The sequence below is a fragment of the Populus trichocarpa genome, chromosome 10 (assembly GCF_000002775.5).
Source record: "Populus trichocarpa isolate Nisqually-1 chromosome 10, P.trichocarpa_v4.1, whole genome shotgun sequence".
In the NCBI taxonomy this organism is placed as follows: domain Eukaryota; kingdom Viridiplantae; phylum Streptophyta; class Magnoliopsida; order Malpighiales; family Salicaceae; genus Populus; species Populus trichocarpa.
The window spans coordinates 12,650,574-12,753,047 of record NC_037294.2 but is presented as its reverse complement, the minus strand read 5'-3'; the positions used below and the strand labels follow the sequence as shown (position 1 = coordinate 12,753,047).

The following is a 102,474-nucleotide window of genomic DNA, read 5'->3' as shown; positions in this document are numbered from 1 at the left end:
TTAAATTTATATGATCGTTAAGAAACTTAAAGTTTATATTGTTTTTTTTTTTATCTCTAATTAAAGTTTATATTAGTTTCACTTGCTTGATCACTGTTCATAATATATTAGTAAATGACCCCTTAAGCACCGTGGACGCGGTTTCTAAAAAATTTCAAAAAAAAAGTTTATTAAAAATTAATTTTTTTATGTATTTTGGATTGTTTTGATGCGGTAATTTCAAAATTAATTTTTAAAAAATAAAAAAATATCATTTTGATACATTCCGATAGGAAAAACACTTTGAAAAACAACCACAACCACAATCTCAAACAAGCTCTCAAGCAAAAAAAAAAAAATTATTTCATAACTATACGTTTAAGTATGAAAAAAAAAGAGGTAGTGTTTTTTTAAAAAAAAGTATAAAAATAAAAAATACATGTTTTTTTTTGTTTTATTTTATTTTAAAAATATAAAAATTCATTTTAAAAATTACCAAAAAATAAATTTATTTCAAGTCTCTTCTTTTATCCTCCTAATCATATATGTTTCTGTTCCAGTTGTTTTTTATTTTATTTTATTTTTCAAGATCGTGATCAAACACTGTCTAGAGTCTAGACGACATGGAGGGATTTTTTTTATATATATAGAACCAGCACCCGGTCAAAATGAATGCATTGGGAGGTTCGGTGTTGCGTCAAATTACAGGGCATGACGAGTTTTTTTGACTTTTTTTTCCGACTATAATAAAGCGTTGAGCTATTCAGGTTTAATTTTTTTTTTAATTTCCAAGTTTTTAACCGGTTTGTCTATGGTGCAGATAAACCCAGACCCCATTTGACTAATCGGTCACCATCGAATCTTAATTGATCATGTCATTTGATACATCGTATCTAGCAATAAACGGTATGGAACTCTACTCGTAATGAAAACAAGAACAACTAGAAGAAGAAAGGGCTGTCCTCCAACCCATTAGTCGAGCCAGATCTCAACTTTTACTCAAATATTTAAGTCGATGATTGTCAGGTGTGGGCGTTATGATTTGACATTAACATAGGCGAAGAATTTAATACTTACATGCGAGTATGACTTAACAGGGCGTGTGCTCTGGCTTTCCTCTATCAATGACAATTAACATTCTCTTGTGTGAATCGTTACTCTCCATGCTATAAAACGGCCCCCCATGGTGGACTATCCGTGATCTCTTCATGTGCGAACCATGAATCTGTATCTAGTTTGGAAGTGCCATCAACCAGTAAAAAGAAATTCAAACACTTGATCTAGCATCCCCATGTTTGGTACTCTAACTAGGTTTAGGGCACTTGCACAGTATTCTTTCGTGACATGACCCAGCAGCTCTGTTAGTAAATGGGTGTGTATTTTCTGGCCATGTTTCTATGTAGGAAATCTTATGTGCTAGATTCTATGATTTGCTATTGAATTGTCTAGTCAATCGCTTGTCGTGCTCGAGAAACGAGCATGGAAATCAAATTCTAGGCTTATGTTGTTGTCAATGCTGCACAGAGTGAGAATGTTTATATTAATTTGCCCCCTGATAATCTTCTGCCCGGATCATGTTCAAGAACTATAAACTTGGGCAAACCTTAAATTAATATAATCTAAATCACAATTGAGTTCCTACAGAATTTTATTATCTCAGATATTGGATCTTCAAAGCATTAAAAAAATCTCTATCGGGTCTTTCAGCTAAACTATTCATAGTATTTTGTGAAAATATAAAACTCCCTCGTTTTTAATGGAAAAATATATATTCCTTGCATGAAATCCATCAACGTGTGGGGGTTGGAGGACTCAATAGAGAGTCTAATGAAACTTTAAGGATTCGATGGTGAGAAAAATGGTTCGAGAACTTAAGAAAAATCCCTGTTTAACAAGGAGACTTTTTGAGATTTATTCAAGCCTGTTTTAGATCACCGTGAACCCCTCTTTTTTTAGCGTCCCTGTAAAATGTAAGTAAGGATTATGAGCTGTAAACACCAAGTATCTTAAGGTAATTGTAGTAGTTAATGGAGTTTGACAGGTCTTGTCTAGCTAGTTCCGTCGCCAGTGTGATGCATGCTTGGCCTAGACAACTAATTTTCTATCAAAGATTAGCCCAGAAGGGAACGTGCAAATTTGGTGAGAGCAATTTCAATTGCCTGAGAGAATGAGAGTCCACGTCACTGGATTAGCATGGCGAAGAAGCAAAGGCAGGAAGCCTTTCATTTAAGAAATTAAGATTTCTCCCTGGGTACTTTAATTTCTTTTTATAGATAGTTTGGAGCTAAACCATTAAGTACTTTCTCTCAAGTGCTTCCTGTTTAGTCTTTTTCTCTACCTTGACAAGTACTCTTGCTGGAAACAGAAAGTTACACCAGAAATAGTGCACAGAAATAGGTATATCTCGGATGATGTGAACTAAGAATGGGTTCTATAGCACGATTTTCCTTGAAAGAGTTCCAATAAAATCAACTAAGTAGAAAAAAAAAAGGACTTTACATCTACTTGAAGAAACAGAAAACAACAAACATTTCAAGAAAAATTGGATTTATGCCTTTATGGGTTTGCTGGCCACGAAGATAACATGACCTTACGTGTTTCTGTGCTAAATAATTGAAAACCCCATCAGCTTTATGAAAGCTAGTCTCATACTCTGCTCTCGTACTGACTACTGTGTGCGGGATTGTTCATTTATATCTGATTACTTCCGCTACTTTTTTATTTTTTTTGTTATACTGTTGTTCAGGTTTTGCCAACACTGCGTTTGTCATCCTACTACATTCTTTTACTTTTCTTTTTTAAAGACTTTAAAATAATATTTTTTTAGTGTTTCAATATATTAAATATATTAATGTTGAAAAAGTAAAAAAATTATTATTTTAATAAATTTTTAAATAAAAATATATACTTTAAAAAACAATTTTTATTGCAGTGAGAAATTGAGTAGGTGGTAAGAAAAATAGATGATTTCATTAGAATTTCAACCCAAAGTATTGTCTTTGACTCTTTAAAAAAACGACATATATGCATTCCATTAAATCTATTTATTAAGGTATTTTAATTAAACTTTGATTATTATGAAAGTGCTTAGATCCCTTTTAATACATGTAATCATGGTGTACTTAACGTTCGTTGTTTAAAATGAAACACACATGCAATTATGTTGATACATGCATAAGTCCAGATATTTTAAAAAAATTATAATAAAAAAATATATAATTTGACATATTTTAAAATATATATATATATATATATATTAAAAAGATAACCTATTAATTAAATTATCTTAGGTTTTATGACTTAATTGACCAAATTTAACTCCAGTTATGAATTTCATTAAATTTAATAATAATTATTTATTTAATTATATAGTAACATGAATATATACTTGTAAAATTATATATATGTAAAATTAAGCATTAATAAAATGCTGACATATTTATTTCAAAAAGTGACAAGCCTGTATAAAATAGACCAAGAACAAATCATCATGGTGATAAGCTTAAAATCAACCAAAAATTAAATAAAAAAATTAATAAAAACCCAATATTTAAAGATGTATTTAGTAACTAGAAAAATAACTAAAAGACAAATGAAAAAGCTCGCGTGACAGGGTTTTTATATAGTAGTTATTAACTCTTTTTTATTGCAAAGTTTTACGTTGACATGTAAGCATTTCCAAACATTCTTTAAAACTAGGAGAGAAAAAAGAAACTTGAAAAAGTAAGGCACGATGTCAAAAGAAAGAGAATGAACCACGGTGGGGCTCAAACACACACCAGCAAGTACCGACAATTTTTAAATTTGGTTCCTTTATCACTTGACGGCAGCATTTCTTTTGATACAAATACATGTTAGCAATATATTATATAATTTGACAGTGGATAGAGGAAAAAAATAACTGAGGAGGTGATTCCCTGTTCATATAAACAGTGAATCACCGTGAGCTTTCCTAGATGTTACATTAGTTTTAAAAATATTTTTGAAAAAAATTTTAAAAAAATTATTTTTTTACTTTAAATTAATATTTTTTTATATTTTTAAATTATTTTGATGTGTTGATGTCAAAAATAATTTTAAAAAAATAATAAAACATTATTTTGATGTATTTCTGAGTGAAAAACATTTTAAAAAGCAACCGCAACCACACTCCTAAATAGATGTATCAAACTTGGGAAATCTATGAAAAAAATAAAATTTCCTTTCATAATTAAACTTTATATTTGAATTTATGTGACTAAGGAAAAAACGAAACACACCCTTAGACACCAGCCTAATCTTCTCAGGTCCCTGTGTATTTTAACTCAATTATAAGATAAATAATTAGATTTCTCCCGTCGATTTTAGTATAGAGTAAATGCGACCTTTTTTTGAAAAAAATTAACATGTTCAGCATCGTAAAATTTATCACTTTTCATAAAAACACAAATTAACTTCAAAGTGCATAAAACTTCATCTAATTAATCCTACAGAATCCCGCCCGAGCTTAAACAGTTATCTTCCTTTTCACTTTTAAATCGCATTTCGCGTCTGATTGATAATGCGAAATTTTCAGGAAAGTGTTACTTTGTGCTTGTTTATCCATGGAAAATCTTAAAATTATTTAGCACGAAAGACCATCGTGCCTTGTTATTGTTGCGGTACATTGATGTTCGTTTCGTGGCCAATGAATCCGCAGCTCGAGTGTTAACTGGGAAAAAAAAAAAAAAACGCATGGCGTTTTGCCTGTGGAATTTTTATTTTATGCTTTCCTTGGATTTTTTTTTCACATTTTTTTCATGTTTGATTTAAAATATATATATATATATATATATATATATATATATATTATTGCTTGAAAACAAATAAAAAAACAGATACCTAATTTGATGTTAAGGAATACTTAAAGTTTTTTTTCCAGAGAAACAGAGAAGGGATCATGCATAGAGGTGGATGGAAGAAGAGAGAAGAAAAAAGAATAATGAGTTGCTAGAGCCATGTCATATATTATCAACCACCACACGATCTCTCTTAAAAGAGACCTCTCCGAGATGATTTCAATATCATCAATGAAAGACTTCGTCAAAACTTAGGTCCTACTTGTTTTTACGTTTTAAATGCGTTTTTGAAAAAAATTAAATTTTTTTTATTTTTTTCTTTGTTTTAAAATAACATTTTTATGGTGTTATCGTATCATTTTGATGTGTTAATGTCAAAAATAATTTTTTTAAAAAAAAAATTTATGCATTTTTAAGTGAAACACTTTGAAAATCAATGTAATTACACTCTCAAACACGCTCGTAGAGAAAGCCACACACGTTTCTCGAGCATGACATTGAGTAATAATTAAGTTTTTTTTTCTCTTGGAAACAAAGAAGGGATCATGCATGGAGGTTGATGAAAGAAGAGAGAGAGAAAGAATAACGGGTTGTCGGAGCCATGCCATATATTATCAACCATCACAAGACTTCTCTTAAAAAATGCCTTGCTGAGATGATTAACAACGTCAAGGAAACACACCATCAAAGCTCAGAGGATGCCACGCACGTTTCTCGAGCATGATAGATTTCCTCACATGTTGTCGTGTGAATTACATGTGTAAGTCATTTTTTTGTCCTTGATTCTTTAAAAACTTTTTAATTTAGTCCTGAATCTATTGCATATGGGTCCAATGAAGGCCCAACCACGAAGAATAGTAGGGGAAGGAAAATAAAACGATAGATTGCCTAATCGAGTTAACTCATTATGTTATGTCCGTGTCCTTATGAATTTTGCAGATTAACTAAGGTCAATCTAATAAAACGTTGTCTTTTTATTTCATATTCATGTTTTTATTTATCATTTGACAATTCATTATTTCACGTCTGAATCTATTTTGGTCAAGCATGAATTAAAATGCCAACGACTTTAAAATTCTTCAAGAGCCATATAGGGTTTTGAGCGGGGTAATTATATCACTTTTGAGCTCACTTGATCGAAAAGGCCATGTCGAGCAAGGTCTAACACAATTGAATTTAGAATCCAAGTCATTAAACAAAGCCTGATCAATAACAAAGTAAATGAGCCATGTTAATGGATGTAGTTCAACTGGTTAGACTCTAAGTTTGCTTTCTAAATGTCATCAGTTCGAGTCTCGCGAACCTCAAGGCCACTAGAAACTTACATAGTCATTAACTTCAGGGCCCGTGGGATTAGTCAAGGTGCATGCAAGCTGACCCGGACACCCACGTTAATAAAAAAAAAAGTTGCCATGTTTTGATTCAAATTTTTTTTTATTCTTTCTTTAATAAAAAATGTTATATAATTAAATAAATATATTAAATAGCATGACATGACACATTATCATATTTATTTATCTATATACATCTCTTGGTATTTTGATTCATTTTTTTTATTATTAACAATTTTTTTTATCATTCATTAATATATATAATAATTCACATTTCAAGCTTTTCATCGTCTAAAAAAAAGACTCTCGCATATTCTGCCCCGCCCCCCAATAAGTAACATTGAGGGGCGTAGTTAAACCTCAGTGCCATTGAAGATTTACATTGTTGTTAACTTCAAGACCCGTGAAATTAGTCGAGGTACGCGCAAGCTGACCTGGACACCAACATTAATAAAACAAATTACATGATAAGTATAACAAATAATATATTAAAAACGAACATGAAAAGTGTATTGAACAAAATACTCCGTATCACCAAGTACTTCAAAACCTTGTGGGACAAAGGAACAATATGATGCTAAGTATAGTATCATCTCTCTCTCCTTTTCTTTTTATTTATGGAAATTGATGTAGATAATTAGTGTATTTCATAAAATATTAGCTTGTATACCCGTGTCATGAGAAGGGTCTAAGATTTTATAAAATTATTTGATATTATAATTAAATTAAAAAATATAATTATTTTAACTTTTTTTCACCGAAATAATTTTTTTTATTTACACATCTCTTATTTATTGTAGTCAACATAATATATTCAATTAGAATTATTGTTTATATATTTTTTAAAAACATTTTATGATCGTTAAAGAAAATTAACAAATAATCTTAAAATATCATGTTAATATTTTGTATGATTGAAAATAAAAAAATGATAAAAAAATATATTTAAAAAATTCAATAATAAAAAAACAATTTTGATCGAATTTCCATGAATAATTTACTATTAATATTATTATTTAAAAAACAATTATTAAAATTTAAATAAAAATTTATAATAATATTTGAGAACTTTTAATTCTAACTAAAGAGAAAGTGAATTTAATAAATACTATCTGAAGTGTGAGAGGAAAAAAAAAAGAGCAAATGGCGAAACCAAACACCTGACCCATCACTAGCAAGCCAGACATGCGCCACCTTGTTTTTTTTATATATATATATATATATATATATATATATATATTGGGGACTGTTTGCTTTTTTGTTTTTAGCTTTACCCCATATTCGCTGACGAACTCTAGTTATGATACAAAATTAGTATGAGATATTAAAAAAATGTATTAAGGTACCATATAAAAATTATCCCACACATTTAAAATGTCTATTTATATACAGTCAATATTGTTGAACTGATCGAACCTTTTAATATATTTAATAATGCATTGTAAGATGTTTTTAAAACATGTTTTTTAATTAAAAACACATTAGAATGTTTTTTTAGTTATTTTTTATATTAATTAATTAAAATAATTGAAAAAAAATAATTTAATAAAGTTTAAGAAACCCATAAAAAACATTATTTTAATACCATTTTAAAAATAATAAAAAAATTTAAAAGCAATTTAAAAATAGAATGATCATACATTTATTAAGTGCTAATCATTTTCAATTTGAATGCCAAAATCCAGCGAAAGCCTAGGCAGGCAAGGCAAGGCAAATGCTCTAGCGAGAGCAGAATTTACTAAAACGCGCTGTCGTGCGCATTACGCACCCCATTTCTCTTTGCTTAGATTCCCGTCTCCAGGGAATAGTGTGCGCCATACGCATCCCGCTTATCACAAAACAAAATCTTCCCAGCGTAACGAAACAAAACCAAACGAAGAAAAAAAGAAAGCAAAAAAACTAATTAATAAGTAAAAGAACCCCTCATATTAGTCTTCCAATCATGTATATTTTATTTTCTATATTGAGTCCACATTCTATCAGTTTTATCAACTAAGTCCCTAATCTATACACATCCCACCAATCAAATCCTCGTGTTTAAACAACTGGAGACCACGCTAAACAACACATGCGATAGGCTTATATTCTATAACTGAACCCAATTTCCGCCCTCTTAGACCCCAAAGTACCTACTTCTCTATCCCATACAGCACGTGCAAGATTACATGTATAATCAAAGTATAAAATTGCTCTAATCGGGCCTTAATTAGCCCTAACCTGTCTTAAATAAAAAAAACAATATCTATGTATTTTTGTGCTTATGATTAGAAAAAAAAATTAGAATCAGTTTAGGAACATTTAAACTGGACATGCATTATCCAACGTCCCAACATCGTCTACAGTTTTATTAATAGACGGATATGACCGAGGAAATGTATATTTAGAGAGGATCGGACTAATAAGATAAAAAGACATAGTTGGAGGACTAATATGAGGTTTGCCATAGTTTACTATCCCATAATACAATGATGAGTAAACAGCAAAGCGTCCCACTGCTTCTTTTTCTTTAAAGAACAAAACAAAACAAAACACTCTCCTTAGTCCTTATTATCACTGTTAATCACAACAGACACATCTACTCGTCGAGATTTAAAACACAGCAATCACTCTCTAGAGAGAGAAAGAAATACTATAGATAAATAAAAGAACTCTCCCCTCTTCCTTCTCTCTCCAAAGAAAACCTACACTTCTCTCTTTATATCTCTGCTGCATTTGGATGTGAGTAGGGGAGATAGGTACGCGTATTAGATCGGAGGATATGTCGGAGGTTTCCGGCGAGGGAACGGCTGTCCTTGAGGTTAATGGTGGAGGTGTGGCCACGACGATGACGCCACTTACCGTGTCTGGATCTTTTAAGGAAGGGCCTAAGAGCTCGTCGAGGAGGCGGGCTTCGGTCAGGCCAAGCTTTGATGCCGACAATGAGTTCATGACTTTGCTTCACGGGTCGGATCCGGTTAAGGTGGAACTTAATCGGCTTGAGAATGAAGTTAGAGGTGTGAATGTGGTTCGATCTACTGCCTTTTGAGCTGGATTAAATTAATTCTGATATTTATTTGTTTTTTATGGGTTTTTTTGCTGTTTTTGGTGTAGACAAGGATAGAGAGTTGGGAGACGCACAGGCGGAGATCAAGGCGTTGAGGTTATCAGAGAGACTTAGAGAGAAGGCTGTTGAAGAGGTCATTTATCACTCGCTCTCCGTGTTTTGCTGTGTTATTTTAATTTTCTGGTTTCAATTTTGAAAATTTATTTTCGAAGGACTAGTTTTGCTGACGAGGTTAATCTGTTTGTTACTGTCATTGCAAGTGTTGCCTCTATTTGATTTTAAATTTGATTTATGTTTGGTTATGCTATTATTTTCTTGATGCAAATGTTAACTTTGAAGTCGATGGAAGATGGCATTTTTTACCCATAAGATCTAGTTTATGATTTTTTTAGCTAGTGGAAAATGTTGATCCTGATAGCTGTTTGTCAAATAAAGTTTTCTTTATTCAGTTCTGATAACAAATGTCATATTTGCTTGGTCATCTGATAATGCTGTTAAGCTATATCGATTAAGGAAGTTGCATTGGTATTGATTGTTACTGGAGGCGATTCTGTTGTCTGTTTTTACCCTTTCCCTTTCCTTTCCCTTTTTTACTTCCATAAAGCAATTCCATATGTTATGCTACTTTTAATGCTAAAGGAAGAGCTAGAAATTGTTTTAAGTGTTAAAGTTCATGTTCTGCCCTTTTAATTTCTTTAACTCCTGTCTGTTTATATTTTGAATCGATGCCAACGAAGTTACTGAGTAGTTTATCATCAAATTTTGATTTTTTTCAAATTATTCTCCCCCCCCCCCCCCCCGCCCTCCCTATAAATTTCAGTATTTTTCTAGCGTTGATGTCTATTGTTTTTCACTGCTAGATTTCCACATTCATCCTTAAAACTTTTTCTTAATTGGGCTTGGAATGGACTCGAATACACACTCTTGTGCTTGATATGGATATTATCATGTTTGAGGTTTTGAGTTTTCACAAAGGTCCTTTAGTGCTGTCTATTGTATATAATCATCTGATGTGCAATTTTATTCTTGTGGGATTTTCTTCTACCTGGATTTGGGCATAAACTTTCTTTCTTCATGCATTTTTTTCTTCTTTCAATGATTTGGAAGCAGTATGTGTTCCAATTGATCCTGATTTTGTTTTCTGGGGTTCTTTTGTGCCTTAGCTCACTGATGAACTCTCGAAGGTGGAGGAGAAGCTCAAGTTAACGGAATCTCTTCTAGAAAGCAAAGTATTGCCTGGGACCTCTTTCAATTCCTCCATTAATTTTTTTTTTCACAGTGCTATATATGTATTTAAAATTAAAATTGTTTGCAGAATCTAGAAATCAAGAAAATCAATGATGAGAAGAAGGCCTCCATGGCAGCCCAGTTTGCTGCTGAAGCCACTCTTCGAAGAGTTCATGCTGCTCAGAAGGATGACGACATGCCTCCAATTGAAGCCATTCTTGCACCTCTGGAAGCTGAGCTTAAGCTGGCTCGCCAAGAGGTATGCTTTTCTTGAGTGTAGCTGTGATTCTATGCCAACAAGGGCACATGTTGGTTGATTTATGATTTTTCTTTTGACCACTGTGTTCTGCTGGTCTTTTAAAGATTGCGAAGCTTCAAGATGATAACAAAGCATTGGATCGTCTAACTAAATCTAAAGAAGCAGCTTTAATTGAGGCTGAAAGGACAGTTCAAGTTGCCTTGGCCAAGGCCTCCATGGTGGATGATCTCCAAAACAAGAACCAGGAGTTAATGAAGCAGATAGAAATTTGTCAGGTATGGCAAGCTTGTGTGGTGCTCTTCATTCCTCTTTTACAAATATGTTGGACGGGATATTCGATATTTTAGTGTATACAATGTATGATCTATATACTGTTTGTGATTGCAGGAAGAGAACAAAATATTGGACAAAATGCATAGACAAAAGGTTGCAGAGGTTGAAAAACTTACCCAGACTGTAAGGGAACTGGAAGAGGCTGTTCTTGCTGGTGGTGCAGCAGCAAATGCTGTTAGGGATTACCAGCGGAAAGTGCAGGAGATGAATGTAATGTTCATTACATATTTTGCTGGACATCATACTTACAAAGCTGCCATAAATATGATATGCTTGTTGTTCTGTTTTGCAGGAGGAAAGAAAAACTCTTGACCGGGAATTGGCCCGTGCAAAGGTAACAGCAAACAGAGTGGCCACAGTTGTAGCAAATGAGTGGAAAGATGCTAATGACAAAGTGATGCCTGTAAAACAATGGCTTGACGAGCGAAGATTTTTGCAGGTTACTGTTGAACTTAGTTTTGTTTCCTTCTATTGTTTGATCTCTGTTTTGAATTTTCTTCATTTTATTAAAATGCCTTGTACTTTTCAATCCTCACCAATGTTGATACACTGTTGTTATAGGGAGAAATGCAGCAACTTCGTGACAAGCTTGCTATAACTGAGCGGGCTGCAAAGTCTGAAGCACAGTTGAAAGTGAGGATCTGGTTTTTCCAGCTGAGGCCTTTTGGTTTGTTTGCTTTGTTTTGCCTTTTCTCCTGGTCCTGAAAGTAAACTGTGCTCTTGCATTTTTCAGGAGAAATATCAGTTGCGTCTCAAAGTGCTTGAAGAGAGCTTAAGAGGGTCTTCAAGCAGCAATCGCAGTGCACCAGAGGGAAGGTGTATAAGCAATGGGCCGCCTCGTCGTCAATCCTTAGGTGGAGCTGATAACATTTCAAAATTGACCTCCAATGGCTTTTTGTCTAAGAGAACCTCTCAGTCAAGATCTTTGTCCTCTAGCACCAGTTCAGTGCTGAAGCATGCTAAAGGAACATCAAAATCATTTGATGGGGGCACACGATCATTGGACAGGAGTAGTAAATTGCTCTTAAATGGAGCTGGACAAAATCATTCATTCAACCAACCTTGTGATGGAACCAAGGAGACTGAGACACCTAATTCGTGGAAAGGGAACTCGGATGAAAAGCCCACTGAGTTCCCACCGGCAGATACAGAGGACAGTGTTCCTGGGATACTGTATGATATGTTGCAAAAAGAGGTCGTAGTTTTGAGGAAAGCTGGTCATGAAAAAGATCAAAGCCTAAAGGACAAGGATGATGCAATCGAGGTTGATATTTTTCTCTCGTCTGTGTTATTGTCCTGTTGTTTATACTTCTGTTTAATTATTTTTTTTTGCAATTGTTGATTTTACAGATGTTAGCTAAGAAAGTAGATACATTAACTAAGGCAATGGAAGTTGAGGCAAAAAAGATGAGAAGAGAAGTAGCTGCAATGGAGAAGGAGGTTGCTGCCATGCGTGTAGAGAAAGAACATGAGAATAGGGCAAAGCGGTTTAGTAATTTGAAAGGGCCTGTGAGCGCTGCTCAGATTCTTCCTGGGAGGTACATACTTTAGAAACTTATCTCTATTCTTTCACTCTAATAATTCACTCGTTTAACTAAACTAATATATTGTAATGTGAACACCATTGGTTGGTGTGTAATTATCTTTCATTGACCAAGGAGATCAAACCATGTCTTTTGAAAGTTTATTTTCAAATTTCTGGTTCATTTCAATTTCTCGTTTTACTGACTTTACATCTATAGTTGTTTTAATATAGTAGTTAGCTATATTCTGTGTCAATCCATCCTTTTAGTAATGCATACTGGGAAAGAAATTGTCCAAGTGAAAAGAACATGTATGTAGGGATTGAATGGCAAGCAGCGAGCCCTGTAGTTTCTCTGGGCTTGGCTCTTGCTTTAGCAAATATATAAGATGAGATCTAGTTGAGTGTCTTGAGGAATTAGAGTTTTAACTTTGATTTCTGACAATGGCATGCCTAGTAAACTGAAGAACTGGGCTAAAGTTTAACCAAACCAAGATCCGTGGCTCTTTTTTTGTAGCTTTGCCCCCTCCCTCTCCTCTCTATCCCATATATTACTCGTGATTGCATGCATGTGTGTGCACATGTAAACGTGCATTGAAGAAGTTAAATAAACATTGCCCTTTGCTGGTCAACAATATCCTGGCCTGTAGTCTATCGTTTGAAGCAACTAAAATGGAGGATGATGAGCAATTGAATGAAGAAGATGAGCTTTGCCCATGTTCTTTATTGTTGTTTATCAATTAAATTTACAGGATTAAGTGTCCAAGTAGAGGATCTTGGTTTCAAGTTCCATTAAACCACGGACCATTAGATTAGAACTATGAGTTAGATGCTAAAACTGGTTGCTAACATATTGTTATCCTCCCTATTAATGGGGTATTTCAATTTGTTTCCTTATTGTGTAGGATCATGTAGAACAGAATCTGGCATGATTAAATCTTCTGGCTGTGGCAATACGTGAATTTCTATTCACCTAGAGGATACTTAACTTTATGATTTCAATTATCTCGTCTGGTTAATAGCGCTGAAAAAAGTTTGCTATTTAAGAAAAGTGAGCTGTTTTGATAAATATTTATTTGTTTTAGAGAGATCCTCCTATTTTGTGCAGAAGTGTATCACGTAGCGGGTTAACACGCAGCACCCAATGACCAATAATTTGCACCCCCGGAATCAGCAAGGAGTAAATCTGCATAGGCCTTGGTCTTCAGTTCATTTTTATAATTTTTATTTCCCTCTACTGTGATTGATTATAAAGATTGTAACTGGCATGCCGATGACCCTGTTCAACTGAAATTGTCAAAGAAACTATTCAGGGAGAGAATTACCGTAGGATGAAATCGGTATGCATCTGACATAGACTGTTATTCCTCTGTTTAGAGAGACCAGCATACTGATGGAAAGGAAGATATTGACTTTGGGCTAACCTTTTGTCAGGTTTTTCTTTTGAGTGGACAGTGGTTGTGTGGTTGTATAGGTGTAGTTTATTGGCTTTTCTGTGGTCTCCCATTTTGCAGTTTATTATCTGTACTCTGCATCTAGCGTGATTGTTGTCTGTTCATGTTAATATTTTTGTAATCAGATCAAATTCAGATCTTGTGGTTGTGTTATTCATCTATATGGTTATAAATGTAGCACTGATCTTCTTCTTTCATTTTCTGTTCAAATCATCTCAATTGCCCCGTCTTGTCATGTTAAACGTTTGCCATTTTCTCCACTATAATAATAGTAATATAATAATAATACATGACTGTAAAAAATAAAAGCAGGATGTTTTCACGTTTCAAAAGCCTTTGAATTTTTTTTTTAAATTAACTCTTTTTTGATATTTTTATCTTATTTTAATGTGCCAATATTAAACATATATAAATTTTTTAAAATATTATTTCAATATATTTTTAAATAATCTTTTTTAAAGCAATCCTTACCTAATAAACAAGATAAAAAATATATAACCAGTGCTTAGCATCTGTGTTTTGTTGTGATTGACAAAGGATAAATTGATGCTCTTTTATTTAGTATTTTTTGTGTAGATATTAAAAATAAAAAATAAAAAAATTATTTTAATGAATTTTTTTTAAATACTCTTGAATTTGAGTAATGAAGATTGTCATTCTTCAATTTTATAATATCCTTGTTCTATATTTTTTTATTTTTTTTTAAACTTGTAGAAATCTCAAATTTTAACGAATGGATCTACCCTTTTGAATAAAATATGTAGTCCCTAATCCAAATATTTTGACTTCTATAATGGCAATCATCCTTTTTTTTTTAATCTTTTTCTGTTTTTAACTCTATTCAAGATAATAACGTTATTCTGCTCATGAAGAGGAGAAGTTTTATCGTGAGACTTTCAAGTTTCAACACACTTATTTAACGAGGAAATATCACATCTATAATAATAATAAGATATAATTTTGATATTTGATCAACAACTAAGAAAATTAATTCAAAACCTAGTCGAAAAGGAAAAAAAATTATTTGAGAATGATCACTATTGTTCATAGTACTATTTAATTATTTTTTATACCATAAAAATTAATTTATTACTTTCAATAAATTACATGGCCTAAGTCATAACTAACTCAAATACGAAATCCTCGTAATATAGTTTTAACTGAGAAAAAAATATAAGTTAAGATTGTCATAGTAAAAATAATTGTCTTGAAAATATTTTTCCAAGAATTTACATGGCAAAGTGCTTTCCATCACCAGGAAGCTACTAACAGTACGTTGAGATACGAGGATGTATAGATTTGATTTTAAAATTCAGTGATCAATCGGAAATATCATCCAACATACAGAGTTAAAATGGTCATTTAACTATATAATTTATAGTATCTCCCAATTTGTATAGTAAAATAAAAGTTGTATTTTTCATCGTCAACCCTGTTTTTTCCCATTATTTACCCTCAAGTTTGGCTTAGGATATATAAGTGGATGGTTAACTTCAATGTTTACAGCTAAATTTGAGAAAAATATATATTTTTTTTTACATAAAAAAATATGTGATATTAAAAGCTTTTGAAGAAAATGTAACTGTGATTATTTTGTAAAGTATTTTTTATTTAAAAATATATTAAAATAATATTTTTTTGAAATTATTTTTGATATAATACATTAAAATAATTTAAAAATACTAAAAAAAATATTAATTTAAAATAAAAAAATTTAATTTTTTTTTAAAACATAAAAATAAGTTTAAAAGGAAATGCAAAACTGCATGTTGGGTAAGTAAACCTTCCCTCTCTCCAACCGTTTGTTTCTTTATTAAGCATTTTCTCTCCCGGTTTCAGATTCCACGTCCCCATCTATTCTATTCTTCTTCCTTCCTTCCGAAGTCCAAAATCTCCATTTTTTTTTCCGCCGATCCAAACACCCCTTTTCACACCTTTCCTGGATCCTCAACTCGATCTCTCTCTGTCTCTCTCACACACATTTCTTTTTTTTACACAAAATCACGCGCATTGCATCAGATCTAAAAGATTCAATTTATTTATTCATTTAAGCAATTAAAAATGGCTACAATGGAGAGCTTGATCGGTCTCGTAAACAGAATCCAAAGAGCTTGCACTGTTCTCGGCGATTATGGCGGTGAAGGCATGTCCCTCTGGGAAGCTCTTCCGTCCGTTGCTGTTGTTGGTGGCCAGGTCTTCTATCTCAACTCTTTTTTTTGTTTTTTAATTTCTTAATCAGTTTGTTCAGGAGTAATCGATTTTCGTATATTGCCGTGGAAATGTATGTAGAGTTCTGGAAAATCTTCAGTTTTGGAAAGCGTTGTTGGCAGAGATTTCCTTCCTCGTGGATCTGGTAAGCTCTCAATTACCTGACATGATTTGATTTTGCATTTGAATTCATTTTTTTTCTAACAATTTGAAAAAAAACCCGAGGAAATTGAGTATCTAATTACTTTGATCAATTACATATTTATCTAATCTTGTTCTGGTTATGTATTGAAGGTATTGTTACAAGGAGGCCACTGGTATTGCAACTTCATAAGATAGATGGCGGGTCTGATTATGCCGAGTTTCTTCATGCGCCCAGGAAGAAGTTTACTGATTTTGGTATGAAAACTAAATCAATTTGGCTGAGGATTGCCATCCTCGCTCAGATCGTTGCCGAAAGCTTTCTTAATTCAGTTATCTTGTTTATGCTCTATGTATGTAGCTTCTGTCCGTAAGGAAATCGCAGATGAAACAGATCGCATTACTGGGAAGAGCAAGCAAATCTCTAATGTTCCAATTCATCTCAGTATATACTCTCCAAATGGTCGGTATTTCCCTTGCAACTACATTTTGAATAAAGTTATTTAATTGACCTGTTTAATTTAAGCTGTAATTTTGAGAAAAATTCTCTTCCCACAACATTTTTTAAATATGACTTTTCCTACGCATCTAAGCGCACATGTGAAAACGAGGGGAACTGCTTGCTGCCAGCGATGGTAAAAGTCTTGGACTTGCAACCACAAGGGTGCAATTTCTGGTTTTAGCTGTGGTGGGATCTTAATCGGGTGATAGGTTTTACATTGCCTTATTGTGTTTAAATGTACCTGCACAGGTTTGTTTATTTAAAAAGACTGTTCTACAGAAACCTATGACCTAACTATCTTTAGTTCATTTTAAGACACCATTGAAAGGCCAATATGAATTGTAGGCATGGCAGCTAAAGAGAAAAATATGGTGCAAATAGCTATTGTTATTGCCACAAGAGTTGGGGCATTTCTAGCAGCTATGATTTGCATCTCCTTTCCCATTTTTGTGCATGATCCTAGCTCCTAACCCCTTGTAGTGCTGGTTTGTGATCTTTTGGATATGGACTGCCCATCCATACCTCTAATGTTTTTTGTCTTCTTTTGGATTTCCTTTCTTCAGGGCAGATGCCACATGTTTTTCATTCAAGGTTCATCATCCTTGCCTGTGCATGTTTTGCATATTGTCACGTGTACTTGTTCTGTAGAACCACTTTCCTGCTACGTAAACCTTTGTCAGTTGAAGGGATCCCTCTAGAATTGACCAAGTTTCAAACTTGTTTCCTTTTCTCGTGAACTTTGGATTTTTTTTGGGAGTTCACACAATAAATGCAACCAAGATCCCTCACACAATTTTCATTAGTGACAACCACTCACTCAGTATACATTTGCTGTCTCCCATCTTTCTCTTTGTCTCTCTTGGTTTCTTTGTGTTGGGGGGATAAGGCAGGCTAGGTTCTTTGGAAAACAATGATTGTTCAAGCATTTATTCCGATTTTTTTTTGTTCTTATGAGTATATACACTTAAAAATTTCAATGTTTCCTCATTCTCTTGCATTCTCATTTTTCATTAACATCGGTTATTTCTGAGCCTCTTGAATCCTTCAGATGGTTTGACTTTAATTCGTGATTTTGTTTGACAGTTGTCAATCTAACCCTCATAGATCTTCCTGGTTTGACAAAGGTGGCTGTAGGTAAGACTGACTGCTCTTATCTTCAAGTGTAAATTGCACAAATCAATTCTTAAAATTTCTTTTATAACTGCTAAAATTTTTCATTTCATACATGCAATAATGTTTTATTTTGGGTTTTGCAGAGGGCCAGCCAGAGAGCATAGTTGAAGATATTGAAAACATGGTCCGTTCTTATGTGGAGAAGGTGAGAATAATATCTAACTTTTTAGTAGAAAGAAGATGCTCCTTCATATGTGCAAGATGCTTAGAGAATAAATAAGAGAATGTGATCAGTGAAGGGATACCTCTTCGCATGCATAATATTTTTAGAGACTAAATAATAATAAAAAAAGGATTTAATCAATTTCAATAAAATCAGTGATGGGAGAAATCCCATCACAGAACTCCACATGGCAATAAAGGATAAGAAGAAAAGAACAGGGATTTTTTGAGTGATCTAGGACGTTCTACCTGTTAGATTGAATCATGTTGATTCAGACATGGTTTCTTTTAAAATAACTTTGTGTAGTTTAGAGTCGAAGGATTTAATGCCCATATTATTCTGAACTAGAATGGATGCCTTTTAATTCTTGTTAGAAATCAATCAGTAAAAGCAAGTTAAAATTTTCTTTCTGTACTGCCAGTTATTTTAGCCATATGCTATGAATTATTTCCAAATGGTTTCTAATAGACTTAAAACCATTAAGCACAAGCCAGTGCAAGAGCAAGCGACGATTGATCTAGGGTTCAACCTCCATCTAATATGTGCGTCGTTTTCTTTTGTTACTTTATTCTTGTTCACTCAAAAGTAGTTTGTTAGACTAGTTTTGGCATTCCGAACCTTAGCCCTGCCATTTCTGTCTCAGCAATGGACCTTTATCAGTTCATCTGCCCAGGTCCTTGCTGAAGGAGACCACTTCTTCAAAATTGAAACTTCTTGTGTCAGTAATAGAGGCCTGGACTGGATTTTGTAATATAGTAGCAGGTGGGATCCAATAAATGGTGGGAAAAGGCTTGTTGTATAGTGTTGAAAATCCATGAGCAAGAAAGCACAGAGGTGGGGCCTGTGACGTTTAGAAGCATGTTGGTTTTAGAATAAATTGCAAGTTCAACCCGCATGTCCCCCCCATCTTTCATCTCTTCCTCTTCTACCTGTAGAGTTATTCTCACAGCCTATAAGATTTTGGTTTTTTTTTTTTTTTTTTTCCTGTTGCTGAAGGTTTCTTCAAGAAAAATTGGCCTTGCTAAATTTTGAGACAGTGAGGCAAAATGTCTTGCGTACTGGCTGTTAATGTGCAAGATCATGCTATCCTGTAATGTTTTTTAATATGCATGGATGACATTATTGTTACTATTCTTCAAAGCATGCCTTACTCTTCCCTTTTGCCAATGCTGTTTCTGTTGTGTCTGTTTCTGTTGATGTTGACATGACATTTTAAAGTAGGAGCGAAAAGCACTATCTCTTCAAGATCCGTTTTTTCCTGTGTTATACATCACTTTTTAATTCAATTGCTCTATCATGAGGACTCATACTCTATATGAAGTTCTGGCATAATCTATTTTGTGATTATACTCTTTTACTTATCAGCTTATGGAATTCTCTGATTTGGTAGCCCAACAGCATCATATTGGCTATTTCTCCTGCGAATCAAGATATTGCCACTTCAGATGCCATAAAACTAGCAAGAGAAGTTGATCCTTCAGGTAAGACAACTTAGGCTGCAAATGTTTAAGGGTGAAACTCCTCCCTTCTAAAGCTTTCTTTCAAAGGTGGTTAATGGATGGAGAGTGAAATTTTTGTTTGTTGTATCTGGTGTATTTAGGTGAAAGAACCTTTGGTGTGCTGACAAAGCTTGATCTGATGGACAAGGGAACCAATGCTCTGGATGTATGGATTCATTTTTATTAACTACTTTGATTGCTAACCATGAAATTCATTTCCTCAATGTATAAATCTGATAGTTCCTCTACATCAATGAATTAAGGTTATTGAAGGGCGGTCATATAGGCTACAGCATCCCTGGGTTGGAATTGTTAATCGTTCACAAGCTGACATCAACAAGAATGTGGACATGATTGCTGCCCGTCGGAAGGAGAGAGAATATTTTGAAACAAGCCCCGAGTATGGACATTTGTCCAGTAAAATGGGTGCAGAGTATCTTGCAAAACTTTTGTCCAAGGTCTTTTTATCCATATTATCTTCTTACAATGCCCCCTACTTTATAACAAATGTCGTTCCTTTTGGAGCTTTAACTTTTGAATCCAGTCTTAAACTGATATTTTCTTCTTTGTACCCCCTTCCCTGTTTATTTTTTTGCACGTTTTCTCATATTAGCATTTAGAGACAGTTATCAGACAGCGGATACCAAGTATCATTGCTCTAATAAACAAGACTATTGATGAGCTTAATGCAGAGTTGGACCGCATTGGCAGGCCTATTGCAGTAGACTCGGGGGTGAGAAATCACAACAATGAGAATTTTAGAATTCTTAGTAAATTAAAGTATTCAATCATCCAATATTAACTTGTTGCAATTATGTTTCCTTTCATACAGGCTCAGCTGTATACGATTCTAGAATTGTGTCGTGCATTTGACCGTGTATTTAAGGAACACCTTGATGGAGGGTAATTGCATTTTCCTTTCTCGATTCTATTTACTGACAGTTTTCCACATTGAAAAATCTACACAGATTCTTTGTTGATTTTATTTTTTATTTTAATTGTACAGACAATTTGATAAAAGTCAGAATTTTGTGTATGATGTTTTTGATTTGGACAACATGTTTAATTCTTTAATTCTGGAATTTTAATTTTCCCAGATAATTGCCATAGACTTGAGTAACAATTTTTATCTCAGGCGTCCTGGTGGAGATCGAATATATGGTGTTTTTGACCATCAACTACCAGCTGCTTTGAAGAAGCTGCCGTTTGATCGTCATCTCTCTATGAAAAATGTGCAAAAAGTTGTTTCAGAAGCTGATGGTTATCAGCCACATTTAATTGCTCCAGAACAGGGATACAGAAGACTAATTGATGGATCCATAAGCTATTTCAAAGGACCGGCGGAAGCAACTGTGGATGCAGTAATGTTCTTACCCATGCCAGACCTAATGATTTTGAAATTCTGGTAGAACTATATATGCAATGTATTGTTTTGCTTAAAAGTTTCTCCATAACATGGTTGGAGGAATTCCAACTACCATGGGCGGCAAGAAGTTCTAGTTCCATATAATTTGCCTGACTCATTCTTCAGGCTTGTCTTTTATACAATGCATAAAATCTGGATAATGTGGGAATGATAGATGTCTTATTCGTCTTTATGTAGAAGTCCTTTGGTTGTGCTATGTACGTATACCCTAGGTGATGGATGCTATAGGATACATCTGAATGACGTGGTTTGATTTTTTATAACCAGGGGATTGAGGGGAAATAATCTGGAGATAGCGTACTATAATGATTTTGTAATATTGTAATCAACATTGTTTTCATTTCAGAGAAAAACAGCCTTGGAAACAAATTGATTGGATTTTTTTTATATATAATTATGTAGTTCTGGCATTGGATGCATCTTTTGATTCTATTTCTAACAAAATAATATTTTCTGTAATGCTCTCTTCCTTAGGTGCACTTTGTTTTGAAGGAACTTGTTCGGAAGTCAATAGCTTTAACGGAGGTAAGCAATCTTTACTTGCAAGCAACTTTTTGCATGTAAATCAAATTTGTTCTCTGTCTAGATGAGTACACTGTAATGATTTCATTGCTTATATAACAAAATAGTCTTCTTTTGTTCCTTAACAGTCTTCGATGAAGTCATGTTGTTAAGTTTGAATGCTTCTAGTTTTTTCTCCTTGGCATAGAAGTTTTTGAGCCCATCTCAGTATAGATGCTGATGCTACAGTAAAAGATAAAATTTTGGAAGAATAATGCTATTTTATTTTAAAAGTGAAGTAACCTCGGATATATGTCTGCTTTGGAATACAACCAATATTACTGCCAAATCTAGGGACCCATGGAGACAGACCTGCAGAGAAATATTTGTCAAGCCACATAAGTAAACTCTTGTATGTACTTGCACACTACAAAGTATGTGTTACATTGGTATTTGATTCACTATGAGATGCTCATGTGACACTGGAATAGATTTATTAAGAATTCTGTTGAAATTGAAGTGAACTAGAAATGAATCCTCTCTAAAACATATTTGATAGGCAGTGTTCAATTGATAAATCAGACCTGATTTTGGGTACTTTTAATGCACTGAGGTGAATTTGGTAAGTTTTACCCTGTTGAAGTTCAGCAAATGATGCTTTTACTTGGCCAAAAAGCTTGACCTGCTGCCAGCCAAAAGCAAGTTGCATGTTGCATTGAAGTCAATTCTTCCCAAAATATAAGCATCTCCATGAGGAATTGAAATGTGAGGGTTGCATTTGAGGGAAGACTTGTCCTTTGGAATTTTAACATAATAGCTGCTACCATAGTTTCGTTTTGAAGATTGGCTTTATACTTTCTGAAGATAGCTGGGATGCCTTGCGTGCAATTTGAGGGCAGAAATGCCACTTGTTAATATGGGAGTTGAATGATGACTGCTGAGAACCAGTGATGTGTCCTCATCTGGAGTAACTGTCATATGCCATCCAACAATTTCCTGCTATAAATGCAATGTCATGTGGTCATATGTGAGCTTGAATGTTCAGTCATGGATGAATCTGAGAATGCCAAAAAAAATAAAAATAAAAAATTGATGCTATCTTATGGCCATTGCAGGAACTGAAGCGATTTCCAACCCTTCAATCTGACATTGCTGCTGCTGCAAATGAAGCTTTGGAGAGATTCCGCGATGAAAGCCGAAGAACAGTTCAACGCCTGGTTGACATGGAGTCTAGCTATCTTACTGTGGAATTTTTCCGAAAGCTTCACCTAGAACCAGAGAAGAACACAAACACCAACCCAAATCAACCAGGCCCAAATGCGGATCGTTACAATGACAATCATTTCAGGAGGATTGGTATGGAATTCTCTAATTGTTTTCCCCTTCACTCTTTTTTCTTCTTTTATTAGGGAAACTGCGAGGCACTTAGTTTAAAGATCTTCATTTTAGCATCAGTTTAGTGTTATGGATTAGAACTATCTGTATGATTATTCCTTTTTAATTTGTTTGTGTTCTTTCTTGTATGTAAAATTTGGAGCTGTATGAATAGTTGTTTTCATATATTACTAGAAGTTCAATTCTGAAATTCTTTCATTTCTCAGAAATTGGGAAGTATGTAATTATCAAATAGTAGGAAAACTTGCGGACCCATAATTGCTGATAAATCATAAATTTATTTCAGGATCCAATGTCAGTGCCTATATTGGTATGGTTTGTGATACACTGAGGAACTCCATTCCGAAAGCTGTGGTTTATTGCCAGGTTCGAGAGGCTAAGAGATGTCTTCTGAATAACTTCTATGCTCAAGTTGGGAGGAGGGAGGTAAAGTTATTAAATTTCTTTCCTTAATGTTTATCTATCATATTTTTTTAACCAGGGAAGGCCAAAGACTCAGGACTTGAAGGTTACTCTAGTTTGAATGAGTAGTTGTGGTTAGTTAGCTAGACTAGTTGGATAGGGAGTGGGTAATGCAGATGCATTAGAAATTTTGGCAAATTAAAATATTCCATTAGAAGCATTGATGATCTTGACCTCACCTCGTTAGTCACATTGATGCGAGAGTGAAAGTGGGAGTCCTCTCTCACTTCAATAATGCCCAAGGCCAAGCAAGGAGTACCCTCTCACTTCAATAATGCCCAAGGCCAAGCAAGGAGGGAATCGAGACGGGGAGTGGTGACCCCAATAAGCTTGATTCGCGCTTTTCCTGAGACGTCAAAGGATAGGCATCATGTCACAAGAACGTAATCGCATACAAGGAACATACTACAAACAAGGCAAAACAAAAGACACCACAAACATTACTAACACTAGCTAGTTGATAAACTATCCATCCTTTTTAATTTAGATGTTTGGACTCTTACCCTCCCCCTCCCCCCCTCCCCCTTGTTAGCCAAACAACTAGCGAAGTGATAAACAATTCTTCCTTTCTCCTAACTTCCCCCAGTCCATCTTTCTTCCAATATATCTTCCCTGAAAAAGACTCCAAGGGATGCTCCGAGCAGAATACCTAAAAGGAGAGTCAAAGTAATGCAACAAAGTGTTAATTTCATAAAATATTTAGTATGTTGAGAGAATACCCAATCCTCTATTATCCTGGATTGTTGGGAATTCCTTGTGTTGTATAGATAGAGAGAACCGGAACCAAACTTCTCTAAAAGCCTTCTGGAGTGTGGGGGGGACTTTAGATTGTTTAACCCATCTTTGGTTGTTGAGAAGATACGAAGAAAAAAAGCTGTAAAAGTTAGGTAAGACTCGGACTCAATATCTCATCTCTTTTGTTTTTGCGAAAGTACCACTGAGCTACAAGCTCATCAGTTTAGTTCTTTTATATTGCGTTTGTTAGTTGTGTATCTAAAACTTGCAAACCTTGTCAATCATTGTGGAGAGGCATATGGAGCTCTGGGTTGTCAGGTCCTTGTTTTATGTTTATAGGGAGTAATTAACTACAAGTGACAACATTGTCTTGGATTCCTCGCAGAAGGAGCGGCTTGGTGCAATGTTGGATGAGGATCCACAACTCATGGAGAGGAGAACCACCATAGCTAAAAGGCTTGAGCTATACAAGTCAGCTAGGGACGAGATTGATTCAGTTGCATGGAAATGATAGGTATTCTGGCACACGCCACGGCTCTCTCTTTTTCCCAGAAACATAGCAGCCTAGATTTTCTACGTCGGCATACTCATTGTACTGCTCCTTTTGTGTTTGACAAGAATGAAACTCTACTCGTGCACATTCCAGGCTAGATTAATTCGTTGATGATAAAACTGATTCCATATTCTTTTTGTACTTTATAATAACGCGAAGATTGTACACTGTGCAACTGTACGATAGAGTTTTCTCAATGATTTCGCCTCATATGGTTGGGTTTGCTATTTTGTTCTTCAGTATAATGGTCATATTCAGAACGAGATTTGACTCGTCAATCCTTTAGGTATTTATCCAATTTCCAATTTTACTTCTGAAGTCCAGAATTAATCGACCTTATTCTCTTTCTACCAAACATTTATTAGGGGTGTTTGTAATATGGTTGTTTTTAAATATTTATGTTTTAAAATAATATTTTATTATTATTTTTTTAAAATATTTTTGATCCAGCACATCAAAATATTAATTTAAAGAAAAAAATTTAAACTTTCTAAAAATATTTTTAAAATACAAAAACAAAACAACCTTTAATGTTTCTCCATTTATAATCATGGACTACAATGAACAAGCAAGGGAACAAAGAAACCTGTATAGATATTTTTTTTGACATGGGAATCAATGAATTTATAAAGCTCTTCAGCTGTAAAACTCGACGATTGAAAAATTGAAAAGCAACCGGATTTTCTTTTTCTATTTCCTGGAAAGTTAAAAAGATATTTTTAAAATTGGAAATGTTTTTGAAAAGGTATAAAAAACATCCGAAGTTACCACCAACTGAGAAAATATTTACTAGAATCGATAAATTGTATAGGCTTGATTAAGAAGATAATAAAAAGGGCCCAGTAAAAAAGAAATTTTTTTTTTAATTTCCTTAAGCTCATAGAACTGATTAATGGAGTACCGGGGCTCACAAAACGCAGGAGGAGTTTGGAGCCACAAGGGCTGGGTGGCATAAAGTCGTAGGCTTTTCTTCTTGAATTATGGATGAAATAGGGTCAGTAACGGTGTAACAGTGGACGACTAAGTAAAGTGTTACAATGGGAACAGCAACCACCAATGTCCTGTTTTCTTGTGCTGATCTTTGTTACAATGGGAATTTGAGCATTGTTGCGGCACTGGCAGCACATTTGCAAATGTGAGCTGCATTCCAAATGAAAACAAGGCACTTCTCGAGTTCAGGGATAGTCTTATTGATCATTTAAACTGGGTGTTGTCGTGGATAGGAGAAGACCGCTGTCCCTGGAAAGGAGTGGTTTGCAGCAGGACTAGCGGTCATGTTATCAAGCTTGATCTTCGAAATCAGTTTCAGCTAGATGAGCTAGGCATTCCCTATTTCGATTTCTATCCTGGAAATTATAGCAACGTTTTCTTGAAAGGTGATATAAATCCTTCCCTTCTTGATTTGAAGCATTTGGAATATCTAGACCTGAGCATGAACGATTTCTCTTCGAGCTCCAAAATTCCAGGATTTATATGGTCCTTGATAAAATTGAAATATCTAAACCTTTCCTCTGCGGGTTTCCTAGCAAAGGTTCCCGTTCATCTTGGAAACCCTTCAAGCCTGCAGTATCTTGATCTTGGCACTTCTTCAGCTTTCTATGCTCCTTCGAATTTCTTGACTTCTGACAACCTCCAATGGACATATACTCTTTCTTCCTTGAAATACCTGGACTTGTCTGGAGCGAACCTTCCAAAAGACAACAATTGGTTGCATTCCATAAATATGCTCCCTTCTCTACTAGAATTACATTTATCCCGTTGTCAACTTTCAGGTATTCCTCTGTTTCTCAATGTTAATTTCACATCTCTTGAATTGCTTGATCTTTGTCAGAACGGCTTTGATTCTGTAATCCCTCCTTGGTTGTTTAACTTCAGTAGCATTCAACATCTTGATCTTAGTTAAAATGCTTTTCACGGTTCCATTCCTAGCGATTAGCAGTTGTAAATTCCTTGAAGTGCTTGACCTACAAGAGAATAATCTTGAGGCTGAAATACAAAATACGCTGACAAATCTGTGTACCCCATCTGGATGGGCTCATGATAGTTTGAAGATATTGAAACTTGGATCAGATTGGTTCTCTGGCTATTTGCCAGTTCAACTTGGACAGTTTAAGCATTTAGAATACCTTAATCTCGAATGAAACTCATTTCTAGATCCGATCCCAGCGTCACTAGGAAGACTATCGTCTTTGATACAGTTAAGTCTCGGTCTTAATCATTTGAATGGTAGTATTCCAAAAAGTTTTGGGCAGCTCTCAAATCTGGAAGTTCTAAATGTCTCCGACAACAAATTGGGGGGCATGGTGTCTGAACTTCACTTTGCAAACTTAAGGCATCTAACAGGGACTGATATTGTCTTCAAATTCTTTTGTTATAGATTTCGCCCAACATGGGTGCCTCCATTTCAGCTTCAAGGTATCGGGATGTCGATCTCAGTTTCCACAATGGCTTCAAAGTTCAAACACAAAAGAATGTTGGAATTTTATAAATGTTTAATGCAAGTATATTGGTTTGAAGAAATTTCCTCCGGTATTTTCTGGCTTAATCTATCTCACGATCATATTAGAAAATGTTTACCAAAGTTGCTATTGGTAGGAACATATATTTGAATGGCAACAAATTTGAGAGACCATTAGCAACCTTTTCTCTTGATGTGGTTGTACTATCTTTCCAATAACTCTCTCTGGTCCAATTCCTGAAGCCATTAGGCCATGCCCAAATTACATGAACTACACCTCTCTGGTAACCAGTTGAATGGCAATATTCCACTTTCTATATGCAAGATAAAGGATTTGGAAACTCTTGATCTTTCCAAAAATCAGCTATCTAGGAGACTTTCTCGGTGTTGGAGATAGTTAAGTCGTTTAGAGGTGATGAATATTTCAAATAAACTTTGGGTGGCTGTATTTCCAATTATGTGGGTTCTGTACAATGTCTCTGATATTTATATTTGAAGATAAACAGTTTTTAAGGAAAGCTCCCTGCATCATTGACTGAGCCAAGATACTTGCAAACCCTCAATCTGGCTGAGAATACATTTACTGGCACTATCCTTCCTGGACAGGTGAAAAGTTTTCTCTGGAAATACTAAGCATTCATTCTAACGAGTTTGATGGCGAAATTCCTCTAGAGTTTTGCCACCTTTCTCAACTTCGAGTGCTGAACTTGGCGCAATGTAGGATTGCTGCAACTCTTCTTCGTTGTTTTAGCAACTTTTCTGTTATGATTGGAGAGGCAAGGAAATGTGAACACTGGCTTTATGCAGGAAAGTATGACGAGAATGTTTTGGTTTCGTGGAAAGGGAGGGAGCTTGAATATACCAAGACACTTGAATTTCTATTTTCAGTCGACATTTCCAGCAAAAATCTATTTTGAGAGTTTCCAAAGGAGTTGACGAGTCTAGCAGGGCTACAAAATCTGAATCTGTCAGGAAACAAGTTCCAGGGAGTAATCCCTTTAAATATTGGGCAATTTGAATAGGATGGGATCTCTTGATTTTTCTACAAACAAGCTATCTGGCGCCATTCCTCCAAGCATTTATGCTTTGAACTATTAGAGTTACTTCAACTTGTCATTTAATAACCTATCAGGTCATATTTTATTAGGAAACCAACTTCAAACCTTAGATGATAAATCCATCAATATTGGCAACAATGGACTTCATGGACCTCTAATAAGGAGTTGCCCAGAAGATGAAACATCCTCTGAAGGTCATGAACGAATTGAGTACAAGATTAATGATCAGCCGGAAGCATGTTATGGGGTTGTGGTTGAATTCCTGGGGGTTTGTAGCAATTTGCACTTCATGAAATCTTCAACAAAATATACAACATGCAACAACTATGGTAAAGAAAGGCAAATAGGATCAGAAGAACATTCGGCGGAGGCAACTTTCGAGCATGAAAAGATTAGTTCTTTTTTTCTGCGTCGATATCCCTTCAAACATTCACATTACAAGTCCAGAGAGTATAGTCACATGTCCATTTGGGAAAGCTATTGTTTTTAGCTGTGTTCATGGTTTTTAAAAAACAACAGAAAAAAATATGATATTAACTTTTAAAATATTATCAACAGTTAAAATTCATGGTCACATTCCCAAAAGGCTCTAAATGTAATTGTTTAATTGTTTCTCAGCGCAGTTGATTGATTGCTGAGATTTTTATATGATTTATGCCGTCCTTAGATTAATAAAAAGATACAAGATTCCAGTTGTGATTCTTAATCTTTTTAACTTTTTGCATCATTAATAACTCCTGATTTCCTTTTTGATATATTTCTGCTTCTAATTTGAAGCTAAATCAAGTTAATGATAGATGAAAATACCTCCCAACTCCTTTGGCTTCAAACACACGCGCGGCATATCTTTGGACTTCTGTTTTTGATAAAGCACGGGGTTTTGCTGTGCTAAAACTGAATGATCTTCCGTTCAATTTCGGAGGAAGGCCTGTATTGTTATCAATCATGAGAATTAAGCCGCGTGCTTGATAGAGCTGGCCTCTTTCCATGGGCGATGTATATCTCGGTATAATTATTGCCGATAGATACATTGCATCTGTCTAGAAACCAGGGATGCTTGTAATCTATCTTGGGTTATGTGAAATGAAATAATAATAATCATGATTGGGTGGTGAATCCAATGTCGTATGCAACTGCACTTACTAGCATAGAACAAGGAAAGCAACTTGTCATACCTAGCCAGTGGTAGCACGAAAAACCAGTATTATAGATGTCGGCATTACCAGGAAGCTTATATCTTATCTGCTGTGATACATGAAAACACACACTTATTATATATTTTTTTTTTACTTGAATCAGCACTCAGAAATGCTTTTGCTGCATATCGTACAGGGGCTCGTCAGTTGTAAGAATCTTCCCATCCAATCACCAGCATTCTCACGCAATAGGAAAAATAAACAGGGAAAGTTAAAAGAACAGAGGAAAGCACATAAAGCAAAACCAGCTAACAACCGATCACGTCCTGCATCAGAATTCTAATACAATTCATTAGATGTAAGTAATATATGATTGCAACAACAAAAAGCACAGCACAAAATCAAGACAAGTTGAGGTTTTCATACTTACAAGTATGCACACAAAGCATGGGGGAAAGCATGCAGTGATACAGAAAGAAGTGATCTAGCTGAAGAACCTCAAATGGCATAGGTCATCAAACAAAGTTTTCTTGAGTGGCTGCTGGTGCAAAACTTGTGTCAACCGACATATGGACAGCTCAATGTTAAATCATGGTTCTGAGTCTTGCTTGCTTGCTAAGCACAACTCATGCAATTCGTTTAGTATCCATTCCTCCCCAGTGTGCCCTCCCAATACCAGGACCCTCGTCCCTCCAACCACACAGGTGCTATGGCCCCACGCAAGCTTAGGTGGTTGACCAGGAACGTTGAGAATCCTCCATGATGGTTTCTCCTCAGCAGGATCTAACAGGAAAAGCTGGGAAGGAGAGTGCAACCCAGCAATAGAACCACCAAAGATTATATTCCTTCCACAGGGCATGCTAACAGCAACATGATCAAGTCTGGGAGGGGGGACAACAGAACTCTGGCTCCCTATACCAGTTAATGCACTACACTCCAATTGCCTCCAATGTGGTTCTTCGTCCTCCAAGTCAATGGTGTAGGCCTCACCTGATCTCAGTCGTAAGTGCCCACTCTTGGCAAGTCCACCAAACATAAGAATTTTCGTACGACCATAAACTGAGAGTGAATGCCCTAATCGAGATGGAGGAGCCCAAGTAGCTGGGATCTCCCTCCATATAGGCTTGTCTATAGTGAGATCCAACAAGTAGGTGTCACTGAGAAGTACCCCAGCATCTGTACATCCACCTGAGACAACCAACTTAGAACCTTCTATGGTGCAAGAGCTATGCCACGATCTAGGAAGAGGGGGAGTTCCACCAGAAACTTCCTTCCATGTCGGCTGTTTGGCATCCAAGTCCATAACAAAGACATCATTGAGCAACCCTTGCCTTCCACATCCTCCAAACAACACCAACCAGGAACCATTTAGGCAAGAAAGAGTGTGACCCCAGCGCCCTGGTGGGGATGATTTCACACTTATCCGCTGCCACACTGGATTTGCAGCATCAAGATTGAGAACAAAAGTGTCATCCATCGGCTGCATGTTTACTCCTTCCCCTCCAAACAATACAAGTCTATTCCCTACTGCACATGCACTGAAATTGCAACGTGAAGGCTCAACCGCACCTCCAACTGTCACTTTCCTCCAGCAGACAGCTTCGAGGGTAGTCAGTTCCCTTGCCAGACGTCCCCAACCCAACTTTTTAGTCATCAGCTCCAATGCACCTGTGACTTCTCTTCCCCATGCATTTTGACAAACCATCTTCCTTACCTGCTCATTTTTTGTTAATTGCCGGATTCTTCTGCAGACAGATCCAATGGATGCAACATCCCTTGGTGTCAAGCGTGATAGAATGTTATGAGCCAATACTTCATCAGACAACTGAAGTATCCCACATATTTCTTGATGCTGAGTAAATGGTGATTGTCCATGCCGTGGAGAATAATTAGCTGAGTGATCAGACCGTTGATTGCAAGTCTCTTTGTAGACTGGATATGATACATGGTTCAGATCTATTTTGGCTTCAGAAAATACCTGAATACCTATTACCTGTGTGATAATTCCATCATCATCGTGTATAGGTACAAGTCTGAGCCTGTTCACCAGTGGAGTACCATCCTTCCTAAAGTTTAGAAGTTCACCTTGGAATTCCATCCCTTCCTCGAGACATCTTCTGATTTCAGAAACAACAGCAGGGTCTACTAAAGGATGCCTTCTTTGAGCACGGGGATCCCTGTATTGTAAGAACCGACTGAAAAGAAAAATTTTCCAGAATGGTTAATATAGATCCCTTGCAACATAGAAAAATCACGGTATGAATAATTAAGTAAGCAAAAATATTGACAGAGAACCGACGACACATCCCAAAAAAAAAATTCGAAGCATGAAACAACCCAGCAACCTATGAGGAGAGAATTTAAGATGATCCCATCTCCTTATGCGAAATATATATAAAAAACAAGAATTCAAAATCAAATAATCTAATTCCCCATTTTCTTACCAACCAAACAAGAATACAAACATTTAAATAAAACGAACAAATTTAGTGAAATTTAAATTCTTCTTTTTTATTTATACATCAAGTGAAAAAACAGAAAAAGTAACGAAAAAAGTAAAAGAAGAAAAGAAGAAGAATTAAAAAAAATGAATAAATAAAAGGATACCAGTTACGACCGAGGACCTCGTGAGCATGGTAGCCAGTGAAGATCTCGAAGACCTTGTTGACATAAATGATAGGAAAATCAAGCTCTAAGGCATCTGAAACCACAAAAGATACGGGTGTCGTTGGGTGGAAAAACAACCCTCCTCTTGTATCCTCCATTAATGAAACCTCGCTTTCCATTTCATCTTCTTTAAGGGATTTGGTGCATTTCAGCCTTTTTCCTGAGCTTTGAAACTCTTCTTCTTCTTCCTCCTTTTCTTCTTCTTGTGGTTTTGACATCGCCTCTCTTTCTCTGCGCGTTTAAAAAAAAACAAAGAAAAGATTCGTGTTGGAAGCGGTAGTTGAATGTCATGTGTGGTGGCACTCTCTGCTTTTGTTTTGCCCCGCCCAGATCTTCGTGTTGTTACTACTTCTCCAAACACAGTGCCCCTCTTGTTTCCCTTATTTCCCAAAATGCCATTTTTTATTACATGTAAAACAAAGTCATCTAATCTTACAAGAGAATTTATTCTTGAGATTTTCTTTTTCTAAAATTATTACCAAACGTGTTATTCGTTCTTTTTTATTTAGATGAATGGGTAAGCTGTATCATATGCAGAGTGGACAAGTTTTTCCCACCTCCAACGTGTCAATTACCAATAATTAAGGGAATTTGTTAGCAAAACCTTTTATCAAATTTTCTCCAAATCTTTTCTTATAATTTAGTGGAATTCCCAATCAATTAATTAAATAAGAAGTGTGAAGTGGGTTTAACTGTTAATTTGATGAGATGTTATTGAGTATTTTTTATTTAAAGAAAATAACTATAATAATTGGACATGACAATTTATATCATTGAAAGAAAATAAATTAGTAAAAAATATAATTTGGGATGCCCATTAAAAAAAAAAAAAAAACGTGAAAAATGCCAACCACAAAGATGGCAATTTGGTAGTAAAGGGAACAAGTGAGGGCACCGAGGGGGTTTAAGCAAGAAAAAAGGTCCCCGCTGGTTCAGGGATGGAAAAGCGTGCTGTGTAAATATCTTAGAAACAAAAATATCTAAAAACCTAGGTGACGTGCCACCACTGAGCCTCCACGTGACCGACCTATAAAGAAGATATTTTTATATGGCGTCAAGATGTGGCGGGAATGGGATCACCTCTCCCTCGCATCATCCCCGCCCAAACTCCCATGCTTTCATTTTTACCCTGTAATGTAAGCCACTTCTCCCCCTCCCTTCCTCGTCCCCAACAGCAAGTATTTTACAGATTTACCTTGATGACATGCTTTTATCTGGGGTTAATTAAGTAAATATTATAATAACATCTTAGGATCGCAGAGTAAAAGAACCTTAAAAGCACAAATAGCGAGGTACATGTGGCCCTTCACCTAAAAGCATATGTTATTAGACGAGGCACCTGTTTCAAATTACACTCTGCCATGGAGGATGGAGTAAAAGTCTTTATCCAAGTAATGCGGAGCTTATCTGTCATGGAGGATGGAGGATAAAGTACCTTGATGACATGCTTTTAGCTGGGCTTGATTAAGTAAATATTATAATAACATCTTAGGATCGCAGAGTAAAAGAACCTTAAAAGCACAAATAGCGAGGTACATGTGGCACTTCACCTAAAAGCATATGTTACTAGACGAGGTAACTGTTTCAAAATACACTGTCATGGAGGATAGAGTAAAAGTCGGCTTGTTGTTTTTTCCGTTTCAAAAAAAATTAAAATTATTTTATTTTTTTTATATTTTAAATTAATATTTTTTAGTATTTTTAGATTATTTTGATGTTCAGATGTCGAAAAATAATTTTAAAAAAATAAAAAAAATATTATTTTTATATATTTTTAAATAAAAAACATTTTGAAAAGTGATTGGACCGACACTCTCAAAACACGTTTTATCCACTGAGTTTATCTGCTTAGGTAATTAATCTTGTTTTTCTTGTAGTATGGATTCGTCTACTCGATTCTACATCATATCTACCATTCTTATGGTTTTGATAGGTTTTGAACCCTTCGTTGATCTCAATTATAAATATTTGTTATATTATTTTTATTGAGCAAACAATTTTATTTTTCTAGTTGTTGGTGCGAGGATCACCTTCTATAAAATGATTTCTATAAAATGATTACCGCACATATTCATTTAAGTATTGAATCAGGTGACTTGTAGTACATCAAATATTATGGTTCTAAATCATAATATTATAAAAATATCATGTTATTCCTGAATTATATTATTTCACCAAAAAAAATTTATTTTATATTATTTCAGCATTTGCTTGTATTTATTATGTTGTACCACTGTATTATATTGATATATAGTACATTGGTACAACATAATAAATAGCATGCTACATGATTTTTCTTACCATTCTAGGACATGATATATAGAATATGTATAAAATATGATTAAAACCCTATTATTTGTTTATGATTTTATTACACTATAATGTTAAAAATATTAAGTACTAAAAATAAATACATGGAGTTAAAAATATATAAAAAAATTTAGATGAGTCTGAAAAAATCCACGACAAGAATGTTAACGTCTCATGTTTTTCTTTTCTCCAACAAAAGGCATCAATTATGACCAGTGTGAACCTGAACTTTGGTTTGTTATTTTCAAGTGGTTAAAAAATTATGGTTTCGAGTGTATAAATATTTTGTTAAAGTAACCCCAATCATCACATAATAATCTGCTATTATTTATTAATTTAAATATGCTCAAGAACTATCCAAGGCATACTGGATAGAATACTGCATGATTAGAAATCCGATTACTATATATGTTTATTAATTACGCACTCAAATCGTTGGCTCCATAAATCAGCACGTGTAAATCAATTATCCGGCTGCGCCAGAAGACGGAGGAAACAAAAATGCGCATTAAAAACGCGGCAGGTGTGGAAGCACAGGGTTCCAGTGCGGCTGGACAGCAACACGGGTGCAGGTGCATTTAACCAAACGTCACCAACACTGGTGCGTCCCTGTTACTCGACATGCAATGACTATGAGCCAGCCAATTAATGTTAGTTTAGTCTTACTGAGAGTACGGGCTCGAATTAAAAACGCACGCGAACCACTTCCTTTCGTCCTGCTATGGGACCACCACCACCGCCACACTGCCTTCTTCTCTCTTTCTCTCGTCATCATTGAGACGAAACACAGAAGAGTTTGAGCATTAACCGATATAGTTTTCTTTCACTTTTTAAAACCATTTTAAGGGTATAATTATAATATATCCTTTGTACATTTATCCTAATGCATTTAAGAGATTACAATGATAGTTTTCAAGATTGTAATAGAAAAAGTTAAAATCACTTTAATCTTTTGGAACTACCATTAACACGCCTTCATCAATAAGAAAGATCTACAATGCAAAGTTGCTGCCAATCGATAAATTTTATGATCTCACCAGCTGTGGATCTGCGCTCCGCCGCAATAATTTATTATTATTATTATTATTATTGCGTAAAACATGTGTCAAGGTAATATATACATGTTTTAAAGCATCAAAAATAAATAAATTGTGATCAATCAGATCTTTAAATAAATTAGTTTTATTTTAATTAAATAATAAACAATAATAATAAATAAACCAAATAAAAATAACAATCATGATGACCTAAAAAATCCAAAAAGGGACGAACTATGCATCTTAATTCCTAGCTCGTTTAATACAAAATAATGAGATTGGATAAAAAAAATTAAAAAAATTAATCTGATTCAATCCAAGTTAATATGACAAGCATGTAATCCAGGGTCAAGTCATACAAGTTGACTTATCAAACTTGCGACCAAGATCACGAGGTCAAAATAACTCGAAAAAAACTAAGAAAACCACAAAACTTTTTTTTTAAAAAAAAAATTCAATGTTAAATGATGAAAGTTGAAAAGAAAATATATAAAAAAAACTAAAACTAAAAAAATTATATCAACTCACGTTAACTTTTCAAATTGTGACCTAGATCATTAGACAGAGAATCTTTTATATGAAAAAACACCATAAAACTTAATTCTCAACCAATCAAAATTTAAAAACTGAAATTAAAAAAGGATTTTTAATTATGCAAAATGATCCAGAACAAAAAAAAAACCGATTAAAAAAATAAGGATTAAAACTAGACTAAAAAATAAAATTTCCTCCTTCAATTCAAAATTCTAGGTTGTTCTCTCATTTATTTTTTATTTTGAATTTGGTCCTTATTATTTTAATTGGTATTTTTTTTATTTTTTATCCTTTTATATGGTTGATTTTTTTTTTAATTTCATCATCAGACATTTGATTTATTGGAATTTAGACTTTATGGTTTTTTAGATGATGTGTTTCTGGTTTAGTGACTCGGGTCACGAGTTTGAGGAGTTAATACGGGTTGGTATTTTCTTTTTACTTGTTTTTTTATTTTTTTATTTGACATTGTTTATTTTGAAAAATGAGCTTCATGATTTTCTTCAGTTTTTTTTCTATCAAGTTATCATGATCTCGTGATCTGGACAAAAAGTTTGATTGGTTATCTTTAATATTTTTTTCACGGTCACTTTTTGTATTTATCTTTTTTTGGCTTTCCCTTCAAAATTGAGTTATTTTTTAAATATTAAGCCTCATCATTTTTCTTATTTTACCTTCTATTAAGTTATCATATCTCATAATTTAGCTCGCGAGGTTTGGCGGCCTTATAAGGGCTTGTAGTTGTTTTTATTTTTACATGCTTCTTTTTGTTGACTCATTTATTTTTTAATTTCATCATTCTACATTTGAATTGTTAAGAATTGATCATTATTGTTTTTCAAAAAAATATTTCTATAAGGTTGACTTGCGAGTTTTTCATGTTATCTTGGGTTGACTCAAGGCATTTTATTTTGTTATTTTTTCTATTTTTTAATTTAGTCCATAAATATACAAAACTTCCTTCATTATTCTGATTGGAAACAATCTCTTCATCAAGCAATCCAATTTCCATTTAGTTACCGTGTCAAACTTGGTAAATTCATTGCTCGCACTTATTCTTATTAGAATTATCAATAAGCGTGATTTAACACCTTTTTCTTTTAAAATTTCAAGGGTAGCCACTCATGGCTATTCAACTTTAATAATTATAAAAAGACTTCAATGGTGGGATTATTTCAGTTGTGCTTGTAAAGTAATAAAACATCACCTTTTAGTTGAAAACAATTACATTTACTTCAAACAAATTTTGTACGTTAAAAAACTAAGGAAAAATTTCCACCAATTCTCTTTTTTGTTCCAAATTCTGTCCCTTAGGTCTCTTCCTCGTATTTTTACTACAATATCCAGCATGGAGATATAAAGCAAAATGATGGGACTTCTTTGCAACATAAACCAAAATTTTCAAACTTGTTGTCATGTAATTTTCACAACAACACCAAAATACTAGGATTATAAACTCAAACTCTTAGTTCAAATTTCTAGCATATCGATCTCATACTCCTGCTCTTCTGCTTTGACACAATATAAAAAAGATTATTTCTAAATCATGAAGCAACTCTTACAAAGCATCAAAGATAATGATTGATCTCCATCCTCGTCATTCTCAGGTTCTGTAACTGGCCTAACAAGCAACAATGAAGATGACTATTATAATATCCTCCCTCCTATAGCAACTCCTATAGAAAAATCTTAAGCATCCACTATATATATATTAAGAGGTCCAAAAATATTTTGACTCATTTTATTTCTTAGTCTAGATTCTTCAAGCCATTAGGCCAAACCATCAGTCTCATCTTTTTCTATAGGCATGAGTGGTTAAAATAAGGATCATCTAATTTTTCAAATAATTGATTCTCCACTTACATAAATGGTAAATAATTTAAGTGATAATTGATAAACAATTTTTTTAAAAAACAAATTATTTATTTTATGAATTTTTCAAAGATAACAACCTTCTTCTGCTTTATATAAGAAAACTCCTCACAATCTTTGAAGGCAGGACTATATAGAAGAGTTTATCAGTAGAATGCATCACATATCTATCCTTAAGTAACATACTCAAATTCCACTGCAACCTTCTCAAATTCCATTGCAACCTTCTGTATTGTCATTTGTCTTGTAAAGAGATCCATACTTCTTGGATACGAAATTCTATAACCATTATTTCATATATTAAATTCAATATAAATTTTTAGTAAGTTTCATTTAAATCTTATTATCCATGTATATATCTCATTTAAATTCTTTTTAAATCTCTACAATTTTATTTTTGTAAATTTAAGTATGTTATGTGTTTATTAAAAAATTGTATAGTTCTCACATCAAAAATTTTGTTTGATCTGATTTATATTCGGTATCAGAGCAAACTTATTTGTTTTTCATTTTTTTCTTTCATGGAACTGATTTTTATATGGTGCAAGGATATATATACTTTGAATAAATTCTATAATTACAAATAAGGGCCTCTTTTATTGCTCTCACGCCTCATCCAGACCCCCTCACTCCACTCGAATTCAACGTGAGTGAATTCAACGTCTTTTTGAATTGAACAAACCAAATATCCCTCAAATTTATCCAAAATCCTCTCCCTATTTCCCGATCTGAACCCTAAATATTCTCCAACTTCCCATAATTTATCTTTTTCCTTCAAAATTCTAGGCTTTCCGTTAACAGATCTAGCTTCCTCAAAATCCACTACAATCTTACGACCTCGCCACTGGACATGCTTAATTTAAGCTTCTTAGCTTTAGAATTTAGAAGTAGAGAGCGTGGTTAGTTGTGTGCTAGTGAGTAGCTCAGTTTCCGTTTGGCATTGTAATGGCTGCTTTGCAGCGAGTGGCGTCGAGCTTGAGCACGAGCGCGAGCAGTTACGGATCATGCAAAGGTGCAGGTGCAGATTTAATGTTTTCTGATCAGTTCCCTGCTGGTTTACGGGTTCTGGTAGTGGATGATGACATCACTTGCTTGAGATTGCTAGAGAAAATGCTTTGCCGCTGCCTCTATAATGGTTAGTTTTCCCTGTTTTCTTTTTTGATTGCTCAATTCGAGCAGAGATGGGCGTAGAAGGGGTTCTCTGGGGCTACTTTTTATGCATGTTCATGTCTGGTGAGAGTATGAGTTAAAATCTGGATGGAAGCTGGTTAGTTATTGATAGAGATAAAATGGCAGGGAAACTGCTGGTCAAATGATTCAGTCGTAATTGGAAATAAAAAATAAATAAATTGAAAACAGAGGTAACCCAAAATCACCTTCATAAAACCAGTAAAAAAGGACACCCATTTCAATCCATGTTGGTTATTGATCTGTCAATCGCAATGAAATTTTTTTCTGATGTCTGCTCAAAATGCAGTTGTAGTTTTTCTTTTCCAATTAAAGCCCAATTCTTTAAAATTTGAAAAACACTGGTATAAACGCTCAAAACCCAAGTCTGATCCCGCTGCACAGTCTCTGCAATCCCAAACTGATTTGGGCATGTTATTGAACTCATATAATATAAACCTCCTTACGCACGCTTGAAACAAGACCCAGCATTAACGTCGCATCCGCAGTCAGAAGTAACAGAAAAGGAAGTCAGCAATTGCTAGATCACAGCCAACGAATCCAGGAAATAAAGATCACCGATTGAGTTGTTGGAGGCATATTGACCTCCGTACAAACCATCCTATCCATCTTCTTCTTTGCATAAATGTAAATTTGGGCCCATGAGATTGTATTCTGGTGCTACCTTTTTTTACAATCCCTATCACTCAATGCCATAACTCTCTTGAAGTTATTAATAAATCTCAATGAATGCTTCTCAGAGAAACTTATTTATCCAAGTAACACAGCACATAAGTCGACCTGTGATAGCAGAAGAGCATGAGATCTAACTGTTGCTCCACGAGTAGTGATACTTTATGGCACAAAAGTTAGTTCTTAGTATCATGTTTAACAACCACATCCATATGGATTTTCAAGTAAACACAAGAATAAGAGCCGGAAAACACTTCAATTTAAAAGGTTTTTTAGAAGCACTTCTCGAATTAAGATTTATAAATGAAATGCAAATCTGACAACTAGATTCTGTTTTTCAGATGTGACTTGTACAACCAATAGGGAGAAAGGGTTCTTACAGAGAGGGAGGTGGGGGGGGGGGGGTTGTGAAAGATGAGTCTTTTTTTTCTCAGGATATGAAGTAATTAACAGAAAAGGCAGTTTCCGTTGTTCTATTTCCTGGTTACTTGCTATGTGTGCTATTATGGAGAGTGAGTATTACTAGGCTGTTTAAATGACTGCAACTAGAATTCCTGTTCATGTAAAAGATATAAGTTTACTTCAATCTCCTAGATGATTTAGAAAAAATTATCCTGCTGTACCTATCTAAAATATTTTATTTTTGTTCATTTGGTTGCAGTTACCACTTGCTCCCAGGCCACAGCTGCTTTGAAACTTCTGAGAGAAAGGAAAGGCTGTTTTGATGTGGTACTAAGTGATGTTCACATGCCTGACATGGATGGATTTAAACTTCTTGAACTTGTTGGGTTGGAAATGGACCTTCCAGTTATTAGTGAGTGTTTTTTTTTTCCTTGGCAGTAAGGATTTTTAAGTTGTGTATCAAACTGTTGACATAATAATCTTTGCTGCAGTGATGTCTGCTGATGGGAGAACAAGTGCTGTAATGAGAGGAATCAGACATGGAGCATGTGATTATCTGATTAAACCTATCCGTGAAGAAGAGCTCAAGAATATATGGCAACATGTTATTAGGAAAAAGTGGAATGAAAACAAAGAACAAGAACATTCTGGAAGCTTTGAGGATAATGACTGGTATAAACGAGGGAATGATGATACTGAAAATGCATCTTCTGTTAATGAAGGAGCAGAAGGGGTTTTGAAAGGCCAAAAGAAGAGGAACATTGCTAAAGAAGAAGACGATAATGAACTGGAAATTGATGATCCCTCTGCATCAAAGAAACCGCGTGTTGTATGGTCAGTGGAGCTCCATCAGCAATTTGTCAGTGCTGTAAACCAGCTTGGAATTGATAGTACGATCTTTAATGATCCTCTCTTTTTAATTGTTTGTGTTTTTCTATTTAAGGAAATAAAGTAGATGACACACACACACACACTGGTAAAAGAAAGATACAATAGCAAGACTAACTAGGACACAATCAAGGGAAGACAGCCTCACTTAAATCCCCTAATAACAAGCTAAGACACCTACTCAGAGGGGAAGCGACAATTGAAAGACCCAACAGACCCAACGGTAACAAAAAAGCATAATTCACCAACCAATCAGCAATAAAATTGGCCTCAAGATACACAATGGACTCTAGCAACACAATGTTGAGCTAGAAGGCCACAAATTTCTTGAATTATCCGCAATGGCCATTAGATGTGTATTATGCTTTGGGATGATGCTTGTAAATGTTTTAATGTCATTTCAGAAGCTAAGCTTGAGTGGTAACTGTATCTTTTGCTCAATGCAACTTTTTGCCTATCATTTCAGAGGCTGTGCCTAAGAGAATACTCGAGTTGATGAACGTGCCTGGTTTAACTAGAGAAAATGTTGCCAGTCATTTGCAGGTTTGGTTTTTTCCTACATCTCAAACTTCCATAATTCCCTGTGCATTTTCTTTTTTAATTTTCGTTTCAAGGCTGCCCCCTCTGGGTTCTCATGCAAGCATTTTCTGTTATTAAACTTGCATCCTTGGTGCTCTAAACTCTAAAGGATGTCTAGTTGTATTTGTCTTCTTCCATCACCACTACATTCTATGCTATTATACTCATCATATGACAGGACTACGGAAGGGGTATTTGATACCATGAGTTTCATTTTCTCTGGGAGGAATAGTGCAGCCTAAATGATTCACTTAGATCTATCATGCCATATAATACACGGTAATAGAGACTAGAACCTGACTTGAGATGTGAAAGTATAGTTGATCATACCCGAGAAAAGTAATAGAACTCAGAGCATTGTTTTTTACTGTTTGCTTCATTTTTTCATGTCATACTATATTTTTAGGGAGGATGGATCATGGTTTGAGTCACCAAATACGTTATTAATTGCCCTCAATATTTAGTGAAGTTAATAATTCCCAATATAGTTTTGGTTATTTCTCCTCTTCTTATGTATTTGGAATTTATTTTTGAGATTTTCTACTGAGCGTTATGGTTTGATTCTCAACCCCCCGCCTGCATTTTGCACTAGGATACTCTAATAACAATTGAAACTATTAATTTTTAAATGTTAAATCAGAGACCATGTCTTCTTTTAGAACAGTATGGAGTTATATTTCAATAACTCCGATGTATTGTAGTCATTCATTGTGTTAATACTCTTTAGTTTGACTTGTGACATCAATTTTCAGAAGTTTAGACTCTATTTGAAGAGATTAAGTGGTGTTGCTCAACAAGGTGGGATTTCTAATACATTCTGTGGACCATTGGACTCAAATGTAAAGGTTAATCCACTTGGAAGATTTGACATCCAAGCTTTGGCTGCCTCTAGCCAGATTCCTCCACAAACACTAGCAGCACTGCATGCTGAGCTTTTTGGTCGTCCTACAGGCAGCCTGGTTACAACTGTGGACCAACCAGCTCTTTTACAAGCGTCCATGCAGGGTCCGAAATGTATTCCTGTTGAACATGGTGTGGCATTTGGGCAACCATTAGTAAAATGTCAAACCAACATTTCCAAGCATTTTCCACGAAATGTGATATCTGTTGAGGATGTTGCTTCAGGATTTGGAGCCTGGCCCTCTAATAGCGTTGGTACAGTAGGATCCAGTAGCAATCTAGGAGGGATGAACAGTCAAAATAGCAACATGTTGATGGACATACTGCAGCAGCAGAAACAGCAGCAACAACCACTGCAGCAGTCATCATTATCAGAGCCCAGCCGTTCAATTAATGTGCAGCCATCTTGCCTTGTGGTCCCTTCCCAGTCACCAGCCACTTTTCAAGCAGGAAATAGTCCTGCTTCGGTCGATCAGAATTGCAGCTATAACAGGAGCACCATGATTGATTACAGTCTTCTGTCAGCTCAATCAAATAATTCCTCATTGAATATTGGACAAATATTGAATGGGGATCTCAAAACCACAGGTGTGAGTGGGTATTCAGGCTCAGTTTCCATATCTCCCTTGTCACCATGCTCTGTAGATCCTGACAATACATCTCAGCAAGGTCGAAGCTCAACCATGGCAATTCGAGCTGTAAGACAATTACCAGGACTTGTTCCTAATATCTCCAACTTGCAGGGTTCTTATAGTGCAAGGTCAAGTGAAGTGCTTGATCAAAGACCTCTTAGGAATCTTGGATTTGTTGCTAAATGTACTAGCATCCCAAGCCGGTTGGCTGTGGATGAATTTGAATCAACGATGAGCAGCTTAGACCATGAAAAATCCTATATGGAGATCAGTGGTAATAAAGTGAAGCAGGAACCAAACATTGAATATATGGATAATGCCAGAGTGGGCATCCCAATATTACAACAATTGCCCCCAGCACCAAGCGATCTTATGAGTGTTTTCACAGAATAGGTAACTTGGCTACTTGGTGTCGCTGATAACAGTCTTACTTGGATTGGGGATTTTCCTTCGTTGATATAGTCTAATCTAAATGTACACTTTGGCTAGTTTCATAGTTCCTGCATGTGTTTAGGACCATGATGCGGTCTCTTCTGCTGAGCTAGCTAATCTCATTTGACCAACTGTTTTGCCTGCAGAACTAAATTTTAATTTGTTTCGCAGACATTTCTGGATGTTACTCTTTTCTCTTTCCATCATTTAACAGACCTCACTAAATTATTCGAGATAGTAACACAAGCTGGGAACACTCGTGTTTTGGATTATTACCTCTGTGGTCTGGTCACTCAAATTCCTTTTATTTTAGGACACCATGCATCTTCATCTTATTTTACATTTTTGGTTAGGCTAGTATATCTCATGCAGTAACAAACTTGATGCGACAGTGGTAGTTAATTTTTATTCCATGAGAGCCACTTTATCTGCGTGCAGACACTTTTCTAGCAGAATTTTATTTTATTTTTTTGCCTTTTCTGTTACTGGGTCTCTATTTTGCTTTTACCGTTTCCTAAGAGAATGACATGATTGGGATTTTCAGAGAACTGCATGAATGATCTCTTATAGGCTGGTTATCTTATATAATCCCAATTCATTGCAGGTTTGTATTTGATGTTCCCACTGGCAGGATGGATTTGTTTCACATCATCAAATGTTCAGAAAGGGATTCAAATCTTAATTTCCATGGTTAGTGCTGATTTATTTCTTATCACCCGATTCAAGCTGAAGTCACTTATTTCCACGGGTAGCGCATTGTGGAGCCGCCTCAGTATCGATGGCTTGGCAAAGTTCTCATTTTGTGAAATTCCATTGGCTTTTAACTTGCTGGGGGTGAAGCTGTAGATGCACGAAGTAATAGCATTGTCTTTTAACTAGTCTGTAGGGAAAATAAGACTGTACCAGACGCCCAACAGCTTGAAATGTTGCCCATCGTCTTGCCATCATAATTATGTAGTTATGTGGTTTAATGATGATAAATATAAAATATGATCATTTTTTTAATCATGCCACTGATCCAGTTTTCGTGCGTTCCTTTATTCCTCGTTGTACAATGGTGGTCAGCTATAACCTTCCACCACCTGCTGAGAAGTTTCGGAGAGATTAATTTTAACTAATTTGATTACAAGTGGTCTCGCTTCCAAGTCTGACGACGTCACATTTCCTACGCCAACTTTATAGTGATTTTTTTGTCCCCATTTTATTGTTTCTCATGGTCACCTGGAATTCTCTCCTTCAACGCTCCTTTCTTTTTTCTCTCTTGACTTCTGAACTTTCCTAAGAGACTCAATATTCATCCTCGTCTCTCTTTATCTCTGTTTGTATCCGAAGCAGGTCCCTACTAGTATCAACCTCTGTGCTCCAAACGTAGAGAACCCAGGAAGTTGGGCTGCACCAAATGAGGGAATCAGTCGAGAAGCTTGGTTCTTCCACTGACGTAGCCTTCCCATGATGCATCCATATTTAGTTGTGCTTTGACTGCTTTCCCATAATTTATCTTTAAATTAAAATAAATAAATAAATAAATAAGATATCTACATGTACATAAGATAGCTTTCCACTTTAATGTTTAATTAGATAATGTTTAGTTATTATCTTATAACAAAAAAAGCAAAAACAAAAACATATCTAAAATAAAATAGAAAGTATTAAAAAAACAAGTTTTAAATGATATTATTTTTTATTTTTTATCCCTGATAAATCTTTGTTGTCACACATCGTCCCAACGAGTCCAGGATTGGATTATTGTGGATTTGAAAAAAAAATAAAAAATCTCAAAATTAACACTAGTTCTATTGTTTCGAGCACTAAGTTATTCAACATCCTTAATACATCATTTCAAATGAAAGGTTAACGTTAATTATGTTTTTCTAAATTTACTCACATGCTAAAATATTCTGATCTCTTATTATTTGATAATTCTCAGCATTACTAATCTGAAAAGATGGTTTTTTTTTTAATGCAGGCTAAATAGATTATTTATTTAGATTAAGTTCCTAATAGGCTTCATAAATCTCTTATTAAGCTCAAAATACATGTAACAAGAAAAAAATAATTAAAATGCCAAAAACTTTACAATGCTACGACGTGCAAAATTATTTTTTTATTTTTTCATGCTAAATATAGCAAAAACTAAATTACACAAAAAAAGGTTTTTTTAGCTTTACCATAACACAAACTTTTCTAAGAAAACAAATGGTTAAGAATTTTTTTTTTGTATTTGCTTTTGTATTGTTTATTTTATCTAATGCTAAAAATAAAGCCATGCATCACACACTGACACCCCCCCATCTCTTTTACTGATTTACACACACCCAACAATTACACATTTTTACATAATAAACACAATAATAAACAAAAAATCATTCCAAATTTGCAGAACACCTTCTGGACAAGGTTTGAATAGCCAGAGGAGCTGCTGGGCTTCACCGGAGCTTCAGGAACAGTGGCGGGGCGTGGGCACCACCCACCACCCCTCCGGCGGCGCTTGGGCTCACGCCTGGTGGATCTGAAGCGCCCTTCCTCCCTCGTTATTCCTCTGCCGACGGTGAGCCTCAACGTTACCAGCAAAAGAGGTGGGGGGGGGATCACAGCACAGCAAGCGGTTTTTTCTTTTCTTTTTTTTTTGGCTGTGCAAGGCTGGAGTGGGTTGTTGAGGGCTGTCTTGTGATGGATGACACAGGTAGAAGATGGAGTTGCTGGTGGAGTGAAAAATGGAAGATGAAGCTGATGTTGGTTGTGGAGGCTGTCACGGGTGGTGCTGTCTTGGCTGCTGCTGGTACCGAGAAGAAGAGAAGGAGTTGAAGTGCTGAAATACAAAAAGAGAAGGGGAGTGGGGCGGTCTTCAGCTCAAATAGTGTTTTTTTTTTTTTAAAATATTTTTAATATTAACATATTTTAAAATGCTATGAAAATATAGAAATATTAATTTAAAATTAAAAAAAAATAAAACGCAAAAACAATTCCTGCAAAATATCCGAGTCCCCCCTCTCTTGCTTTTCTGTCATCTTTAAATACGCAGAGCCCTTTTCTTTTATTTTTTCAACCATGGACCCTCCCATTTAATTTTCCTGTCTCTCAATTATTTCCATTCAAAAGTCTTTCGTCTCTTTAAAACTTCCAACAACTCACTTTATTATTTTTCCTGCTCCCTCTTGTTTTTCTTCTGGACTGGGCCCACTCTCTGTTTTTTTTCCTTAATTCACGTGGGAGTTGGCAGGGGAGATACATCATTTTTTTTTTATTGTTTTTTTTTTTAAAAAAAAACTTGTAAACGCAGAAATAAGCAAGAGGGTTGAAAATTAAAAAATGACCGGTAATCGGCTAAATTGTGTTGAAAATATATATTTTTGAGATTTATGTGTTTTTTTTTAATATTTAAAAAACAGGGGTTAAAATTAGATTGTGACACTTGTAAAAAAAATTTAATTTACTGAGACAATAAAGGGATATAAATAATTATTATTATAGTTTTTAAACTCAATTCGGGGTTAATTTAGGGCAAAGCCCGAGATAGTAAAAATAAAATTAATTATTATCATAGTTTTAAAATTCAATTCATAAGTCGGCTTAGGGCAAGGCCCAACTCGCGAGTGGGTTGACCGTTGACCAAAATCAATGTAAAGATAAAAATAGTTATTATCACAGTTTTAAAACCCAACTCGATGATCAATCCAAGGTAAGGTCCAAGTCACGTGTCAGGAGAGTTAACTTAGGTTAACCCGGGTCAATATAAAATAAAAATGGTTATTATTATAGTTTTACAACTTGATTCATTGATCAAAACGAGAGCAAGACTAGGGTTACAAATCAAGAAGGTCAGTGTAAGGATAAAATTATTATTATTGTAGTTTTAAAACTCGATTTAAGAGTTAACTAAGGAAAGGTCTAGATCACAATTGGAAGGGTCAATACGGGTTGACTTGAGTCAACGTATAAATAAAAATAATTACTATTGTAATTTTAAAATCCGAATAAAAAATCAATCTCATCCGGTTTAAGTTATAGGTTGTGAAGGTCAAGTCATTAAGCCGATCTTTATTAATTGTCTGCTATATAACTGCAACTAACATTTTATTTCCAAACTTGACAAACTATATATATATATATATATTTTGTCTCTTTCAACGATTCCTTGTTTGATTATTTTCTCAGTCATATGATATAACATATGATCTATAAACTTTATTTCTAAAGTTATTTGCAAGATTTTTCAACTATAGATATTTACTAAATATATGCGACAAGAGTCAAACTTTAAAAGCAATATTAGATAATTTATTATTATATTTGTAATTTAACATGCAACTATATTTACAACGCATAAGATATCCAAACATATCAATATATTTGTATTTTGAGAGTTTTTATTTTCATTATATAATTTAAACTAACCTGAATTTAAAGCCGATTCCATACCTTTCTCTCCTGGTCTCAATTTGAAGCCGAAGCAGACAGGCTGCTAATGGACAAAACCCAACAAGAAATTGCACTGACCCAGCTGAGGAAATCAGTTCAAAAGCTTGGTTCTTCCACTGATGTACATACCTTTCACATAATGCACCAAGTCTAATACACGTATATAGTCGTGGAATGTCATTGCATGCGTGTTGCTAGATAATTTATTTTGTTCTAGTTGAAGTTCAATTCTTTACAGTTCTTGATTTTTCGGGTTTGCATTTGCAGACGTATGGGGACCCAACACTGATGAGGTTCTTGATTTCAAGATCAATGGACCCAGCAAAGGCAGCAAAGTTGTTTGTAGAGTGGCAGAAATGGAGGGCTTCATTTGTGCCAAACGGGTCTATCCCAGATTCCGAAGTTGAAGATGAACTGGGACCAAGAAAGGTCTTTTTGCATGGTTTGTCAAAGGATGGATATCCAGTATTACTCGTCAAAGCAAACAAGCATTTTCCTTCCAAGGATCGGCTCCAATTTAAGAGTAATTACCCTGATTCCTATAATTGTACTGTTTTAATCACAGTTGATTAATGATTACCTTGTAATAGTATTCAAATGCATGTTATTAAGGTTTAGTCTCAGTGATTAAAATTCCGGTTTGATTGGTGCCGTGATACTTTTCAATCTAGATTGTCGCTTTTATGGAACATATCGAGAACAGTTCCATGAGAGAGAGTTGTGACATAAAGGTGGGTGGATGAGTAGGACTTTTGGACTGTATCACTTGTTTGCTGTCCGAGAATCATGGGGCTTTAAAATAGCTAGTCTTCTTGGTGTGTGTTTTTTCTCAATATTGGATGATTCCATCTGGTAGTTTACTTGCTATATGCTGGAGGTATACTGCCAAAAAGAAGTTATGCTTATGTTATATGACAGCAATTGGGACAGTTAAAGAGTGCCTTTTCTAAAAGATAATGTTCTTATTTTAGTTGTAATTATTTGAAATGCTCTAGAAAATGGGACCCTTCATTATAAAAATGAGGAGCTCGGGCGATTAACTAAAGAAGCTCCAATCTGATAACTAGAAAACACCATAGAGGAAATAAATAAAGTGTGGTGAAATTATTTAAGGGCATGGTGGACCTAATAGTATTCTAGTTGCCCCGAAAAGCAATATTTATTTTCAACAAGCAACTTGTTTATTTTTTAAATGATAGAATTATGGAAGTCAAGCTCTATGAATCAGTTGACTTGTTGGGATTTTGTTGTTATAGTAAGTGGGAGCAGGTAGTTTCATTACGTGGTTTCATCGGTGAGAAGTACTTTTTCTCAAAGATTTTTTCTTTTAAGTTTCTTTGTCTCCACAGGCCTTCCATCAGTCACCTGTTGTTCTTCAAGAGATTTATTCTGATCTGAAAATCTCCTTCAGTAAGGAACCTCCATTCTCATATTTTCATGCACTGGCAGCTTGACCTGATAATGTTTCTTCTATTCTCACAACAATCTATTCTGTGTCCACTGCTATTTTGCTTAGCCAAAGCAAACTGTGGACTGCTGTCTTTTTGTTCGAGGCTACTCTGAAGCTGCTTCCTAGAACGTTTGCACAGGAATGGCTTCCGTTCCATCCCAATAAACAGATGAATGTATAAACAAATTCCCCACCTCATTACCCTATATATGTGCGTCAGGAAGCCATCTGTGCTTTTACTTTTTCCTTTCTTGGTGAACACACACAGCATGTACAAATGGGTTGGTCAGAGGTGCTTTGTGCTCAGAGCAATGATGTATAATGAACTAAATTAACAACAACAGGATAGGTGAACTGAAATGCAGCCTTGATTATCTATTCAAAGAGCAGCCTCAGCATGCTGTATTTTCATTCTGAGCCAAGGCTTACATTTAAAGGAAACAATAATTGGAACAAGTTCAACTTCTTTCTTTCATTATCTTGATAAACTGGCAAGTGAACCTTCAACTCATTTTTGTTTTGCTCTTGGTGCAGAGTTCGTTGTTCATTTGCTAGACAAGACTATTGCAAGGTACCATTTACTTTAAATAATGAATGTGGTAAGAAATTTATGATTAGATGTTCCAGTTTGGGGTCATTTACAGGCATGGTTTAATGATACAGGAGTGTGATTGTTTAGGGGTTGCCCTACGTTATCTATTCTAATAGACAAAGGGATTGCAAGTTCCTCGTTTTCTCATATTACACGTGTCCACAAATCTACAAAAGAAGCACATTCTTAAACTAAGTGCCAATTTGTATCATGGTTTGGTACTTGATGATTTTATATTTTGAGAAAGATTATGATTGCTTACAGCCATGATTTTATGCTATTTGCTCATTTCGTTATATTCTGATTGAATGAAAATGGTACTGGAAACATTGATAATAAAATCATCATTGCTTGTGACTAATGTTCTTAAAACCACTGGCAGTAGACTTTTGTCATCTAATTGGCATATACATGTAAAGGCAGTTGGGGCAAGGGCTTGCTGAAGTAGTGCCTAGTCCATGTGTCAGGAACATGTCCATTCAGATGAAGGTCATGATATTTCTAGATGAAGAGTTCAATATCCTAATAGAATTTCAAATATATAGCCTAGACTGAGAAAACATAGAATCCAGCATTTGCATGTTGTTCTAGGAATCCAAAGAGGTAGATTGAAATTAGTTGTTAAGTGTTTTGCACGCTGATCTATTTCTTGAATCTCATTCCTGCTGGCAATGATTGCAACTCTGATCTGGGTACCTGTGAAACATAATTCCTCATATCAAGTCTATTTAATGTATTTACCTATGCTATATAACATTCTCTTTTTCAAAATTGTCACGCATGTCATATTTTCATGTAGTATGCTTCCCAAAGTTTATTTACTCTGTCTATGGTGATATATTAATGCATAAAGAGTCAAGAAATCATTTCCATAATGCATTTTCTGATCTTGTTTCAGCTCATTCAAAGGAAGAGAAATAGGAAATGAGAAGTTGATTGCCATCCTTGATCTGCAGCATATTTCATACAAGAACATTGATGCTCGTGGAATGATCACTGGATTTCAACTTTTGCAGGTAACTATTTTATATATAATTTTGACCGCTAGAAAATATTCCATCTGGAAATGGCAATTGAAAAGAGCCTAAGAGCCAGAGTTTGCGTAATGAAAAGACATAGGAAAACATTTTTAATATTATAAAGGAAATGGAGAATGTGGGAAAAGAAAATTTTGGATAATAGTTGAGAGCTTCCCATTGTATCTTTAATGAGTCTATTTTCAAGTCCCTTATGGAGATGTGTTGTCCATGCAAAATGGGTATCAATTAAGTGTGAATTGATACCAAAATACACTTATAAACATTGATAACAAAGAGACAGAAGAAAGTGTTCACCTCTTTTTCACCAGATACTGAAAGAAAAGAAAAAGGTGTATTGCCTGGATAAGACAGCTGCAATTAAGTCTGATTTTTAGATCCAATTTCATGGAAACTTTTCACATTTCTGTAATAAAAAAAGCCCGATTTAATAAAATCTAAATGAGGAGATGAGAGAATGAAGCCATTTTTTAGAGAGCACATTTTACTAAAATCTAAATCTTCCATATTTCCTTAGTTGAAAACTCTGTTCAGTCTGCTTGTGAACCTAGAGATGAATGTTGCAACTTCATCTGCAAGTAAATAATAATATTCTCTTATGGAAAAATTAAATAGTTTCCCCATGCTGTCTCCCTGTTTCCCTATCAGGGAGATTCTTCAAAAAACTAGGCGTAAACCAAATATATTATAGTGACCTTGGAGCTAATACAAACAAAATAAGTCCAACTTGAAAAAAGCATGCTCAAAAGACCTCCATTCCATGAAGGGCAACATCTACTTCAGCTTATACTCGGTGGTGCAACTTATACTTCAAAGAAAGGCTTGCCATGACTTGTGAAGAGGGTTGGAAGGAAACAAAAAAGAAACAGTCAAAGTATATGCTCAGAGAGATGATCCCAATATAATATTCTGTATGTAATTACAGGAATAGCCTGGATAAATAAACCTGAAATTCTTCCTACATTCATTGACATGACTCTCTGGCAATGGTAAATAAATCTTTTTAACAAAAATAAAACACTCTCTCTGCATCACTTTGTATTCCTTCTTTCCTGGTAGGGGGATCTTCTGTCTATAATTATCCATTTAAAAGAAAAGGCATAAACTGAGTATGTTAGAAAATGCGTTTGACTCCATGTTGAAAACATTTTAGGTCATATCAGAATAAAGACTGCTTCAAAAACTTTTATTCTGTAAGGCACAATCTGGTGGAGTATATATGGTTATTCACTGATCGGGACAAATTCATTACATTATATGAGTATCTAATATTTGCAGATTTGTTTTTCATGTAGTCTTACTATCCAGATCGTTTGGCGAAGTGCTTCATTTTAAGCATGCCATGGTTCTTTGTTAGTTTTTGGAGGATGATTTCTCGCTTCCTCGAGAAGGGCACATTGGAAAAGGTATTATATATCTCAGAAATCTACGTTAGTTAAGTCTGTAGAACTCATTGATCCATATAATTATGAGTGGACATGCATTTGTAAAAGCAACTTGGCAGTGGATCTGTATAAACCTGAATGCTTGTGCCGTTTTCTTGGTTATAACTTATATGTCATAACGAATTTAAAATTTTTTCAGCACATTGGAAATGTCATCTTTCATGCTTGCCACTGTACATATTTTCTCCCATTTTTTTCACCTGCGTTGTCCACGTTGTTTTTGCAAATACTGTATATATAAGTGCTGCAGTAGTTTCTGAAGACAAGCTTTCTATTATCAATGGGAGAGGAAAATAGGGATGTTATTGGCCAAACTCATGTAAATCTTTTTAGTGTTTTTAATCAAAGTTGGTAGAAATGGATTCGTTTTTCAGAATCAAGATTATATTTTCGAAGCTGGTTTTTCTCTTTTTCCTGTGAATGATCGGTACCTCTTGTTGCATTTATAGCTTGTATTCACTTTGAACACCAGAAAGAACACAAATAAATTAATAATTATTTTCCAAGCTAGATCAGGAAGACACATTACTTATGTTCCATATTAAATTAGCTGGGTGGCTTGCTTTGTGGTAATGAATGCAGATTGTGATAGTAACCAACGACGAAGAAAGAAAATGTTTTGTAAAGGAGATTGGTGAAGAAGTCTTGCCAGAAGAGCTTGGTGGTCGAGCAACACTAGTAGCTCTCCAAGATGTGACAGTGCCACCATTGGAGGGTTGATCCTCATAATAGAACATAGCTGCTAATACAGAGGCAGCTTTTACAGATGCTATATATATATATGGATATGATACTTGAACATCAACGTTGGATAAGTAGCTAATTCCAATTTAACGGATGCTAGTCAACGTTGAGCAGTCATATGCTGCAGTGCTTGTAAGTTACAATTGAAAATAAGATAAAATTTCTCCAGCAATCCATTATGGTTGCAAATTCACATATATTTCTTGCTTTGCAACATTACACTAGCCACTATCAATGGCGTTTTTGTTTGTTTTCATACCATTAATTCGAACTGTTTTCCAGAATTTTAACCTAGAGAAATCTGTACTACTTCTTTCATTCTATACTACTTCTCACTCCTTTTTTTATTACTGTTTTAAATGTTTAACTTGCAATATTAATTATAATATAAATAATAATTAGGCTAAATTTCTTTCAGGTTATGTTGTGCTTTTATTTATAATTAAATATTTTTTTTGGTTCAAGCTATATAAAACATTTTTTCTTATTTTGCACGTTATATGTTAAAATTTGTAATTGATTTTTTTAGTATACACCAAATATGAAAAAAGTTCTCCACTTCTTAGGAAATTATTCGTGTTTAAATTGATATTTTCTAATTATTCACTTCTTTGAAAAATCGCAAAACATCAAAATTATTATTTTCTATAATAAAAATAAGGGTCCTGCTTGATTTAGTTAATGTTTTATGACCATTCCTTTATTATTTTCAAACAAGGTAATTTTTTATTTAAAAAACAATTATTTAGTAAACATGTTTATTTAATTTTTTCATGAAAAAATATTTTTAGGATAAATAAAAAAGTTATAGATGGAAACTTTTTTTTTCTCCAAAAATAAGTAGAATAGTTTTTTTTTTTTTTTTTTTCCTAAAACTCCTCTATAAAAAAAAAACTTGTATATTCATCTCTTCTATTATTTTTAAGATAAGCCAAGAAAACCCTTGTGCTTTCTATTTGGAAATTTTATACTTGATAAACATGTTTTTTTAACTTTTATATAGATTTTTTTTTTAAAAAAACTAGATATGAAAAATAAAAAATTATTTTATGAAAGTAAACATATTCATAATAGAATTTCCAGAAGGAATCAAACAAACGGTCCTTAATCAAATGTAATTCGCTCCTTGCTTCCTCGATCATAGCATTGAATGCGGGTGAGAAGAAAAACGAATATATATTATATAAAAGGGAGGCAAAAACCAAAAGGACACCATACACCAACACTCATTATCGTATCGAAACTGTCCAAGGCAAGGTCTCCTCCAACCCTTCTCCTTTCGTTCTGCCAGCCGCATCTCACTTTTACTGCTTCTCTCTCAATCTCTCCGTTCCCAAAAACATGGCAACTCTAACTCATCCCACCAGCCAGACTCACCTCTTCACAAAACTCTCCCTTAAACCCAAAAAGTTCACTTCACCTTCAAGAATACGCATGGCCCTTCAAGAAAACGCCCCCTCTCTCGCTGTGGTTGGTGTCACTGGTGCTGTCGGTCAAGAATTTCTCTCTGTCCTCTCTGACCGTGACTTCCCTTACCGCTCCATTAAAATGCTGGCCTCCAAGCGCTCTGCTGGCAAGCAGCTCACTTTCCAAGACAGGAATTACACGATTGAAGAGCTAACTGAAGATAGCTTTGATGGGGTTGATATTGCGCTTTTCAGTGCTGGTGGGTCTATTAGTAAGCATTTTGGGCCGGTGGCAGTGGAGAAGGGATCCGTTGTGGTGGATAATAGCTCGGCTTTTAGAATGGAAGAAGGGATTCCTTTGGTGATTCCTGAGGTTAATCCAGAGGCTATGGAAGGGATTAAAGTTGGGACGGGAAAGGGTGCTTTGATTGCCAATCCAAATTGTTCAACTATTATTTGCTTGATGGCTGCTACTCCTTTGCATAAGCATGCCAAGGTAATGAATTGTAACGTTATTGTAGAGTTTGTTAAGTTTTTGTATTTGTTGCACTCCATGATCATTGCTTGGAAATGTTAGTGTTTTTTTATCGTAATTGGTCGCTTATTGATTACTCATTGACAAACACAAATTATTTGATATGACTTAATGATTTATATTATGATGTGTTTATCTCTTCTTAGAATTCTGTTTATCTGAGTGTCATCTGCAAATCATTGTCTTTAGTTAAGGGTGATTCAGTTCTCTTAAAAAAAGTTTAAGCGAGATTTAATACTCTATGTTCTAAAAAAGAAAACCTTGAGAGGTTTTTGGTGCTGGATTTTTTTGTGTAAATGCCAGCTGAATCATTTGATGTGGCAGGTGATACGAATGGTTGTTAGTACATATCAAGCAGCCAGTGGTGCTGGTGCTGCTGCAATGGAAGAGCTTGAGTTGCAGACTCGTGAGGTTTCTGCTTTCCATATAATTCTGTTATCTTTGATCAATTAGTTTGTTTAATTTCATGTTTATCTGGGATAACTGGTGTTGTTGTTTATCTTCACATAAATTAATTCCTTTCTTTTCATGTTTGCAAGGTCTTGGAAGGAAAACCACCCACTTGCAACATCTTTAAGCAACAGGTTCGTCTTTGTTGCGCAATAACTTCAACATTGTAATTAAAATTTCTTCATGTCCTATGAAGAGTTCAAACTTAACCTCCCAGTATGTGTGATTTGCAGTATGCTTTTAACTTGTTTTCACATAATGCTCCTATTCTATCAAATGGGTACAACGAAGAGGAAATGAAATTAGTTAAAGAAACCAGAAAGATCTGGGTAAGTTTTAAAGGTTATTTTTTTACTGCGCTTATATCTAATAAGATTATGGTTTAGTCCTTTCTAAAATGTTTCCATTTTTTTTTGTCAATTTTTCAGAATGATATGAATGTTAAAGTCACTGCTACATGTATACGTGTTCCTGTCATGCGTGCACATGCTGAAAGTGTTAATCTTCAATTTGAGAAGCCCATTGACGAGGTTAATCACTCACTTGGCCAAATACAAACTTAGAACTATGGTAGTTTTTATTTTGTTTTTGATCTAGTTACTCATTGTAAAGAAGATTTATGACTTGTATAAAACTTCTCTTGGTAATTTTTTTTGAATGCACAGCATACAGCAAAAGATATTTTGAAAAGTGCTCCTGGGGTGGTGGTTATTGATGACCGAGCATCTAATCACTTTCCTACACCTTTGGAGGTATCAAACAAAGATGATGTTGCAGTTGGCAGGATTCGTCGTGATGTGTCGCAAGATGGTTATAAAGGGTAAGACTAATTTTGGATCTTTTATTGCTTAATTGTTGTCTATCCTTTTTGCCAAGGTCATTAATTGCTGGGTGTCAAGCAGGCTGGATATATTTGTCTGTGGTGATCAAATACGCAAAGGAGCTGCACTTAATGCTATTCAGATTGCAGAGATGCTGCTATAGTCTGTTGTTTTGCTTTAGTGGTGAGGTTCATTTGATGGATTATTCAATTTGGTGAGATAAGGTGATTTAAAACAATCTATATTCTAGTCTATCGATGAGGATATTCATTCTTGCATAATTCTTGAGAAGTTTGAGCATTTAGGTTTGTTAGCTTGGCATGTGTGATGTTTTCAGTTGACAGGGTGGCTTGCACCATAATTGTTGCATTTGGAGGAGATTTTGTTCTTTTATGTAACCTATGATAGCCCATTGAAGTTAGAAATTTTGTCAAATATAGAAATAGACTTATAGGGTATCAATTTCTAACATGTCATTATTTCCTATCAATCTTCATCTTCTCAAATTAAGCACGAAAGCAGGCATGTGTGCACAATACTTGTCAGCGAGTAGGTGATTTATTGAGCTTTGCATTGCATGCCAGCAAAATAGCCTTGTTTTTTTTTTTTTCTCTTAATCAAAATATAATCTGAAGAACTGATGAAGCAGTTTCAGCAGCCGAACTCAGGATGAGGTCTTTATCCATATACTGTTTATAGAATTTGGTGTTTGGTAAATGGTTCTATGTTGGCTTATGAAGTTATGACAATAAAGAGATCCTGATCGTGAAAACAGGATTGGGCGGATACAGTGCATATTGTAACGATGGATTATTGTGGGAAAGACCTTGAGAAACTATGTTTAACGTTTGAACCAAACTAGTTGAGAAAGTTAAAGAATGCTTGCTGTGATGGTTGGTGTTTGTTACGTGTCTGCAACCATCAGTGATGTTTGGCTTTGCACTGAAATTCATTTTGTGGGGAATTAGTAAAACATCCTTCCCTAGAATTATTGGAGTCAATTACTTAGGATTGCCATGAAATGAGGAAGGGTACATGAATGCTCTGAAAACCTTGAGAGGTCTCATAATTTAGAATGTTTGCATTGGATTGGCAGTTAATCCCGAGTAGGTGATTTGATGTCACCTAAGAAGGTTTTTGCAAAATGTGTAAAGGATCAATGCCATGCTATTGCAGAAATGTTGTCTGGAGTGGTTGACATTTGAGAATTTAACTGGTAATATGGGAAGAATCAAGCAGGAAAGCTGGGAATAGTTGAAGATAATGATGGCGGCCCATCCTCGTGTGAAAATAAAACATTGACGTTGCCAAAGAGTGGAGTGGATGATGGGATCTAGGTGCTTAGGGTTTCAACTTCAAAATAAAATAGCATCCTCGCCCTCCTTTTTTTTTTTTTTTTTCCACTTCAAAATTAAAACTTTTTACCCTTTTAGTTTGTTATGATGGTAGACTTTTACTAGAAGTGATCCTCTGTTGTAATGTAACGACCTCATTAAGAAAATCTTATTTTATAAATTATTCCAAACGTTGAGACAAGGATGAAATTGCAGGCCTGTTTGATTTGAATGTTATTGTCTTTGTATCAAAGTTCTATTAAACCGTTCACCACCCATATTGTGTCCCACATTTTTATTAATTTCGCCATTTATTTAACAACAAATAATTTTGGCATTCCTTGTATTTATTTGTTTTAAAATAAATTGAAAGGTTGTTTTGAAATTAAAAAAGAAAAAGGAAAAAAAAAGAAAAAAATGTCCATCGATACAAAAACCAATATATTTTTGCTATATACGTTGCCCAAAAATAAAGATAATACCGTGAGCCATAATAGATGCCGGGGTTTGGCATTCGGACAAAGCGGCAAGTGCAAAGAGCATGGAGAACCCAAGCACAACTATTTTTTTAAAATTAAATAATATTTTATTTATGTAAAAAGATTAATCTATTCATATCTAAACTTGATAATTATATATATAAAAAATAATAATAAAAAACAAAAAATCTCTTTACTTGAGGAAAAGACAATTCTGATTCACGGCAGAATTAATACGTGTAAAGGAATATGTTAGAACTAGGAAGTAAGAACTAACAGTGAATGAAGCTTGAATCACTAGCCTGGGGCCCACCCGGGTATATCATAAAGCGTTTTCGAAAGGACTGAGCGCCCAGTACTTTCGATTAGCGAGCAGTTACGGAGAAGTCGCATCCAAATTCCTGACTGCCACACAAGTTCATGGAGCTAATTAGGAGTAATTCCGTGAGCTGCCTTCGACGCAAGGGTCATTCCAAAGATTAATTCCATCGTCGAGACTTTTGGGTCAAGCATCGGATGATCCCATCGTATCCATTCTCTGCTTCCATGGCAAGGGAAGTTGAATAATATTACTGTTGCTTTTCTGGGCTACTTTCCATTGATTCAAGATCGTTTGTGGGGAACACGCGCGTTTCCTTGCAAAAGGAGGAGGCTCTCACAGCACAGATATGGCTTTTCCATTTGACTGGCCGGCGTTTCAATTAAAAAGTATTGTTGTAGCACACTGGAAAAACAAAATTAATAGAAATAACACGCTTAAAAACTGTGTTCACTATATATTAAGAGTGTTTTTATATTTTTTTTTATCATTCTATTTGGAATTAAATTATAAATATCCTGCCCAGCCTTTATGTTGGAGATTTGGGAGAAGGCTAGTGCTCATAGAAATGTAATTAATTATGAAATAAAAACAAATACTCATGGACTATAAAATCGTTGTACTAGAGGGTTTTTTTTCTTTTTGTACAGTCATCCTTATTCCACACAATTAATTCTGATGATTACTTATTATAGTTATGTTCTTGGGTTTATCGGCAAACCTAAGTACATACATGCAATATAATAACAGTAGTCATAATAATGTAGTAGAAGTTTCGAGAACTTTTAGAGTTTGAGTTAACATCCAATCAATTTGCCATGTCTAAAAAAAAAAAACATAGAGATTCTGTGACGCGCACCCATACCACTGGCTATTTCTGGTGTGACGCTGTGGTGCTTGCTCTTGCTGTGACAATAGATTTTCCTCGTCTACCCCCAGAGGAAGATAAGCACGCCGGCACCTGCAAGCAACTTAACCGCCAAACTACAAAAAGAGAATTCAAGCACAGTTCTAGTTCGCTGCTTTTTCGTTTCATAGGACAAAAGTTGAAGTTAGACATCTATTTGAACCAATAGGATCCCGTAACGTGTCATTCCCATGGGTGATAGGAGGTGCTAAGAAGTTTACTGGGCCCACAGTTGTGCTTACGTAAGCTTTCGTCCATCAGCATAAATATATATGAGTTAACAACAGTGAAAACTTCAAATCGACCCTCTAACTATAGCATCAGTTTCAATTAAATCCCCTAACTACCAAATTAAGCAAAGTTACCCAAAGTATCCCACCCTTATCAATGTTCTCCCCACCATTAGTCTCAATTCAACAACCCCTCTAACAAGCCTGTTCTTATCACCTGCATTGTTAGGGTTGTACTTTGGACATAAAAAAACATCCACGATCAGATTTAATTCAATGAAATTTATAAAATAGTTTCAATTAGTTCTTTATAAGGTTGCAACATTTCAAGATAGAAATAGAAATTTTAATATATTTCTAAATAAATAACCCTTTAAAAAATAATTATTATCAAAATTACCCGCAATCGACTACAAACAGTATTTGCACTTTCCTTTGTCTGCACTTCTCGGGGGTAAAAAGCCTATATATAGCGCTCTAGGAGTGCTCTTGCTTTCTTTCATGGTAGAGGCCTGCCTGCTGATTTATTTTAATCTCGACAACCTCTTGGTAAGACTTGTCATTTTCTGTACATGTATAATTAACAAAACCTTGTTCATTTCTTTAGCTCTCTCTCCCTTCTTGTTCCACGGACAAACATCACTCCTGAGTTTGTTACACAAACATTTCTATCTAATATTTAAGGTTGTGCTATACTGGTGTGGTTTTGATTTCAACGTGTGACAAAGAGGTTTCATTATTAATTATTTATTGGATTTTTTCTCTGGGCTCTGGCTAGCAAAACATACGTTCCTCTTTTGACTAGTACTCTCTAATTGTTCAGGAAACTCACTGTCTAAGCTGTCTCTACTTAAGGAAAACACCCGCTTACCTTCTCGCCTAATCCTGTGGGTATGTTTTGCTTTCTTTCCTTCTAATCTGCTAGTTGGATCCGTCTAATAGGTTGTAACAAGCTTGCGTTGGAGAGTTTTGATAACATTTTGTTTGATACTTCATTAGCAAGTGAGTGAACAGAAGCAATACATTTGCTTCTTGAAATTCTGGATTTAACTTCTACCTTTTAGGATTGCTGTTAGTTTCAACTTACAACGCTCTTGTGTTGATTTTTATGTCTCTGAAACAATTCACATGAAAAATCAGTTAATGGAGAGGGAAAAAGATGCATCTTTCTTTTGGTTTTGTCTACTTTTCTTATTTTTAATGACCCGTCTTAAATTTGTAATGGTGTTAATATATAGTCACCCTGATCTATTTTCTTCTTCTCCAAGAATCTGGGTTGCCTAGAGAGCTCATGATCACTATTAACTTTCCTATTAAATTACACATGTATTTGAAAATCAAGCTGCATCTAATCAGTTGTTTTCTTTTCTTGAAAACCAATCAAATGTATTCTTAAACCCCATGAGAATCATCGGCTTTCTACGGTAATTGAAAACCAACAAACTGTATTCTTAAATACACACTCTGTATTTATTCTGTTATTATACAAACCTCTCATGTCATTCCCATGCACAGTCACTGCTTTAGCATATGAAGAAGTAATTTTTTTTAATTAACCTCAAGGCATGTTTGGAAAATTTCCATGTATGAAAATTCCAAAAATTCCAAATCTGATTATGTTCCAATCAAAATTGAGGTACTGTACGATCATGCATTACTAATTCAGTGCTCTATGAACTGCAGTAAAAGTTGACTAGACAATGGCAAAGACAATTAGCTTGTATGGTTTTCCTACTGTTGAACCTCCAGATGACATAAAGGAATTTCTGGAAGAATACTCTGGTGAAGGTACAGTTGTAGCTGTTCATGTTGCACAACCAAAAAGTGCAGGGTCAAGAACAAATGCTATAGTTGAATTCACAACCAGTGAAGCTGCTCAAAATATCAAGCTCAAGTCCTTAGATGATGAAGGTCTATGGTATGGTAATTCTTATCTGAAAGCGCGGGATGTGTATCGCGATACTGTTCCAATGAGAAAGGCCTGTCAGACTCAGTATAGCATGGATAACATAACACTGCACTTCGGATGTCAGGTTTCAAAGGAAAAATTCTCAGTTCTTTGGACTCAAAAAGATGTTTCGGTAAAATTTGGTGTTGAACTGAGGAAATTCCATTTCTTTCTGACGCATCTTTCAAAAAATTACAAGCTCGAGCTATCATATGAGAACATTTGTCAAATTGAGCTGCATCGACCTCGTGGAAAAACTAAGAAATATCTTCTCGTCCAGGTTTGATAGTTTAAATTCCTCTCTAGATTCTTTCAAGGTAATTATCAAATGTTAAGTTGTGTGTTTTAAATGGTATATTTGTGAATCATTATGGGAGCCATGACTCACATGCTGCATATTTTTCTAGGTAGTATTTAGCAACCCTTACACACAATTATCTATTCTAGGCATAAGATACATCCAGCTGATGTTCGTAAGCTTATACCAACTTAGCCAAAAAAAAACAAGAAGAAAAACTCTATCAGCAATAAAATAGACTGTAGATGCTGATTCAAGCCACTTCTAACATAAATGTAGTGTTTGTCTCTGGCTATGAAATGACTCCTCCATGAAAGTGTTTGTTGTTTTATATCTCAAAGTTTGGAAAACTTGAGAGTTTTGTTCCTGATTTTGATACTGTGAATCTGATTAGAATTCTGAAATGTTTTAAATTCCATTTCATGCTGGATAACTGATGAAAGTTCGACGTACACAAAGATTTCTTGCTGAATGAATTGTGCTACATGCCAACAATTTCCTGTATCGTATAATTAAGATTGGTATGAATTCATGATGAGTAGATTGTAGAAAGTTCAAGCCTTCATTTTTTGAAATAACAACTCTCAAATGCTGTGGGGAAAACCTTGTGTATGTATGTTCTATTTATTGAGTTTACAAAATGTTTATTTTGTTTATTCGTGTAATAGTTGTTTAACACCTTCTTCCTCTTTCGTTTGGTAGATGCTCGGAGGCCCCAAGATTTTTAAGAAAGACACGCGTAAGCTCAGCAATTTTAAGGAAGCTACTGATGATCAGTGGATTCGAGATGTTGATTTTTCTCCATCTTACTGCATAGGCCAATCTTCTGCTTTGTGCTTGGAGCTTCCGCCCAACAGCCAACTTCCGAATTTTCAGGAAAATTTTGTCTGTTACAAAGAAGATGAAGGCCACTTCATTCTGGAAAAAGGATCAACCTTCTGTTGCAAGTCAGATCTTGTTCCTATTTTGAGTGCAGCTCAAGGATCTGAACTTCCATATGACATTGTGTTTAAAGTCAATTCCTTGGTCCAGCATGGTTGTCTTCCTGGACCAGCACTTGATGCAAGATTCTTTCGTCTGATCAATCCATCTAAAATTCGTATTGCGCATGCATACATACAACATGCCCTTGAGAAGCTAAGTCATTTGAAGGAATGCTGTTATGATCCTGCACGATGGCTCCGGGAGCAATACCAGAAATACCTCACCACTGGCAGACTTCCTACACCACCTGCTATTGCTGTAGATGATGGGTTGGTATTTTTACGTAGGGTTCAGATAACCCCTACTAAATTGTACTTCTGTGGCCCAGAAGTGAATCTCTCCAATCGTGTTTTACGCAAATATCCTGGTGATATTGATAACTTTCTTCGGGTTTCTTTTGTTGACGAGGATCTTGATAAACTTTTTTCTACAAATATATCGCCACGGACATTTTCTGCAATTGAGGGGAGGCAAACCAGCATTTATCAAAGGATACTGTCAGTTCAAAGAAATGGCATAACTATCGGATCTAAGAAGTTTGAGTTTCTTGGTTTCTCACAGAGTCAAGTACGGGAGAGTTCTCTTTGGATGTTTGCTTCTAGACCTGGGCTCACAGCAGCAGACATTAGAGAATGGATGGGTGATTTTCGTGAAATAAAGAATGTGGCCAAATATGCTGCAAGGCTTGGCCAGTCTTTCAGCTCATCGAGGGAAAGTTTCAACATTGATAGGCATGAAATAGAAATTATTCCTGATATAGAGGTTAAAAGCGGTGGAGTCAACTATGTTTTCTCTGATGGTATTGGGAAAATTTCAGCAGAATTGGCAGATAGCATAGCTCAGAAACTTCGCCTTAGAAGTTTTACTCCTTCTGCCTTTCAGATTAGGTACGGAGGCTACAAAGGTGTTGTGGCTGTTGATCCTACTTCATCAATGAAATTGTCACTGAGGAGAAGTATGTCCAAGTACAAATCAACTAACACTAGCTTGGATATTTTGGATTGGACCAAGTATCGGGCTTGTTTTCTCAATCGTGAAGTGATCACTCTTTTATCTACCCTTGGGGTTGAAGATCAAGTTTTTGAGAGGAAGCAAAAGGAGGCTATAGCTCAACTAGATGCTATTTTAACCGATCCAATAAAAGCACAGGAGGCACTTGAGTTGATGGCTGGTGGAGAGAACGCACGTGTTCTGAAGGGAATGCTTGCATGCGGTTATAAGCCGGGTGCAGAGCCATTTCTAGCAATGATGCTGCAAACATTCCGCGCATCGAAGTTGCTTGATATGCGGACAAAATCAAGAATATTTTTTCCAGAAGGAAGAGCAATGACGGGATGTCTGGATGAAACCAGGACGTTGGAATATGGTCAAGCATTTGTCCAGTATTCTCGTGCTAGACTTAGTAAGTCATATGATCATTTCAAAGGTGGCAAAACAGATCAAGATACTCTGATTGTTAAGGGAAAGATAGTTGTTGCGAAAAACCCCTGTCTACACCCAGGAGACGTGCAGATCTTAAAGGCTGTGGATGTGCCGGCTTTGCATCACATGGTGGATTGCATCGTTTTCCCCCAAAAAGGAAAGAGGTAAATTTCTTATTTTCTTATTGTTTTTTAAAATCTCTTATTTGCACTAAACATTCTGAAGCATCACAACTTGGAACTTGTTACAGAAGTCCTGTTGTCTGTGCCTTCCACATTCTTTCTGGACTTGGTTGAAACGAACACTTCTCAACTTCTACGTTTATAGTTTTTTGTCAGTCAGACTTAACTACATGCTGCAAGATTTATTTTGTTGTTTCTTGGGAAACTCCTAGCTTTGCTAATGAAAACATCATTTAATTGTACTTTTGAATCTTCTGTAGTAGGCATGCTCTTGCACACGGGCTTAAATATTCTCGTTGTTATGCATTATATGTCTCTATGCATACATTGCTTTCTGATAGTAGTAAAATTTTGATCAGACCTCATACAAATGAATGCTCGGGAAGTGATCTAGATGGAGATGTGTACTTTGTATGTTGGGATACCGATCTCATTCCTCCTCAGAAATTTCCACCCATGGATTATACTGCACCACAAACTACGATTTTGGACCACGATGTTACAATAGAGGTAACTATTCAATCAAGTGTGTTAACATTTATCAAAGGCGTCTCATTAATTACTAATCTTCAACAAGCAATCACTTTTAATCCTTTGTTTCAGATGTTCTTCACATCATTTCTAATTTTCGCATAAATGAGCACAGGAATCATTTCCTGAACTGTAATATCATTAATTGCTTGGGTAGTTCGTCATTGCTCTGGAAAGAATTATAAACAGACACACAGATCTGATTCGTATACTTGTAGAGACATTTTCCCTTTGCGTTGACTAGTTTACTGCAATGTTGCAGGAAGTTCAGGAGTATTTTGCAGATTACCTACTCAACGACAGCTTAGGGATCATTTGCACTGCTCACGTGGTCTTTGCAGACAGTGAGCCTGACATGGCAAGAAGTGAAAAATGTATTGAGCTTGCTCAGCTATCCTCAATCGCTGTTGACTTCCCAAAAACCGGTGTGCCTGCTAAAATTCCTAAAGAACTACGCGTCAAAGAATATCCAGATTTTATGGAGAAGCCTGCAGATAAATGTACTACCTATGTATCCCAGCGTGTACTTGGAAAGCTTTTTCGAGCAGTAAAAGACATCGCACCGGACACAAGTCCTATAAAATCCTTCACTAAGGAAGTGGCAACGTGGTCTTATGACCCTGACATGGAAGTTGATGGATTTAAGGATTATATCAACGAGGCTTTCTATTACAAAAGTGAATACGACAACAAGCTGGGGAACATGATGGACTATTACGGGATCAAAACTGAGGCTGAAATAATCGGTAGTTGCATCATGAGAATGGGAAGATCTTTTGATAAGAAAAGGGACTTGGAAGGCATTAATTTTTCTGTAAGTTCCTTGAGGAAGCAAGCTAGAGCCTGGTTCAACGAGAGGGGCTCAGAGGAAAGCCCTGATGATGTTTATCGAAAGGCATCAGCTTGGTACCACGTCACATATCATCCTCGTTTTTGGGGCCTCTACAACGAGGGAATGGATCGAGTTCATTTCCTCAGTTTTCCCTGGTGTGTTCATGACAAACTTTTTGAGATTAAGAAGGGCACGACATCACTGGTGCACCAGCTCAAACGAATGGCGAGCTTTCATGTAGAGATCGGAGACTAGAAGACATCCCTTCTTCTGTCCTCTCGCAGGCGTGCTCGTCGCCTCTTTTATTACGAAGTATATATTTATTTGCCTATAAAACTCAAAGCATGTGCGTACGTATTTGATATTTGTGTGACTACTTGTCTTTAGCTTACTGTTATTTGTGTGTATTGCCTACAGTATTGCTGTGAGGAGTGGTTTGTTATTGGTTTACGTTAATTTTCAGTGATTATAATATATGAAAGCTGTAATCAGAACTGGAGATATATTTCTAGCTTCTGTTGTTGAATAAATGTTTGGTTTGCCTTTTTCTATGGAAATTTCTCGGTGTCATTGTAAATGCCATCCCATCACCTGCCAAGTGGCATTCAGAAAACATCGATCATCATGATGTATGCTGCAGCACGTTGGAAGAAATTAAATTCTTTTGTTTGTCTTTTATATATATAGCGTTCAATAGGCATTGAAGAGACTTTTTTTGTTTGTCTTTTCTCAATAAAACCGACTCATGAAGATTGGTACACTTGTCATTTTTTATTTCCTAGATTTTTCTTTATTTATTTTTTCATTTTTAATTGTTGATTAGATGTTCTTAGAGTGTGTTTGGTATTGCGGTAGCTGTTGTGATTGTGGTTTGAAAAAAATTGTTTTATAAAAAGTACTTTTAGTTGAGGTTGGTTTGAAAAAATAGGTGTTTGGTTAAAACTGTGGTTGGAATTGAGGTTGAAAAAAAAATAGTTTAATGTGTTTAGTTAAAAATGCTTTTGAAATTGAGGTTATAAAATAATTTTAATATATATATATTTTGATGGTTTTAAATTTAAATAGAGTAGAATTAACTTCTCCTATCACATCATGAAATAAATAATACTTGATATAAAATATTTTTTATTATTCCATTAAACTATTTATAATTCCATTACATACAAAATTCAGCAGATAAAAACTACAGTTTTTATAATTTTGTGAGCGTGTAATAAAATCAGATAAAATATTATCTGGTATAAAATTGATATTACAGTGCGAGTGAATTTAATTTACTCTATACTAGTTTTTCATGAAAAAAAATATTGTTCACATCACAATACGAGTGAATTTAATTCACTCTAAACTAGTTTTTTTAAAAAAAATTAACAAACTGCAAAAAAAAAAAAAAAAAAGATGAATAGTGCAAAGTGAAGAAACTCGTAAAAAAGTTGTAAAATATTGCTTCTGAAAACTCGTGGTCCTGCCACGTATAAATGGCGGGAAGCATATGTTTTGAAACATTCAGTATTTGTAATTAAACGCCCATTTCATGCGTTTTTGAAAAAACACGAATGTTAACACGTTGCCAAACAGGATCTTAGTAGAAGTCGAAGACCATTTGTGATCTTTCAGCGAACTACTAGCGGTAGGTTCGGTTGATCCTATAAAGGTTTTTTTTTTCCCCTTGTAACTCATCTAATTATTATCGCATGTTCTTTCTTCAGAATAATCATCTCCCACATCATTTTAGTAGAAGTGTTCGAGTTGTTTTCAACGAAATCAAATATTATATATATATATATATATATATATATATATATATATATATATATATATATATATATATATATCCTCTTAGGTGGTTAATAATAGACGATTCTGGTCCATAACTAATTTAGTCCCTTCCTCATCATTGGAGTTTTAAATCAAATCTAACCGGATCTAGTTTCTGTTTTGTTTTACGTTTTAAAAATATTTTTTAAAAAATTTTAAATTTTTTTTATTTTAAATTAATAATTTTTTAGTGTTTTCAGATATTTTGATGTGTTGATATCAAAAATAATTTTTAAAAAATAGAAAATATTATTTTAATATATTTTTAAATAAAAACAATTTAAAAAATAACCACAACCACACTCCTAAATATAATAAAAGCATATGGTTTCAAATTTTGACTGGATTTTTGTTATTTAAATATGAATTAATTAGAACGAATATCGGTGCGCGTGAAAGGTGGCTTGTTGATGCATATCTTTACCATCGGTGGAAAAAAAATATACAAATTGACGGAAAATGAGTATATAGAAAGAAATGCGTCACACAAAAACATCCAAAATAGAATAAGCAGGTATGCTACTCTGTCCAAAATGGAAAATGACCAAAAGCATCAACTATGCAAACCTTGTAGTAACTGTTTTGTCTTGTCGCTTGACTAAACCTTCTAGAGAGAAACAGAACGAGAATAAATACATGCTCGATCGAGGCTTCACTTCTCCTCAAACCACACCAAGATCGATGAGCAACAAAGCAGAAATCGGATTGCTGGGATCGTTGCCAGTTATGAACGGTGGAAATGGAACATACAGCTATGCCAAAAACTCCACCTTGCAGGTTTTACTTCAAAGAGCTGGATTTATTATTAATTTATACTTCTATAACGGCATGTTTATGTTGAGTTTAGCGGAGCTCTAATACCACTTAATTATAATTAATGAGCTTAGCGTGGTGCTAAACCAAGGTTATTATACCACTAATTATTGCACAATAGTAGTATAAATATACTAGTTCACACAATCACTACAAATAATTATATCACACTCACTCCCATTCTCACACACCACACCCTAAGTTTAATAAACCCGTATAGGAGTTATTTCTAGCTCTCCTCACTTGGTGTTCTCTGCACCACTCTGACTCGATTGATGGATGCTAAAAAGGGGAGAGGGACTACCTATTTATACTAGCTGGTTAACATATAAAACAGAAGTAAAAAAACGGTGTATTAAGTCATTTTCCGGCATGTTGCAACTTCATCTGCAAGTAAATAATAATATTCTCTTATGGAAAAATTAAATAGTTTCCCCATGCTGTCTCCTTTTTCCCCTATCAGGGAGATTCTTCAAAAAACTAGGCTGAGACCAAATCTATTATAGTGACCTTGGTGCTAATAAAAACAAAATAAGTCCAACTTGAAAAAAGCATGCTCAAAAGACCTCCATTCCATGAAGGGCAACATCTAGTTCAGCTTATACTCGGTGGTGCAACTTATACTTCAAAGAAGGCTTGCCATGACTTGTGAAGAGGGTTGGAAGGAAACAAAAAAGAAACAGTCAAAGTATATGCTCAGAGAGATGATCCCAAGATAATATTCTGTATGTAATTACAGGAATAGCCTGGATAAATAAACCTGAAATTCTTCCTACATTCATTGACATGACTCTCTGGCAATAGTAAATAAATCTATTTAACAAAAATAAAACACTCTCTCTCTCTGCATCACGTTTTATTTCTTCTTTCCTGGCAGGGAGATCTTCTGTCTATAACTATCCATATAAAAGAAAAGGCATAAACTGAGTATGTTAGAAAATGCGTTTGACTCCATGTTGAAAACATTTTAGGTCATATCAGAATAAAGACTGCTTCAAAAACTTTTATTCCGTAAGGCACAATCTGGTGGAGTATATATGGTTATTCACTGATCGGGACAAATTCATTACATTATATGAGTATCTAATATTTCTAGATTTTTTTTTTTCATGTAGTCTTACTATCCAGAGCGTCTGGCAAAGTGCTTCATTTTAAGCATGCCATGGTTCTTTGTTAGTTTTTGGAGGATGATTTCTCGCTTTCTCGGGAAGGGCACGTTGGAAAAGGTATTATATATCTCAGAAATCTACATTAGTTAAGTCTGTAGAACTCATTGATCCATATAATTATGAGTGGACATGCATTTGTAAAAGCAACTTGGCAGTGGATCTGTATAAACCTGAATGCTTGTCCCGTTTTCTTGGTTATAACTTATGTCATAACGAATTTAAAATTTTTTCAGCACATTGGAAATGTCATCTTTCATGCTTTCCACTGTACATATTTTCTCCCATTTTTTTCACCTGCGTTGTCCACGTTGTTTTTGCAAATACTGTATATATAAGTGCTGCAGTAGTTTCTGAAGACAAGCTTTCTATTATCAATGGGAGAGGAAAATAGGGATGTTTTGGCCAAACTCATGTAAATCTTTTTAGTGTTTTTAATCAAAGTTGGTACAAATGGATTCATTTTTCAGAATCAAGATTATATTTTTGAAGCTGGTTTTTCTCTTTTTCCTGTGAATGATCGGTACCTCTTGGTGCATTTATATCTTGTATTCACTTTGAACACCAGAAAGAACACAAATAAATTAATAATTATTTTCCAAGCTAGATCAGGATGACACATTACTTATGTTCCATATTAAATTAGCTGGGTGGCTTGCTTTGTGGTAATGAATGCAGATTGTGATAGTAAACGACGACGAAGAAAGAAAATGTTTTGTAAAGGAGATTGGTGAAGAAGTCTTGCCAGAAGAGCTTGGTGGTCGAGCAACGCTAGTAGCTCTCCAAGATGTGACAGTGCCACCATTGGAGGGTTGATCCTCGTATAGAACATAGCTGCTAATACAGATGCAGCTTTTACAGATGCTATATATGGATATGATACTTGAACATCAACATTGGATAAGTAGCTAATTCCAATTTAACGGATGCTAGTAAATGTTGAGCAGTCATATGCTGCAGTGCTTAAATAAGATAAAATTTCACCAGCAATCCATTATGGTTGCAAATTCACTTATATTTCTTGCTTTGCAACATTACACTAACCACTATCAATGGCGTTTTTGTTTGTTTTCATACCATGAATTCGAACTGTTTTCCAGAATTTTAACCTGGAGAAATCTTTACTAAAGGTGCCATTTAGCTTCGGAGCCTTGGCTCATGTAGAAGTGGATTTGCTTCCCAGGTTGATTTTCAAGATTCCGATCTTAATGCACCGGTCTGAAGATGGTCCGATTAAAGTTCAAATTAAGAGGAAAAAACAAGAGGTGCTATTAGAAGTAATGTCAGTCAAATCAAATCAATATTAATCTTGAAATTAAAGCTCATATTGTTTGATAAAGAAAAAGAAAAGAAAATTTTAAAACAGTAAGTAATTACAAGCTAGTATATTATCGTAGAGACTGCAGCCAAATTACTGAAAACACTTCCCAGTTTTGGTGATTTCTTGGAAAGTATTTTCCAATAAAGGAAAACATAAGAAGGTTCTGAGAAGGGAGAGTGTTTTCCCTTTATATGTGGCGTGTTAACATTATTATTCGTGTTTAAATTATTTTGAATTTTATTGTTTATCACTTTTTGTATTGTAAAACAATTTAGTCCCTTCTTCTTTCATTCTATACTACTTCTCACTCCTTTTTTTTATTATTATTGTTTTAAATGTTTAACTTGCAATATTAATTATAATATAAATAATAATTAGGCTAAATTTCATTCAGGTTATGTTGTGGATTTATTTATAATTAAATATTTTTTTTGGTTCAAGCTATATAAAACAGTTTTTCTTATTTTGCACGTGACATGTTAAAATTTGTAATTGATTTTTTTAGTATACATCAAATATGAAAAAAGTTCTCCACTTCTTTGGAAATTATTCGTGTTTAAATTGATATTTTCTAATTATCCATTTCTTTGGAAAATCGCAAAACATCAAAATTATTATTTTCTATAATAAAAATAAGGGTCTTGCTTGATTGAGCTAATGTTTTATGTCCATTCCTTTATTATTTTCAAACAAGTCATTTTTTATTTAAAAAACAATTATTTAGTAAACATGTTTATTTAATTTTTTCATGAAAAAATATTTTTAGGATAAATAAAAAAGTTATAGATGGAAACTAATTTTTTTGTCCAAAAATAAGTAGAACAGTTTTTTTCTTCTAAATCTCCACTATATATATAAAAAAACTTGTATATTCATCTCTTCTATTATTTTTAAGATAAGCCAAGAAAACCCTTGTGCTTTCTATTTTGGAAATTTAATACTTGATAAATATGTTTTTTTAACTTTTATATAGAATTTTTTTTAAAAAAAAAACTAGATATGAAAAATAAAAAATTATTTTATGAAAGTAAACATATTCATAATAGAATTTCCAAAAGGAATCAAACAAACGGTCCTTAATCAAATGTAATTCGCTCCTTGCTTCCTCGATCATAGCATTGAATGCGGGCGAGAAAAGAAAAACGAAAATGTATTATATAAAAGGGAGGCAAAAACCAAAAGGACACCGTACAGGCATACACCAACACTCATCATCGGATCGAAACTGTCCAAGGCAAGGTCTCCTCCAACCCTTCTCCTTTCGTTCTGCCAGCCGCATCTCACTTTTACTGTTTCTCTCTCAATCTCTCCGTCCCCAAAAACATGGCAACTCTAACTCATCCCACCAGCAGACTCACCTCTTCACAAAACTCTCCCTTATACCAAAAAGCTCACTTCACCTTCAAGAATCCGCATGGCCCTTCAAGAAAACGCCCCCTCTCTCGCTGTGGTTGGTGTCACTGGTGCTGTCGGTCAAGAATTTCTCTCTGTCCTCTCTGACCGTGACTTCCCTTACCGCTCCATTAAAATGCTGGCCTCCAAGCGCTCTGCTGGCAAGCAGCTCACTTTCCAAGACAGGAATTACACGATTGAAGAGCTAACTGAAGATAGCTTTGATGGGGTTGATATTGCGCTTTTCAGTGCTGGTGGGTCTATTAGTAAGCATTTTGGGCCGGTGGCAGTGGAGAAGGGATCCGTTGTGGTGGATAATAGCTCGGCTTTTAGAATGGAAGAAGGGATTCCTTTGGTGATTCCTGAGGTTAATCCAGAGGCTATGGAAGGGATTAAAGTTGGGACGGGAAAGGGTGCTTTGATTGCCAATCCAAATTGTTCAACTATTATTTGCTTGATGGCTGCTACTCCTTTGCATAAGCATGCCAAGGTAATGAATTGTAACGTTATTGTAGAGTTTGTTAAGTTTTTGTATTTGTTGCACTCCATGATCATTGCTTGGAAATGTTAGTGTTTTTTTATCGTAATTGGTCGCTTATTGATTACTCATTGACAAACACAAATTATTTGATATGACTTAATGATTTATATTATGATGTGTTTATCTCTTCTTAGAATTCTGTTTATCTGAGTGTCATTTGCAAATCATTGTCTTTAGTTAAGGGTGATTCAGTTCTCTTAAAAAAAGTTTAAGCGAGATTTAATACGGTTTTTGGTGCTGGAATTTTTTGTGTAAATGCCAGCTGAATCATTTGATGTGGCAGGTGATACGAATGGTTGTTAGTACATATCAAGCAGCCAGTGGTGCTGGTGCTGCTGCAATGGAAGAGCTTGAGTTGCAGACTCGTGAGGTTTCTGCTTTCCATATAATTCTGTTATCTTTGATCAATTAGTTTGTTTAATTTCATGTTTATCTGGGATAACTGGTGTTGTTGTTTATCTTCACATAAATTGATTCCTTTCTTTTCATGTTTGTAAGGTCTTGGAAGGAAAACCACCCACTTGCAACATCTTTAAGCAACAGGTTTGTCTTTGTTGCGCAATAACTTCAACATTGTAATTAAAATTTCTTCATGTCCTATGAAGAGTTCAAAGTTAACCTCCCAGTATGTTTGATTTGCAGTATGCTTTTAACTTGTTTTCACATAATGCTCCTATTCTATCAAATGGATACAACGAAGAGGAAATGAAATTAGTTAAAGAAACCAGAAAGATCTGGGTAAGTTTTAAAGGTTATTTTTTTACTGCGCTTATATCTAATAAGATTATGGTTTAGTCCTTTCTAAAATGTTTCCATTTTTTTTTTGTCAATTTTTCAGAATGATATGAATGTTAAAGTCACTGCTACATGTATACGTGTTCCTGTCATGCGTGCACATGCTGAAAGTGTTAATCTTCAATTTGAGAAGCCCATTGACGAGGTTAATCACTTACTTGGCCAGATACAAACTTAGAACTGTGGTAGTTTTTATTTTGTTTTTGATCTAGTTGCTCGTTGTAAAGAAGATTTATGACTTGTATAAAACTTCTCTTGGTAAATTTTTTTGAATGCACAGTATACAGCAAAAGATATTTTGAAAAGTGCTCCTGGGGTGGTGGTTATTGATGACCCAGCATCTAATCACTTTCCTACACCTTTGGAGGTATCAAACAAAGATGATGTTGCAGTTGGCAGGATTCGTCGTGATGTGTCGCAAGATGGATATAAAGGGTAAGACTAATTTTGGGTCTTTTATTGCTTAATTGTTGTCTATCCTTTTTGCCAAGGTCATTAATTGCTGGGTGTCAAGCAGGCTGGATATATTTGTCTGTGGTGATCAAATACGCAAAGGAGCTGCACTTAATGCTATTCAGATTGCCGAGATGCTGCTATAGTCTGTTGTTTTGCTTTAGTGGTGAGGTTCATTTGATGGATTATTCAATTTGGTGAGATAAGGTGATTTAAAACAATCTATATTCTAGTCTATCGATGAGGATATTTATTCTTGCATAATTCTTGAGAAGTTTGAGAAGTATAAGCATTTAGGTTTGTTAGCTTGGCATGTGTGATGTTTTCAGTTGATAGGGTGGCTTGCACCATAATTGTTGCATTTGGAGGAGATTTTGTTCTTTTATGTAACTTATGATAGCCCATTGAAGTTAGAAATTTTGTCAAATATAGAAATAGACTCATAGGGTACGTATCAATTTCTAACATGTCATTATTTCCTATCAATCTTCATCTTCTCAAATTAAGCACGAAAGCAGGCATGTGTGCACAATACTTGTCAGCGAGTAGGTGATTTATTGAGCTTTGCATTGCATGCCAGCAAAATAGCCTTGTTTTTTTTTTTTTTTTCCTGTTAGTCAAAATATAATCTGAAGAACTGATGAAGCAGTTTCAGCAGCCGAACTCAGGATGAGGTCTTTTTCCATATACTGTTTATAGAATATGGTGTTTGGTAAATGGTTCTATGTTGGCTTATGAAGTTATGACAATAAAGAGATCCTGATCCTGAAAACAGGATTGGGCGGATACAGTGCATAGTGTAACGATGGATTATTGTGGGAAAGACCTTGAGAAACTATGTTTAACGTTTGAACCAAACTAGTTGAGAAAGTTAAAGAATGCTTGCTGTGATGGTTGGTGTTTGTTACGTGTCTGCAACCATCAGTGATGTTTGGCTTTGCACTGAAATTCATTTTGTGGGGAATTAGTAAAACATCCTTCCCTAGAATTATTGGAGTCAATTACTTAGGATTGCCATGAAATGAGGAAGGGTACATGAATGCTCTGAAAACCTTGAGAGGTCTCATAATTTAGAATGTTTGCATTGGATTGGCAGTTAATCCCGAGTAGGTGATTTGATGTCACCTAAGAAGGTTTTTGCAAAATGTGTAAAGGATCAATGCCATGCTATTGCAGAAATGTTGACTGGAGTGGTTGACATTTGAGAATTTAACTGGTAATATGGGGAAGTATCAAGCAGGAAAGCTGGGAATAGTTGAAGATAATGATGGTGGCCCATCCTCGTGTGAAAATAAAACATTGATGTTGCCAAAGAAGGGATGAACTTGAGAGTGGAGTGGATGATGGGATCTAGGTGCTTAGGGTTTCAACTAAAGCATGCTTGCTATTTTCTTATTAACAGCAACATTGTCTTGTCTTTACAACAGAAGCGGATCTTGGGGGTATTGATGGCCGTTCATATATATATAATGAGTTTCTGAGACCAATGATCGTTACCATTGTTGAAAATTAAACTCATGGTGGTGATAGAGATTTTTTTAAAAAAATAGTGATAAATAAAATAGCATCCTCGCCCTCCCTCCCTCTTTTTTTTTTCCCACTTCAGAATTAAAACTTTTTACCCTTTTAGTTTGTTATGATGGTAGACTTTTACTAGAAGTGATCCTCTTCTGTAATATAACGACCTCATTAAGGAAACCTTATTTTATAAATTATTCCAAACGTTGAGACAAGGATGAAATTGCAAGGCCTCGATCCTAATCCAGTTGTCTGTTTGATTTGAATATTATTGTCTTTGTATTGAAGTTCTATTGTGTCCCACATTTTTATTAATTTCACCATTTATTTAACAACAAATAAATATGGCATTCTTCACCTTTATTTGTTTTGAAATAAATAAAGGGTTGTTTTGAAACCAAGTACGAGAGAGAGGAAAAAAAAAATTGTTCACCGGTGCAAAAACCAACATATTTTTGTCACACACGCTGCCTAGAAATAGAGATGCTGTCGTCAGCTATAATAGATGCTGGAGTTTGGCATTCGGACAAAGTGGCACGTGTTGTTCAAAGAGCATGGAAGAACCCAAGTGCAACCCTTTTTTTTAAAATTAAATAATATTTTATTTATACAAAAAATACTAAATTGCCCGTATTTAAATTCGATAATTACCAAAAATAAACAAACAAAAACATCTATTTACTCGAGGAAAAGACCATTCCGATTCACGAGCATCCTGAGAATTTGACTGTGCAACTAAAATGAAAAATTCAATATTCCAACTTAGAATAACAATGAGTATACCGTATACGTGTAAAGGAATATGTTAGAACAAAGAGTGAATGAAGCTTGAATCGCTAGCCTGGGGCCCACCCGGGTACATCACAAAGCGTTTTAGAAAGGAGTGAGCGCCCGATACTTACGATTAGCAAGCAGTTACGGAGAAGTTGCTCAGCAGACAAGAAAGCCAAACTTATTGGATAAGTTGCATCCAAATTCTTGACTGCCACACAAGTTCATGGGGCTAATTAGGAGTACCATCGACGCAAGGGTCATTCCAAAGATTAATTCCATCGCTCGAGACTTTTGGGTCAAGCATCGGATGATCCCATCGTATCCATTCTCTGCTTCCATGGCAAGGGAAGTTGAATAATATTACTGTTGCTTTTCTGGGCTACTTTCCATTGATTGAAGATCGTTTGTGGGGAACACGCGCGTTTCCTTGCAAAAGGAGGAGGCTCTCACAGCACAGATATGGCTTTTCCATTTGACTGGCCGGCGTTTCAATTAAAAAGTATTGTTGTAGCACACTGGAAAAACAAAATTAATAGAAATAACACGCTTAAAAACTGTGTTCACTATATATTAAGAGTGTTTTTATATTTTTTTTTATCATTCTATTTGGAATTAAATTATAAATATCCTGCCCAGCCTTTATGTTGGAGATTTGGGAGAAGGCTAGTGCTCATAGAAATGTAATTAATTATGAAATAAAAACAAATACTCATGGACTATAAAATCGTTGTACTAGAGGGTTTTTTTTCTTTTTGTACAGTCATCCTTATTCCACACAATTAATTCTGATGATTACTTATTATAGTTATGTTCTTGGGTTTATCGGCAAACCTAAGTACATACATGCAATATAATAACAGTAGTCATAATAATGTAGTAGAAGTTTCGAGAACTTTTAGAGTTTGAGTTAACATCCAATCAATTTGCCATGTCTAAAAAAAAAAAACATAGAGATTCTGTGACGCGCACCCATACCACTGGCTATTTCTGGTGTGACGCTGTGGTGCTTGCTCTTGCTGTGACAATAGATTTTCCTCGTCTACCCCCAGAGGAAGATAAGCACGCCGGCACCTGCAAGCAACTTAACCGCCAAACTACAAAAAGAGAATTCAAGCACAGTTCTAGTTCGCTGCTTTTTCGTTTCATAGGACAAAAGTTGAAGTTAGACATCTATTTGAACCAATAGGATCCCGTAACGTGTCATTCCCATGGGTGATAGGAGGTGCTAAGAAGTTTACTGGGCCCACAGTTGTGCTTACGTAAGCTTTCGTCCATCAGCATAAATATATATGAGTTAACAACAGTGAAAACTTCAAATCGACCCTCTAACTATAGCATCAGTTTCAATTAAATCCCCTAACTACCAAATTAAGCAAAGTTACCCAAAGTATCCCACCCTTATCAATGTTCTCCCCACCATTAGTCTCAATTCAACAACCCCTCTAACAAGCCTGTTCTTATCACCTGCATTGTTAGGGTTGTACTTTGGACATAAAAAAACATCCATGATCCGGCTTAATTCAATGAAATTTATAAAATAGTTTCAATTAGTTCTTCATAAGGTTGCAACATTTCAAGAGATAGAGAGTGATATATATGCTATGAGCAAGATATCAATAGAGATTTTTTTTTTTGGTGTCCAAAATATAACTATCACAAGTAATGTTTCGAAAACATGTTTTTTAATGAATTTCTTAAGCTGAAACTGGAGTAATATTCCTTGAATTGGTAGACGAGGGATGTCATTGAAAGTGGCATCATAACGGGGGACTTATTTGAAGTTATCCCTTGATCATATTACTTAAACCGTCTCCCTATTTATTTGAGAAATTCTTTTTCTAGTATATGGTTTGTTTTTTTATTTTAAAAATACTTTTGAAAGGAATTAATTTAATTTATTTTATTTTAAATTAATTTTTTTGATATTTTTATATTATTTTGATGTGTTAATATCAAAAATAAATTTTAAAAAATAAAAAATATTATTTTAATATATTTCTAAATAAAAAACATTTTAATATTCCCTTTCCTTTGTCTGCACTTCTCGGGGGTAAAAAGCCTATATATAGCGCTCTAGGAGTGCTCTTGCTTTCTTTCATGGTAGAGGCCTGCCTGCTGATTTATTTTAATCTCGACAACCTCTTGGTAAGACTTGTCATTTTCTGTACATGTATAATTAACAAAACCTTGTTCATTTCTTTAGCTCTCTCTCCCTTCTTGTTCCACGGACAAACATCACTGCTGAATTTGTTACACAAACATTTCTATCTAATATTTAAGGTTGTGCTATACTGGTGTGGTTTTGATTTCAACGTGTGACAAAGAGGTTTCATTATTAATTATTTATTGGATTTTTTCTCCTGGGCTCTGGCTAGCAAAACATACGTTCCTCTTTTGACTAGTACTCTCTAATTGTTCAGGAAACTCACTGTCTAAGCTGTCTCTACTTAAGGAAAACACCCGCTTACCTTCTCGCCTAATCCTGTGGGTATGTTTTGCTTTCTTTCCTTCTAATCTGCTAGTTGGATCCGTCTAATAGGTTGTAACAAGCTTGCGTTGGAGAGTTTTGATAACATTTTGTTTGATACTTCATTAGCAAGTGAGTGAACAGAAGCAATACATTTGCTTCTTGAAATTCTGGATTTAACTTCTACCTTTTAGGATTGCTGTTAGTTTCAACTTACAACGCTCTTGTGTTGATTTTTATGTCTCTGAAACAATTCACATGAAAAATCAGTTAATGGAGAGGGAAAAAGATGCATCTTTCTTTTGGTTTTGTCTACTTTTCTTATTTTTAATGACCCGTCTTAAATTTGTAATGGTGTTAATATATAGTCACCCTGATCTATTTTCCTCTTCTCCAAGAATCTGGGTTGCCTAGAGAGCTCATGATCACTATTAACTTTCCTATTAAATTACACCTGTATTTGAAAATCAAGCTGCATCTAATCAGTTGTTTTCTTTTCTTGAAAACCAATCAAATGTATTCTTAAACCCCATGAGAATCATCGGCTTTCTACGGTAATTGAAAACCAACAAACTGTATTCTTAAATACACACTCTGTATTTATTCTGTTATTATACAAACCTCTCATGTCATTCCCATGCACAGTCACTGCTTTAGCATATGAAGAAGTAATTTTTTTTAATTAACCTCAAGGCATGTTTGGAAAATTTCCATGTATGAAAATTCCAAAAATTCCAAATCTGATTATGTTCCAATCAAAATTGAGGTACTGTACGATCATGCATTACTAATTCAGTGCTCTATGAACTGCAGTAAAAGTTGACTAGACAATGGCAAAGACAATTAGCTTGTATGGTTTTCCTACTGTTGAACCTCCAGATGACATAAAGGAATTTCTGGAAGAATACTCTGGTGAAGGTACAGTTGTAGCTGTTCATGTTGCACAACCAAAAAGTGCAGGGTCAAGAACAAATGCTATAGTTGAATTCACAACCAGTGAAGCTGCTCAAAATATCAAGCTCAAGTCCTTAGATGATGAAGGTCTATGGTATGGTAATTCTTATCTGAAAGCGCGGGATGTGTATCGCGATACTGTTCCAATGAGAAAGGCCTTTCAGACTCAGTATAGCATGGATAACATAACACTGCACTTCGGATGTCAGGTTTCAAAGGAAAAATTCTCAGTTCTTTGGACTCAAAAAGATGTTTCGGTAAAATTTGGTGTTGAACTGAGGAAATTCCATTTCTTTCTGACGCATCTTTCAAAAAATTACAAGCTCGAGCTATCATATGAGAACATTTTTCAAATTGAGCTGCATCGACCTCGTGGAAAAACTAAGAAATATCTTCTCGTCCAGGTTTGATAGTTTAAATTCCTCTCTAGATTCTTTCAAGGTAATTATCAAATGTTAAGTTGTGTGTTTTAAATGGTATATTTGTGAATCATTATGGGAGCCATGACTCACATGCTGCATATTTTTCTAGGTAGTATTTAGCAACCCTTACACACAATTATCTATTCTAGGCATAAGATACATCCAGCTGATGTTCGTAAGCTTATACCAACTTAGCCAAAAAAAAAAAAAATGAAGAAAAACTCTATCAGCAATAAAATAGACTGTAGATGCTGATTCAAGCCACTTCTAACATAAATGTAGTGTTTGTCTCTGGCTATGAAATGACTCCTCCATGAAAGTGTTTATTGTTTTATATCTCAAAGTTTGGAAAACTTGAGAGTTTTGTTCCTGATTTTGATACTGTGGATCTGATTAGAATTCTGAAATGTTTTAAATTCCATTTCATACTGGATAACTGATGAAAGTTCGTAGTACACAAAGATTTCTTGCTGAATGAATTGTGCTACATGCCAACAACTTCCTGTATCGTATAAGATTTGGTATGAATTCATGATGAGTAGATTGTAGAAAGTTCAAGCCTTCATTTTTTGAAATAACAACTCTCAAATGCTGTGGGGAAAACCTTGTGTATGTATGTTCTATTTATTGAGTTTACAAATTGTTTATTTTGTTTATTCGTGTACTAGTTGTTTAACACCTTCTTCCTCTTTCGTTTGGTAGATGCTCGGAGGCCCCAAGATTTTTAAGAAAGACACGAATAAGCTCAGCAATTTTAAGGAAGCTACTGATGATCAGTGGGTTCGAGATGTTGATTTTTCTCCATCTTACTGCATAGGCCAATCTTCTGCTTTGTGCTTGGAGCTTCCGCCCAACAGCCAACTTCCGAATTTTCAGGAAAATTTTGTCTGTTACAAAGAAGATGAAGGCCACTTCATTCTGGAAAAAGGATCAACCTTCTGTTGCAAGTCAGATCTTGTTCCTATTTTGAGTGCAGCTCAAGTATCTGAACTTCCATATGACATTGTGTTTAAAGTCAATTCCTTGGTCCAGCATGGTTGTCTTCCTGGACCAGCACTTGATGCAAGGTTCTTTCGTTTGATCAATCCATCTAAAATTCGTATTGCGCATGCATACATACAACATGCCCTTGAGAAGCTAAGTCATTTGAAGGAATGCTGTTATGATCCTGCACGATGGCTCCGGGAGCAATACCAGAAATACCTCACCACTGGCAGACTTCCTACACCACCTGCTATTGCTGTAGATGATGGGTTGGTATTTTTACGTAGGGTTCAGATAACCCCTACTAAATTGTACTTCTGTGGCCCAGACGTGAATCTCTCCAATCGTGTTTTACGCAAATATCCTGGTGATATTGATAACTTTCTTCGGGTTTCTTTTGTTGACGAGGATCTTGATAAACTTTTTTCTGCAAATATATCGCCACGGACATTTTCTGCAATTGAGGGGAGGCAAACCAACATTTATCAAAGGATACTGTCAGTTCAAAGAAATGGCATAACTATCGGATCTAAGAAGTTTGAGTTTCTTGGTTTCTCACAGAGTCAAGTACGGGAGAGTTCTCTTTGGATGTTTGCTTCTAGACCTGGGCTCACAGCAGCAGACATTAGAGAATGGATGGGTGATTTTCGTGAAATAAAGAATGTGGCCAAATATGCTGCAAGGCTTGGCCAGTCTTTCAGCTCATCGAGGGAAAGTTTCAACATTGATAGGCATGAAATAGAAATTATTCCTGATATAGAGGTTAAAAGCGGTGGAGTCAACTATGTATTCTCTGATGGTATTGGAAAAATTTCAGCAGAATTGGCAGATAGCATAGCTCGGAAACTTGGCTTTAGAAGTTTTACTCCTTCTGCCTTTCAGATTAGGTACGGAGGCTACAAAGGTGTTGTGGCTGTTGATCCTACTTCATCAATGAAATTGTCACTGAGGAGAAGTATGTCCAAGTACAAATCAACTAACACTAGCTTGGATATTTTGGATTGGAGCAAGTATCGGGCTTGTTTTCTCAATCGTGAAGTGATCATTCTTTTATCTACCCTTGGGGTTAAAGATCAAGTTTTTGAAAGGAAGCAAAAGGAGGCTATAGCTCAACTAGATGCTATTTTAACCGATCCAATAAAAGCACAGGAGGCACTTGAGTTGATGGCTGGTGGAGAGAACGCACGTGTTCTGAATGGAATGCTTGCATGCGGTTATAAGCCGGGTGCAGAGCCATTTCTAGCAATGATGCTGGAAACACTCCGCGCATTGAAGTTGCTTGATTTGCGGACAAAATCAAGAATATTTGTTCCAAACGGAAGAGCAATGACGGGATGTCTGGATGAAACCAGGACGTTGGAATATGGTCAAGCATTTGTCCAGTATTCTCGTGCTAGATTTAGGAAGTTACATGATCATTTCAAAGGTGGCAAAACAGATCAACATACTCTGATTTTTAGGGGAAAGATAGTTGTTGCGAAAAACCCCTGTCTACACCCAGGAGACGTGCAGATCTTAGAGGCTGTGGATGTGCCGGCTTTACATCACATGGTGGATTGCATCGTTTTCCCCCAAAAAGGAAAGAGGTAAATTTCTTATTTTCTTATTGTTTTTTAAAAACTCTTATTTGCACTAGACATTCTGAAGCATCACAACTTGGAACTTGTTACAGAAGTCCTGTTGTCTGTGCCTTCCACATTCTTTCTGGACTTGGTTGAAACGAACACTTCTCAACTTCTACGTTTATAGTTTTTTGTCAGTCAGACTTAACTACATGCTGCAAGATTTATTTTGTTGTTTCTTGGGAAACTCCTAGCTTTGCTAATGAAAACATCATTTAATTGTACTTTTGAATCTTCTGTAGTAGGCATGCTCTTGCACACGGGCTTAAATATTCTCGTTGTTATGCATTATATGTCTCTATGCATACATTGCTTTCTGATAGTAGTAAAATTTTGATCAGACCTCATACAAATGAATGCTCGGGAAGTGATCTAGATGGAGATGTGTACTTTGTATGTTGGGATTCGGATCTCATTCCTCCTCAGAAATTTCCACCCATGGATTACGCTGCACCACAAACTACGATTTTGGACCACGATGTTACAATAGAGGTAACTATTCAATCATGTGTGTTAACATTTATCAAAGGCGTCTCATTAATTACTAGTCTTCAACAAGCAATCATTTTTAATCCTTTGTTTCAGATGCTCTTCCCATCATTTCTAATTTTCGCATAAATGAGCACAGGAATCATTTCCTGAACAGTAATAGTTCGTCATTGCTCTGGAAAGAACTTTATCGAAAAGTTCTGTTTATTTGGATTCCTTGTAATTAATGATATGTTATATAGCACAGAGTCTATTTTCAGACCCCCCCCCCCCCCCCTCTCTCACACACACATCTGATTCGTATACTTGTAGAGACATTTTCCCTTTGCGTTGACTAGTTTACTGCGCAATGTTACAGGAAGTTCAGGAGTATTTTACAGATTACCTACTCAACGACAACTTAGGGATCATTTGCAGTGCTCACGTGGTCTTTGCAGACAGTGAGCCTGACATGGCAAGAAGTGAAAAATGTATTGAGCTTGCTCAGCTATCCTCAATCGCTGTTGACTTCCCAAAAACCGGTGTGCCTGCTAAAATTCCTAAAGAACTACGCGTCAAAGAATATCCAGATTTTATGGAGAAGGCTGCATATAAACATACTACCTATGTATCTCAGCGTGTACTTGGAAAGCTTTTTCGAGCTGTAAGAGACATCGCACCGGACACAAGTCCTGTAAGACCCTTCACTAAGGAAGCGGCAAAGCGGTCTTATGACCCTGACATGGAAGTTGATGGATTTAAGGATTATATCAACGAGGCTTTCTATTACAAAAGTGAATACGACAACAAACTGGGGAACATGATGGACTATTACGGGATCAAGACTGAGGCTGAAATAATCGGTGGTTGCATCATGAGAATGGGAAGATCTTTTGATAAGAAAAAGGACTTGGAAGGCATTAATTTTTCTGTAAGTTCCTTGAGGAAGCAAGCTAGAGCCTGGTTCAACGAGAGCGGCTCAAAGGAAAGCCCTGATGATGTTTATCCAAAGGCATCAGCTTGGTACCACGTCACATATCATCCTCGTTTTTGGGGCCTCTACAACGAGGGAATGGATCGAGTTCATTTCCTCAGTTTTCCCTGGTGTGTTCATGACAAACTTTTTGAGATTAAGAAGGGCACGACATCACTGGTGCACCAGCTCAAACGAATGGCGAGCTTTCATGTAGAGATCGGAGACTAGAAGACATCCCTTCTTCTGTCCTCTCGCAGGCGTGCTCGTCGCCTCTTTTATTACGAAGTATATATTTATTTGCCTATAAAACTCAAAGCATGTGCGTACGTATTTGATATTTGTGTGACTACTTGTCTTTAGCTTACTGTTATTTGTGTGTATTGCCTACAGTATTGCTGTGAGGAGTGGTTTGTTATTGGTTTACGTTAATTTTCAGTGATTATAATATATGAAAGCTGTAATCAGAACTGGAGATATATTTCTAGCTTCTGTTATTGAATAAATGTTTGGTTTGCCCTTTTCTATGGAAATTTCTCGGTGTCATTGTAAATGCCATCCCATCACCTGCCAAGTGGCATTCAGAAAACATCGATCATCATGATGTATGCTGCAGCACGTTGGAAGAAATTAAATTCTTTTGTTTGTCTTTTATATATATAGCGTTCAATAGGCATGGAAGAAACTTTTTTTGTTTGTCTTTTCTCAATAAAACCGACTCATGAAGAGACGTACACTTGTCATTTTTTATTTCCTAGATTTTTCTTTATTTTTTTTTTATCATTTTTAATTGTTGATTAGATGTTCCTAGTAGGAGTCGAAGACCATTTGTGATCTTTCAGCGAACTACTAGCGGTAGGTTCGGTTGATCCTATAAAGGTTTTTTTTTTTTTTCCCCTTGAAACTCATCTAATTATTATCGCATGTTCTTTCTTCAGAATAATCATCTCCCACATCATTTTAGTAGAAGTGTTCAGTTGTTTTCAACGAAATCAAATATTTTATATATATATATATACCCTCTTAGGTGGTTAATAATAGACGATTCTGTTCCATAACTAATTTAGTCCCTTCCTCGTCATTTGAGTTTTAAATCAAATCTAATATTGTTTGGTTTTATATTTTAAAAGTGTTTTTAAAAGAATTTGATTTTTTTTATTTTAAATTAATATTTTTTAGTGTTTTCAGGTAATTTTAATGTGCTAATGTTAAAAATAATTTTTAAAAAATAAAAGATATTATTTTAATATATTTTTAAATAAAAAATATTTTAAAAAACAACCGTAACCACACTCATAACAGCACAAGTCTTTCAATTTTTGACTGGATTTTTGTTATTTAAATATGAATTAATTAGAACGAATATCGGTGCGCGTGAAAGGTGGCTTGTTGATGCATATCTTTACCATCGGTGGAAAAAAAATATACAAATTGACGGAAAATGAGTATATAGAAAGAAATGCGTCACATAAAAACATCCAAAATAGAATAAGCAGGTATGCTACTCTGTCCAAAATGGAAAATGACCAAAAGCATCAACTATGCAAACCTTGTAGTAACTGTTTTGTCTTGTCGCTTGACTAAACCTTCTAGAGAGAAACAGAACGAGAATAAATACATGCTCGATCGAGGCTTCACTTCTCCTCAAACCACACCAAGATCGAGGAGCAGCAAAGCAGAAATCGGATTGCTGGGATCGTTGCCAGTTATGAACGGTGGAAATGGAACATACAGCTATGCCAAAAACTCCACCTTACAGGTTTTACTTCAAAGAGTTGGATTTATTATTTATACTTTTATAATTAACGGCATGTTTATGTTGAGTTTAGCAGAGCTCTGATACCTCTTATAATGAGCTTAGCGCAGCGCAATTTGTGTACTAAACCAAGGTTATTATACCACTAATTATTGCACAATAGTAGTATAAATATACTAGTTCACACAACACTCGCTACAAATAATTATATCACACTCACTCTCATTCTCACACACCACACCCTAAGTTTAATAAACCCGTATAGGAGTTATTTCTAGCTCTCCTCACTTGGTGTTCTCTGCACCACTCTGACTCGATTGATGGATGCTAAAAAGGGGAGAGGGACTACCTATTTATACTAGCTGGTTAAAATATAAAACAGAAGTAAAAAAAAAACGGTGTATTAAGTCATTTTCCGGCAAGTAGAGGTCGGTGCACTAACTCACCTCTCCTGAGTCCATAGCTACAATTAGTAGGATGAGATTTTGCATGTCAAAAAGTTTACAACATTGTCATGTGAAGGCAAAGCTTCCATGACAAAGTTGCTGGTGCAATTTAATGCCCGTGTTGAATTTCAACAGCTTATGCTTTCAAACATGTAAGCAATTCATTGATATTTAAGGACCTCAAATTTTGGAGTCAATTTAAAATTGGCAAGTGTTGTATATAAAACACAAAATTTCTTTTCATAAATATGAAGTAAAAATTAAATTCAAAATTATATATTTTGATGAACTTAAGTGCCTCAAAATCTTACTTCTGCAGAGAAAATCAGCAAATGCTGTGAGGGAAAAAATTGATGAGGCAATTGCAGAGAAACTTGATATGGAAACCCTATGTTCTAGCGGAAAGTCATTTCATATTGCAGATTTTGGATGTTCAACCGGACCCAATACGTTTATAGCAATGCAAAATATACTGGAATCTGTAGAAAGGAAATACAAATCCCAGTGCCCTACTCGTCAAATTCCGGAATTCCAAGCATTTTTTAATGACCAAGCATCGAATGATTTCAACACCCTCTTCACCACTCTCCCACTGGATAGGCAATACTTTGTAGCCGGTGTGCCCGGGTCTTTCCATGGCCGGTTGTTTCCTGATAGCTCTCTTCATTTTGCTTATTCCTCTACTGCACTACACTGGCTCTCTAAGGTGCCAGAAGAATTGCTAGACAAGAACTCTCCTTCATTTAATAAGGGAAGGATTTACTATTCGAATACCCTGGATAAAGTGGTTGATGCTTATTCTTCTCAATTTGCTAAGGACATGGAAATCTTTTTGGATGCCAGAGCAAAAGAGCTTGTTGCTGGAGGAATGTTGGTGATGACGATGCCTGGCCAGCCTAATGGAATCCCTTGTTGCCAAACAGGGATGGGAATGACTATAGATTATTTGGAGTCTTGCTTCTTGGACATGGTGAACGAGGTGAGTACTCCACCGAAATAAACGCAATATTATCGATATTTCATTCGTAGTTCACTCGCTAGAACTCATAAAAATAGAGCTTTTTTTTTTCCTCAAAACATGTTCGTCAAACATAAGGTTTCGGCGGTTTAGTTTGGGTTCGTTGTGAGGAAAATAATCTTGAAAACTGATTATTTTATATAAAAAAATGAATATTTTCTATTGCATAATATTTGTGTTAAGAAAATAAAAACGAACAGAATCTTATATGAAGTACAGTGTAGAGTTCATGATAATGTATATTTTTTTTTCCCCACAAAACGAACATAATCTCAAAATCTAATATGAAGTACAGTGTAGATCTAGTTCATGATAATGTATGTTGTGTTGTTATTGTTAAGGTTGGAGCATTATTTGACTTTTATGTATGCATCTAATAAATTCAACTCCAAATGGTCGCTATCTACAGGGTATAATAAGTGAAGCTAAAGTGGACTCTTTCAACTTGCCAATGTATTCGGCGACTCTGGAAGAGATGAAAGAGTTAATACAAAGAAATGGGTCTTTTAACGTTGAGAAAATGGAGTTGACAATGGCAAACGGAGAATCAAATCCTCAAAGTTATAGCTCTTACTCGGGGCGAATGCTCCAAATGCACTTGAGAGCTGGGATAGAGGAAATAATCAGTAAACATTTTGGAACTGAGATTATTGATGACTTGTTTGATCGCTATGCTATGAAAGCTGAGGACTTTTCCCATCGTCTGCAATCAAGCGAGAGGAAAGGAGCTCTATTGTTTGTTGTTTTGAAACGCAAATGATGCGTGTTCAAGTGCTTGTCATTCATGCAGGCTTTCTCTCCTGCTAATTTAATTCTCCACGAGTGTTAATTTATTTTCTGCAACTTTGTCATATCTTATTATTGTACATTATGAATTGCTTAATCGTTTGCAAACAATTATTATGGATTCATCCATAGTTACTAATCAATCGATCAACCTCTCTTAATATTCTTGCTCTTCCAATCGATCAGCCTACTTCCAATACTCTTGTACGTAAATCAAACGGTTTTTGAATGATCATCACAACAGCAAACGCACAATGGTGGTGTTATTCTTTTATGCATTCCTTGATTAACACAATTGTGGCAATCTTTTTTCGTCGCTACTTTCTCTGCTTTTAGTCCTGCTGGGTGAAAATAATAACAAATTATACCTACTCTCTTATAGTTTGTTTAATTTTTTTCTTTATTTTTGTTTTTTTAAATTGCAGTTTACATTCCAGATGAGTTTGATTTTTAAATTTAAACAAAAAAATAAATAATTACTATCATGTATATGTTACAAACATCCACAAATGATAGTTAAACAAGATTTCTCTTTATTTCATTACTCTTGTTTTTTCAAAACCCTGAAGAAAATCTCAAATTAATTTCGCTTATATTTTGTACAAGAAATCAAAAACATTTCACACAGTTGATGGGGAAAGGCCAATCAAGATGCTGTGTTGGCAATGGGCAAAGGAACAGCCATGAAGGAGCTAATGGATCTTTCCCTTGTTGAGTTGGAAAGACGTTGCAGGCATAATATAGATTATCGCTAAATGGTGGTATAGAAATGATGGTGGCATGATTGTTGAGCCTGGAAGAGGCAGAAAAACAAACGGGATATGAACTAGAAGATGACTTGAAAATTGGTCCAAGCAATTCAAGTTCCAATAGATATTCAAGTGTTTCCACGGAAATGAATGTTGAACCAGAGCCATTTAGGGTGATACTTGTCCTCAATTGTAACGCCTCTGCTAAGGAGCCACATGGAGTGATGCTGGTGTTACCACATTCTTGATTTTGAGCTTCAGATACTGTTCCCTGTAATGGAAGTTATTGGCCATATTTATCAAATAAATGTAAAATTTTATGGGCATAAATAATCTTAAAAGATAAAACCTGAATATTACTCATTTGCTTAATTACCTCTTTCACCATATCAATGAAGCTCAGTGACATACACTCAAACATAAAGCCATTTTGTAGCTCAGAATAAAGCATCCCGTTAGGGATACCCTGTGAAACTATCACCATCATCCCTACAGGAGCAAGCTCTTTAGATCTTGCGTTCAAAAAGTTCTTTATGTCCATGGCAAATTGAGATGCCTATGCATTTACAACTTCTTTTGGTGCATTTGTGTAGTGAATTCTTCCTCTATTCCATTAAGGGGGATTCTTGTCGAACACTTGTTCTGGCAGCTTAGACAGCCAATAATGGAGTGAAATAGAGCAGTGCACCAAGTGGAGAAAGGACTCAGGAAATAACTGACCGTAGAATGAACCTAGCACACCAGCTGCAAAGTATTGCCTTTCTTGTGGGAGATTGTCAAAGAGGGTATTAAAATCGTTAATTGGTTGATCACTGAAGAAAACTTGAAATTCTGGAATTTGGGAGGTATGGAATTGCAATCCATACTTGTGCTTGATAGCCTCAAGCAAATTTTGATCATGGAAAAGGCTTATGGTCCTACCAAACATCCCAAAGTCTGCAAGACGAGATGTGTTTGAAGCAATTGGAAGATTCTTAAAGTCCAATTTCTTAGCAATCTCCTCATCAATTTCTTCTTTAACTACATTTGCGCTTCATCTCGGAAAAAAAAATGTGCCAAGTAACTCGTGATCAGATTGATGTTACCATTCTAGTAAATGAATCTTGTAGGATAAGGCCACATACGTAGTCTTGCAAGCAGATGCATATTAAACATTATAAATATAGAGAGTAGTTGCATCAAAACTCCCTTATTAGCATTCCAATCATGAATAGAAATTTAATAAGAGGGCTTTAAAAAGTAAATGAGATGTGAGGAAAGCCAATACATGAGTTAATCAGCAAATTAAGGAAAATGCCTGCAAGTAGGAGTTCTTGTAATAGCTTTAAGCGCCATCTCCACCAACCTTAGGAGGTGCGTTGTCCCCGGTTTTGACTTTTTTTTTTTTTATCTGTGCCAGTGTTTATAAATTTGCTGTGAAATTGTGCCTGTACGCTCTGTATGTGAGAGAGTTTACTAACTAAAACAAAAAATCTGTCAGCATCGAAAAGTGGTGACCTTTTGGAGATAGTTAAAATGACAAGTGAACTGTATCTGTATGCTGTCTGTGTGAGAGTTTACTAACCATCAAAGAATTATACAGCATATATGTGTTTTTTGGACATTGATGATGCAACTCCATGTTTTATAACAAGAATCCACTCAATAGAGTTATTTAAAGTTTTAAACTTATAACGACACTGTTTAAGGAAGTGCAATTATCAACTGAGAAGTGGTAATACAATTTAGTCTTTTTTTAACCCCTTCAGCATGTAAAAGAGTGATTTATTAGGAGCTTGAACAGTCAGCAGTATGTACATGCGCCCACTGCAAACCAACATGTCTAAAATGAAGCTGCAAGATCTCATTCCACGGAAAATTAATTATCTATTGCAGGTATGTACTCGAAGTGATTCATAGAAACTCTGTTTGGAGACACTTCAGTGATTGTGTTCTCTGCAGAATCTTATGATAAAAACTTTGATCAAATATTTTTGACGTGAGCAGTGAACCCATTGTTCCTGAACTTAACCCAGCAAGCTCCGTTTGCCGAGAGCCTTGATAAAAAAATAAATCTTCGGGGTTTGAATTAATAATATTCAAGTGAAAAGGTCCTGATATTAACAAGTTCTGCGCAAACAGGAGTTTTTTGAACACCTTTAATAAATGGCATGTAAACCCGTTTATTCTTTATATTCAGAAAGTCATTAGTTAACTTCAAATCTTAGATATAAAAGCTTCCTTTACTTTACTTTAGGTTCGATAAAATTTCTATCTTTTAAAAAAATAAGTGTGGACAATAGAATAATTCTGTCCTGGTCTCTATTTCATATGATAAAAAAAAAGCGAAAAAAATTGATATACATCAGATGTTAGGAAAACAGATAATTCTTTCTTCTATATTAAGGTTGTCCCCTGTGTCTTTTTTTAACATGGATATATTGACAATTACTAAAAAGAATTCAGTGCAAATTGAAGAATGAAGGAAAGAAGTGTGTTGATCCATCAACCTTCACTCGCATTAAAAAATTTCCATATACTTGATTTCTTGTATTGTTTCGTTTATGCAAAAAATAATTACATTACTGTAAAGCCACTATTCTATGTACATATTTGTTGCAAGGTGGCAAGGACGATATTTAGAAGTTCAGTTTGAGTTCAAAAAAGAAGTTTAACACTAGGAAGTTTGTCTTGATTTCTTATTTGCACCTTAAATTTTTTCATGAATAAATGTTTAATAAGGAGAACTTAACCTGCAAGCTTATTTTCCCTTTATCCAAGTCCAGCCTAGCCCCTGTTACTAGCCAATGCCCAGGACTGTCCTGTGGCCCTCTACACAATTGTGATGTATCTACGAACTTCAAAAGCTTTTGTGTTTGCACTGGTACTGGAGGCCCTGATGGAAATACACTGGAATCCACCACCACAGTCTTAGGTGTCTCTTTCACAGGATTGCCTGTTATCGACGTGCTTATGGCAGAGAAGAGGCCAGACTTCTGCGAAAATCCTGAAGAGCCTTGTGCCCAGCTTGACTGGACTATAGAAAAACATGAAACCTTGGAGAACAGTAGCCGAAGATGGAGGACACTCTTCGAGTTATGATTCTTTTTCTGAAGTTTAGCTCCTGTGACAATGTAAGCTACATCTTTTCTAGTACTCCATCTGGGGTCATATTTTACTGGTGCTGTGCATACATGGGAAAACTTTTTTCGATTTATAGCTTCAAAGTATCCTTCGTTATCCATGTCATCGGACCCTCGCCATAATTGCATGCTGTCATCTATCTTGTTTGCAAGAATTGTTGGAGTGTTTGTTAGGTGTTGGAGGTGTATGGCTAACCTGAAAAGGGGATATATAGGCCTGATTAATGCTAATCATCAGGCATATATGATAAAGGCCATGCCACATTGCCACAGAAACGTGTTCATCCTCCAATTGGCTAAGGAAAACGATGGCCATGAAAATTCTTAAATTTCTAGAGGATTATTTTAAAAATGTTCATATGTTTTTGACTGTTACCTGTTGCATTTCATGCCTTCAAGATAAAATCTCATTCCAGTTACTGGTCTCTTTCCAACTGTAACCTGTATGGCCAGAGCATAGTTTAGTAAAAACAGGCACTAAATTATATGACAATTCGTACAAGGAAATGACAGGTTTAGCCGTTACCTGACTAGTGTTCACATATAGTTTAGGGCCCAGAAAGTTTAAGTGAAGAGCTGAAGATGAACTTGCCACATTTGTGGAAGGGCCTAGTGGCAGGTCATTGTGAACAGGGGCCCAAGTCTTGTGAGATTGGAAGTCAAGAAAATAAGGCAGATCAGATAAAGGAGGCTTGTCTGCAATCACATAAAAAAGAAAAATCAGTTTCACGCGAGTGGATTCAGCAAATGCAACATGCTAATTCTACTTTAGTGCTTGTTATAGCATTGCAGTAAGAGAGACAACAACGGACACACTTACATCTAAGATAAAGATTGATAGCGTGAGACAAGAAACCTCTGCCAGGAACATCTTTAAGGAGAGACGTTATGGGTATGAAGCTAAAATGAATTGCATCTGGCATGGAAGAAACTGTTGGAAGCCACTCAAAGTGACTACTTACTGATGTATCACCTCCCTTCTTGGCATATAGAACAGTGATTCCCTGCAAAAATCAACTCCCTACTTCAATATGAGTTTGAATAATTTGCAATGTTTTTTTTTTTTTGAAAAATTAGCTCTCTCTTCTTCGACATGTGTTATTTCCATAAGTTGTGAGTGAATTGGAAAATTATATAGAAAGAAAAATAGATATTGGTGAACTTATACACATCCACATTGTGATGGTATCCGCTATGATATTAAATGTGGGCTGGGGACGTTGGGTCCTCTGGGCCATGAATCATGAGGAATGTTAAATTATATTTATAGCTACCCATTAAGTTCCTCATATTCCATACCGGAGTCAATAATCAATAATGTGGTGCCATGACAGCATTAGAATTTAAAAATGATCATTTGCAAGAGTGGAACATACATCTTTTGTTTTGCTGACGGAAGAGAAGCTATCGAAGGCAACAGGTTGTGGATCAAAGACATTGAAAGCCTGCGGTGGCTGCAATTCATAGCCCAGATGAATCGTTAGGACAATGTTAGGATAGAAAAATCTTAAACAAACAAACAAAAGATTTACTTGGTAGGGGAGGGGATCGATTAACGTAACCTTAGACTTGTGATCTCTTGCTTTTGGAGTAAAATTGCACGTCCCTGAAAACAACTGATCGCCAAGGTCATCTAAATGTTTCTTCAGCTCTGATGAACCCACATTAGAAGATTTGTCTTGCCTGACCAGAACCACGTCATGGCCACCTATGCTCAACCCCACAATAATGTGTGTCCCGTATTTTTCAATGAACCTGTCAGGCATCATAATTTTGATGACATCAAATTTGGTTTCCAAGTTCCACGAGTTTGGTTGGTGTAATAACTTCGTCTACCAAACCCTCCAACGTACATTGAACTAAACCAAGATCTCGAGTTCAATCAGGGTTTGGGAAATGCAAAGAGCAGGTCAGCATATCCCCTCGAGAATTAGCCTTGTGGCAACCACACACGGTTACGTTTCTTCTTAAATTTTCAATTCTATGAACTTAATTCGAAAAAAATAAAAATATTCATAAAATATAGTGAGAGCGGGGTAAGGGGAATGGGAGGGCGGCCTATCACTAGTCTGAAAGTGGTTAACACTTCAAATCCAAGCAAGTTGATATTGTTGACTACCATGTTAAACTAGCGCGGAAGAATTTCCTAGCATGTGTTATTTGTCAGACGAGAGAGCTAGTCTTTTTGACAAAACAAAAAGAAATTGCAATTAAATGAACACCCTTTGATTTGACTTGGTCTGTGGAGCTGGTTTGGCCAACTCTTTGAGTTTTTTTCTCACAAAAGCATGTGGCCAAACCTATTTTCCAGCACAGTTAAGGAGAATAATTTCCATTCTATATAAAAACAGTAGCTGTACATGCGTATGTATTTGCTACTTGCGTGTTTATATATTGTGCATCTATTATATTTGTAATTTATAATTTGTGCATGTATTATATTTACGACTACCTGATTAATTATTTGAAGATAGTTTGAGAAATAAGTTTATCTTTTATTCTAATCTGGAAAAAAAAAAAAAAAAAACTCTCAACTCTTTCCTTGTTTTAGCTAGAGTCAAAGGATTAGATCCTAGAAATTTGTCCTTTCTCAGTCATTGAGTGTTGTTTTCATTTTATAAATCGGTCAATCTCACTCCATAATTTATTTGTATTACTTAAATAGATGAAAATATCCCTAATTATATACCTGCGTGTTGTATTTATATCTAGAAAATATAGCTAGAAGTAGAAAGCCTTCCTTAGGTTGCCTTTTATAATTATCTATAACCAAATTGAGTTTATTTAAAAAAATATTGTCACACTTAATTTTATTTTTCTTGTATAAGATTTTTTGTAAAAAATGTAAAATTTTGAAAACCGCATTAACCAATAATATAATTATTTCAAAAAAAATAGTAGAAAAATTAAAATTTTGAAAACTTGAATTCTTTTTTATTTCTTTTTTAAAAGTTTGAATAGGTTTTGAATTTTAATAATTAAAAATACATATTTATATAAAATGGGTCATTTAGATATTGAATTCTCACATTTTTCTAATTTTATCTTTAAATATTATGTACCGTGTGATTTAAAAAAAAACCAGAAAGAGAAGTTCAAATAAGTTCATGTCTATAATGTGAAAGACCAAAAAAATATATCATTTTTCTTAAAGCTAATAATTTCAAACTTCAAATTCCTCTAAAAAGTCCAGACTCAATTCTTCTTCCTATATTGCCGTTTTATACATTTAAGAAAAAATACTATTCAAGTGACTTTTCTCTTTTACTATTTTTTAAGATTTTTTACGCGAGGTCGTTTCTCAACCTGACGCTTTAAAACATGTATAATATATTAACAACTAGTACTATTAATAAAAACAGATATCAAATTTTTACTCGCCGATATAATATAATTTTTCTTTTTTAAAGTTTATGAAGTATTATAAGCCACTTTTAACAAAGAAATTAAATAGAAAACTAAAATCATACGATGATCTTACTATAACATAGAAAAAATTTTACAAGTCAAAAGGGAATTGCATGCTAAAATCGTCCAGCAAAAAGAAAGAAAGCAGCAAACGGTCTTAAGGGTAAAAATAAAGAATTAGAAAACATAGACCAAACTGACACAAAGTTATGAATAGACTTCGAAGTTTGGCCCATCTTGGTCGACCGATTCAACTTTCTCATTGGTGCAAAGAAAAAGAAAAAAAAGTTGGTTTTATCTTTCTAAAGTCAAAGTTATCAAATCCGAAGCAAGCAAACAAGCAGAAGTTCTTCTTTTTTTTCATTCATTGCATGTATTTATAATTTTATATACTACTTTTTAGCACGATTATGTTCATTATTTTGTTCATAAAAAGAAAACTGAAGAGGATGAATACCTTGCTAGAGCACAGGGATCCCAAGACGATGGAACTGCATCTCGGACTTCATCACAGAGAACCAGCGGATACCGATCAATACGAAAATTGAACAGGGTTATGAAGCAACCATCAAGTGCCAAACATTTGGTGTCAGCTGCATCAGCTGCCCATGTATCACTTTCAAATCCAAACATGGAGTTAAACAGCCCTGATGGGATTTTTCCTGGCACGGATGCTTTTTGGTTGAAGAACTCTGACATCTGCACTTTTTCTCTACTCATAAATTTATAACCCCATATGGCAAAATCAGTAACAAGAATTAAGAGCAAAAACTCTCTTGAAGACTAATAAAATACCTGTTGGAACTCAAGGATGTCTGACTGATATCGGACACGATCTCCTTTGTCACACTTTATATCAATAGAAACATCTTTGATGGCCCCAAAACCAGGTACCTCGAGCTCTTTTTTCTCTGCTTCACTAAGGAAAACTAATCTTTTTTCTCCTTTGCAAAACTTGAGTCTGAAATCCGATGTTAAGTCAAATCCCCTTCCAAGGCTCTTCAGAGTCCTCTCCATTATCCCGTTGCTCGTCATGATCTCCTGTTTGTTGCTCCCTAGCTCGCTTTTTTTTCTGTTTAAATAAAGTACTGTCTTGCTGTTGAAAATTATACGGGGTGAGAAAGAGCATTCAGTTCATGAAAGAAAATGTCAAGACTGCGTATATTCTTGGGATCACATTTGTTCTGTGAATTTATATGTATGATTGGTCAAAAGTATGAATGGAGGATATTTATGAAATGCTAAGTACCCTACGAAGCTTCATCTCCTTTTCTTGATTTGATCATCTAAACTTGGATTTCTTTAGTATTTATAGTATATACAGAGAAAGCAAGCCTAGCCTGCGTTCACACACAAATGAACAGGAATTATGGACTGAATATAAACTTAGTCCTTATAGTTTACCAAACAAGCTATTAGTTCCTCTCGTATTGAAAATAACTACTTAGTTCCCTTAACCATCCTCAACTTAGTGGCTTCTTCTTTCCAGAAATATACTCTTACCCAGTCAAATTCTCCCATCTTATTCTCGTTTCTTTCCAGAAATATTGAAATCGATAAAAGGACCAAATAACAAAGAGATATAACAATACAGGATTAAACATATATAGCAATAATTCTCTAACCTTTAGCGTCGGCTGACGATAGTGATAGATGAAAGGGGACAAAAAGCCATAATGTCCTTAGTTATCAAAAAAAAAAACTAAAATAGCTCATGATTTCAAGACACAAAATACTATTTACCCGTGCTCTTGTGGATCAGACTATTTTTTAAAAACTTTAAAAAAATTATTAAGTATGAAGATTTTATTTATCATCTACAATTTATGTCATCAGAAGGCTTTGCTACGGAAAATTTGCATGCAACACTAGGGTAAACCCATGCCGTTTAAACGGTTATAATACCTGCCACATGAATGAACGCGAAGGCGCGCGTGAGATGATTTTGTAGGGGTAGCAAAAATAGGAACAATTTGCTTTCATTCCCATATCATTTAATTAATAATACAAGAAGAATCTCAACGAAAACAATAAGATATATATATAACTTTAATTGCATTCCATCCAGCTTGATTGTCTACAATTTTTATTAAATCTAACTTTGCTGTTTTATCCATGAAATAATTTAGCCAACTTGTTTACGCTACCTGCCGTATATATGAATTTATTATACTAGTTCTAATCAATGACCCGAGTCATGTTCAAACATGTTAGGAAAAATTTGAATGACGTGGATGTATCATGGAAAACCTATCTAGTTATACTATGTTTTAAAACATGTGGAATTTTCACTCTGTATTTGTTATAGTGCAAAAAATTATTTTTTTTAATTTAGTCTTCAAACTTTATTTTTAGATGATTTAATATTATTTAAGGAGCATTTGATTTTAAATTTTTATGAAATGATGGGATTGAAAAAGGAGAAACTAAAATGAAAAACATGATAAATATGGATGGCATATCATAAATACACTGAAAAATCTATATATATAATCTTTATAAAAAATAAAAATATTTTACCCACCGGTTGGTTATATAACTAGTTAATAATCTACTACGTGTGCTAGCTGCAAGGGACTGCAATGCTGATCTTATGCACGTCGTTTCCGCGTGGACAATAAATTTTATTAAAATTTAGATCTACTAGGCAACACCTTAGAGCTTGTCGTATATATCAGGGCACAGGAATACTGAAAAAATAATAGGGAATATGTTGGCAGGTATGAATGATCCTTTACCGGCACAATATACTTACTGTACTGTCCTCATGTAAGTTTCTTGCAAATCCATGTAATTCCTTGATTTAATTAGCAAGGCCGGATTATTCCTCAATCTCCTCCCCGTGTCGAACGCTACTGAACTTTGAATATATTCATGTGCGTTCCACTGAATCTTCAATACTTGAACAAGTCGAAGTGAGATTTAAAGGGTTAGCGCATGATTAGGTTCATCATAATTAATCACCGATGACTTTGATTAAACTCAGAAAGGCCAGCTCTGTGGTAGAAAAAGAAAGCTTCTTTCACACAAGTCAACATGAGAAATTTGAATCTTGTAAATATCTCTCTCTAGTTGTTTTGAATGATATCAGCTCCGCGCACAACCGGATAAGTTTTGAGTGGTTTCTCCCATGCAATCCCGTTTTGATTTCAGACTGTCAAATATAATAAGAGCCCAGATACGTTTTATCTATGAAAAAATTAGTAAAATGCCACTTCTAATTGCTAGCTACGGAAAAAACAAAGGTAGGATATTGTGGAAGCAGTCAAATCGTCGGCGACAATTAATGCAAGGGAAAAACTGATTGAGATGCTTGTGTTCATTACATTATTCACCAGTCACATCCTTGGATAAAAAATAAATAAAGCAATTATAACATTTAATTTATCTTTATTCTGTAACAGACATCTTATCGAATTATTCTTGAATTAGTGGTATGTGAATGCACCTCTGCCTCGTAAGCACCATAGATTTGTCCCGTGTATGTGCTTACAAAGCCAGAGGGAAATCAAATGGAATACAGTGGTGTGGACCTGGAGTAGACTTTTCCTGGACTAGCTTTTACTGAACCCGTTTACACCTGAGCTCAGAAAGAAGTACAAGAGGCCTGGTGTGAAACGCAGAAATCCATTCAAACACCAACAAAAACTCTAACGTGTTTCCATGGTGCAACTGACCCTTGATCATGACAGTCATCAGATCGACGTGTTGTTCATGATTGGCTTCCATTTCCCATCAACCTCGGTAAACTGTTTACAGCCATCACAACTAATGATCCATTGTTATTGGCCCCTTGACAAGGTTCTTCTGGGTCATGCTTGCATAATAATAAAAAAAGTCCATTCCCCTCTTGGATGACTGACTGGGTTATTGACTTTTTTGTGTGTTTTCCAATGTGCCCGGGATTCTTCCCGGTGACGAGGGAGACAGGGACCTTCCCGCCAATAACTCGCTCCGTAATTGCCATCTTCATGATGAAGGGCTTCGACAGCGAATATAACATAATCAACTGAAGGTATACAGCTTTCATTCTATAAACATCGTGTTTTTTTATATCAGTTTTGTGAATGTAATTAACTTTGAGATCTGGTAATTATAATGCCCAGCTACTTCATTTATCAATTACAAAATTCTTTTATCGTTTATTTGTCACGTAATATGCAGTAATTAATATAAAGGCACCTATAAAATGTAAATAAGAACTTGAATGTATCAAATGTATCTTGAATATGTTCTTCATGTATCCAAAATGTATTCTTATTCTCGCCTATCTGTATTTGATAGGCTCGATATGGATGCAGAGGATGTTCTGAAGTATAGAACTTCATGTATCATGTGATGTTAGACATAACCAAGCTAAGTAGCTAGTCATGTCTCCTTGGATTTCTCCTACAAAAAGCAAAAAAAAAAAAATCCTCATTGAGAGGCCTAGAGCCCTCCTTCCCAAGACTTGGTCCTCTCTCCTTGGAAGGCAGCTCCCCACCCCCGCTGCACCCGTCTCTTTTTACCTATTAAGGGTGGGAGGATTTTCTTCGTATCTACTCTTTGAGGTAGATAAGATTTGAAGAGGCTTTTGATTTTAGTTTTTTTTTTCTCTGGATTTTTTTATGGACACCAAAAGTTTGAAATATTTCAAATCCATGGTGGTTATTTGACGACGAGTTTGTGTTTCGTTTGGGTGTTCAAGGCATACATGTACAGTACCTTTCCTATATGTTTTAGCTTTTCCTTTTAAATATTTAATGATACGAATTAGCAACGTAGCATACATGTACGTACTCTGATAAAACCAAGGGTTGTGACTTGTGAGAGACCCTCGTATCTTTGCCGGTATGCTGATTAGGGTAAACGAGAAGTGAGATTGAAAATATGTTATTTTGTTGCTTTTTATCCTGTTTTATGCACTTCAATAAGCTAAAATCTCATTTCTCCAACAAAAAAAATTTATTTCTATATATGTTGAAAAAAAAGCTAAAATCCAAGTGACACAAAAAAACACAAGAAGAATATATTAAAATAAGTGTATTTTTTTTATCTTCTCGTACATCAAATATATTAAAATATAACTGATTTTTTTGAATAATTTCTTATCATTGAAATATACATAAGCAAAAAAAAATTATATTTGTTCTATTTAAAAAGTCATATTAATAATTTTACTCTTTTAAAAGTATGTTTGGGAGTGCGGTCGAACCATATTTCTGGAAAATTTTCTTCAATTTTTTTCTTTGATACTTTTGAATTGTTTTAACGTGTTAATATCAAAAATAAAAAAAAAATTATTTTAATATATTTCTAAGCGAAAAATACTTTGAAAAGTAATATTTACCACAATCTCAAACAGACCCTCAATAGCATCTCATTTGATGATGCCATGGGAGTGGATCAATTTATAAAATCAAGGGCTGTGAGAGACACTCATATCTTTGCTTTTAGAACCCGTTTGTTTTTCCATTTTAAAAGTGTTTTTGAAAAAGTTTGAAATTTTTTTATTTTTTTTATTTTTTTGTGTTTTTCATATCGTTTTGATGTGATAATGTCAAAAATAAATTTTTAAAAAATATTTCAATATTTTTCTAAATAAAAAATATTTTAAAAAACAACAACTATCAAAATATCAAACAAGAACTTATTCTAATTAGAACTAAGTTAGTAAGGGTGGATCTATTTGATTGGTTTAGTTGGATTTGTATTAAGTCTATTAACGGCTCTTGTCATGTTTTTTTTTTTTATTGGCTTATTATTGTATTCTTTATACTTTGTTCAAAAAGATTGGAAAAGACTTGAATTATGTGGTAATTTTTTTCGTTTTCAACTATCATAATGTTTCGGAAGCAATCCTTTTTTTTATTTTTTTGAATCAATTAGACATAGGACATGAGATCTAACGAAACCATGGATATCTCTTGTTGCAGAGTGAGCTCCGTATGACTCTCCCGCTGGGAAACCTACCATGCATCTTCCATTCATTACATGTAAACCGAAAATGACCGCTTATCAAATCATGTCCGTCTTGACTGCCCGTTCTATTAAAGGAAATCTCCTTCAAATGGACTTGGTGTCTCGAAAGTCCACGCCTTCTTCAAAGTAAGACACTGGGCCACCGGCCACATGCCCAGCCACAAAAATTATTGGCACACCTTAGCCCATGTCGGAAAATTAAGGGTTACTTTGTTTAACGTCAACTATTATTCAATGTTTGGCTTGAAAAATATTTTTCAATGCTATTAATGAATTGATCATGAAAATGATGATCGAAGAAGTTGTGGTGATAGTAATATAGTCATGGTGGTGGAAGAAATGGTAATAATTAAATGGAATAGTAATTAAAATAGTTAGATGATATTTAAAGTAAAATAAATTGATATTGATAAATACAGTTAAAATTATCAAATTATTGACCATTCAAAAAAAAAATCAAAGTCAAAGTTTCATTTTAGAGAAAAACATTGTCAAATAACTAGCATGCCATGTCATGTTAGAAAATATACAGGAATAATAAGGCTTCTCTCTCTTTTTTAATTTTCTTTTAGTGGTGATGGGTGATGGATGTTACATACTAAAATATATCTTTTTTTTTATTGTTCACTCTTTCACAAAACACCTAGGATTTGAGTGTTGTTCTTTTTTTTATATAATTTTTAATTTGATTCTTAAGTTTTTATTTTACGTAATTTAGCCCTTTTGCACCTAAATTAATCCCCAACTATATATTTTTTAAGGAAAGGGGGTTGAATTGAAATACAATGAACTAAAGTGGAAAAAAAAATGGTTAGAATAGGAGATGTGTTTGAAGTTTGTTGTGAGTTTACCCCCCATCCTTTTGACACATTAGGTTACCGATCCTTTTTTAAT

General features: G+C 35.0%; 11 protein-coding genes and 1 pseudogene across 26 annotated transcripts; 9 read left to right on the top strand and 3 right to left on the bottom strand.

Annotated features, from left to right (window-relative positions):
* Window positions 1–8,665: 8,665 nt before the first annotated feature.
* Window positions 8,666–14,162, top strand: LOC7459751 (microtubule-associated protein 70-2). Its single transcript, XM_002315819.4, has 11 exons — window positions 8,666–9,120; window positions 9,218–9,303; window positions 10,334–10,399; window positions 10,486–10,656; window positions 10,761–10,931; window positions 11,044–11,199; window positions 11,282–11,428; window positions 11,551–11,622; window positions 11,723–12,253; window positions 12,340–12,527; window positions 13,620–14,162. The coding sequence occupies exons 1-11, from the start codon at window positions 8,886–8,888 to the stop codon at window positions 13,657–13,659; spliced, it is 1,863 nt and encodes a 620-aa protein (XP_002315855.3). The 5' UTR covers window positions 8,666–8,885; the 3' UTR covers window positions 13,660–14,162.
* Window positions 14,163–15,750: 1,588 nt separating this feature from the next.
* Window positions 15,751–24,950, top strand: LOC7459750 (phragmoplastin DRP1C). The gene is made up of 16 exons (XM_002315818.4): window positions 15,751–16,158; window positions 16,255–16,318; window positions 16,468–16,572; window positions 16,676–16,777; window positions 17,900–17,950; window positions 18,073–18,134; window positions 19,543–19,633; window positions 19,753–19,817; window positions 19,915–20,109; window positions 20,265–20,384; window positions 20,484–20,554; window positions 20,787–21,012; window positions 21,552–21,602; window positions 22,694–22,934; window positions 23,260–23,399; window positions 24,556–24,950. Exons 1-16 carry the CDS (start codon window positions 16,027–16,029, stop codon window positions 24,679–24,681), a joined length of 1,842 nt encoding a protein of 613 aa, XP_002315854.1. The 5' UTR covers window positions 15,751–16,026; the 3' UTR covers window positions 24,682–24,950.
* A 665-nt stretch (window positions 24,951–25,615) lies between these two features.
* Window positions 25,616–28,098, top strand: LOC7462671 (receptor-like protein EIX2). Its single transcript, XM_052456477.1, has 5 exons — window positions 25,616–25,669; window positions 25,826–26,495; window positions 26,599–26,830; window positions 26,954–27,138; window positions 27,788–28,098. The coding sequence occupies exons 1-5, from the start codon at window positions 25,616–25,618 to the stop codon at window positions 28,096–28,098; spliced, it is 1,452 nt and encodes a 483-aa protein (XP_052312437.1).
* A 1,327-nt stretch (window positions 28,099–29,425) lies between these two features.
* LOC7459749 (adagio protein 3) lies at window positions 29,426–32,347 on the bottom strand. Of its 6 annotated transcripts, none has more exons than XR_002984458.2 (3): window positions 31,983–32,347; window positions 29,802–31,570; window positions 29,426–29,714 (listed from the first exon to the last, which is right to left on the bottom strand). XR_002984458.2 is itself a non-coding variant. In XM_002314744.4 (2 exons), the coding sequence occupies exons 1-2, from the start codon at window positions 32,258–32,260 to the stop codon at window positions 29,965–29,967; spliced, it is 1,884 nt and encodes a 627-aa protein (XP_002314780.2). In that variant the 5' UTR covers window positions 32,261–32,347; the 3' UTR covers window positions 29,426–29,964. The 6 variants fall into 6 exon arrangements, 2 of the variants coding, with proteins under 2 accessions (XP_002314780.2, XP_024466830.1); XR_002984459.2 differs by having other exon boundaries at window positions 29,426–29,701; XR_002984456.2 differs by having other exon boundaries at window positions 29,806–31,570.
* A 6,032-nt stretch (window positions 32,348–38,379) lies between these two features.
* LOC7459182 (two-component response regulator ORR21) lies at window positions 38,380–43,449 on the top strand. Of its 2 annotated transcripts, XM_052456562.1 has the most exons (6): window positions 38,786–38,930; window positions 39,997–40,167; window positions 40,317–40,469; window positions 40,549–40,947; window positions 41,412–41,488; window positions 42,277–43,449. In XM_052456562.1, the coding sequence occupies exons 2-6, from the start codon at window positions 40,149–40,151 to the stop codon at window positions 43,447–43,449; spliced, it is 1,821 nt and encodes a 606-aa protein (XP_052312522.1). In that variant the 5' UTR covers window positions 38,786–38,930; window positions 39,997–40,148. The 2 variants fall into 2 exon arrangements, with proteins under 2 accessions (XP_002315852.1, XP_052312522.1); XM_002315816.3 differs by lacking the exon at window positions 39,997–40,167 and having other exon boundaries at window positions 38,380–38,930.
* Window positions 43,450–47,784: 4,335 nt separating this feature from the next.
* LOC7459101 (sec14 cytosolic factor) lies at window positions 47,785–70,615 on the top strand. Of its 3 annotated transcripts, XR_008060222.1 has the most exons (7): window positions 47,785–48,028; window positions 48,175–48,430; window positions 49,892–49,928; window positions 50,848–50,965; window positions 52,282–52,392; window positions 53,014–53,208; window positions 70,523–70,615. XR_008060222.1 is itself a non-coding variant. In XM_002315815.4 (6 exons), exons 1-6 carry the CDS (start codon window positions 47,954–47,956, stop codon window positions 53,149–53,151), a joined length of 735 nt encoding a protein of 244 aa, XP_002315851.2. In that variant the 5' UTR covers window positions 47,785–47,953; the 3' UTR covers window positions 53,152–53,372. The 3 variants fall into 3 exon arrangements, 2 of the variants coding, with proteins under 2 accessions (XP_002315851.2, XP_024465930.1); XM_002315815.4 differs by lacking the exon at window positions 70,523–70,615 and having other exon boundaries at window positions 53,014–53,372; XM_024610162.2 differs by lacking the exon at window positions 70,523–70,615 and having other exon boundaries at window positions 47,785–48,066; window positions 53,014–53,372.
* LOC7459100 (uncharacterized) lies at window positions 54,455–74,686 on the top strand. 5 transcript variants are annotated; one of them, XM_052456096.1, is made up of 8 exons: window positions 54,455–54,595; window positions 72,372–72,853; window positions 73,188–73,274; window positions 73,403–73,447; window positions 73,547–73,642; window positions 73,743–73,844; window positions 73,980–74,134; window positions 74,217–74,686. In XM_052456096.1, exons 1-8 carry the CDS (start codon window positions 54,517–54,519, stop codon window positions 74,296–74,298), a joined length of 1,128 nt encoding a protein of 375 aa, XP_052312056.1. In that variant the 5' UTR covers window positions 54,455–54,516; the 3' UTR covers window positions 74,299–74,686. The 5 variants fall into 5 exon arrangements, 4 of the variants coding, with proteins under 4 accessions (XP_052312056.1, XP_052312057.1, XP_002315850.4 ...); XR_008060221.1 differs by lacking the exons at window positions 72,372–72,853; window positions 73,188–73,274; window positions 73,403–73,447; ... (1 more) ...; window positions 73,743–73,844; window positions 73,980–74,134 and adding exons at window positions 55,441–55,527; window positions 55,656–55,700; window positions 55,800–55,895; ... (1 more) ...; window positions 56,232–56,386; window positions 56,469–56,692 and having other exon boundaries at window positions 54,510–55,077; window positions 74,450–74,686; XM_052456097.1 differs by lacking the exons at window positions 72,372–72,853; window positions 73,188–73,274; window positions 73,403–73,447; window positions 73,547–73,642; window positions 73,743–73,844 and adding exons at window positions 55,441–55,527; window positions 55,656–55,700; window positions 55,800–55,895; window positions 55,995–56,096; window positions 56,232–56,318 and having other exon boundaries at window positions 54,510–55,077; window positions 74,067–74,134.
* On the top strand, window positions 60,158–66,402 carry LOC18109877 (probable RNA-dependent RNA polymerase 1). Its single transcript, XM_024610070.2, has 6 exons — window positions 60,158–60,205; window positions 60,480–60,547; window positions 61,340–61,884; window positions 62,605–64,472; window positions 64,850–65,000; window positions 65,284–66,402. The coding sequence occupies exons 3-6, from the start codon at window positions 61,357–61,359 to the stop codon at window positions 66,106–66,108; spliced, it is 3,372 nt and encodes a 1,123-aa protein (XP_024465838.2). The 5' UTR covers window positions 60,158–60,205; window positions 60,480–60,547; window positions 61,340–61,356; the 3' UTR covers window positions 66,109–66,402.
* Window positions 60,158–84,867, top strand: LOC7459099 (probable RNA-dependent RNA polymerase 1). Of its 3 annotated transcripts, none has more exons than XM_052456093.1 (6): window positions 60,158–60,205; window positions 78,865–78,932; window positions 79,725–80,269; window positions 80,990–82,857; window positions 83,235–83,385; window positions 83,741–84,867. In XM_052456093.1, the coding sequence occupies exons 3-6, from the start codon at window positions 79,742–79,744 to the stop codon at window positions 84,563–84,565; spliced, it is 3,372 nt and encodes a 1,123-aa protein (XP_052312053.1). In that variant the 5' UTR covers window positions 60,158–60,205; window positions 78,865–78,932; window positions 79,725–79,741; the 3' UTR covers window positions 84,566–84,867. The 3 variants fall into 3 exon arrangements, with proteins under 3 accessions (XP_052312053.1, XP_052312054.1, XP_024466627.1); XM_052456094.1 differs by lacking the exon at window positions 78,865–78,932 and adding an exon at window positions 60,480–60,547; XM_024610859.2 differs by lacking the exon at window positions 60,158–60,205 and adding an exon at window positions 78,542–78,589.
* A 990-nt stretch (window positions 84,868–85,857) lies between these two features.
* LOC7462670 (loganic acid O-methyltransferase) lies at window positions 85,858–88,451 on the top strand. The gene is made up of 3 exons (XM_002315812.4): window positions 85,858–86,093; window positions 86,856–87,515; window positions 87,964–88,451. Exons 1-3 carry the CDS (start codon window positions 85,953–85,955, stop codon window positions 88,312–88,314), a joined length of 1,152 nt encoding a protein of 383 aa, XP_002315848.4. The 5' UTR covers window positions 85,858–85,952; the 3' UTR covers window positions 88,315–88,451.
* Window positions 88,452–88,782: 331 nt separating this feature from the next.
* Window positions 88,783–90,122, bottom strand: LOC7462669 (loganic acid O-methyltransferase-like; annotated as a pseudogene).
* Window positions 90,123–91,565: 1,443 nt separating this feature from the next.
* Window positions 91,566–96,901, bottom strand: LOC7462668 (MACPF domain-containing protein At1g14780). Of its 2 annotated transcripts, none has more exons than XM_024610861.1 (8): window positions 96,415–96,901; window positions 96,077–96,331; window positions 93,774–93,966; window positions 93,588–93,665; window positions 93,032–93,215; window positions 92,738–92,907; window positions 92,588–92,652; window positions 91,566–92,407 (listed from the first exon to the last, which is right to left on the bottom strand). In XM_024610861.1, exons 2-8 carry the CDS (start codon window positions 96,316–96,318, stop codon window positions 91,789–91,791), a joined length of 1,551 nt encoding a protein of 516 aa, XP_024466629.1. In that variant the 5' UTR covers window positions 96,319–96,331; window positions 96,415–96,901; the 3' UTR covers window positions 91,566–91,788. The 2 variants fall into 2 exon arrangements, with proteins under 2 accessions (XP_024466629.1, XP_002314778.2); XM_002314742.4 differs by having other exon boundaries at window positions 96,077–96,318.
* Window positions 96,902–102,474: the final 5,573 nt, after the last annotated feature.

Bases quoted from the DNA above. Each gene is read 5' to 3' on its own strand.
- LOC7459749 (XM_002314744.4), bottom strand. From the start codon at position 32,260: ATGTCAAAACCACAAGAAGAAGAAAAGGAGGAAGAAGAAGAAGAGTTT. The intron at 31,571-31,982 runs GTATCCTTTTAT...TTTTCTTTTCAG, and splicing joins GAGGTCCTCGGTCGTAACTG to TCGGTTCTTACAATACAGGG.
- LOC7459751 (XM_002315819.4), top strand. From the start codon at position 8,886: ATGTCGGAGGTTTCCGGCGAGGGAACGGCTGTCCTTGAGGTTAATGGT. The intron at 11,200-11,281 runs GTAATGTTCATT...TCTGTTTTGCAG, and splicing joins GGAAAGTGCAGGAGATGAAT to GAGGAAAGAAAAACTCTTGA. The intron at 12,254-12,339 runs GTTGATATTTTT...TTGATTTTACAG, and splicing joins ACAAGGATGATGCAATCGAG to ATGTTAGCTAAGAAAGTAGA.
- LOC7459099 (XM_052456093.1), top strand. From the start codon at position 79,742: ATGGCAAAGACAATTAGCTTGTATGGTTTTCCTACTGTTGAACCTCCA. The intron at 80,270-80,989 runs GTTTGATAGTTT...TTCGTTTGGTAG, and splicing joins AGAAATATCTTCTCGTCCAG to ATGCTCGGAGGCCCCAAGAT. The intron at 83,386-83,740 runs GTAACTATTCAA...GCAATGTTACAG, and splicing joins ACCACGATGTTACAATAGAG to GAAGTTCAGGAGTATTTTAC.
- LOC7459100 (XM_052456096.1), top strand. From the start codon at position 54,517: ATGGCAACTCTAACTCATCCCACCAGCCAGACTCACCTCTTCACAAAA. The intron at 73,275-73,402 runs GTTTCTGCTTTC...CATGTTTGTAAG, and splicing joins TTGAGTTGCAGACTCGTGAG to GTCTTGGAAGGAAAACCACC. The intron at 73,643-73,742 runs GTAAGTTTTAAA...TCAATTTTTCAG, and splicing joins AAGAAACCAGAAAGATCTGG to AATGATATGAATGTTAAAGT.
- LOC7462668 (XM_002314742.4), bottom strand. From the start codon at position 96,654: ATGACGAGCAACGGGATAATGGAGAGGACTCTGAAGAGCCTTGGAAGG. The intron at 93,967-96,076 runs GTATTCATCCTC...GATGCCTGACAG, and splicing joins GATCCCTGTGCTCTAGCAAG to GTTCATTGAAAAATACGGGA. The intron at 92,408-92,587 runs GTAACAGTCAAA...TCCCCTTTTCAG, and splicing joins GAAGGCATGAAATGCAACAG to GTTAGCCATACACCTCCAAC.
- LOC7459101 (XM_002315815.4), top strand. From the start codon at position 47,954: ATGGACAAAACCCAACAAGAAATTGCACTGACCCAGCTGAGGAAATCA. The intron at 48,029-48,174 runs GTACATACCTTT...TTGCATTTGCAG, and splicing joins AGCTTGGTTCTTCCACTGAT to ACGTATGGGGACCCAACACT. The intron at 52,393-53,013 runs GTATTATATATC...TAATGAATGCAG, and splicing joins AGAAGGGCACATTGGAAAAG to ATTGTGATAGTAACCAACGA.
- LOC7462670 (XM_002315812.4), top strand. From the start codon at position 85,953: ATGCTCGATCGAGGCTTCACTTCTCCTCAAACCACACCAAGATCGAGG. The intron at 86,094-86,855 runs GTTTTACTTCAA...TTACTTCTGCAG, and splicing joins CCAAAAACTCCACCTTACAG to AGAAAATCAGCAAATGCTGT. The intron at 87,516-87,963 runs GTGAGTACTCCA...CGCTATCTACAG, and splicing joins TCTTGGACATGGTGAACGAG to GGTATAATAAGTGAAGCTAA.
- LOC7459182 (XM_002315816.3), top strand. From the start codon at position 38,741: ATGGCTGCTTTGCAGCGAGTGGCGTCGAGCTTGAGCACGAGCGCGAGC. The intron at 40,470-40,548 runs GTGAGTGTTTTT...TCTTTGCTGCAG, and splicing joins AATGGACCTTCCAGTTATTA to TGATGTCTGCTGATGGGAGA. The intron at 41,489-42,276 runs GTTTGGTTTTTT...ATCAATTTTCAG, and splicing joins ATGTTGCCAGTCATTTGCAG to AAGTTTAGACTCTATTTGAA.
- LOC7459750 (XM_002315818.4), top strand. From the start codon at position 16,027: ATGGCTACAATGGAGAGCTTGATCGGTCTCGTAAACAGAATCCAAAGA. The intron at 18,135-19,542 runs GTGAGAATAATA...CTGATTTGGTAG, and splicing joins TCCGTTCTTATGTGGAGAAG to CCCAACAGCATCATATTGGC. The intron at 19,818-19,914 runs GTATGGATTCAT...CAATGAATTAAG, and splicing joins AGGGAACCAATGCTCTGGAT to GTTATTGAAGGGCGGTCATA.
- LOC18109877 (XM_024610070.2), top strand. From the start codon at position 61,357: ATGGCAAAGACAATTAGCTTGTATGGTTTTCCTACTGTTGAACCTCCA. The intron at 61,885-62,604 runs GTTTGATAGTTT...TTCGTTTGGTAG, and splicing joins AGAAATATCTTCTCGTCCAG to ATGCTCGGAGGCCCCAAGAT. The intron at 64,473-64,849 runs GTAAATTTCTTA...AATTTTGATCAG, and splicing joins TTCCCCCAAAAAGGAAAGAG to ACCTCATACAAATGAATGCT.
- LOC7462671 (XM_052456477.1), top strand. From the start codon at position 25,616: ATGGAGTACCGGGGCTCACAAAACGCAGGAGGAGTTTGGAGCCACAAG. The intron at 25,670-25,825 runs GTGGCATAAAGT...TGGGAATTTGAG, and splicing joins TTTGGAGCCACAAGGGCTGG to CATTGTTGCGGCACTGGCAG. The intron at 26,831-26,953 runs GTTTAAGCATTT...TTTGAATGGTAG, and splicing joins TTGCCAGTTCAACTTGGACA to TATTCCAAAAAGTTTTGGGC.